The following is a 144,179-nucleotide window of genomic DNA, read 5'->3' as shown; positions in this document are numbered from 1 at the left end:
GGACAAACTGATGCGACTGATCAGAGCTACATTGGATCGAGTGATGTGTTTCGTACGCATCTCTGGGACACACTCGAGTCTCTTCGAGACGCGGCGAGAGTTGAAACAAGGTGACGGTTTAACCTGCATGCTGTTCAACATCGCTCTTGAGGGGGTGATCCGACGAGCGGGCATCGAAACGAGAGGCACGATTTTACCAAAGGGTAGCCAGCTTCTAGGCTTTGCAGATGACTTCGATATCATAGCCAGGAACTTTGCGACGGCGGAGGCCAGACTGAAAGCGCAGTCTAGAAGAATTGGGCTAAAAATAAATGCGTCGAAGACCAAATACATGGAAGGAAAAGGTTCAAAGGAAACAAACGCGCGTCTCCCTCGGACGGTAACCGTTGACGGCGACGAACTAGAAATGATAGAGGAGTCCGTGTATTTGGGATCGCTGGTGACCGCGTACAACAACACTAGTAAGGAGATCCAGCGGCGTATTCAAGCGGGAAATCGGGCCTACTTTGCCCTTCGTAAAACGCTACGATCAGGAAGCATACGCCGCCACACGAAGCTAACAATGTACAAAACCCTTATTAGACCGGTAGTTCTTTATGGATTTGAAGCCGTGACGCTGCTCACGCAGGACATACGCACCCTTGCCGTGTTCGAGCGGACTATATTTGGCGGAGTACAAACTGAAAGCGGAGAGTTACGGAAGCGTATGAATCACGAGCTACAGGCACTGCTTGGGGAGACGTGCACGACGGTTCGACCTGGTTGAAAGCGATTTGCGACTTCTGAGACGACTAGGAAATTGGTGACGAGTGGCCCAAGACCGAGTTGAATGGAGACGAGTGTTTGAAGCAGCACGAGCCACCCCGGCTCTATGCTGAAGAAGAAGAAGAAGAAGAAGAAGAAGAAGAAGAAGAAGTACACTTTTTCTTAATGTCTTTCACAGATTCGAACTACTTGGGATGCTTCTGTAGTGCCTGTTTCATAATAGCCCAGTATTTTTTGATGAGAACTGAAGCAACTGAAGCCTTAGTTCCGGTGCGTTGGGTGGGCTCATGACCTTGGGTACGAAAGTGACCTCGCTGGCTTCGTACCACTCCAGGACATCCGTTGGAATAGTGAAGAAACATTTTTGTCGTATAGTAGCTTATCAATCGCTTGTTCCGTTGGTTTTAGCTGTACAATAGTTGAACAAGCTACTCTTAAACAAAAATGTTCATTGAACAAAAATGTCCATCGCCATCGGTCTGTTTTGCCTATCGATCAGTCTTCTCCATCGATCTGTCTTGTCAATTGGTCTGTCTTGTTCAGCGGACTGTCTTGTTCAGTGATCTGTTATGACCATCGGTCTGCCTTGTTTATCGCTCTCTTTTATCCATCGGTTTGCTTTGTCCAGCGGTCTGGTCTGTTTTGCCTATCAGTCCGTTTTATCTATCCGTCTGTCTAGGCCATAAATCTGTCCTGTCCATGTATTTGTGTTGTCCAACGATTTGTCTTGTCTATCGCTCCTTCTTGTCCAGTAGCACATCCTGGTCATTGATCTGTCTTATCCATCGAACTTCTTTGTCTATCGGTCTGTCTTATTCATTGATCTGTCTTCCCCGTTAGCTTGTCATGTTAATTTATGTGTCTTACCCGATCTGTCTAATCTATCAGTGCGTTTGAATCATTCAACAATCTATCTTGTCCATCGATCCGTCCTGTCTAGCAATCTGACTTGTCCGCAGATCAGTTTTGTCAATCAGACTGTTTTGTTCATCGGTTTGTCTGCTTGGTTCATCAGCCCCTCTTGTCCATCGTTCTGGTTTTTATGACCATCGGTTTGTCATGTTCGTCGGTCTATCTTGGATCGATCCGTCTCGTCCATCGATCTCTCTTGTTCATTGGTCTTTTTAGTCATGTCTCTGTTTTGTCCACTGTCTTGCCCATCGATCTGTCTTGTTCATTCTTCCTGTTTTGCCCTCTCTCTGGTCCGATTTCCTCATCGATCTGTCTTGCCTAATAATCTGTTTTGTCCACTGGTCTGTCTTACCCATCGATCTGTCTGGTCCATCAGTCTATCTTGGTTTGTCATTGACCATTCTTGTCCATCGGTCAACCTTATCCACTGGTATGTGTAACCCATAAATCTGGTTTTTTAGTTAGCATGTCTTACCCATTGGTCAGTCCTGTTCATTGAGCTGTCTTACTTATCGATCTAACTTTTCCATCGGTCCGTCCTGTCTAACGGTCTCCCTTGTCCACTGACCTGTTTTGCCAATCAGACTGTTTTGTTCACTGTTTGACTGTTTCTTTGCTTGGTTCATCGGTCTACCTTATCAATCAGTCTTGTCCATCGGTCTGTTTTATCCATCGTCTGTTTTGTCCATCGGTTTGTCATGTTCATCGGTCTATCTTAACCATCTCGTCCATTGGTTTTTTTGTTTTTGTTTTTTGTCTTGTCTATCGGTCCCCCACCCATGGATCTTCAATTCCTCTTTTTCGTCGGTATACTTTGTCAACCCTTTTATCATGTTCATCGATCTACGTTGTTCTTCGGTCTGTCTTGTTCTTCGGTCTGTCTTATCCATTGGCCTATCTCGTATCTCGTAGCCCAGTCATTGGTCTGTGTTATGCATCGGTCTATCTTGTCCTTTGGTCTATCTTTTCCTCTGTCTCGTATACAAGAATTCAACTCTTTATCCATTACTATGACTAGAGTCGATGTTCGTCTCCAACAAGACTTTACACCAACCACCGAAAAGTGCCGAAAGGCAATTAGACTATAATCGAGTATATTCAATGCAAGTATACGTCTTTATTTAGATGACTTCATGTGTGCTTCTCAATGTTGAAACATGGAAAATAGGTGCTAGAGTGGCCATTTTTCTGGCTTTTGCAAAGTCTATTAGCTAATAAATCAATTCTGCCCTGGTTACATTCGCCAAGAGAGGCTTTACATCGATTATATCAACCCAATAGATTATTCAATGTTGAAAATTTTACTAAAATACTACTTTTTTACAAACTTTCTTTGGCTACCATAAAAAAGGAATATGACATTTGTACAATCGCACCAAAACGTTCAACACTCAAGTAGAAGAATCTTGCTGCTGTAATCCCTTCAGGTTTTTGAGCTCGCTGTACAATCATCAAAAGTGGTTTGAAGCAATCCATAGCCTCGTACGATGATGCGACATGAAAAGCACACTCCCCAACTGCTGCACTCTAAATAAAATTGATAAGACTCACAAAAAATAACATTCAATTTATAAATTCAGTTCCGTACCTCCGCACTAAGTTTTGAACCTAAATAACACATAGCAAATGTTTCACTTGTCGTGACAATCAATAACACCAATAAGCTTGCAGTATTCATATCAATACCCTAAAAGGTAACATGCATAATAGAAATCATAATCATATAAAGCATAAAAAATACAGTGACTAACACTGCTCAAGCATAGAACCAACATGATCCAAATTATAACACAATTAAATACTTGAAATAACATTGCCAAGTTTGCGTAATTTTCCAAATAAGAAATGCACCTGAAAATAAGCTGCTCGTTAGAACACATTCATTATATTTAAAACTTTTACCATACGCGAGTGCATCCGCATGCAAATCAATAATATTCGCCAATTCTTTTTTCAACTCTAAACCAGAAAACTCATGCAGCTTTTGTAGCCTGTCGGACACTAACTTTAGAAGGAATATTATGCTGCTTACAGACGAGAAAAGTACAATATCGACCACTGCGAATAATGCTGCTGTCCAGTAATGTATCACTGAGGCACAGCACTCAAACAGAATATAATGACTGAGATTGTGTTTCGTATCCAAGCCATACAACCTTAAATAGACGTTTAATTAAGCCAGCAATCATAGTTGAAAAAATTTTAAAAACTCTACTCATATTCCAAAGTAGTTATGAATTCCATTTTGTGCATTACGTTAAACATTGTTAGGAAGTAAACCAGCAGAGTTAGAAGCAATGGACCGATGAAGAAAACACTGACCATTATTATAACATACATAAAGTACACCTTCGATTGTTTATCGATCAGTCTATTGGAATCCAGGAGCTCTCTTCTCCATTTTGGGTTGCAATCTTCTGCTCGCACTGAAATATCAATTCAACAATCAAACCGATTCATAATTTTTCATAGCCATATTGATCTCACTTTTCTTGTGACTTTCACCTAGTCTATCCACCAAATGTTTCAACTGCGATCCTTTCAAGAGCAGAAAGGATATTCTGTCGAGAATATGACACCAAAACACCAATTCCGTCATATTCCGTATAAATAAACCGATATCGTCACTGTGAGTGAGAAATATTTTCGGAATGACGAATGCGACCAGCGTGAATATCAGCGGTCCAAGAAACCGTAAAACGAATTCTCGCTTCGTAAGAAGTCCAAACACTCGCAAAAGCTGCAAGGCAAACGGTATGATATCCCAAGGATCGTTCATCGCCGGTAACTTCATTTTGCTGCTGAATGTTTCGACACTAGTCGATACTGAGGGTCAGCGCTACTTAAAGGTTGTCTTTTATGAAGTGGCAAAAATGTTGGTTGTTGATGTATAATTCTGCACTCACCGATAAACGGAGTTAGTTTGAATTTTCTCTGCAAAAAACGGTAATTGCTGTATTGAAATATAACGATTAATTCCACTTTTATTTTGAGACCGCTAAATAATTTAATCTAAATCATTAAAACATTACAAATGTTTAAAATTAACATTCTAATTTCTAGTGCAGTGCAGGTTTAGTTTAGAATCATAAATTTAATCTCGTGAGATTTATTTCAGCTTTGAGTTTTAAATTTTTTTTTTTGAAAATATTGCGGGAATTGCAGTTGCAACTACAAGAAGTCATTGAAATTCTCAGTTACCACAACCGAAGACGGTCGTCATCATTTGGAATGATATGCCTAAAATAGAATCTTTACGAGGAACGAATAATTGCACAAAAGTTCGAAAGTTCAGCCAAATCTACAATCATTATGATCGATGCGTAAAAGACACACAAGCGTCACAGTGCATTTTCACAAGTTGATATGTTGCCTTTGGAAAGCCAGGTGTAAAATTATCACCAATTTGACCAAAGCAACCCTGTTGTACAGTCTTTTAGTATACTAAAACCCTTTACGATAAAACGATTAGGCCAAATTAAAATATTGTTATTGACAGAAATGACAATGTATGTCAAATGTATATATAAAAATCACAATATAGAAACACCTGATATTCTTTCCACAATTATTTTTAAGTAGGGAACAAGGGGTAAGAAGGCCTGGCGGGGTAAGAGGAGCCACATCGATTTCGTCAAGAAATCCTTAAATTTTCTACAAATGCCCCAGTATGTTTTGTTTATTAGCCTATCTAAACACTTTCGAGACAACCTGTGGCACTCGGCCGTATCCAACGTCAAAACTAGAATCAAAACAAACTTTTCGTTCGCCGTGTCTTCATGCGATATAATTTCAGCAGCAACAAATTTAAGGTTTTTCAGCAAAAAAGCTATGTATTTTGTCGTTTCTCTTACCACTAACTTTAATTTGGGCAATTCTTGTTCTGTGTGTGGCGGAAAAGGTATATGAAATAGTACGGATTGAGAGATAAAAGCAAAATAATGTAAATTGTTAACTAGGGGTAAGACGGGCCATTTTTCACGGGGTAAAAGGGCCATACGTCATAGTGCTCATAATTGCCTAAAGTACTTCTGTTTAGTATCTTAATAGATTTTAAAAATATTGAATGAAAAAACCAACTTTTTTCCTGTTGAATTTGACTAACTTTTTTATTATTCTGACAGATACGCATTTCGTTTACGACTTGCAGGCTTCATCAGTGTCTTTTTCGAAATAGAGTACATCTGTAATAAAAATTATCCCTGAATCTGAGATCATCCTGTCTAACACAGAGCCTCCCACGTCAAAAAAAGCCAACAAGTGCCATTCGAATAACACAATCAATGTAAATTTGGATCTAACGGAGTCAAAATTCGGTGATTCCAATTCATTTAACGGCTTATTTAATGTGTTGCCTTCTTTGTCTTCACCTAAAGTGAAGCGTATTCAAAGAGTAAAAGTCCTGCTGACAAATCAACAAAATAACGCCAAGAAAAGAGTAAATAAAAACCAGTGGAGTAAAATAACGTCTGCTCTTATTTTCAAAATTGAACTAGTAGTAAAATTCCTTCTTTTAGCAGGTCTCTAAATTAAACTATACCTTCTTTTAGCATGTACCTAAAATCCTTTGAGAACTTGTTCTTACTTAGTTAATAATATTGAAATTGTGTTTACAACTCAAAGAAACCTTCAAATCTGCCACAATCCGTCTTACTCCGCCATGGTCCGTCTTACCCCTTTGGTGGTCCTTCTTACCCCGCCTGGTTGTGAACGAGTAATTATTAGACGTTTCGAAAATTGTCGAAAATCACGGAAAAATACACTAATTAATTCTTTACATAATTTTTAATGGTAGATAAATGAATGCTTTTCCATGTGTGAAACAAGAAAAGGTGAATTTTCGTACACATTTTATACTAGCAATTTATTCGCTTAAGGGGGCCGTCTTACCCCGTCTTCCCCTAATACTTTGTATGGCATAAAATTTATTGTTATCAACGAAAAGTGCCGAGTCTGTTTTATTAGAAAGTAAAACTAGCAATTCTTTAATACTATTTTCAACATAATGCAATGTTAGCAAATCAATGCTGAAAGATCAGAAAGATATTATTCCCCATACTACGACCTGACACGTCCACATTATGCCATGTTAGCCTCCAAGTTGACCTAGTGGGATCAGGTAAGATCATGTCCATCAAACCGGGTCTTCAAACGTACCCGAAGGTAGCACGAAGTTTGTTTCGTGAATCGTAATTTACCGAACTGTAAACCTGGCGAACAAAACAACTATGACTCAAGAGCCGCTCACATGAATCAGCTCACAACAGCAAATGAACGGTTCAGAGCCACTCACACAAAAGACCCGTTTTGCTCACCTTTAGATATGACCATCTTTTGCCTTAACTATGGTCTTGAGATGGCCAAAAAACGAATCGCAAGCTGCCAAAATTTCTCGAAGGTCCCACACTTTCCAGGTCTTGCTTCACTTGGTTTAACCATCATATTTAGCTGCGCGGTTCTCCGTCTGGCACCAACCGAATTCCAGACAAACACATTTTTTCCGGGTTGTTGTCCGGCATTCTCACAACATGTCTTGCCCATTGTACCCTTCCAGCTATAGCAACTTTCTGGATACTGGGTTCGCCGAAGAGCTGCGCCAGCTCGTGCTTCATCCTTCTCCATACACCATTCTCACATACAGCGCCAAAGATGGTCCTGAGTTTCGTACCCATAGCGGACTACCGGTCTTATTATGGTAAAGGGGGTGAAGCTTACCACAACTTAGGGTCTTGTGGAGTCCTTAGTAAGTACGACTTCTGGCAAGAATACGTCTGCGTATTTCTCTGCTGCAGTTGTCACCCGACGTCATCAACGACCCGAGGTATGCAAATCCGTTTACCACCTCGAACTCGTCCCCGTCAACTATCACATTATTGTCTATACGATCTCGATTTCTTCCTGCCAACAGGTACTTGTTTTTAGACGTATTCAGCACTAATCAAACTTCCCTGCTTCACATTTCAATTTAGTACACTGCTCAGCAACCACCTGGAACGCCCTTCTGACAACGTCCACATTGTCAGCGAAACAGATCTATTGGCTAGATATATTTAATATCGTACCCCGCATGTTAAAACATGCACGGTTCATAACACCTTCTAGCGCTAAGATTGAACAGGAGACAGAGAATACCATCGTCTTGTCGTACTCCGCAGCGTGTGTCAAACGGGCTTGATAACGCATCCGATATCCGCCCACAACAGTATCCATAGTGGCCTTCATCAGTGCTGTCAGCTTCCAGCTTCCGTATAAAAACAGAAGGTAAAGTTTCGGTAATGGAAAGTAGCACCTAGGCTTTGCTGTGGTTTGCAGCTTCCAGGGAAAGACGTTTCGGTCCATAATTTACCATAGCTTTTCACAATAGGTGGTGCATGGCATTCGGAACACTTTTGGCGGATCTGTCGCAGCACAAAGATTTGGTCCGTTGTCGATCGTCCGTCCACAAAACCGGCTTGACAACTTCCCACGAATCTACTTGCTAGCGGCGATAGAGGGCGAAAAATAAACTAAGAAAGCACATAATAGGCGACATTGTGAATGGTGATCGCTCGATAGTTCTCACAATTCAACTTGTCGCCCTTCTTGTATATTGGGCATATTACTCTCTCCTTCCCTTCATCCATTGGATTTGCGTCTGGTGACTTCGAAAACTATTGTGTGAGCGAAATGGAGTTCATTATATTGTTTTTCAGCCATTCGTGGTTCACTCGAACGCTCTCTGTAGGACGGTGCCGAATCTTGTTGAAACGTCCATGTTCTGTGACTGAAATGTTTGTCTGCTAGGATAGGAGCAAAAGTAGGAACAAAAGAGTTTTTACAGCTAGCCGAATAATGTGGTTAAGAAAGACCCAAAGGCGTAATCCAATTCATTTAACTATGCGACACCGACGCGAAGGTTAGCCTAAACATCCCGAACCACAGAACTACAGCACAGAGAAACTGCCTGTTGGAGATGTTGTAGAGCAATGAACCGGCATCAAGATCGACTTCCTCAAAACTTGTAATAAAACCATCGGCAGGGAGCACAGCAGTCAGTATGAATGGATTTCAGATTAAACCTAAATAATTATTAATTTTACCGATAAATGCATCTACCGAGCCTGAGTTAGCACTAGTTGAATCTATGTTAATTACGGGTCTGCAACAGCAGAATTACTTTGTAAATGACAATGGCAGGTTGCTTGATTTGGTTTTTACAAGTAGTACAGCCTGTGCAGATATTTTTGAACCACCGATACCACTGCTGAAAATTGACCGTCATCACATGCCAATTGTGTTAAAATTAAATGTTGAGCGTAATCACAAAGAAGAAGAAATTGTAAGTTTTGATTTCCATCGATGTGATATGGCACGGCTGAAGGAGTTAATTCAACAAGTGAACTGGGATCAATTATTAGCTATTGGATCCATTGATGATGTAGTTGTCCGTTTCTACGAAGAGCTCTTTCGAATCTTTCGAACAAATGTACCGTTAACAAAAAGGAAACGTGAATTTCGCAAAAATCTGCCGTGGTGGAATGCTAACCTTCGGAATCTTCGAAATCGTCTTCGGAAAGCCAGAAAGCGTTACTTCAAGTGTCGGAGTGAGTCGCGAAAAATTGAAATGCGTGAAATTGAGGCTCAATTCAACTCTTTGAACGCTTCAAGCTTTCGCGATTACATTCGTCGCATAGAAGGAAATGTAAAAGCTGACCCAAAATCGTTCTGGAGCTACGTTAAAGACCGTCAATCTACAAAAGGGATACCGGAAAACATGCGTTACCAGGGAATCGATGCGACCACGCTACAGGAGTCCGTGAATATGTTCTCGTCTTTCTTTCAAAGTGTGTCAAGTAATAACTCACCACCTTTGTCTGAAGCGTACTTGGACAGTATTCCGCAGTATGATGTAAATATGCTTCGAATGAATTTTTCGCCCCACGATGTCCTGCTTAAGCTGCAATCCATCGATGGATCAAAAGGACCCGGTCCTGATGAGCTGCCACCGTTCTTCGTAAAAAATTGTGCTGGTGCTCTAGCGTACCCTGTCAGTATCATATTTAACCGTTCGATCGCAGAGGGGTACTTTCCAACCATTTGGAAATCTGCCTCAATCACACCGATTCACAAATCTGGTTCTCTTAACGAGGTGGAGAACTACCGTGGGATTTCCATTCTTAGCTGTTTACCTAAAGTGTTTGAAAGTATGGTGCACGATGAACTGTACCAATCTGTTAAATCCATAATTGCTACAGATCAACATGGTTTTATGAAAAAACGCTCGACCACAACAAACTTGCTAAGTTACGTTTCGACTCTTGTGGACAAAATGGAAAAACGACAACAGATCGACGCGGTGTATGTCGATTTCGCCAAAGCTTTTGACAAGGTTCTACATATTCAGGCGGTTGAGAAGTTCAAAAGAATAGGGTTACCCGAATGGATAACACAATGGATCCTATCTTATCTTACGGATCGGAGCTCAACAGTGAAGGTTTGCGGTGTCTGCTCTACCCCATTCCAAATTCAGTCCGGTGTACCTCAGGGCAGCGTCCTGGGGCCATTGCTATTTGTTTTATTTATTAACGATTTATGTTGGAAATTAAAGTCGCCAAAATTATTATACGCTGACGACCTCAAATTCTACCGAGTAATTACGACGCTGACAGATTGTTGCGCACTTCAATCGGATATCAACACGCTCATGGATTGGTGCAGTCTGAACGGAATGGAAGCAAACGTGAACAAATGCTGCATAATATCATTCACCAGGTTACGTGCACCAATTGTTTTGACTACCTCATGGCAGCAACTAGCTTGGAACGTAAGACGACTGTGAAGGATTTGGGAATTCTGATTGACAGCAAACTAAGGTTCGTAGAACACATTTCCGCTGTCACGGCTAAGGCATACGCTATGTTGGGGTTCCTGAAAAGAAATACAAAGTTTTTTGCTGATATCTACAGTTTGAAGACCCTGTATTGCTCGCTCGTGCGCAGTGTTCTAGAGTACGGAGTGCAAGTGTGGGCACCGTACCATGTAGTCCACATCAACCGAATCGAACGTGTGCAAAGGCAATTTATTCGATACGCTCTTCGGAATATTGGCTGGAGGGATAGGATAAATCTACCACCGTATGAAAGTCGCTGCATGCTAATCGGCCTACAAACGTTGTCAAGTCGGCGAGTATTCCTACAACGAATGTTAATCTTCGACGTCCTAGCAGGCAACATCGACTGTGCGGATATACTGAGCAAACTACGCTTCAATGTGCCTTCCCGAGTGATTCGCCAAAGTGAGTTTTTTCGACAATTGTATCATCGGACTAATTATGGAATGAATAACCCGCTGAAAGTTTGCTGTAGTCGTTTTAATGATATTTATTACTTGTTCGATTTTGGATTGTCAAAACATGTATTTAGGCTAAGAATCTGTAATATTTAATTAGTTAGATAAGTTTTATGTCTGTGCGATGTTCGTTATGTCGAAGATTAATAAATTAAATTAATTTGCGAAGAGCCGGTGAAGCTAATTTTGGGAAAAAAACGCTGTAGAAAATTACCCATTGGGTATTTTCTCTGGAAAATTTGGGTAGAAGTAGTTTAGAGTGTGTTGTTTACACTGTATTTTTATTGCTGTCGTCACCCGAAAGCAACATCGCGAATTGATTTTGCACAAGTACCTAGAAAATGCTCAACTCTTTCATCGGGATATCGCAAAACAACTCTGAATCGTGCAGTCAACGACGAGTCGTGTGATTAACGTCACTACGAAACTCTGAGCATCGAACGGAAGGAAAAATGCGGTCAGAATGGATGTTCTATTTGTGATCAGGATCATAAGAGTGTTGTGAAAGCGTTTAAGCGGAATCCCAATGCTTCGGTTGGGGATGTGGCCAAAAAGTGAATCCGTCCAAGTCTTTCGTTCAGAGTGCCAAGGACCGGGAGGGACCGCATACGTACAAAGTGCAGAAAGCTCCAAATCGTGACGAACGGCAAAATACAGTGGGAAAATCACGACCCCGGAAACTGTACACCCAGATGCAGAAGAAGCCTCATTTTCTCATCATGGATGATGAAACTTACGTCAAGGCGGACTTCCGGCAGCTTCCGGGGCTACTGTTCTTCACCGCCCAGCACAAGTTTGATGTTCCGGAGGAAGTAAGGAAGTAGAAATTTCCAAAGTTTTCCGAGAAATACATGATTTGGCAAGCGATTTGGTCATGTGGCAAAAGGAGTGCGCCGTTCGTGACTACCGGGACTGTAAACGGGCAGTTCTACCTGAAGGAGTGTCTACAACGAGTGTCGTGTTGAAGCAACACGAGGGCGCTACGATCTTTTGGCTGGATCTAGCCTCGTGCCACTATTCAAAAAATATCTTGGAGTGGTGCGAAGCCAACGAGGTTACTTTCGTGCCCAAGGACATGAACCCCCTCTCGTAACACACCGGAACTAAGGCTTATCAAAAAATACTGGGCTATTATGAAGCAGGCACTACGGAAGCATCCCAAGGAGATCAAATCTGTGGAGAAAATGAATAAAAAGGGGGTTCCGTTCAGAAGAAGCTGCAGCCAGATGTTGTACAGAATCTTATGAGTGGAGTTTAGCATAAGGTACGAGCATACGGTTATGGTATTGAAGTTGAATAAAATAAATACGCCAAAAGCTTACTAATGGGTCATATTTTATTGTCTGAACGTTTGAAAAGGATCGGTCAACTAGAATGGGACAAACAAAAAAAACTGTTTGCTTTAGCAACATATTTATTTGGCATGACTCATTAGTACAGAAATCGCAAAAAAAGGACTGTATTATTTATTCAACGATGTAATGTATACAACACTATAAATATTCCATGAAGGTGGAGTTCACGGTCACTAGAAGCAAATATCTGTAACCACAACTACAATGCATGGAACCAGCGATTTGATTCTGAGAATGTCCACCTGTTGAAAAACACACAGGTTACGATAACGTTTGCCATACCTGAACCGCTGGCCTGTACTGCCACAAATACAGATATTTGTACATGCAGAAATTTGGGACCCTGCCGTTTCTTCCGGAGTATTTTATATTCTCGGTCTAATCTTTTATAGTGTTCAACAGCGGAACGAAAATTGAGGTTCGGGTTCTGGTCCGGTCCGGTAAAAATCGGCACGAACTTTGTTATTCCGACTTTCTTCCGGTCCGGTTTGGCTCTGTTCCGGTTCCGGAACCTGAACAGAGCCAAATCGGACCGGATTATTAGTCTTTATAGTCGGAATAACAAAGTTCGTGCCGCCTTTTAACCGGACCGGACCGGAACCCGGACTTCAATTTTTGTTCCGATGTCGAACACTAATCTTTTAAATAACATAAACAGTTTATGGAGTACTTTAAAATACAGGAACATTAGTAGAACCAGAAATCACAGTAATTAAAATAATTGATGGGTCCCAAATTTATGCATGCACAAATATCTGTATTTGTGGCAGCGCTGCCGCTGACCGTGCATCAATGTTCATGATTTATGCTTTAATTGTATATATTTCGAATTGACGTTTATTTATTGCTAGCTGTACCCGTGTGTGTTACCACCCATTCAACTTTACAAGCCTTGATAGTTCAACCTAATTCAAGTACTTAACTAAAATTGCACACAACATTGAGTTTCATCTGGTAGGGAATGGCTGAAAATACAGTTCATTTGTTAGTTGCCAATGTGGCGCTAGAGTATTCGTTACAGACCGAATAAGGCTCTTATATAATATGACTATATAATACTGACTGTGCAACAATTAACAGTTTTCCAGTAGTACAATTTTAAGTTCTTTGAATGAATTAGCATAAATTTTAACTATTTGATCGATACGAACCATACACCTATACGGTAGTAATATATTTCCTCGTCATCATCAGCATCCTAGAGGTAGGATAGCGCGTGCTGTTTCAAGCAATCGTCTCCATTCAACTCGATCTTGGACCACTCGTCATCAATTTTCTATTCGTCTCAGAAGTCGCAAATAACTTTTCACCTGGTCGAGGCAACTTTCACGTTGTGCCTGGTGCCGATAGGGTTGTTGAGAGAACTGTTTTCGACGAGAACTGTCGTCCAGCATCCTTACGATATATCCGGCCCCATAGCCTACTGACTTTCACCAGATGTACGATGGAAATCTCTCCAATTAGTGCCTGTTGCTTGTGCTTTATATGCCTTTGCTACTCTCCGCTTTCAGTTTGTACTCCACCAAATATCGTCCGTAGTACCTTCCACTCGAACACGGCAAGGGCGTATATGTCCTCCGTGAGCAGGGTCACGGCTTCAACTCCATAAAAAACTACAGGTCTGAAAAGGGTTTAGTACATTGTCAATCTGGTACGGCGAGGTATGCTACTTGATCGTAGCGTTTTGCGAAAGGCGTAGTAGACCCGATTTCCAGCTTGAATGCGCTGCTTGATCTCCTTACTAGTGTTATTGTTCGCGGTCACCAGCGATCCCAAATACACGAACTCATCCACTACTTCTAGATCGTTGCTGTCAACGGCTACCGTCCGTGAGAGGGTCGCGTTTGCACGCGCGAAACTCTAACTTTCATGTATTTGGTATTCGACACATTTATTTTTAGCCCAATTCTCCTAGGCTCCGCGTTCAGTTTGACGTAGATTGCCTCCGCCGTGGTAAAGTTCCTGTATATGATATCAAAGTTATCTGTAAAAGCTAGGAATTGGGTACCCTTGGTAAAAATCATGCCTCTCGTTTCGATACCTGCTCATCGGATCACCGCCTCAAGAGCGATGATGAACAGCGTACAAGATAAATCGTCACCTTGTTTCAACCCTGTTTGTTTCGCTGCGACTCAGAGGGATACGAGAGTATCTAGGTGCGCACTAAACACGTCACTCGATCCAATGTAGCTCTGATCAGTCGCGTCAGTTTGTTCGGAAAACCGTGTTCATGCATTATATGCTGATAGTTCTTCTTCGAAAAGTCACTGGTCACAATTTGCGTTTTCTTAACACAGAGTTTATTTTAACAGACTAACACGTTTTAGAGGAACAGACCGATATGATCACACTAAGTGGTTTATTCACAATGAATGTATAAGATGAATGCTAGTTTGATCGATGGCAAGTATTTATAGAAATTCTCTCGGCTAATGCTATCGTTATTCGTTATAGATAGCGCTGTCAATGTATGGATAGAGAGTGAGTTCCCGCACTCTTTTGATCATCAGTGATGCTGATGATCATTACAGAGTGGGCCGGTTGAACGAGAATCGTAATAATAATTAACATACCGGCCGCCTTAGAAATATGCGGTATTTCTAAACTAGACTAAACTACTCCGATTAATTTAAGCATAACTAACCTATTATGATATTATAATTGTTTTCACGCTAATGCACAAATTTAACAACCTTGTTTGCATAAATTTCTTCGATTGATTATAAATTGACGATGTAATTATTGTCTAATTGAGACGTGTTTACGAATCGTGTTGTACAGCTCCTTCCGTGTCGATCGGTACAACGTCCTTATAGAGTCTTATCTGCTTGGTCCTTATAGAGTCCTGTCTACTTGGTGTTGATGTCCATCCTGGATTGAATATACACCGGCCTTGTACCGGTATCCATGAGCGAGTTGAATTTCGATAATGATCGACGAGTGCGATGCTATGGCAACGAGCCTGCGACGAGTTATGTGAAGATTGCGACTATCCTGGGGGTGCACTCCCCGGCCGCCGTGAATGCAGCATAACTGGAACAAATGAGAGACGATTTTTTACAAGAATAAAACAATTTTGAAAAGACTTCCCTGGCGCGGAGGCTTGCGCGCCTCCGCGGGCGCCCTGCGCCGATGATGTTCCCGTGGTTGACGTAGACCAATGATGAGATGACAAATTATAGTTGATTTCAGTGCCTTGCGCGGCATTTCATGAGCCCAATGGAGTTGTGATGACGCGGTCAACTTTCGGATAGGTGGTTCAACGGTGTGGACGTCTTCGATGCCTCAGCGTGTTGGGATTGCTCCGATGACCTCGGTCCTGATAATTTAGAAAAATACCCAGTAATTCGTTTAGACAAAGTGATGTGGCCATCATCACTGTCTGTTCCAATATTGAGCGGAGACTGAGTTGAGATTCGAAACCGAGGCTTGTACATAGATACGATCTTGAAGAGACATCAAAGAAGGTCAACGACTGACCTTGGGCGAACGATGACAGCTATGGGATACAAAACATTCCTTAAATTTTTTGCATGGTCATTAAAAACAAAAACTTAACTGGAGTGCGGGAGCCCCATGGCTCCCGCAGGCGCGGGTGCGCCTTCGTTGGGGAAGCCTAGTCCTTCCCGTTCAGTGGTGATTGTTCATTATCACGAATGGGCAAGATGCAAATTTTGCTGATTGCCCGTGAGAAGTAGCCATCTTTTATTTTTATCGTAGCTACTCGGACGTTTCCGTCTGCTCCCTTGGTGATATGCGTTACCCGACCGAGCGCCCACTTCAGTGGAGGAAGATTATCTTCCTTTACCACAACCATTCTGCCCACAGAAAGATTATCGCGTTGCCTTGTCCACTTGGTTCTATTATGCAAATCTGATAAGTATTGCGTCGACCATTTCTCCCAGATTCGCTGAAGGAAAGCCTGAGTACGTTGCCATCGTGATAATCGATTTTCGGGAACTTCATGAAGTGCTGGTTCAGGAAGCGCGGTGAGTGGGCGTTGAACCAAAAAATGTCCAGGAGTTAACACTTCGAAGTCTCCGGGATCATTACTGAGAGGAGTCAGAGGTCGTGAGTTTAGACATGCCTCTATTTGCACGAGAACTGTTTGGAACTCGTCTGGCATTAGAATCTTCATCCCGACTGTCCGTTTGAGATGATGTTTCATAGACTTAACGGAAGCCTCCCAGAGGCCGCCAAAATTCGGAGATCTTGGGGGAATGAATTTAAATACCACGTTATCATCAGCTGCCTTCGAAATAATTTGCTCTTGTGACTGTTGATCAAGAAACAATCTGCGAAGTTCATCGAGTTCACGCCTAGCCCCGACAAAGTTTTTGCCATTGTCGCACATCACAATTGAAGGTTTGCCACGCCTCCCCACAAACCTTCTAAGAGCGGCCAAAAATGCTGATGTCGACAGATCTGCGACCATTTCAATATGGACTGCCTTAGTTACGAGGCACACAAAAATGGCATTTCACAGGGGCCTTTTTGCGATTGGGGTAATTGATTTGGAACGGCCCGCAATAGTCGACGCCAACACGTTCAAATGATGGTGCAGGAGTTACGCGTACTGAAGGTAAGTCCGCCATCAGCTGCTCATGCACTGTTGGTTTGTTACGGAAGCAAATAACGCAGCGATGAATGATTTTGCGTGCGAGATTGCGAATACTTAAGGGCCAAAATCGATCGCGTACACTGGCAATCAAGAGCTGTTGGCCTGCGTGTAGCAGCTTATGGTGATAATGTAGTATAACGAGTTCCGTTAGTGGGTGATCTTTGTCCAGAATGATCGGATGTCTCCTTCCAGCTGAAATCTGTGCATTTGCGAGCCGGCCACCAACACGAACTACGCCGTCTAGCAATTTTGGACAGAGTGAATTTATGCGGGACGTCGGCTTCACTTCATTTCGTTTTTGTAAGTCTCGGATTTCTTGTCCGAACCGTTCGTGCTGAGCTAACTTAACAAGATGTAAGAGTGCTGCTTCTCGTTCCATAAGTGTCAGGGGTCCAGAGCGTCGATTATTGCAATTGCTTTCGTGACAATTATGCTTAAATCTCAGCAACCAGGCGATTAGTCGAACTAAACTTGTTAGTGACGATTTGAGATGGAAGATCTCATTTGGAGTAGAAATGTTGACTACGGCGGCAACTGCTGAATGTTCCTCGAGTAGAGAGGCGTTGAACTTCGATTCAGAAATAATCTCGTCCTGGGGCCATGAATCTTCGTCTCTTAACAGCCATTCCGGTCCGTGCCACCATACCGTATTATGAATCAATTGTTCTGCGGAAGTGCCACGTGAAATTATGTCAGCTGGGTTATCTGTACCTGGAACGTGACACCATCTCCCATCCTTCGTTGCATGTTGGATCTCCGACACTCTGTTTGCCACAAATGTCTGCCACCGCGAAGGAATTGAAGCTAACCAATATCGGACAATCATCGAATCTGTCCAGAAGTGTTGTGATGAAGATATCTTTAAACTGCTGGTTACCTTTTCACACAAATGCACTAGCAGTAAAGCAGACGACAGCTCCAAACGTGGAATGGATTACTGCCTTTTACGTTTTTTCAAATCTTCTAGCGGTGCTACTCTAGATTTTGAGGCAATCAAGTGACACGTAACGCTTCCGTTTTCGTGAGTGCATCGCAGAGAGATACAAGCCCCGTACGCCTTTGTAGATGCATCACAAAACCCATGGAATTCAATTGAGCGATACTGTTTGTTGAATGCTAACCATCTGGGCACCTTCAAACTCGTTAGGCTACCTAAACTTAGACGAAACTCATTCCACTGCGCTTGTAGATCGTGAGGAAGGGTGTCGTCCCAAGAAACCTTCTGTTTCCAGAGGGATTGGACGAACATTTTAGCTGTAATGATGACAGGGCTTACTAATCCCAGTGGGTCGAATAATTTAGCCAGATCCGACAGGACAGTGCGCTTGCAAATATCAGAACGATTCCACTCAGGAATCTTGAATTTAAAGCAGTCTAATCTAGGCTCCCAGATCAGCCCAAGGGTTTTAATCGTGGCACTGGATTCGTCTAGTTCGAATGATGTACGATCATCCTTAAATTCGTCAGGTATCTGTTCTAAAATCGCTGGACAATTAGAACTCCACTTCCGCAGTATAAATCCCCCTCCGGTCAGCAAGGCTTGCATATCGGCACATAGTCGTACGCCTTCCTCAATGCTTTCTGTTCCGGACATCATGTCATCGACATAAAAATCCTCTGCCAATATCCTTGCTGCTTCCGGAAACTTGCTTCCATCGAGTTCAGCTAATCGTTTCAGGCATTTTGTTGCCAAGTATGGAGCTGATGCTGTCCCATAGGTGACAGTTTGGAGCTCAAAGATGCGAATGTATTCATTTCGGTTGGTTCGCCAAAAAATCCGCTGCAGTCGCCAATCGCTGGATTGCACCCGTACCATGCGGTACATTTTTTCTATATCTGCGACCACAGCAAAGCGGTGGAGCCTAAACCGCAGAACGATCGCAAGCAAATCATCTTGTACCATTGGACCGACCAGTAGAGAGTCATTCAGAGAAATTCCAGTGCTGGTTGCGCATGATGCATCAAAGACCACGCGCAATTTGGTGGTCGATCTGTCAGGCTTCAGAACATAGTGATGCGGTATATAATACTGCTGTGTGGTCGATTCATCGTCACCTGTAACCTCTCTCATATGTCCTAATCGCAAATATTCTTCGATAAATTGCTCATACATGACTTTTATTTCAGCATTGCCAGCTAGTCGTCTCTCTAGTGCCAGAAATCGTTTGAGCGCTGTGTGTTTTGAATCCCCCATTCTGGAAATGAGCGAATCTTTCTTCGGTAGGAACACAATAAATCTTCCACTAGCATCTCTAACTGTTGTGCGATCGAACCAGGCTTCGCAAGCTGATTCGTCTACCGAATGAATAGTGCTAGATCGACAGGTTTCAAGCTCCCAAAACCGCGCAACAAGTTCATCTATCTGCTCGCTGCACGTGTTTGCGACAACAGATTTAGGATGTCTAAAACTGTCAGCAATTTTTCCACACACAATCCAACCGAAAGCACTATTTCGCATGGATGGGCCATCGCTCCCAAGATTAAGCCTATCTGTTGAGAGTATGTCATAAAATAGACCCGCTCCAATAATAATGTCTATTGAGCCTGGCTCATAGAACGTGGGGTCTGCAAGGATTATGTCTCTTGGCAATTCCCAATGGCTGGTATTCACTCTCGTAATCGGCAAGGTTTGCGTCACTTGCGGTAAAACATAGAAGGTTTCGTCACCGATAAAGTCGGATACTCGAGAGCGAACACGAGCGATAACAGATTGTTTGCATTTTTTAATAGCTTGTCCGATTCCACTGATGGAGAGATTTTCACGAGATCGTTTAAACTTGAGCCTTTGCGATAAACTCTCTGACATGAAAGAAAGCTGAGAACCACTATCGAGAAGAGCTCTAGCTAACGTGGAATTTCCAAAGTGATCTTCGAGAACGATGAGAGCAGTAGCAAGTAATACCGCTTCAGCAGAATGGATAGCATTGTGGCATGTAGGTGTAGAAGGCGGTGTGTGTCCGTGTGTGCTTGAAGTAGCGAGGGTATCGTGTGAGGGTTGGTGTGATTCGTGCTGAGGAGTTGTATTTCGTGTCTGTTTCTGTGTTTGTGAGGTTGTTGGTGTCTGTGTCGTGTGTGGGTTCTTCTGATTCGTTTGCTGGTGCGGTGGCTGTGGAACCGGAGATCTACTCGCATTCGTTCTGGAACCTTGGTGCAGCATCGTATGATGCCGTTGTCCACATATTTTACAACTAGTTCGACAGCAGAGTTTTGATACGTGGCCTCTCGATAAGCAGTTGTAACACAGTCGATTGATTTTAACCGCATTTCTTCTCTCCTCTACCCTCATTGCCTTGAGTTTTGTGCACTGAAAGCCCTGGTGATTCTCATTATTGCAGAATGGACAGACGATTTGTGTACTGGTATAGCTACTAGCAGCCCGCTGTGGCCTTTTGGATTCGACTAGTTGGAGACGGTTTGGAGCCACCGATTGTAAAACGATACAATGTTTCTTCAGAAATTCAATCATATTCACATATTTTGGGACATCACGTGAGCGGTGTTCACTTTCCCACAAACGCAGAGTCGTGCTGTCTAACTTGCTGGCCAATATATGTGCCATGACAGTGCTCCAAGATGCCGTATCTTCTCCCAGTTTACTCAGCATTTGTAAATGCTTATCGAATTCGTTGATGACATGATTCAAAGATTCAAATCCTTCTTTCTTCATTTGATCTACCACCAAAATTGCATCAAGATAAGACTTTACCAGCAGTTTTTTGTTCTCGTATCGCGATTCGAGTGCTTGCCAAGCTATCGAATAGTTGGCCGCAGTGAGCTCTATTGACCCTATTTCTTGAAGCGCTTCCCCGAGTAATGCCGTACGAAGATATGTGAATTTATCGATGTCGGAGAGTTGTGTATTATCCGAAATCAGGTTTTTAAACGTATCTCTGAACGTTATCCAATCTCGTAAGTTACCACCAAATGTGGGAAGCTTGAGTTCTGGAAGCTTCACACGCATCATGGAAATGGAGGACGGTTGGTGATTGACGATTGCAGCAGGAACCATTCTGGAGCTCGATTCGGCAGGCATTAAAAGATCTTCCATCGATTGTTTCAGCAGGAAATATTCGCTTACAAAAACCTTCAAGATTTGCTGATTTTCCCTCTCACGTTTTTCTTTATTCACCGCCATTCTTTTAACATGTGCTTCCTCGGACTCATCTGGATCTACAAAATCCTCTCCGGTGTCGGTATCTTCGAGAATCATCTCTATTCGTGTCCGCACATGACAGAGCAAATCGTAAACCTCATCCAATTTTTTGATCCGAATCTGCAATCCAGTTTTATCAAGTGCTTCTTGATAATTCTGAACGAAGTCTCTAATTGTATCAAGAACACTCCGAAGTTGCCGTTCCTGCCTTGTTAGTGTCCGCAGTTCGGTGCTCGACATATTGCACTTTGTATAATTTTCACTGCACTTTAATTAATGCTCCACAGCTTGACCGACCGAATGATTATACGACCGAGAAATTGACAGAAAGAATCCACCGATCAACAGACTAATAATTGTGAAATATAAATCAACTATAATGCCAACAAACCTCGAAACTCAACTCAGCGGACCAAACCCTTTTCTTTGCAATCAATAAGACACAAATCGTAGCATTTATTCAACTTTATTGTTTCACCACTAGGCCACATGCAATTTTGCCAATTTGCAATGGCGGAGGACTGACCATGCATTCAGTTCGCCACCTGTACTTATCTGTTCCTTTCCAAAACGATGTTCGGCGATGCAAATATTAACCGTGTCTCCAACGTTCCGATGTGAATTTAATTCCAACAGTTTTACGCCGCCTTTACTGCGGGGGCTGCAATCTCGTCGTCACCGATGAATACTTCGTCGATTAAGTGCAATGGCGCGATCCCACGCCACAAGAACAAAGCCACGAAATTTTGGAGATAGTTCACTATATTAATCTGTCGTGTCCACCGGGTCATCCGGTTCGAAGGACCACAAAATGATAGTTCTTCTTCGAAAAGTCACTGGTCACAATTTGCGTTTTCTTAACACAGAGTTTATTTTAACAGACTAACACGTTTTAGAAGAACAGACCGATATGATCACACTAAGTGGTTTATTCACAATGAATGTATAAGATGAATGCTAGTTTGATCGATGGCAAGTATTTATAGAAATTCTCTCGGCTAATGCTATCGTTATTCGTTATAGATAGCGCTGTCAATGTATGGATAGAGAGTGAGTTCCCGCACTCTTTTGATCATCAGTGATGCTGATGATCATTACAGAGTGGGCCGGTTGAACGAGAATCGTAATAATAATTAACATATGCCATAGCTTGTCTTGAAAGACTGTATCGTATGCTGCTTTGAATCAATAAAGATCAATCAATCAATCAATAAAGATGTGATGCGTGGGTACGTTGAACCCCGACATTTCTGTCGGATGATAAAAATCTGGTCCGCAGTTGCGCGAGCCCCCATGAAGCCCGCCTGGTAATTCCCTACGAAATCTAAGTTGTATGTTTCCTGTCTACAAATTTTGCCCATGAATTATCTGGTACACTTTTGCAGCATTGAAATGGTTAAGAATACTGGGACAACAAGATCCACAGAAACATGGCATCATAACACTGACATCAAATACAGAAGTCAGATCATCACAGACAAGCTACTGTAAATATATTTTAGTGCCGATTTCAGCTCTGAAACAAGAAATCAGACAGGACAGAACAGATTTGAACGAGAAAGAACAGGAATGGACCGTATCAAAGCAACGAAATCGGAGAGATAAACAATTACTTACTTCATACTTTACGGAAGTGGGCTGTGATAATACCACCTATCCAAGCACAAAAATCCAACCAGTTTGTTCGAAATACTCACTTTCGTTTTTCCTATTTTCTTACAAGGAAAATATACGTTACTGATCTTCGAAATCCGGATCCAAGACGAAAAGTGTTACACTTCTAAATCCCGAAAATACCGGCCCCATCTTCTATGGCCCCCGAATGTCTATGTGGTTTTGCTAATGCAGAGAAAAATTGTCTGAAAATTTTGATTATTCTGTTAGCTTTTTTTTTTGTTTCGTTACTATTCTATGATCAGTCCCAATCGATTGCACCCAAAACGGTACGCTAATGAAGCCAATTACTAGGCGCCCTAGAAGATGTGGTTCACTTTAAGCTTTTACACTTTGGATTTTTTTTTTGATTTTGTTTTGTTTCTTTACATGTAGCGAATACTTTACCAAAATGTTTTGCTTCTTTTTTTCTCTCTCTCGACAAGGAGCTGATATTGCAGCGCTAATTGATAAGTATTCTAAGTTGTTTTCCGAAATTGTTTTGCAAAAATGAAAATTTTAGTGAACCGCTACAACGCTACATTGATTTTTTGTTTTGTTTTTTCTTTTCTCTTTATTGAGTATTTTGTATCCTTTAGCCAAACATTTGATTAGATCTATTTAATTTTTACTGTTTAGCACAATCGCCGAAAAGTTAATTTTTTTACAATTTTGATATTTTAGGTTTCTCTACAGAAGGTTATTTTACTCATGTTTTCATTTACACTTTTTTTCGTTTTGCAAGCTCGAAGTGAATGGTTTTCTATACAAGTTTCTCTCTTCTTCATCTAGCTCCCTCCGCTGTAATCTGGTTGATTTAGACGTGTAAATAAACTGGCCAGTCTATTGTTTTCGATGGAATCAAGTGTCTGTGTGTCTGTGTATACTTATGCTCTGTACAATTATTGTTGTTTGCTATCTTGTTCTCTGCAATAGATTTAATAAAAATAGTTCTGTTCGTTTTGCTTGTATAAAAGTTAAACAATCTCCCGGTTGTGGCTGCTCGATGGCGCCACGGATAAACGGCAAACTAAAAAACGCGCAACTGCAACGGCAAACGCCATCTTTTGTATGACAATGAGTTGTAAAAATTCAATAGTTAGGTATATTTTTAGTATTTATTTGTATGTGTGAGTGTTCTTCCTGCTGCAATAATAATTAATTTAATTATTTCTTTAATAATATTGTATAATCGAAGGCAATATTTAGGTAATTCTCATCATTCATTTAGTTTACTCAATACTTTTCATTATTACTTCACACCATTCGTGGAGCATGAACAAGAGTATAATAATTTTATTTAATCGATCGTGATTCTGAACGAAGTGTATTAATTCTTTAGAAATAAGCCGATTTACGTATTTCGTCATATGTTCTTACAGTTATTCTTACCCACTGGCAACGCTGCCGGAAACACGAGCAAACACTGAGCAAAGGATATTTCGCTGTGAGTTGAATGATTCACGTACTGGCAGCACTGCCAGTGTTATTATGCTATCCATAAACCCTCCACAAAACTCATAATTTAAGCTCTCTGTAGTTCCATGTAAAAAGTTGTAACAGCAGTAAGTAAGATGATCTTAAATATTTGCATTGTTGAGCAAAATCGATAATTTACTTTCATTTTTTTAATATTTCTTTTCACTTGCTCGAAGTTACACGCTTAGTACAGTGATAAAAGTAATTTTGAATTTGAATGCCTTTAGTATTTTTTGATATTTATGCGGGTAATATACATTATTTGTAGTTCGATAAAATTTTGAATTTGGTCAAACATTACTACAGCCAAAATTCCTACGCCAAACGAAAACGCCAAAATTTACTCTGGAAAATGGTATTCATTGCTAACACTATATAATTTTAGATTGATTTTGATTATTTTATGTACTTGTTTTGGTTGGTTACATCTAAACACTAGTGTCCAAAATTTTTTTTTATACAAGACTGTTTGCCAAACCTGTTTTTCTGTGCCGTGTCCGAAACGTGTCCAAATTTCTAGAAAGTTTTACCACTGTGCTGTTCTCATTCATTAATTAAGTGCTTCTGTTTCACCTCATCATCTATAAAAATATAATCCTTTATTGCGACACTAAAGCTTAACCTCAGTTCTAGAATGTTGATGAGCATAATTATAGCTATTTACTCTCCACCCAATCAGCAAAAAATCACTGAATTTTTTTCCCGTTTTAATCGAATAATACACAAACCATCAACGTTAGCGTTTCATTTTCATTCAAATTTGATGTCCTACACAGAGCTTCATTTATTTACCAAAGGGGTACGAAATGAGTGCACATATTTTTATACTTCTATCGTAATTTGGATTTTTCAATTGACCTTAGATCCTCCGGCGAGGATTTTCAATTTGAATACCGAGATACCAAAACCTAACCTTTTTCGAAATTCGATTCCTTGCTTTCAGCAGCTTCTTGGTAGTATCAAACTGGTTAAATGTTACGTAAAAAATAACGGGAAAAAAATGATATTGATATGCGGAAAGCTGTTTTCCCACAAATTAACTACATGCTAATTGGAAATAGCCAATGAAACATATATGACTCTGAAGAACAAAAAGTGGATTTCATGCGATGTAACGAAAGATTATAAATTAAAATCTTAAGCAAACTTTCTCTACTCCAGTTAATGTTATAAAATAATATTTTATGAGTAAAATATCCGAGATAATTATCTGTGAATTATTCGCGTTCACTAATAAAATCAATACTGGAGACAGGTGTATTATACCATTGATTAATTTCGCGTGTAAATGCTATAATATAAATTCAACGATGCCGAAAATTATTTTCCTGTGTAATCCTCACCAATGACGAAACGAAAACGAAACGAACCGTATGCTGTTGTGATTGGTTAACCGCTTATCAGATAACATTCATTTCGCAGTTGTCATTATCCTTCCTCAATCAACATTGGCAGCATCGAGATCCGTTGATATAAATTTAATTATTAAACATACTAAAAAAATTCGCTGAATATTTTATTATGTTAATTAGATAATACGCGTTACGTGCATAATAAGAACTTCTCTGCGCCTGACTGCACTGCTGGGGAAAAACTCATTGGGGCTTCCTAATTTTCGAAATTTTCTTAATTTATCTTTCTTCAGTGTTTGTATTATTCAAAATATCTAACTACGTCTATGCGCATATCATCCATAATCAAAACGATCGTCGCTTTTTATTGTTTTTCTTTTCTTTTCTTTCCCAAGCCCAGCGAATCTAACCAACTGAATTTCTATTTATTTTTTTTACAACAATTTTTCTGCATTGTCCTTGATGTATGTCCCTTTTGTACGCAGCACCCTAATAAAATCGTTTCGCTGGCTGGCTGGCTGGCTGATTGGAAACCGCGCGCGCTCTGTCTAGCACAATTCGATGCGACTAACGATAATGATAATGATGAAACATGCATATCGGGTAATTAAAATTAAAGTTAGCGATTGAGGCCCGATGGATCCTTTTTCAGCCGCAGCTGGCGAATTAATCTATGCTCGGTGCATGTGTCCGGTGCATGTCGGTCGATCGGAGGTTGGCCAACCGGTGAAGCAGCAATAAATTTTCAACCCGGAAATATAATTACGCCCCTTTTCGGTTCGATCTACATAAATTGAGCATTAAAATTAATTTCAGCGGCAGCACTCTCGCCAATTGTGTCATGAAAAATCAAGCTGATCTTGAATCGACCAATTAAGATGTAAAATTGATCGTTTTACGAAAAATAATAATTATCGTTATAAAAGTTTGATCAGTTTCGGAAATAAAGGATATTGAATATTCGATGCTATAAAATGCATTGGTGACGAAATCATTGTAAACTATCCAGTGGTCTTGCGGCAAAATGTTTCTTTGAAACCTCCCGAAAGGTGGTATTTTAATACCATTTTTGTTATAACTATTTTGCAATCTTTTCACAAAGATGTTGAAATAAAAACACTGTTTAGTTGGATCCGTCAGTGTTTTTCAAGACCGAACTGGACGATTTGTTTCTTTTGCAGGTATGATATTCATTTCTTTTAAAAAGAGTATCAATGATAGTAAAAAAATGACTGTTGTCATAAACATTAACTATATAATTTCATAAATCTTTCGATAATTTTATTTTGCAAATACCAGATTAAAGCTACAATTGGTAGTGACCATTTAGGCTCAAGTGGAATCCTGAAATGAAGTGAACTACGTTCATTTTATGTTCTTATAGAGAAGCATTAAACACCCATGATAGCAGCACTCATTGATGAGTTTGTACTCACGCAAATAATATTTCACACGGACAAGTGTACTCCAACCAGCACTCGAACAAATCGCTTCTCGTTTCTCGCTGAATGTTATTTATAACATACACTTAACGAAACAGTAACAAATCTTCACCGGGCTCGATAAATGACCATTGGACGAAGAACCATGTTGAGGGAATCTGACTGTTTATGTACAATGTACAATGTACGTCATGATAAAGAATCAATATGATAAATACTTCGAACTTTCACAATATATTATCTTTTTGCGATGTATTCGAGCTGTATTCGTAATTACAATACCCTCAAGTCTTTTTTTACACGGGGATACGTGTAAAATAAAACCGTTTAAAAAACCGCGGTAAAAAATGATATAAAAAACCGCGTTAACTCAAAAATCGTCATAAAAACAGTGTTAATTCAAAAATCGTCATAAAAACCGCGTTCATTCAAAAATCGTAAAAATACCCCGTTTTAAAAAAGACTTGAGTACACTGTTCTCTTAATTGAGTCAGTACAATAAACAAAGTTGGATATATTGAGCACCAAACGTGGTCTAAACTACTCGATTCGACAGACTTCTTTACTCAATTTTAGATTTTCAAGTTTTTGACGCAAGGCAGCGGGAACAAAAAGTAGTTGCGTTTTGTACGTTTGAAGCACAGTCATTCCTCAATAGGCAGCCCATAGAAGCTTTGAATACAAAGCAAATATGTTAAAATCCATCAAACCGGCATCCAACGACGAAAATAAATAAGTAAAGGTCCGTCCAAAGAAACTGTTAGTCACCGCCAACATCCTCAAGCAGGCAAATGAAATTACCAGCTATCACCTTTCTACGCGATAGTATCGCGAATATGTGCCTACTTGTATCTTGAAGATTGTCATCAAACGTGCCCACGCTTCATGTTTACGTGAATTTCAGGGCAACATACGATACAATTGAACGAGAACAGCTACGGCAGATAATGCACGAGTACGGTACGGACAAACTGACGCGGCTGATCAACTCTGATGATCTACTCTGGAGCGAGTGTTGTGACACGTACGCACACGTGCGCGTTTCGGGGACATTCTCGAGTCCTTTCGAATCACGCAGACAGTTGCGGCAAGGAGATGGACTGTCCTGTATGTTATTCAATATCGCTATTGAAGGTGTGATCCGGCGAGCGAGCATCGAAACCAGAGGAACGATCAACAGTAAGAGTACTACTCTACACTACAGCTAGCTTTCGCAGACGACCTCGACGTCATTACTAGAAACCTTGGGACGGTGGAGGCAATCTACGCCAGTCTATAAACGGAAGCTAGGAGGATAGGGTTACAAATCAATGCGTTAAAAACCAAACATGTGGTAGGAAGAGGCTTTAGAGAAAGCAATGTTTGCCTCCCACGAACAGGGACTATTAACGGCGATGAACTGGAAGTGGTGCATGAGTTCGTATATTTGGGATCCCTGGTCACCGCCGACAATAATACGAGTAAGGAGGCCCAACGACGCATTCAAGATGACAATCGAGCCTACTTTTCCCTCCGCAAGATGCTTCGATCAAGGAGCATACGCCGCCGCACAAAGCTGACGATGTATAAAACGCTAAGCAGACTGGTAGTACTCTACGGACTTGAGACAGTAACTTTGCTTACGGAAGACTTACGTGCACTAGCCGTATTTGTACGCACCGGATAGTTGCGGACTATTTTTGGAGAAGTAAATACAAACGGCGTAGCGGAGGCGTATGAATCATTGGAGAGATTCCCATTGTACGCCTAGCGAAAGTTGGGAGGCTACGGTGGACCGGTCACGTCTCAAGGATCCCGGACGACTGTACAGTGAGATCCGTTTTCTTCAAGAACCCTACCGGCACCGGCTCGATCAGCTTGAAGCCGACTTGCGTGTGTCGAGATGCGCAACGAATCGGCGACCAGTAGTAGCCCAGGACCGAGTACAATGGAGAGGAATTCTTGATACGACAAGAGCCACCCCAGCTCTTGGCTGGTAAAGTAAGTAAGTCCGCGCACGTTCTGGTAGTAAACCAGCAGCGGATTAGAGGAGTTCTGCTGCGAGTCAGACACAAAACTTGAAACGATAACTGTATCGTCGGAAAAATTGCTATAGGAGTTGTTGATCTTGCCTACTCTGGAATTTTAGAAGCCCCGTTTTGTACACCCACACGCAGGACCGGGACGACTGTTGACTGTTAGCAGGAATGACTCAACTGCGGTGGGGAGGTCGAGGGCTACCACAATACCGGGATCATGGCATTCTCAATTTTGCCTTAGACGTCAGTAGTGATGCCTAGAGAGGTATGCTACGTCAAGCGAGTCTTGATGATGGAGAGATCGACGTGCGAGGCGACGTTGGGTCAATGGAATAAAGTGTGCATAAGCGGTATTGAGGAAAAATCACACCGATACTTGCCAGGGTTTACGTTTTGGAAACTTCGCTCCGTACAACCTGACACAGGGTCGGGACGACTAATGTACACTGGCAGGAACAGCTCGACTGTGGCAGGGAAAACAGAAGCCTCAATGATGCTACAAACGTTGCAAACGTTTCTACAACATTCCCGAAGATTCTGGAGCTGCAACTACATTCTCAAAGATGTTGGAACTACAACTGAATCTAAAGTTGTCGCGGGACTTAATGTGATCCGTGGTTGGTAAACGGCTGAATAATGCGTACCATCGCTGCCTTGTGCATCTGTAGACAAAAAATAGAGTGGTTCATAGCCTCTTATTCAGCAACTCCAATCCCTACCTCCTCGTGGTACCAGCCGGAATACGAGCAACCTTGGTGGAGATTGGGTAACCAATTCCGGTGGAAGCCAAGGTCGTATGCCGACAGGGAAGGAGGGTTCTTTCGACCTTCGTTGGCCCTCCGGCAAAACAGAGGGTTGGTGTAGCAGGCTTTGCAAGCCGCCACCATAAAAGGAAATTCTAACTGGAACAATTGAAATATACCCCCGCGACGATAAAGGGCTATGGATTGGAACTCGGAACGTGGAACTGCCGATCTCTCAACTTCCAATGAAGCACTCGTGTGCTCTCCGACGTATTAAAGAGGCGCAAGTTCGAAGTCGTAGCGCTGCAGGTGTGCTGGAAGAACTCAAAGGTACGTACATTCAGAGATGGACGCACCATCTACCAGAGCTGTGACAACACACACGAGCTAAGTACAGCTTTCATAGTGATGGGCGAGATGTGGAAACGGGTGATTGGGTGATGGCCAATCAATTCTCGAATACAGGTTGCAGAGCAGGTTGAGAATCAAGGGCCTCAGGGTTGAGGGTTGAGAATAAGCATCATCAACGTGCAAAGCCCCAACCTCAGAAGTACCGATGACGACAAGGATGAATTCTACGCGCAGTCGGAGAATGAGTACGACTGCTACCCAAAAAATGATATCAAGATCGTCATCAGGGATTTCAATGCTCAGGTAGACCAGGAGGAGGAATACAAACCGGTGATTGGAGGGTTCAGCGCACACCAACGGACCAGTGAAATGGGCTTAAGTCTTATCGACTTTGTCGCCTCCAAGAACATGGCCGTACGTAGTACCCTCTAGTGATACCTAGTGATGGTTGAGATGCGTCCAAAACAACAACAACATTCGGTACCACTCGGACTTCGGACACCAGCCTCGGTTAGATCTCACGCGGCTGAAACAGCCAGACGTCGCCGGAAACTACGCGCATTCACTAGAAGCTACGCTGCCGGAAAAGAACGAGCTGGAGCTCTCTCGAGGACTGTTGGAACACTATCAAAACAGCCATCAGCAGTGTAACGGAGAGCTCCATCGGGCATGTGGCCCGGAATCAGCGGAACGATTGGTTTGACGATGAATATAGGAGAGTGATGGATGAGAAGAACGCTGCACGGGCAGCCAAAATGCGCAGTGCCACACGTCAGAACGTGGAAAGACACAAACAGAAGAAGATGCAGCGAAACCAAATCTCCCGGAAGTAAAAGCGATGACATGGATATTATCGGCAGAACAGCTGTGGCGGTAGCTGAACAGTACACCAGACTAAAGCGCGAAACAGAATAAAGGTAAATACGTCTAAAACAAAGTACATGCTGGCCAGCGGAAGGACCTGCGAGTGCTCGGAGTTTTCGAACGACGAGTGCTAAGAACGACCTTCGGCGACGTGCAGGAGAACGGAGTATGGAGGCGGAGGATGAACCATGAACTCGCACAACTCTATGGCGAACCCAGTATCCAAAAGGTGGCTAAAACTGAACGGATACAATGGGCAGGGCATGTTGCAAGAATGCCGGGTAACTACCCTGCAAAGATGATGTTCGCCTCCAATCCGGTTGGGACAAAATGACCAGGAGCGCAGCGAACAAGATGGTTCGACCAGGTGGAGCGAGATGTGGTGGAGAGTACTCAGTGTCCCAGGAATTGAAGAGCGGTAGCCCAGAACCGAGTTATATGGAGAAACCTTGTTCAACAGGCTTTGTCTTTGGCCATTTAAGTAAGTAGCAATGTGATCCGTGGAATGATGGCGATGAGAGGATGAGAGGGGGTTTGATGGTACCCAATAGTTTTTTGACACGACGACCTCAAACTTTCTAAAGAGAAGACCTTATGGCCGTGTTTAGTGCGGCGTCCCGTACTTTCATATCCATCCCGAAATTAAACGGGATGAAGTTAATTGCAGACAAGTCTGCATAATTTTGGTCCAGAGAATGACCTTGAACGATCTATTGCACTACAAACATTCCTTTACCTGATCAGTTATAGCTCCCACGCTAGGGAGAATTCTGGACAGGTACACCCAGAATAAAATTCCTTCAGAAGTCGATAACTTCGTACCTCCAAGGAACGGCTTGGCAACCCTGAAGCACTAATCACGATGACGCTTCAACGGATTTTCACCAACAGCAATTCTAAGGGCTAGTGATGTAGAGACAGTCTCTTGCATTTTTGTTGAAAGCTGCTACCCAGGAAGATATCACTAGTGGTCACTCAAACTCCTTGATCGAAACGTCTTGCGAAGGGAATAGTAGACCGAACTTTCAGTTTGAATGCGTCGTTAAATCTCCTTGCTCGTATTATTTTCAGCGATGAACTAGAAATCCCAAATATTTGCACTTATCAACCTCTTCCAATTCATCGCCTCAATCGTCTCTGTCCGTGTGAGGCAAACGTTGGTTTCTCTCGAGCTTCTCCCTGCCATATATTTGATTTTTGACGCATTGCTTTGTAACCCAATCCACCTAATCTCCGCTTTTAGTCTGCGTAAATTGATGCATCTGCGTAAATGAATCAAAGAGTTGGCTACTTTTGCCGAAGTACGTTCCTCTCGCCAGGTCATATCTTCAACATTGATGTTAAATAACATACAGGACAGTCCATCCTCTGTCTGCCACCCTCTACGTGCTCAAAAGGATTCGAAAGTGCCGCCGAACGCGCACGTAGCATATCACTCGCTCCAGGGTAGCTTTGATCAGTCGTGATATATTGTCTCGAAAACCGCTCTTCTGCCTTATCTATCATAACTCTTTACGTTCGACTGTATCGTATACTGCTTTGAAATCATATTACATGGACACGTTGTATTCCCGACATTTCTGGAGGATTAATCGGAATGTGAAAATTTGATCCGTAATAATACAGGCCTCCATAAAACCAGTCTCCTCCCCCTAAATCATGAAAATTATCTAATGAAGTGCCGTTGTTAGTTCTGCCGGAAATCGTCCGGGCTGCAAAATTTACCCTCGTGGCAATTCTTAAAAAGTTTTTCCAGGCTCTCTTTATCCTCTCCATCAGGTGCTGGCATTCCTTGTCAAACCAATCATTTCATGCACATCGGGGGTGGCCTTATTGACGGCCGAGTGTAACCTGCCACATCCGTCTTGGAGGATCGAGGCACCTAGCTCCACAGGGGAAGGTAGAGCCTTATCCAACAGGCGCGGTTTGCTAGTTATCCAATTACCGAATGTTTAATCGAGGAGGACGGGCTTGTCGCAAGGTGTAAACCGTCGCAAGTTTTGGGCGCACATGTGCTGCTACTAGATCATGATCCGAGTCGACATCCGCACTCCGTAGGATCCGCGTATGTTGATGATGTTCGAGAAAACCATCGATGAGAATTTGGACGATTTGGTTCAATGTTCTATGGTCAGGTCATGTCCAGGTGGCCTTGTAGATATCTTTGCGGGGAAAGAAAGTACTTCTGATCACCAGGTCTCGGGAAGTTGCCGTATGTGTCGGTGCGCAGGCTTAATAGGGCTTTATCACCGGTCTATACATTGCTTATCTATCGGTCTTCAACCAAGGTCGTCGCTCTCGCATTGAAACTTGACAGATTATAGTACTGAATTGAGAGACTGGCCATGTCAGTCAATAACGCGCATAATTAAACCAACGACACTTACTGATTACGTGATTACGTGAAACGTGTGTCGCTGGTTTAATGATGACAGTACTCGCGAGCTACACTCAAAATATTCTGCACATAACTAATAGTAAATTTCCATATGAAATCTCATATGATTATCATGAGCTGCACATAAACACAATCCTCCCAAAAATACACATAAAAATTATACACGTATGAATAGTATGTGCAATTATACACGTAAAAATTATACGCATATGAATAGTATGTGCTAATTTTTCGCTTGCACATAAATGATAACTGTTTGGCACATAAAGATCATTTACTGGGCACATTGCAAAAATCTATATGTGGGACACATAGAAACTATACGAAAAGTTTTCTCAGTGTACTGAGTTACTTTGGCCAGGCTCTTAATTCAGTACTCTACGGCAGATGCAACCGCACCGCTAACGAGTGACAGATTAAGACGAGATTAAGAAAGATTAAGAGGAAAAGAAGTAGTAAAGCCAAATTTGTATCCATACATCCTAGTAATGTCCTTCGTGCTCACGAGCTGTTGGCATTGGCTTGGTTCGTAAGCGGGCTGAGCTGGAACTCTATGAGGCTGTGCACTCGCGAGTTTGAAAGCTGCAGAATTGTTATATAGGGCACGGGAGTTCTAGTTCTAGTAAAAGAACAGGCGGTTTTGACGTTCTTTGAATAAAAAATTGTAAATTACTTACAGTTTTGAGAAAATAGTTATAACATATTAGAATTGTATGTCGGAAAAGTATTTTAATTGGCGAAAGCAACGGCAAATAGACCGAATTTAGAAACCTGCTGAAAATACCCTCCCGTACCCTACCTACACAGCGCCAGCGGTTGTTTGACGTACGCTTTCGTCAGTGAGTAAGCGTTAGATGATATGTTTCTCACACTCGCTCACGTAAGAGTGGACATCATTTGCTAATGACGGTATTGATGTTGCGTGGCGCACAGCAGTCTTAAATCGCCTGCAGGTGGCGTCCATATTTATGACTATCGCCCGGTCATCGAAAAATACAATATTTGTAACAGGCTTGTTCTTTTCAAAATTACGCATAAGCTCATTATTACTAGAACAATTTAAACAAATCTGGACCAACAACGTTTCAAAATTCTTTAGAGTGCTGCTTAATTATTATTGGTAAATTTTTTATACCAATAACAGAAAAAGGGCGGAAACTAATATCTACAAAAAGTTATTTGCAAAAACTGATTGAAAAAAAACATGCTTAGGTACTTCTAACACATTCCAGCGTTGGGGAACACCATCCCTACTATGCAAATCAGTTGCTATTTCATCAAATCCCTGGCATTCAAGTGAAAGATAATGTCTTCGTTAATCAACTATTTTACAAGGTATTTTCCAAAAAATTGGTGAAACAGGAAGCAGTTCACACAGTAAAAATGGGTGCTAATTGTATCCCGTAACGCTGGAATGGGTCTTCTACACTACGTCGCGTGTCAGAATAGTATTAGAAGCAAATTAGTTCTCAATCGGTTTATTTTCATTCGAAAATGCGTCACAGTGGCAAGTTTCCGATAAGTAGTTATTCGCATCTATCGCTATGTTCCACCGTTGGACCCCATCGACATGCAAAAAACCACAAGCATCTGCAAAATAACAATCAACATTTTTAGGAGGTTTGAAAAATAATCCATCTGCTCTCCGCATGTGAATAACGTCCATGATTTCCAAAGTCATAAAATTTAACTTATTTATCTAATCGAACTAAGTCCTAAAATAAATGTAGGATTGTTTTGAGATATTCTCAACAAATCTAAACTTTTGTTTTGTTTTTTTCTTTTTACTGGATTGTGATGTGCCACCGTCTATCCGGAGACTTGCGTATTAGTTATACTTAAGTGATTGAAACCATTGTAAATTGTAAATGAACCTGTTGCGAAATGATTGCTCGAATTTTGGATCTCAAAAACTTAGAGGCAAAATATGGCTTAAAACTACTATTACTAATTTATCGATCGAAAGATAGTGTCTTCCTCAAGTTAGCAAATTACCCTACTAGTACAATCACATAATAAAATATAATTTATTGCCGTGAAATGCAATTTTGCTCGTTATTTAACCATAATAATGCGTATTCATACTCTCGAACGCGTTTAAACCACGCGGCTTTGTGTAGCAATTAAAAAGTATTCGCTCGTAAATGTGCGGCCGGTCTGCTTTAAATAATTTGATCATGATTTGCGATTAAGGTTAATCAGCGGGAAATAATCTAGCTGTCATTGGATTTTGCAAGCGCCAAATGAAACGAGGTGGAAAGGTAGGGCAGAATAAAAACGTGATATTCCATAGTGTGATAGAGATGGCAGCCAGTAGGTGTAGTGTCGGGTTGTTCGGAACCTTTCATCCTACAGGTCAGGTCTTACGTTTCTTGCCCGACACTGATGTGTTTGGGCATGTTTCATACGGTCTACAACGCAACGGTTGTAGGTCTCTGTCCGTACAGAATCCCACTGAATCAAGTGACGAACGATAATATCATTTAATTTGGTTTTAATTCAACAGTTTTACCGCAGCGATTACGACCGGATTACCGAGCAATAGGATATGCGTGTACGTAAAATTCACATTAATTAGCCTACAAATGCAAACTGCATTCGAAATACGTGCAGTTATCATTTACTTATGGCAAACGTTTGTTAAATTACCTTCATAAGTAACACAAAACGACAATGATCTGCAATTCTCGACAAAATTGTAGATGCAAACCCTGGCATTTAAACATTAAATGATTCTATTAGTTGATACAACTAATGTGGTACTTATGTATAAATGAGTATAAAATATCTGAAGGTTGTCTGTTTACCTGTACTATTAAATACAGCTATCTTTCTCAAAATAAAAATGATAAAACCGTAATTTTAATTCAATTTAATCAAAACTTTTCTTTAGACGACGAATTATTATTAACTATGATTGTTCAAATACGTAAGCAATTAAAAAAATAAACTACATTACCGTTTAACAAAAAAAATCCAGGTGCAAACCATGAAATCGATCATTTATTAACGTCATAAATCAATATCAAATTATTTGCACATTTTTCTGTGCATTGTGCCCTCTGTAAGAGCAATATTACTGTCGAAAAAACAAATGTGAATTAGCACGTAGCTTTATTGGTGGCAAATTGAATGTGCCCGCTTGTCTATTTGCTTACTTGCTGACACACCGAGAACGTTCACGAGACGGAAACCACGAAAAATAATATCAACAGTGTGTATACCCTGTTAACTGGCGCAGAAACACAACCCTCCGCAGGCCACAGGAGAACCTCATCACACCATGGTTTGTTGCCGTCAATTATTCATGCCCGTTTATGCATAACTTAACGCAGTGCTAGTAAATAATAATAAAAATAAATCAGAAACCGACAGTCCACTCAAAATAAGGAAAATGATATTATCGTAAAACGCAATGGGATGAAACGAAACAATAACCACTCTGTTAACTGAATGTCATTTATTAAAACGTAAACTTAATTGTAACCAATCAAAATGTGAAATTAAACGCAGCAAAAATTAATTTGAACAAAAACCTTAACTTCGGAAACAACAGGTTAAAGTTCTATGTTTGTCAATTTGCTCTAGGTACAAAAAATGCAGTGCCGTGCAAAGCACTGCATCCCTCCAGCTATTCCCACCAGCAAATGATATTAAATTGTCTGCACCACGATGAGTTTTTTTCTATTTATTTGCTTTGTTTTCTCCTAACTGCAATTTGGACGTGTAGTTCCTTATTATATTTGCTGTAACCTTTGCTTAGTAACTCTGATAGGAATAATGATAAAGTAGTGTGTATTTGCTTGTCGTAAAAATGGTTTCTGTTTCTTCTGGTTTTGATTATAAATCGTTTTTTGCAATACAACTTTTTTTTTATGTAATGGTTGTACAAAATAATTCTGCTCTCATATGGGTGTGAGTCTGTTCGCCGAACCAACCCACCGGAAAGAGAGTCCCTGCAGCAGTAGGCTCTCCACTCTCTTATATGTTTGAGGTTATTCGTTAATATTTGTTGTGTTCACTATGTTTAACACAAAACTGGTCAACTGAATTGTTTGTTTATTGTTTTGCTATTTAGAAAACAAAAATATCAATATTAAATTCACTATTTATAAAAGGCAACAACTGTTTCCGGCACCGCCTGCAGCCGAATTCTTGCACACATGACAACTATTATTTTTTGTGATACTGCTCGATACATTTGTAGCTATTGTTTGTCTGCTTAATAGCTAGTCTGTTATACATTTCTTATATATCTCTGTGTAAATTTGTAATGAGAATGGCTTTCGACTGCTGCAAAGATGCTCTTGCTATTGGTTCCAGCTTTTGTTATTATTCGGAAGAAACATGAAAATATTCTCGTATAAATATATTATAAAGGCTCTTGGTGAGTGTTTATCTTTGTTTCATAAATCAATATTTCATATTTCAGCAACAGTAACTTGTTGTAAGTTAATTCTTATCATCATCTTATTTATTTTCTTTCAATGTGCAATGGTAAACCTACCTTCGCACATACTCTTCTAAATTAGTGTCTATGATAACCATTCGATTAGAAAATTTAAAACACAACAAAACTGACAGATTCAGAAATAAACATTAAGTTGAAGAAAAAATTAAATTGCAATATTTGAGAAAAAGAAACGACCAACACCAAAATATCTAAAACAAATGTAGTGGGCTTTATAGCAAAATGAAATTATTTATACCGAAAAAAGTTGGCTACTTTCGAAGCTTTTACGCGATCTCATCTAACGGAAACGCCGCTTCTTACCGTGCTTTTTGTTGCCCTTGGAAGCTTTGCGCTTTTTGCCGCCCGCCGACGATGATGACGGCAGTTCATCATCCAAAGCGCTGATATCACCGAAGCTAGTTAGTTCGTCGCCCAGTGTACCTATAGGAAAAAGTACAGATAAAAGCTTACGATTATTATTCCACCAAAAAGGTGAGCATGCGCGATGCATGTCCAATGAGCTTGCACGAAAGAGAAACTTTCCAGTATGCAATGTTGCAACACTTACCCAACGTAGTCAACTTCCGGCTGCGATGCTTTTCCGCCTTGGTCATGGGCAGACGGGTCAGGTATTTCTCCTCGTACTCTTCTCGTTCGCGTTCCTTACGGGACAACACACGCAGGGCTCTCGAGCTTGATGAAACCTCCAACGGTGTATCGAGATATTCATCCTTCAGTTCCTGTATCAGAGACGAACCGAGCGCACGCTTTCGTGCTCGGGCCATCTGCTTCCGTTCACGTTCGGCTTTCGATTCATCTTCGTACGGCACAGCCATGTGCTTCGGAGGCACATACACATCCCTGCTGTTGGGTTCCACTGCGGAACTGACACCGGTTTTGGCTGCCTTTGCTTTCCGCAGTTTGCTCAAGACTTTTGCCGAATCATCTGATTCGTCACCGGAATCCCCTTCGCTGGCGGCCGTTTCCGGTACCTGCGATACCAAATTAGCGGGGTTTGCTTTGAACGAGGTCGGATCGTTGGCCGAACTGGCTCCGGTCACAGCAGTTTTGACCAGCTTGTCAATCTGATAACGCAATTTGTAGTCTATTGGCCGAATCTTTTCCAGCACGGTGCGTATTTCGATCAACCGATCAATGGAGGGATCTTTCTCGATTTTATGTCCTAAAAGAAAAAATGAACATCATGAACATCATGAAGACGATTGTAATGAAAGATATAAACCGTGCCATCATCATATTTAAGACAGTGCTCAATTCTGGAATGCTGCACTTTTTTAAAATTGACAAAATTCTAGCCATTTAAACATTTTAATTACTTTATTTAATAATTTTAAATTAGCTAGAATTTTGTCAAAATATAAGAGAAATATGCAGCTGTTCAAAATTAGGCACCGTTTTGAATATGGTAATACTGGAACGAAAACAAAATTTTATAGGAACTAGTATGATAATGAAATGTATTATAAATTACCCTATAAGAGTGAATTATTAGAAGAGAGGAAATTTGCTTAATGATAGCACATTAAAAGTTATCTTTCAAATAAAGCAACTGAATATAGATTTTCTACCATTTACTTAAATATTAGTCAATTTGAATAATAGGCACCGGCATAGTGAGCAAGAGGGTATTAGGATTTCATAGCAAATATATTTTACCAAAAAGAAATCGCCGTACAAAATTTCAATTCAATCGGAGATAGTTTTTTTACTAAAACTGCTTTGCTATCAAAACACGAAACAAAATTAATTAGCAATAGCATTCACTGTTCCGTCATCCGAAAAACTTAATCGATGTATGGGTTGTTAAAGTGAGCCAATGTTGACACCTTGGGGAGCGCTGGATAGCTGCAGCAAATAAGCCTTTGGAAGCAAAGCGTTTGTGAATGTCCACAAGGTGGTGTTATCTTTCTTCTTTTATGGAATCTTATCGCGGGTAGTCTCCTTAGCCCTTAGCAGAAAACTCAATAGTTCAGGTTATAAGGTATATGCGTTTTGGACGACTAGCTTGACTAATCGACAAATCAAGTCTTGACTAGTTCACAAATATTGATTTTTGAGTTGCCTTTGCGTTTGCGTCGACTTTTTACGGACCTTGTGAAATATTCAAAATCTTTTTGCAAGAATACTAGACTTCCATTTTTCTGTATAACTTTATAATTTTTCTTCCTTTCTAATTTTTGGCGTTCCAATGCAAGTGAAAGCAGCAATTAACAGCGCTTCGGAAAGTGCCATTGGGTTCGCTAAAATGGATAGACGTCGACATAGACGTAGAGGACTTGTCAAAACGTGGAACGATGTAGACAGTAACGAAGACAGAAAACCCAGTTTCTTCGGGATAAATGACTGGAAGAAGTGTAGTGCGAGGATATGGAACGGCTCTATCACTATCAGGAAACGAGTAAATTCTACAAGAAACTAAGCGTATCCCGCAAATGATTTATGCCGTGAGCCGAAACATGTAGGGATAAAGACGGAGGGATCTTGTCGGATGAACGTGAGGTGATGCGCAGAATACCATGGCAGTACGACGGATGATGGTGATGTGCCGACTCTCACAATAGGTAAAGGGATCAAAACCGTCAAACAACTCAAGAACAACAAGGCAGCGAAATTTATCAAGATGGGCCCGGGTAGGTTGACTAGCTGTCTGCACCGGCTAATAGTCAGGATCTGAGAAACAGAACAGCTACCGGAGGAATGGAAGCAGGGGGTAATATGCCCAATATCCAAGAAAAGTTTAAATGTGGGAATTATCGAGTGATCACTTTTCTCAACGTCGCCCATAAAGTGCTTTCTCAGATTACCTTCTATCGCCGCTAGCAAGTAAAATTCGTGGGAAGTTATCAAGCCGAAGTTTTGTGGACGGGCTTAAACAACGCACAATGGGCAAAAACGAGCTCGTAATCCCAAGAATTAGAAGCCGCTGGTTTGGAATCGTACAAGATATCTATTCCTATGTAAAAAAATGCAGGAAATCGATGGTGATAACCCATTCCATACTGTGCGAAATGCAAGAACAGTTCATTTTGCCCAGGTCACCCCCATATACGTAAATAACCTAATTAAAGCGATTAAAACTAACTCAAAGACAAAAGCAGTCTTCAGAAAAAAATGTGTATTTTATCATACTGAATAACTTTGGAGAACAGTTGAAACCAATAAATAAATTGGAGGCAAAGTTATTGAGCAGAATTGATTATTAAGTGTACTTTTTAAGCAAATCATTATATCACGCAGCTAGTAAAAGATGTATAGTTACTATATTCAGCGAAGTTGCTCATTTTACTGAGTTCTACTATTTTTCTGAAGAAAAAAAATGTTTGAACGGACTCAAAAACACAAAAGTTTGTATCACCCTGATAGATGAATATAAAATCACCCAAATAATTTAAAAATATTGCAGTATTTATTGATAAACTACTCTAAAGGCAACATCGTTGCAAAAATTACGATTTTTTACGTAATAGCAAATGAACGTGTTTTCGTAGATCTGGGAGAGAATCAGGCAAAACGGACCAATTGTGAATTCATCACGGTACTAAATCGATGACATTCAACTCTCCTAATATCTTTCGAATGTACTGGTGCTGTTCGAGTTTATTCCCCTGCCTTTGAATTACTTTTAATCGTTTTAATTAGGTTTTACTATGTATTTAGGGGTGAATTGGGAAAAATGGACTGTTCTTGCATTTCGCACAGTATGGAATGAATGGGCTTCAAATGGTGAGTTGACAACCGGGAAGGAGCGTCAAACACAGCTATGGTCCTCACAAGCTCCCGCCTCACGCCTCCACGAGTCATATGATACCAAATGCGGCGTAGCCTGGGTAATGTTGTCAATCTGACAATAGCGAAGTGAGGAGGTGCGACGCGAATACTGGCGCGGTAACCATAGCATGGCGGTAGAGGAAATGCTTCGTCAAACACGAGCGTCTGTTCACCAAGGAGGTGCGGCTCAAACAGCGTCTGTTCTCCATGTTAGCGGCGGCTGATTATTATACTCGTCCTTATGCCAGCAGGGACTCTAAACAGTGCTGTGCACGATGGTCCTCCGGCGAGACAGGGGAGGGGCAGGCCCAACAAGCCGCCCTGGAAAACAAAAAGTTACCAACAACGAAGAAGAAAATAGGGATCGGAACAATTGGCGTCGACCCACGCGACGAAATAAGGACTACGATTGGAAACTCGGGACATGGAATTGCAAATCGCTCGGCTTCCCGGGTTGCGATAGGATAATATATGATGAATTACATCCCCGAAACTTCGAAGTCGTAGCACTGCAGGAACTTTGCTGGACAGGACAGAAGGTATGGAAAAGCGGGCATCGAGCGGCTACTTTCTACCAGAGCTGTGGCACCACCAACGAGCTGGGAGCCGGCTTTATAGTACTGGGAAATATGTGCCAGCGTGTGATTGGTTGGCAACCGATCAACGCAAGGATGTGCAAGTTGAGGATTAAGGGCCGTTTCTTCAATTACAGTATCATCAATGTGCATTGCCCACACGAAGGGAGACCCGATGACGAGAAGGAGGCGTTCTACGCGCAGCTGGAGCAGGTGTATGATGGCTGTCCGCGACGGGACGTGAAAATCGTCATCGGTGACATGAACGCGCAGGTAGGACGGGAAGCTATATATAGACCGGTAATCGGGCCAAACAGCCTGCATGCCGCAACGATCGACAACGGCCAACGATGCGTAAATTTTGCAGCTTCCCGCGGAATGGTAGTCCGAAGTACCTTCTTCCCCCGTAAAGATATCCACAAGGCCACCTGGAGATCACCAGACCAACGAATAGAAAACCAAATTGATCATATTCTAATCGACGGTAAATTCTTCTCTGATGTTATAAACGTACGCACCTACCGCAGTGCGAATATAGATTCAGATCATTTCCTAGTTGCAGTCTGCATGCGCTCAAAACTCTCGACGGTGCATAACACGCGTCGAAGTCGTACGCCGCGACCCAACATGGAGCAGCTACGAGTCACCGGAGTTGCCCAGGAATACGCGCGGCAGCTGGAAGCAGCGCTACCAACGGAAGAGCAACTTGGCGCAGCAACTCTTGAAGATTGTTGGAAAGGCATTAAGACCGCCATCGGTAGCACCGCTCTAGCGGCACTAGGTACAATGAATCCGAACCGAAGAAACGATTGGTTCGACGGCGACTGCGAGCAATTAGTGCAGGAGAAGAATGCAGCACGTGCGAGGATGCTGCAACACCGTACGAGGGCGAATGTGGATCGATATAAACAAGCACGGAACAGGCAAAACTCGGTCTTCCGGAGGAAAAAGCGCCAACAGGAAGATCGGGATCGCGAGGCGATGGAAGAACTGTACCGTGCTAACGATAAACGGAGGTTCTACGAGAAGTTAAACCGTTCGCGCAAAGGCTATGTGCCGCAGGCCGATATGTGTCGAGACTCAGACGGTAATCTTCTCACGAACGAACGTGAGGTGATCGAGAGGTGGAAGCAGTATTATGACGAGCACCTTAACAGCGATGTAGCTGAACCTGGAGGTGACGATATGGCAATAGATCTTGGAGCACGTGCAGAAGACGACAGAATACCAGCCCCTGACCTCCAGGAGGTAGCAGAAGAGATCGGTCGGCTGAAGAACAATAAAGCGGCTGGGGCTGATCAGCTACCCGGCGAGCTGCTGATATATGGTGGTGACGCACTGGCTAGAGCGCTGCACTGGGTCATTGTCAAGATTTGGGAGGATGAGCTACTACCGGAGGAGTGGACGGAAGGCATCGTGTGTCCGATCTACAAAAAGGGCGACAAGTTGGATTGTTGCAATTACCGCGCAATCACACTGTTGAACGTCGCCTACAAGGTACTCTCCCAACTTTTATGTCATCGACTATCACCATTTGCAAAGGAGTTCGTGGGGCAATATCAAGCGGGATTCATGGGTGCCCGTGCCACCACGGACCAGATTTTCGCGCTTCGGCAAGTGTTGCAGAAATGTCGCGAATACAACGTGCCCACGCATCATTTATTCATCGACTTCAAATCGACGTACGACACGATCGATCGAGATCAGCTATGGCAGTTTATGCACTACTACGGATTTCCGGATAAACTAACGCGATTGGTCAAGGCGACGATGGATCGAGTAATGTGTGTTGTTCGAGTATCAGGGACAGTCTCGAGTCCCTTTGGATCTCGAAGAGGGTTACGGCAAGGTGATGGGCTTTCATGTTTGCTGTTTAACATCGCTTTGGAGGGTGTGATAAGAAGAGCGGGTATAGACACGAGTGGCACGATATTCACGAAGTCCGTCCAGCTTCTTGGTTTCGCTGACGACGTTGACATCATTACACGTACCTTTGAGAAGATGGCGGAAACGTACATCGGACTGAAAGCTGAAGCCAAACGGATAGGACTTGTCATTAATTTCCTTTTTCCTTTTTTCCTTTTTTTCGGGTTATCCAACTGGTCGCTTAATAGCGTATAAAACTCTGCGCTGGGCCCTTTTGTGTTGTCAACAAAGTGTCAGGGAGACCTCAAACATCAGTTCTACCTGACGAGACAGGCACTGGCGCCCACTAAAACACAGGTAGAGCCCCAAGCATAGCCGTCACGCCTATACCCGCAGGCGGAGGCGTTTCGGCCCTGCGCGGACTCCACGAACTGACTCTAAGATCTCTCTGCCAAAGGCCGGAATGTCATATTTTAAATATAATGATGATGATGACGATGATGATGATAATGATGATGATGACGATGATGATGATAATGATGATGATGACGATGATGATGATAATGATGATGATGACGATGATGATGATAATGATGATGATGAGAAGAAAAATAATAGATCGAATTTGTAAATGTGCTTTGGACTTTTTGTACCACTCGAGTTGCAATACGCGGTATAGTGAAGTGGAGAATTCGTCAGCCCCGCCTGACACTGGTCTTCCCGCGCGCCCGCTTTTAGTTTTCCAACACAAACAACCACAAATGAACCAATAGATAAGACAAATTTCGGAGCAACTCGGATCAACTTATCAGGGCAAATTTAATCTTTCATCCCCTTCACAATGCATTCCCACGATACAAAGTAAATTGAGCGCAGCACAAGCTGGACGTTCGCGGTAGTCGACAGAAGCTTCAAAATATAGAGACTCGCCCGCCGAGACCAAAGTGCTGTAAAGCTCTGGGCTTAAACGTCTCTTTAAGACTCGACCCCTTCCCATAGACAGAGCCCGCGGGCAGCCATTAGAGCTCAGGACAGCCACGGGGCCAGTGCAAAAATCCTACTCTATCTAGCAGCACCGCCTAGCCGAAACTTGAACACGCGACACGAATTGACCTAATTTTCCCATCTGCTACCTAAGAAGTGCTATTACCCGTAATCATTACAGAGTGGTCCCTCGGCATCCAATCGGATCTGGTATCCCGCTTACATCCCCTTACTAACCCTAAGCCCCCGACCAACTGAATCAATCCGACATTTTTCGGAGATATTTGTGACAGTTGCTATAAATAGGGATGAATCCCAGAAAACTTCATCTATTGTCAGAGATCCCCATACTGGCCTTATTCTTAAACGGAATAAAAGCACTTTCTGACGCAACAATCACATTTGGTAAATTTTTACCCCGAGTCCCACTTGAAATCACAAAAGTATTTTGATATATACCCACATTCAGAAGTAAACGTGACCGCTGTTCATTTACTGATTAGTTAAAAAGCCCTACACCACGACAAGGTTCAGTTTTATCGTAGGGGGATAGGACTTGTCATTAATGTATCGAAAACAAAATACATGAACGGAAGAGGTTCTAAAGAAGTGAATGCTGACCTCCCTACCCGGATTCATTTAGACGGTGATGAAATCGAGGTGGTAGAAGAGTTCGTGTATCTAGGCTCACTGGTTACCGCAGACAACGACACCAGCAGAGAAATACAAAGACGCATTATGGCAGGAGATCGTGCCTACTTTGGACTCCGTAGGACGCTGCGATCGAACAAAATTCGCCACCGCACGAAGTTAACAATCTACAAGACGTTGATTAGACCGGTAGTCCTTTACGGCCATGAGACATGGACTATGCTCGTGGAGGACCAACGCGCCTTTAGTGTTTTCGAACGGAAGGTGTTACGCATCATCTACGGCGGAGTGCAGATGGAAGACGGAACGTGGAGGAGGCGAATGAACCATGAATTGCATCAGCTGCTTAGGGAACCACCCATCGCTCACACCGCAAAAATCGGTCACCTGCGATGGGCAGAGCATGTCATGAGGATGTCGGACGACTGCCCGGTTAAAAAAGTTCTCAATAACGATCCGACTGGAACGAGACGGCATGGCGCGCACGCCGCACGCACGCGGGCAAGATGGATCGATCAAGTGGAAGGCGACCTGCAGACCCTACGTAGACTACGTGGCTGGCGAATTGCGGCCATGGACCGAGTAGAATGGAGACGACTTCTTCGTACAGCAGAGGAAACCACGGCCTGGAGCTGATTAAGTAAGTAAGTAAGTAAGTAAGTAAGTAAGGAATGAATGGAATTTGTTTCCTCTGATGTTTTGACAACGAAAGCGATTTGAGTTCTTTTCACTGTCGGCAAATAAGGTTTTATACTGCTTAATTAGCTTTTATCACGATTTTTGAGGATAATAGGGCAAAATGGACCAATTCCCGAAGTCTGCGCAGGATGAAACCATCACCAATCCCCACACGACAAATTTGGTTCCATTTGCTTGAATAGGTCTCGAGTTATGCAGAAATTTGTCTTTCATTTGTATGGGAGCCCCCCCCCCCCTCTTAGAGGGGGAGGAGTTTCAATTCACCATAGAAAACATTACTGCCTCCAAAAACTCCCACATGCCTAATTTGGTACCATTTGCTTGACTAGTTCTCAAGTTATGCAGAAATTTGTGTTTTATTTGTGTGGAAGCCCCCCCCCTCTTAGGGGAGAGGGGTCTCTAGCCCTCATAAGAACCTTTCCGGCCCCAAAAACCCCTGCATGTAATTTTTCACGCCGATTTGCGTCTTAACGAATAAACCAGTTAACTAATTCGGAAAAATATGGGTTGGCACATGAAAGTCGAACATTTGAAATACTTCGTCGGAACGATGACACAGGCATATCAATGTAGTTGTTACAAAGTAGTTTTGGTGACCGATATATGACTAATTCTGGTCATAAATAAGTTAATGCAACTAGAAGTGCTAAAATGGTGCTGCTTGGGTAGGTTCATGAAATCCAAATAAATGACTCCGCAGCGCCAGCTTCAAACATTTTCTTTGTTGTGGCGGTCGCATGGAAGCGAATTTTTTTCTGTACCATTTCCTACCTGCAAGCATACATTAGCATACATAGGTACCAAACAACGAAAGTAGTTTCGAGGATTGATCTCACAAGCAGGCGGTAGAGCATTTTCCGAGGAATAACCTACATCAGAATTGTGCTAACTGATCTTTTCGTCAAAGTCAATACAAATTTTACAGTAAGCAAATAAAGCGTCATTTACGATAATTTCAAATAATTTTAAGTAAGCGCATAAGAAAGTCATACTCCATAAGTCCTGCGAAAAACATGGAAAATATATTACACTGCAGTAGCGCGTTTTGCCCTGACTGGGCATTTCAGCCCCAGCTTCCCTACTCGAAGCGAGATGCGCGATTTCACCTCTGCTTTCCTTTTCGTCCTTATCGAGCGTTATTGTCAGTTTCCAGCGTTTTATAATAAGCGCATACTTTTCAATGTATAGAGTAAGGAGGGGCAAAAGTGCGATGGAGGTAAAACTGCGATTTAATAATTTACCAATGCAAATTTCGAGTAGGGTAACCAACCTATTTTGGACCCCCTCAACAGCTGTACATAATTTGGACACTTACAGCAAAATCAAATGGAAGTGTCCAAATTATGTACAGCTGCTGATGGGGTCCAAAATAGGTTGGTTACCCTAAATTGACTACATTGGCATGGATGGGTGACTACTTTGATAGCTTGATTTAGTGAATCTATCGTAAACAGTGGCTAACCGACGTGCAAGGTGTCGACTTGATGTCATTTGTTATTTGTCTACCACGCGCGATGAAAGAGTACCGCAACGCCGTAGTAAAGTTGTTTGCGAGAAGTGAGCGACCCGGGGTTCGTCGAAAAATGAACCGCTCGATCCGGAAGACCGCTGTTGACCTGGATGTGTCGATCGGGACTGCCCACACCATCATGGCGAAGGACCTAGGATGCAAGCTGTACAAGAAACGCAAGGTTTACGGGGTAACTGAGGCTACAACGAAGAAGAGGTTAGACAGAGGAAAACTGATACTTTCGTGACACGCTGAAACTCTTCATCTTGCAACAGCCGCGCAATGTCCAAAATGATCGGCTGTGGGCGCCGACGTTGGCCAGCATCCTCCCGTCCCACAAAAACATCCCGCGGTTCCAGAGCGCCGCGTCGTTGATAATTTGGGGGGCCGTATCCAAGCGTGGGAAGCTTCCACTGGCGTTTATCGAGAAAAACGTGAAAATCAACGCCGCGTACTATAAGACCGAGGTTCTGGAGAAGGTTGTGACCTCGGTGCTTCGTGCCCTCTACGGGAAAGATCATTACGTCTTTCAACAGGACGGCGCACCGGCCCACACGTCTAATATCGTCCAAGCTTGGTGTCTGGTGTAGGAAGAATTTGACTGATTTTCTCGATAAGACTTTGTGGCCTCCCAGCTTTCCGTCCCCTGGACTTTTATGTATGGTCGCACATGTTGACCAAGCAGAGCGAACATAAAGTGAGCACTATGGACCAATTTAAGAAGCTCATTTCTAGGATCTGGGACGAGATGTCCATGGTTTTGAGAAACGACTCAAGCTCGTCATAAAGCACAAAGGGGAGGGGGGTGCTTCCACCTAATATGTCGTAAAGGTTCTCAATAAACACTGCTTCAATAAAAATTGACTCAGAAAAGAGTATCTTGTATTTTCATTTTTAGACACATTTTTAAAGTGTATTCGAACTTATTGAACACCCTGTAAGTCTGTGCTGTAAGTGTTATTTTAGAGTGGTTTAGATGTAATATTTCGTTACGACAAATACGATATCAACAGGAGGATATTACTTGTTGAAAAATTGTAACAGCGTTTTACATCACTTACATATCTCTTTTCAAAATGCGGTGTGAAGAATTGGCAAAATAAATTTCGCTTTTCCATAATTTCCAAACCCCGTCAAGAGCCTAGTGGGGAAAAAGTGCGATTCATGGACGAGGCAAAAATGCATAGGTATTACAGATACTTTTTTTTGTTTAGATTATAGTCACTTTCACACTTCTAGGTTATTCGTGACTTCTGCGGGGTTGGGATTTGAACCCGGATCCTCGGCGTGAGAGGCGTGAATGCTAAATTGCTAACCAGTACACCGGGACTGACCCCAATTATTATTATTATTACAGATACAGATACTGAAGATCTGCAAAAAACTGTGTGGTCGACAGATGCTGGCCGAAGGAAAACAGTGTCTATCCGCTGGTGAAACAAAAAAAACGTTTGGTAAAGTTTCGACCTGATGGAGACTGGAGTACGCCAGCGGAAAGGTGCAAATTGAGAATATTCTTCACCGTAACATATCGCAGATTGAAGATATTATGGTTTTGTTAGCTACTTCATGGATTCAAACTTCGCACTTTTGCCTCGCTAGTGGGGTAAAAGTGCGATTAGGCACTAGATCCGAACAAATGAAGAATTTATTTTGCGTAACACTATTACTCAAGATGATTTATAGTTGAATGTGAAGATATTGAATATAAAATATATTTTATTGTTGTGCTTCTTTATATCTCATGAAAATTGATGACAACTTCCATCATTGCACTTATACCCGCCCTACTTACTACCGAAAATCCTAACTTCCAAATTTGCTTGCGATTCTGTCAAAACGATTCGGAATCTAAATTTTTTGTAAATACCAGACCAGTTTCCAATAGAGTTGTCATTTTTATAGGAGACGGGACTAATATTTTAGGCCCATGTATGTTTTTTTACTCTTCGTTTTCCACATCATGTGAGTAAAACTAAAAAAAAATGACCAATGGATACTAGTTTGCTTGCACACCCATTTTGTGATGATAAATTAATTTTATAGATTTACGAAAATTACAAATAACGAAAAGTATACCGTTCCGCGTCCTAGTTTTCTATAAAATTTACAATAATACTTTCAGAACGATTAATTTCAATTCGAAATACAATCGCATTCACAGCGGATAATCTATAGAGCAATTCCCGCTCAAAACGCTGAAAAAAGGCCATTTTTGACTTGACTATTTTTGATTGGAATAAAAATTTCCTGATGTATTGGGTACCACCCAACAACTCATTTTCAACTAAACTTGATTTTTTTCATCAAGAGTAACTTTTCAAAAAGACGTACCGTGAAGGCGGGTCATTCCGATCAGCTCCTAATTCCGATCATTCAACTAAAGTAGTCAATTTTTAGAAGAACGAATCAAAAACCATAGTTATTAAGAATCTTCATGATCAAAGCTTCCCCTTGGACAATGAATTTTAATTCAATCTTTTAAAAATCGGTTACTTTAGTTGAGTGATCGGAATTAGGTGCTGATCAGAATTACCTGCGTTCACGGTATTTTAAAATGAGATTACATTTTTTCAAAAAATCATATCTTGAAAACTACTTATTTGATCAAAATGACATTAAAGGAAAAGTCGGAAGCCGGAAATTAAGTGTATTTTCAGAAAAATATTCCACTAAAAGAAACAACTTTTCAGAACCATGATTAAAATCATAAAATGTCAATTTTCTAAAAGCCATCCCCTCTGATTTGCCTGATTTTTTCAAATATAGCTTAAATTATGCCCTAAAATTTGGTGAAGAGCTATCAAAGGACACTTCTATTTTAAAAAATCAAACTTTTTGGTTATTTTGAAATGTTAACATTTTTAAAATATGTGGATAAATTTGAAACAATGACAAAGTTACAGCTAATTATACCGAGCGTGGGGTGAGCAATTGCATAGTGAATGAAAACTTTAATCATGTTTTTCACGAAACCATATTTTCAAAGACAATACCGTAAATATGTCGAGGATTACTCAAGAAACTCACTTACTTCTAAACTAAAACAACTAAAACTTTCGAATAAACATTGAAAAAATCCCAAATTGCTCAATTTACAATCAAAATATGAAACGTAACCGACATTCGTAACAGGACAAATATTCGCTAAACTTACCAGAACACTTCCGCAGGACAACGTACGTTAGGTTGATCAGATAGTTGAGCAGCATGTGATACTTGATTTCCAGAAAATTAAGACCATACTCTGTGGATAGTTCACCCGTCTTGACGCGCTGCAGCATGTTGCCGACATGATCGGAAACCTGTTTGAAATTGTTGTTCATTTCGTCCAACAGCCGCAGGGCCTGTGGAAGATCCGGCTGTATATCATATTCATCGAGTGCCTGTCGGAAATAAACAATAATAGAGCAAAAAAAAACATTTCATGAGAATCGAACTAAAATCCATCCAGACGTCAAAAAAAATCTCTTCTCATTTTATTGCCTGACTTTTCGACTGGTCGGTCGGTATCGGTCGGTTCGTCACCGCCTGACAGGTTCTGGCATTAGGCTTGTATTTATAAAGTGCATTTCATAAATGAAGAAACTCGCTTTCACGTTCCCGGAAACAATGCCCGGGATTTTGAGCTGAGCTCAAAATAGTCAGCGAGCATGAAAACCAGCATCAGGACGAAAAAAAACCGACCGTCGAATGACGGGAAAACCGATGGTGCAGCGCACATAAAAAAGCCTTGATATTAATATCAATATCAATCAAACAGTTTTTTCCCCGAAAGTCCCTATAGCAACGAGCATAGGAGCGCACCACACTTCGGACTCGTCCACCATCGAAAGGCAGGTACATATGCACGAAGGTGGTAGAGGCCGCACAAAGAATGACCAATATGCAGACGCGGCGGAAAATTGCGCGCGAAGCGGGATGAAAAAATAATGAAATGCACCCTGCGAACGGACAGCTCACGACAAACCGCGCCAATCGACCGGCAGTGGGCCCGGATGCAATCAATTTAAACAATAAGCAAATTAATACGAGACTGATTAGAAACTTTTAAAACTGTTTCAGATCAACAAAAAAATGTGCCTATGAATCTCTGTTTTTCATCGGGAACCGATTATGAAATTTATTATCCAAATAATCCTACCAAAGTAGGTACCTATAATAAAAGCAGAGAAACTAATTAAACACGGTTGTACAATGTTCCAGAAATGATTGGTAATTTTAAATTATCTCCAATTTTTCAGGTAACAGTATTTAGGAAACATTCAACTGAAATTTCAACTATAACTATATTAAATTCATATATTGAACATATACGACAATAAATAAAATAATATTCAACGAAAATATATTTATAGTGGAAAAATACCGATGTCGAAACGAACTGCAGCCCGTTGTACATCGTTTGTATATGATGCATAAATACACACAGAAGCAAATTCGGATGCCTCCGCTATAACCCGTCCCACAGCAATTGTTCGTAAATTCAACGAACCAATCAACCTAGCACAAACAGCACTGTGGATGCTGAATCAGGTCGGGAACGAGAGTTTCTGTACATTCGGTGAACCGTACCATTTCATATCCCAGCCCTGAATATCCAGGATCAAGTTGAAATGCCTCTGAAAAAAAAGTATAATACCAAACGTTCACGTCGACGTCCACTCCATCCAAATACACGGAGCAAACGAGAAAACAACACGAAAAAAAACTTAACAATCCTCTCAACGCGCGAGCGCCGCGAATAAAGCCAGTAAAAATATTACGATTCCAATTTTAAAATATAAATTGAACTCCCGAAAAAATCCTGATCCTTCCCTGCCGCTGCACGCCGCCGCTTCGGTAGTTCCACCGATCGGTTCGCATTTCCAGCATTATTGATTTATTTCCATTCATTTCATGTTATTCTTTTTTTTTTTTGCTTTTTGTTGAACTGGTGCCGCTGCTAGTGCTGTATGCCCTAGCTCGCGTTTCCTCTAGCGGGCACACATTTTTCCAAGCGGTTCTGCTCCCGATTGCCGATAAAAGCGTGCACCTTCCTATACACAAACACAAAGCATCATTCGCATCAGCTTCGCAAACCACTAGCAGCATCTCGATGGCGGCATAGTCAGAACAACAGTTTGCACCACTCATTCAGGCCATTCAGGCAACCAAGTGCTCAGGACGCTTCGAAGGATCGACTGCGGCCAGTACGATGATGGGGTGGTGCGTAGCGAATGTAGTATCAAGGAACTCTTGCCAGGTTCAAAGATATGACAAAATAGCGATCAGATACGTTCAGTGAAGTTATGCAGTGTGTGAAAAAAAAAGCTCAAAGCTTATGATTCATATTGGACCTGTTTGCCACTATGTGCTATGGCACTATAAATTTTCGCGGGACTTCGTAACTATATGGTAAAGTGTTGTTTTTGGACTATTGCACTGTACCTTTAGCTGTCCACTCAAATAAAACTTCACAGGCACGTTGTTTTGAGAATCACCTGTTTTGGTCTTATTTTATCAATTTTATTCAAATAAATTCCATTAAAATAATGTAAGAACAACATTATAAATTTTGATATTCCGAAGCACGTGAAGAAAAAGTGCGAAAAAATCAACAGGATTGTTTTATAGACATGACCGCATGATGGACGTAGGACTACATTCTACAGGACTACATATAGATAACTTACTATGTTGCGTAAACGGTGTATTCCGTGATATACTGCCACTATTCGCATTACAGTCCCAGTTTCTATGCGCTATGTAAATACCCCTAGCATGTTTTGCAATCAACCATATTCGAGTTTACCAAAAATCGATGGAATCACTTATCTAATACACATTTATTCTTAAAACTACCGCCATCCGGGGTGAGATTGTGCCACGGGGGTGAGATTGTGCCAAAAACCAAAAATGTTTGGTTGTGAAAATTTATTATATCTATAGAAACTTGTGACCCAAATTCAAAATGATGGTGAACATAAGAATATTTATTCATAACTTAGAATGGAACGCAGATAATATTTGCAAATACTTTAGCCTAAACAGGGTTTCAAAGTTCGCGATCAAAAATACTCGGAAATTACGCTTGTAAAAAATGTCCTGCATAAACCAACCCAAACAAGATATCGCATCAACTTGCTATTTTGAAGATATATAAACTAATCATTTATAATGTATTGAAAGGTTATTATGCGTTGGATAAGTTTTGATTACGAAAATAATATTTTTCGAAACCTTGTACTTTTCGAGCTTCACGGGGGTGAGATTGTGCCAAGCCAAAATGATCGATCCAATTTGTGGATTTCACATACACCAGTACACTCACATTCTTTACTATTGAGCACAATATTTTGACAGATTAGATTGCATCATCCATTTTGGAGCAAACAGCATCATAAGTCTGCTAAATAATTTAAACTAATTTTTACTTTTTCTCTAGAAATTTCAGATACTTGGACTCTAAAATAAGATGAATATATTATACCGTGTATAAACTGCCAGTTTTAATGACGGGGAGGGGGGTGGATAGGCCACATGTTCTGCGGCCGCGGGTTCTCGAACGAAGTAATGGTTTCTTTTGTTAAATGATCAAATAGGTATGCCCCCTTAGAATTCACCCCTTCATATATCTCCCCCTTGTTAACCCTAGAAACGCTACTGGCTATATAAAGGCTGACCACTACGAAATCATTTTTAGTTATTTCAGACCTCCCCGGGTTATTTTCGTTCATACTTTTTGTATGATGCGTTGTTTTTGCCCGACCCCCTGCCCCTAATAGCCCACTTAGTTCATGGACGGCCCCATATAAACTACTTTATACTGATATTTATGTGTACTGTTTATAAACATGCTAATGTTCACTGTTTAGGTTTTTTGCCTAACTTTATGTTTTGGCACCCCTTAGAAGGGGTGAGATTGTGCCAAAATTCATACACTTCTTGTAAAATTAGATTTCATTGTAACTATACCATCTCTACGGTAGTTGTTAATTGAACAGTTTAGTATATATTGACAGGTTTGAAATCAACTTAGTTCTTAAATTATGATACTAAGCTAAAGAACAAAAACATATGCTTTTTTGGCACAATCTCGCCCCGGATGACGGTACATAAATATTTATTTTGAAACGATGATTCTACAATTGATGAAGGGACGGTAAGGGAAAGTAATGAAGAAGGATTTTTTCGGGAATGAAGGGGAAGGGTGGAAAGGAAGGGGGGGGGGGTAATAGGTAGCTATGGTTAACAAGTTGTCGCTGTGACTCCTATCTTTTGTCCAATGCTGGAAGGTGCATGGGTCGAACCAAGCTGTAATCAGAGATTATAACCGGATTTGAACCCACAACACCTGCCAGGGCGTGTCGCTCACTGGTACCCGTGTACCTTTGAACCACAGAGGCGCTGGACAAAAGAAGTCTGCACAACCCCCCTTATTAACCATAGCGCGACATGGGTTGTTCTATTTTTAGACACACAATGTGCCTCTTCCTACACCTACTGTAGAAACCACCGACCGAGAAGTTTTAGTCTAACGTCTTTTTACTTTCAGGACGACGACACTATGCAGGCCCTTACGACTTGCAAGGTACTGCGTGTGACGCTGTTCGTCCGAAAGCGTGTTAGTCCGCGTTTCTCAGCGCGGTTATTCGGAGAAAGGCTCCGTTCCTATGAAAATTGACCAAACTCGAGACTTTAGTCATGACCTTGAAATGCGGTCAGGCATATATAAATATTTATTTTGAAACGATGATTCTACAATTGATGAAGGGACGGTAAGGGAAAGTAATGAAGAAGGATTTTTTCGGGAATGAAGGGGAAGGGTGGAAAGGAAGGGGGGGGGGGGTAATAGGTAGCTATGGTTAACAAGTTGTCGCTGTGACTCCTATCTTTTGTCCAATGCTGGAAGGTGCATGGGTCGAACCAAGCTGTAATCACCCATGCACCTTCCAGCATTGGACAAAAGATAGGAGTCACAGCGACAACTTGTTAACCATAGCTACCTATTACCCCCCCCCCCTTCCTTTCCACCCTTCCCCTTCATTCCCGAAAAAATCCTTCTTCATTACTTTCCCTTACCGTCCCTTCATCAATTGTAGAATCATCGTTTCAAAATAAATATTTATATATGCCTGACCGCATTTCAAGGTCATGACTAAAGTCTCGAGTTTGGTCAATTTTCATAGGAACGGAGCCTTTCTCCGAATAACCGCGCTGAGAAACGCGGACTAACACGCTTTCGGACGAACAGCGTCACACGCAGTACCTTGCAAGTCGTAAGGGCCTGCATAGTGTCGTCGTCCTGAAAGTAAAAAGACGTTAGACTAAAACTTCTCGGTCGGTGGTTTCTACAGTAGGTGTAGGAAGAGGCACATTGTGTGTCTAAAAATAGAACAACCCATGTCGCGCTATGGTTAATAAGGGGGGTTGTGCAGACTTCTTTTGTCCAGCGCCTCTGTGGTTCAAAGGTACACGGGTACCAGTGAGCGACACGCCCTGGCAGGTGTTGTGGGTTCAAATCCGGTTATAATCTCTGATTACAGCTTGGTTCGACCCATGCACCTTCCAGCATTGGACAAAAGATAGGAGTCACAGCGACAACTTGTTAACCATAGCTACCTATTACCCCCCCCCCTTCCTTTCCACCCTTCCCCTTCATTCCCGAAAAAATCCTTCTTCATTACTTTCCCTTACCGTCCCTTCATCAATTGTAGAATCATCGTTTCAAAATAAATATTTATATATGCCTGACCGCATTTCAAGGTCATGACTAAAGTCTCGAGTTTGGTACATAAATACATATATCGACGCGTCGGCCTAAATTAATAGAGAAACTTTATCAACAGTGGAAGGCAGTTCATTCATTAGTAGAATGAACGAAACTGGTTCCAAATCACTACCTTGCGGTACCCCTAATATTGCAGCATTATCTACGGAGCATGCAGCATCTATAGTAATGTACCCCACAGTTTCATCCAGTAAGTATCCGTGAATCTATCTCATCATGAGCCACCAATGCCACCGCACTACGCTCAAATTCTCGGGAATTCCCACGGTGTCGAAGACATGATGTCTGTGTACGTGCAATCAAGCTAGTAACTCTTTTATTGCACCTGGTAGCAATTTAACGAATCCTACACAAATTTGTTTTTAATAATAATTATCCTGTACTTACTAAATACATTTAAAATATGCTTGTCAAGCAAGGAGGGGTGCAGTGGGGAGGCAATAACGAAAAACTGATAGTTCAAATTGCTAAATTGCAAACATGCGTGGTAAACGCAGAAAATAACCACGCTAATAATTTTTGCGTGGGACTCTAAATAGGTGGAAGCTCCGCAATACATTCCATTTTTTTTTTGCAGTCCACTACGGTTCAAAGCTTCACCAATGCGATCTACGATCCACAGGGGAAAAAGTTGGTTTCAAATTCGGTTATAATTGGCTCCCATTATAGCTTGGCTTGGGTAAAGAGGAACGTTAAACACACTTATAAACATGGCTTCAATGACCCTCCGTAACCTAATTAACTGCGCTTTCCTCTTCACGCCCTGTCTCCCCTGAGAGACTGTAAACACCTTTGCTACTTTACTTTCTTCTGTCGTCCCATTCGTCGATTGTAAAAAATTGTCGTTATAATAAATTAATTAAATGCCTCACCTTATTACAATGGTCAAGACAAAGACACGAAATTGGTTCAGTTTGGACTTCTTCTTACAAAATAGTGTTAACTGTGGAATTTTTACTGAGATAGAGGAATTTTCATTTGAATTTAATTTGAAAGTCATTCCAATTGTTCTGGTTCTTGTAGCTCTTGTTGTTTGTTTGTTCTTGCAGTTGTTATAGTTCTTACAATTTTTGTTGTTATTGTTGTCCGTATTGTTCTTGTTGTATCTTGTTAAATTCTCGTAGTTCTTGCTGTTCTTGTAGTTTTTGCTGTTATTGTTCTTATTGTTCATGTTGTTCTTGTCGCTGATTTTTGTACTTGTTCTTGTAGTTTTTATTATACTAGTCGTTCTTACTGTTCTTATTGTTGTTACTGTTTTTATTTTTCATGTTATTCTGATAGTTCTTGTTCAGACACGAATGCACCAGAAGGTATCTAATAAACAAATAAACCACTTTGTTCTTGTTGTTATTATTGTGCTTTGTACTCTAGTTCTTCTTGTTGTTATATTCTTGTTGTATTCTCGTTGTGTTTATGTTGTGTTCTTGTTGTTCTTATTGTCCTGGTTGCTCTTGTTCTTTTTGTTCTCCTTGTTCTCATTGTTATATTCTTGTTAATCTTGTTGTGTAATTATTGTGTTCTTGTTGTGCTCTCTTGTGTTCATGTTGTGTTCTTGTCGTGTTTTTGTCATGTCGTGTATTGCCGTGTTCTTCGAGTTTTTGTCATGTTTCTGTTGTTTCTATTGTTGTTTTTGTTGTTCTTGTTACTCTGATTGTGCTTGTTGTTCTCGTATTCCTGTTCTTCTTTTTGTTATACAGTAATGTTCCGATTTTGTCAGCTCCCGATTTTGTCTACTCCCGATTTTGTCTACCCCCGATTTTATCAGCTTTTTATCCCGATTTTGTGGCCCTATAAATTTTGTTCAACTTTTGTGCTTTTAAACATGATTTATAAAACTTTTGAGCCTGCTTGAAACTATTCTGATTCTCTGGAGAGAGTTTTTGAATAAAATGATGCCTTCTTGCGAGTAATTCGGGGTCCAAATTGAGGTATTTTTATAGTAAAAGTTCTAAAGTTCCTAAACAAGCAAAGATAGAGGTAGACTATATTCAGCAATGTTGTGTATTTGTACTATTTGTACAACTTTGTAAAACAGGAAAAAGTCATACAACAACTACAAAAACAGCTAAATTAGAAAAACTGATTTTAACGATATTTAATAGGGATTTCTGTCTTCACTGAAGAGATAGAAGGTTACTGTCTTCAGCAAAATTTCTTGTAATAATATACTTATTACTTATTTACGCAATCACAAAATTGCCGTTAAACTAGGCCCTTCTCATTCGAGGTGGTTTCAGAATGGATCAGGAGTACCTCAAGGTAGCGTTTTAGGACCACTATTATTTTCACTGTTCGTTAATGATGTCACTCGACTATTGCCTCATGGAACAAGGTTGTGCTATGCAGATGACCTAAAAATTTATTTGCAAATTAAGACAACCACTGATTGTTTGAGTCTGCAAAAATTGGTTGATATGTTCGTGAAATGGTGCAGTTCCAATCATATGCTAATCAGTATTCAGAAATGCACTGTCATCAGCTTTACCCGTAAAAAGTACCCGATTGTTTTTGATTACTGTATTGACGGCACACCACTACAGCGCAGTGATAGTGTGACGGACCTTGGCATCGTATTGGATAGCCAAATGTCATTCAGGCAGCATTATGATTTTATTATTAACAAGGCGTATCGTCAGCTGGGGACCATTTTCCGAATCGGCGGAGAATTTAGTGATCCTGGTACTTTACGTACCCTTTACTGCTCCTTGGTTCGCTCTATTCTGGAGACAGGCTGCGTTATCTGGAATCCGCATTACGATTACTGGATTGTTCGTCTTGAGCAAATTCAGAAGTGCTTTATCCGCAAAATTTGTCGCATGCTGCCATGGAGAAACCCTGATGCTCTGCCTCCATACGAGGAACTCTGTCTGCTTGTTGGCGTATTACCTCTTGAGCAGCGGCGAAAAGTTATTGTAGCCAAGACTGCTTATAAGATTCTGTCGGGCGCTCTGGACTGCCCTGCTATTTTGTCACAACTGCATCTATACTGCCCTCTCCGGCCTCAACGGAACCAACGGCTTCTACGTGTTGACCCGCACCGGACCAACTATGGCCTTCATGAACCTATTCGGCAGATGGCGCTGGAATATAATCGACGTGAAAATGAATTTTCTTTTTAGTGAATGTTGTGTGTAATTTGAATAATGTATGTAGTTATGCCATGTACTATGTGTTGCCTCTGTTCAATTAAAAGATGCTGGGTTTTTATGCCGCTCCGAGTAACATGTTGCTCTAGGCAGCTTTTCCCAGCCAAATCAAATCTTCATTAAGACAGTTTGTCGGATGAAGCAAATAAATAAATAAATAAATAAAATAAATAAATAAATACTGTAAAACTCTGCAGAACACATCAATGCGTTATATTGAAACTGAAGAAAAATAAATTTTTTATTGCACTTTTGGGGGGATTAATCAAAATTTGAATTCCGCTAGACGATAGAACTTTTAATTTTAAGAAACTCTTCCAAAGGTTCCATAAACCTAAAACTAAGTTTTCCCGCTTAAAGCTAATGCGCACCAAAAAAGGTTCCGGACCAGTGTGCTTTACCTGGTTCATTGAGCTTTCGGTTGACAATTTGAGAGTTAAAATTTAATTTTTAGTAGAAGTCTTCGATATTGCAAGATCTTAAGTCTTGAATCATGAAAAAAAATCGAAAAAAAAAATTTCCAATTTTGTCAGTTTCCCAATTTTGTCAGCCCAAAATTCAACATGGGACTGACAAAATCGGAACATTACTGTATTCTTTTTGTTTTATTCTGATTGAAACCTTGTAGTATTCAGGTCGTGTTCTAATTATAAGCTTGTTTTTCTTGTACATGGGAGTGACAGAATTGGAAGAATAAAACAAAATTAAGTATTAGGCTACCTAATTCAGCGAGTGGCGGTAGTTTAGTTAGTAAAACACTCGGGTACCAACTGAGAGTGAGCGTGAGTGCGAACGCCTACTGCCATTGCCGCGATATATTTATATATTTTTGGTCGATATCGAAATTTTTCAGTTCGTCTAAGTATTCTTCGTATCAGACACTTGCTTTCTTTGCAAAACTTGTTGTTCTTGTTGTTTTTGTTGTTCTTGTTCTTGTTGTTCTTATTCTTGTTGTTTTTGATGTAGTTGTTCTTGTTCTTGTTTCGTTCTTGTTGTGTGCCTATTGTGTTATTGTTATCTTTTTATCTTCTGGTTGATTCCTTGTTGATCTTGTTGTGTTGTTGTTCTTGTTTAGTTGTTCTTGTTGTTCTTGTTGGGTTGTTGTTGCTGTTGTTCTTGTTGGGTAGTTGTTCTTATTGTTCGTCTTATGGTTATTTTAGTTGTTCTTATTGTTTGAAAATATTATTGAAATTATATACTATTATTGAAAGTGAGCGTTAGTATGTTTGCATGATCCACCATAACTCCAGAACGCCTTGACCGTTCTTCATCAAACTTGACAGTTGACACACATTTTTCTTACATAAGGGCACTCACAGGGAGCAAAACACAAAAGGGGGGTCCCAACAAGATGAGAGGTCCAACTAAGTAAAATGGGTTGCTTTTCTCTTGCATTTACCGATTGCAGTTGTGCAAGTGACTGCGAGAAAAGAGGGGGGTTCCACCGAAAGAATTTTTGTTACAACAGATGTACAAGTAGTTGAGAGACAAAGTTCGTTCAAAGACGGCAAGTGCACGTATGTCTTCCATACTACAAAAGCTCAATTCAATGGACAAAGTAGTCTAAGTCCCCCCTAACAAAAAAAATGTCTTCCGTAAGCAAAGTTACTGTCTCAAGTCCGTAGAGGACTACCGGTCTTATTAACGTTTTGTACATCGTCAGCTTGGTCGTTGGTGCGGCGGCATATGCTCCTGGATCGAAGCGTCTTGCGGAGGGAAAAGTAGGCTCGATTTCCAGCTTGAATGCGTCGTTGGATCTGCTTACTCGTATTATTGTCAGCGGTGACTAGAGATCCTAAATATACGAATTCATCAACCACTTCCAGTTCATCGCCGTCAATAGTCACTGTCCGTGGGAGGAAAACTTTACTTTCTCGGGAGCCTCTTCCTACCATATATTTGGTTTTCGACGCATTAATTTGTAACCCCATCCTCCTAGCCTCCGTTTTAAGTCTGGCGTAGATTGCCTCCGCCGTCCCACGGTTTCTAGTAATGATGTCGAGGTCGTCTGCAAAGGCTAGGAGTTGGCTACTCTTGCTGAAGATCGTTCCTCTCGTTTCGATGCCCGCTCGCCGGATCACACTTTCAATAGCGCTATTGAATAACATACAGGACAGTCCATCTCCTTGCCGTAACCCTCTGCGCGATTCGAAAGGACTTGAGAGTGTCCCCGAAACGCGCACGTAGCACATCACTCGTTCCAGCGTAGCTTTGATCAGCCGCGTCAGTTTGTCCGGAAAACCGTAGTCGTGCATTATCTGCCATAGCTGTTCGAGTTCAACGGTATGCTGCTCTGAAATCCACGAAAATATGATGCGTGGGCACGTCTCTCGACTGAATTTGTCGGAGAGTAAAAATTTGATCCGTAGTAGCACGGGCCTCCATAAAGCCCGCCTGATACTGCCCTACGAATTCTCTTGCTATTGGGGATAGACGACACAACAAAATCTGGAAGAGCACCTTGTAGGCGGCGTTGACCAGTATAATGCCGCGGTAGTTACAGCAGTCTAGCCGGTCGCCCTTTTTGTAGATGGGACAAACTACGCCTTCCATCCACTCCTCCGGTAGTTTCTCTTCTTCCCAAATCCTCGAAATCAGCCAGTGAAGTGCCGTTGCTAGCGGTTCTTGGCTATTTTTGTAGAGTTCTGCCGGGAGTCGCGCCTTTCCGGCGGCTCTATTATTCTTCAGCAGACCGATTTCTCGTCGGATCTCTTCGAGATCGGGAGCCGGTACGCTGCTGTCGTTTGTAGGTACTCCGAGGTTAACTTCCATTGCGTCTCCAGCTGCTAATATAATACATCCCAAGTAACAATTTGGGTTTTATTACACTCTTATGATGGCATTTAAGACCAAAATTGGCCTTGAAGACCACCATAAGAGTACAATAAAACTCACATTGTTACTTGGAATTTACCCTAATAAACGTCTAGTATTGTCTGGAGGACCATAATTAGTTCGGCGCAGGATCGGTAACGGACCGTTGCCACTAAAGTAAAGTAAAGTAAGTATTGTCTACGGGAGCGACTTTTGTGCTTTCTACTCGGTACTGAAGAGGATTCTGTAAGGATATTCCGCAAGTTAACCAACATTAGAACTCTTGTAGCGCCCCGGATCTGTAGCATTGAATCATCAGGATTCTGGTACATACAGCAGTCGTATGGGGTATAGCATAAGAGGTTTTCAGTAAACAACTTTTAGGAATCTGTTTTGTATCACCTGGAGTTCTCATAATTATGACTAACAAGTAAGTCTCCAATTGGCGACCCGATATTGGAGTAGTTCGACGTGCGCGTTTCAGTTCACCTTGTTATCTAGCGTTAAAACAAGAAATGGAAAATCCTGTACTTCTTCGATAACTTGACCACTGATTACAATTGGAATTCGGAAGACATCGACGAAATGAATGATTTAACATATATTTAGTTTTGGATAAATTCATTGATAACAAGTTGGTTGCAAATAATTCGTTGAGAAGTTAAAGATCTTGTTTGATATGAAGCTGCATTGTAGCACAATACTTTCTTGGTAGTAAACAGATGTATTATCTGCAAACAGACGCAATATTTCATGGAGGTTCAGCTTGACCAGGTCATTGACAAATATTAAGAACAATATTGGCCCCAGATTACTTGGAACACATCCGTAGACACCGTTCCCAGCGAGCTGTTACAATCTCCAATAGGGACGACCTGGGCTCTGTTTGTAAGGTAGCTTTTAATGAGTGATTTTGGGACTCCTCTAAATCCAAAAGCTTTCAGTTTATCAATTAGCAGTCCATGGTCTATTGTATCAAAAACTTTTTTCAAGTCAATAAATAGGGATCCTACAATTTTTCGATTGTCCTACGAGTGATAGTTGCTCTATACTAGGTTAGGAAGGGCTGACAGTGTCTTGCATGAATCCGTACTGATGTTTGTAAATGAGGTTATAATGAAATTTCAATTGTTTTGATTATAACCTAAATTAGTTAACACCACAAATGTGAAGGAGTCATTCTATCTCACCGTTTCCCAATAGGCGGAAAGGGTGATACAACGAGTAGCGTATATTGAGACACATTTATTAATTCTTATTACTATGTAATACATCACCCAAATATAATTGGATATAATGCATTTTGTTATTGAAACTCACCTGATTTTTGTTAAAAAGTATATTAGGAATTTACCAACTTTTGTTTAAACTACATAGAACTTCAGCCCATTGAAGCCAAAGGTACCGTGTAAATAATTTCATGAAATTCTGGGATTCTTCAGGTCATTTTTAATGATAAATTTGAAAAATGCCTTACCCTCCGTTACTCGCGCTGTTGTATTTTGTACAATGCCTGTGAACCGTTAACTTTATCTCGGTATATCTCGGGATTCCATCAATAAAGAAAATTACTGTTTTCAGTAAAGTTTATCCGCAGACCATAATTTTTCAAACGATGGAAAAAATTTCATAAATTTTTCACCAAGTGGCCTTAGTATTCGAGTGAATTCTGTTAAGTTTTAGCATGTCTATAAATCAAAGTTGGCGCGAGTAACGAAAGGTTAATAGCTATTCTATGTATCATTGGCCTGGTATCAACTAATAAGAAGGGGAGAAGTACTTAACTACTAAAAAGTAATTACTTAACATTATCTGTCTACACTAACTTAACTTAACACGTCGGTTTTTATGCTAGCTCATAAGAAGTTTGAGTGGTTGCACAATAACTTTGCCACTCAATTACGGTATCGGTATAAAAAAAAATTCCCGAAGCAGGACCCTACAGATCCCCGCGTGTTGCGAACATTACCTACTCCCCGATCTATCGGAGAGTTGCCGAAGAACAGTAGGACGAGTATGTCGTTCATCCTTGCTACATCACACGCCGCCCGCCGTCGGTTAGTGGAGCAATTCTTGGAGAAATGGCAAAGACCACGGTAGTGCACAGGAGGCGTGAAGCCAATGTCGAATATAAAAAAATAGCCGGCCCCTTGTTAGCGCGAAGGCAAACTCACTCGATTCCGTTTCGTCGATATGTGCGGCTAGACGCAGGAGAACCCGGCAGGCGCAGGCAACGGCGAACAGCTAGTTCAGGTCAGGCTGGAACGCGGCATCAAGTGGAAACAGATTCGATGATGATGCGGCTTCTCGTACTATTCTCGCCATCGCCATCGCTGCTACCATAGCGGCCAATCTGCGTAGGTCTAGAATGAGCTTTGTACCTATATATGTTTCGTAGCGGTATGACGACCACTATACGGGCCACCGGCTACGAATAGATCTGCATCCTCGTTTGATTCGTGAATCGTGAACGAGGCCTGGTGAAGCAGAGCGGAAGCTGAACAATGTGTGTTTGCAATAAAACTCGACCGGGCGAAAAAGCGCCCGTGTTGGCCGGAATGGTATTCAAACTCTGAACCAAAGCGGGCTAAGGTCCCAGTGAACCTGTTGGTAATTGGTTGTGCTTTATGGTAACCAAACTCTTAAGGTTATAGCACGACCAAAATGCGGGTTTTTTTCCGTTTCGTCACTGATAGCAAAGTCAGGCTCAAAGGTGTGAAGGTCAAACGTGATTTGCTGCTTTGCAGCATATGCATTCGTGAAATTCAAAGATTGCAATACTAGTTGGGGTGGTGAAAGCAAACAAGTCGAAATGTGCGGGAATAATAAATCACGTTACAGCACAGAATGCATACTAAAATATCCACAAGCCCAATTCAGCCTGCCTGAAAACTGGTTTCTCATCATTTACCCAGCCGAATTGGTCAAATCGATGCTCTACATAACATAGAACCGGGTGGAAAAGACTTGGCTCAACAGGCAAACGTGAAAGGGTGCATAAACATAAAACTCGGTACATCATATACCGACCGCCTTTTCCAGACTAAACTTGTAGCCACTAAAAATGACTGAAACAGCAAAGACACATCATTCAACGGTAGAGCACGAAAGTATACACCACACCGTTTCGGTGAAAAGCATCTCGTTACACAGCACCACATCTCAGTTTTAAGAGGGATTTTTCCGTTCTACCTCTGACGAAAAGAAAGCACGATGACACGGTTCCACACGCACCCTATCGATCGCCCCATATTGCAATAGACAATCTATCTCTCTAACATAGCGTACAGGCAAATTCAGCATACGCGAAATGAAAAAAAATCTGCCGAAGTAGCAGACAGAAAACGCAGCTATGCTGACTATCCTATACTAACTTAACTTATTATCATTAATTTCGCATGAAACGTAAAGCTATATAATACTTAGCACGGATTACTAATACAAAGCTTCTTGCATGTATTTTTAAGTTTGTCAGAGGTTTGAACACCTTTAATAAAAACAACATAATAATTAATAACCGAAAAACCTCGTCGTTGGTAATTGATATTGCAAAATTCATATGAAAATGAAACAACTCAAGGTCCAAAGTGTTGGTCCTTAGAGAAGGAAAATTCTTGGTGCTACCCTGGAGGCCCTTCATTGTTTGGTTATCCTTCAGCCTCCGGAGATCTCTTCAATTCAATGAATATTTTCCTTATAGCTTGGCTATTTTGTCTTTTTTCAGTGAAATGATAACTCGTTTAACTTTTTCCTCGTAGCATTTCAGTCTACTTTCCTTCGAGTATACCGTCTGACGCTATTAAGAAAGCAGGAAATATTTCCTTTTGTCGCATCTCAAAACTGTTCTTTTCTAATGGGTGTTTATTCATCTCATCCATATACCTACTAGAGTCATACTAGTCATACTAGAGTATGTCTCTTACAGGCATGTAGGTGAGAGGTAAAAGGTAACAAAAGGAAATATTTCCTGCTTTCTTAATAGCGTCTGATGATAGTCGAAGGAAAGCAGACTGTAGTGTTACGCTGAGAAAATATCACAAGTTGTTATTTCATCGAAAAAAAAATCAACGAACCCAAGAAATAAACGTATTTCGTTAACTAAATCCCAATACAAAATCAAAGACATGGCAACCATGATAATTTTGCTGACAGCCCACTATTTTTATTGCAAAATTAATTGGGATTGCATGTCACAGTTTTTCTTCAGCAGAGATTTCTTATAAAATTGGTTTTTGGATAAAATAGCAATCAATAGGGGTATTCACGTAGGGCTTGCCTGCCCTACTGCCTCTACTTCTCATCAGTCAAAAGCGGTGTTGGCCCACTCTTCAGAAGGTTTTTATAACCTCTTTAAGAATCGGGTTATAAACTTAAGTAGTCTTATCTGCAGAAAGCAGCAATAAAACTGGTTATGCTTTTCGCAGCTTGACAGCCACCGCCATAATTTAATGAAGCTTTTCGCTTTGTTCTACAAGCTTGTTGCTTGGCCAAAAAGCTAAATCAACTAGCCAGCTTCGTTAACGTGAAAATATATTGTCGTGAGAAGAAAAGTTAAAGTTTCACTGTCCGATCATCCTGATCGATTTAGTTTATAGCAACCATAATAAAACAAACCGATAGCAAAAATAATAAATTTTCTGCAGTTTCCGTAGTTGTGCAGCATATGCGCATTAAATTTTATCGTAAATATTGGTAAAATCAACGCTACATCTGTATTTTTGCAATTTTTGTTTATTTAATGTTAATTTAATCAGCTAAAGCCTTTATTTTAAAATGGGCCCACTCCAGATCAGAATTTGACTAGGCCATATTATTTCCCCTACCTAGTTCTGATTCAGCGAACGTCAGTGAAAGTCATTCGGAAGTAGCCAAGAACCTTCACGAGTTGGCATTGCTGTGCCAAAATCAACTGCAATTTGATAAGGCAGACTTTTACTACGAACGAGCATTGCAGATTTACGAATCAGTTTTAGGACCAGATGACCCAAATGCGGATGCTACCACGGACAATTTGGCTATATGTTACGTAACCCAAAGCAAGTTCAAAGATGCAGAGGTACTGTACAAAATGCTGTTGACGAGGGTACATAAGCTAAAATTTGGTCCTATCGTCGACGATAACAGGACAATATGGCAGATGGCAGAGTAGTGCGAGGCCGACAAGGGTATGAGTCCTGAAAACACCCTATACAACCTTTACGGAAGCTGGCATAGGATTGACATGGTAAACTCATCCACGGTTCAGGGAACGTTGATAAAATTTGGAACCTTGTACCGTAAACAAGGAAAGCATGCGGCCGCCAGCACACTAGAGAACTGCGCTGCACGAATGATATCAGCCAAACAAGTGCCTTAGCTAACGCAACCAAGGAAAACAAAAAGAAGCAATAAAACGAAGAAACGTTACTCGAAAAATTATAAATTATCCGTAATTAGTATGTCAAGGTGTGATGCATCCTAAAACTGGTCCTAAAACTGTTTCGTAAATCTACAATGCTCGTTCGTAGTACAAGTCTGCCTTATCAAATTTCAGATGATTTTGGCACAGCAATGCCAAATCCTTTTTTTGTGCCGTGATGTTTGAGGTCACGAAAAATAGTGCCGCATATAGCACCGTTCAACAATTTATTCATTATCAACAACCGTAACTCAAACTCTGGTACGTGCACACCGAGCAAGACACAATACGAAAATGAAACTACGCCAAGTAAGACTTAAGTCATGCTGCCACGCACATATGGTCTTAGTTTGATTGTATTAATTGTATATGCCGCTGCAAACATAAAATGATTTTTGTTCGAATACCTATGTGTCACACTGTAGAAACCATGGTGGAGTTTTCAATTTTTTTATGTGTTTTGGTTCTATAAACAGCAACCAAAGCAACGAAGGTTTGTTACACCCCTCCCAGACGGTGGGTCCCACCGGCTGGGGTATTGCCGAAGTCTCCAAGCTGATTCCAGCTGTGAACGCAAGGGTCCTGTTCGGCGACTCCATTGATGGATCATACAGTGGTCCGATGAGGTCGATTATTTCGGACTCACGCTAGACAGTACTGGCGATACTAGCATTATTTTTAAACCTTAGGTCAATACCTAAACTGTTACATAGCGGTTTTTGAAAATTCAAAAAATTACCAAAATAACTACAATTTTTACAAAAGAAAGCTTCATCAAAAATTTCTAAAATTTAAATATCAAAAAACGGCTACATAACAATTTGGATAATTCATTTTTACATGCTGGAAATAAATTTCAGCTAAATTGGACCACTAGATATTGAAGTATCACGTACCGCCAGCTGAAAAATATGGTTTCGAGAAAACGCGTTTAAAGTTTCATACAGCGATGCACTTCCCTTGCGGTGACCCAAAGTTTTACCGTAACTTTTCAACAAGATCAGACATCAAAAGATCCTTTTGGCATGCAATTTCTCAAGGTATGAGCGGCTTGAAAATGCAAAAAGATAAAATTCGATTGTTCCCACTTTCCAGAGTGGCCCCCCCCCCCCCCTTAAAACCGCTTATAAGGTGAATTGATAATGTTGATAATGCAGTTTTATGAATGTTTCGTTAAGACTCCTTCGATCAGACTTCAGAACTGCTGAAACAAAATAAAATTCACTTGAGGAAAACCATCATAAATCGTGATAACGTCTGCAATGCTTTAATAAAACTAATATAAGGGTTGAACAAACCCCAATTTGCTATTGGATTGCTACTTGGGTTAGCCCAGTAGCCTTTCGGTGTGCTGGTGGCCGACCAAATAAAACAAAAAAAGCTAATTGGGTTAGACTTTCTTCATAATCTGGACCTGGAGATTATCCCGAATTTCAGCGCAGAAGAAAATTCGGTTTGCCCTTACTCTTTTGGAGGTTACCTTCTCCGAGAAAAGAACATTCTTTACTTTAGAGGTGCATTCCTTCTTACCCTTTAGCATACGGAGTAAATAATTTGGTCGCTAGCATAAGCGAGAGAGAGAGAGAAAGAGAGAGAATTTGTCACATGGTTTTCGACCCACCGTAAAAATGCATCCAGATTAGTCTTGTATAACTGGTATATACTGAGTGTGTTCTAGGGCTACTTGGTATCGTTTGCTTTCGTGCCTCCATCGTTGCATTTTATTCTGAGTGTGAACAATGAGCAGAATCGACCGAAAAACCGGAACTTTTTGTTGCTGTTGTTTTTAAGGGGTAAACAGTGACTTTTCTTATGTAACAAAGTCACGAGAAATCGATTGGTGATGGTGTTAATGCGCGGAAAAGACGGGAAGTGCGAAGTGGGAAGGAATATCTGATGAGAAGAACGATTAATTGAGTGAACTGGAAAAATTCGATATAGACCAAAAAGATTTTCGGGTAGTGCAATGCTAGGTGGGACTCGCACCTTTCAATTGGCGCTCGACTGTTTTTCTGATTAAACTATCAGCGACCGTTGTATCAGTTAGCCTAATATCCAATTTTGTTATCATTCCCTCGATTCTATCATCCACTCATACGCATCACACATTCCTCTGCGACGGTATTATTTTTATATGACTGATCTTTGTTTCTGCCACCTGGTAGATAAACTGTTATCTGCTCTGTTAGTGTGTCGTGTAAGAGAATGTTTTACCATGATTTTTAGTAATGGACTAGGTTATATCACATGCTAACAATGTACCAAAAATCAACTTTATTGATTAATGGACCACTAAAAAATCGCCATAGGCGTACACCACCACCCAGCGTCCTGTTTCCGAATAACGGACGGATTGCCGTATATTTATAGTATGTATTGTAGGTATTCTTTTATAATATGTACTAGTATTTTTTAATATTTGTAGGCTTTGGATGCAGGATTTTAGAAAGTTTTTTTAAAGAGTTGAGCAATACAAGGGGCTGGTACCGAATGACCGAAACACAAATGGCCGAATCACGAATGGCCGAAATCCAAACGACCGAATTTCAACAACAGTCACAGAAGGCCGAATCACGAATGGCCGAATCACGAAAGGCCGAAACACGAATGGCCGAATCACAAAAGGCCGAATTTTCCCGGAATATCCACAAAATCAAATCCGGAAATCAACAAAATTTTTATTTCTCATTTTGTTAGACTTTACACATTTTGAATAAATTTTTTCATCTATTTCTCTACGCGAATTTGAAACATCCCCTCGAAAGACCTTTAAAATTTTCCCCTCTTTTGTTGCACTTGCCTTTTGTTCCACTCGCAGCTTTGTGATGATCAGCGTCAATGAGAGGTGAAGGAAAAAAAGCTTTTCGTAAAATTCTGTACCTTAGTTTCAGAAAAACAAGACATACTCTGCGTCTTATTTTTTTTTTATTTTGGTAGATATACTATAGATGATTGATAGTTGTTTCTTCCCCTAAACGCGAATGATTTACGTTTATTATACGCTGCGAGGCCTATTGATCGTGCGCCGGTGACCCGCCGTCGGAAGCGCCGGCCATTGCGGGGGGCAGCCCCCCCGCAGAAACCACTACTATTTAGGTGCATGCATTTTCATAGGTTTACTGACTAGTAGGGATTATCCCTTAGTTAGGTCCGAACGAGCGGCAGCGAGTAAGGACAGCATATACCCAGCATTTGTGCAGGCTGAAGGCCGTGATTATTTTCGGCCGAATGTGACGTTCTGCCATTCGTGTTTCAGCCTTTTGTGATTCGGCCATTCGTGATTCGGTCGTTTGTAATTCGGCCGTTCGTGATTCGGCCATTCGTGATTCGGCCACTTGTGTTTCAGCCATTCATAGGTAATCCAATACAAGATAGTCGCGCAGAGGGGAGTACGCTTTTATGGCCGCGATTTTAAATCGTAATGGTTTTGCTGGTTTTGGATTGTAGAATTCGTGAAGTAACGGGATGTTTACCCGCGCCGGAAATATTAAGGAGTAATTCTCATGGAAGTCGGTTGCCTGAAGGTTTCGCTTGATTGGTTTCCATTATATGATTATCGAATATCAAAAGCTTGATAGCTTTTGTACGGTTCCCCGATGAAGTGGTCAGGGTTTCTAAATATATCCAATGATCGAAAAATATCAAAAGGTATCTCACACAGCCAAGGTTTTTCAAATAATTGACAAATAGTCATGTTCGTCTTAAGATGGCCTTCACGCATAGCACCAAATATATTTTTATAGCAAATTGACCTGCATTGGACGTGGCCAGCTTTGTTATTGATCATTACAAAGAATTTGATCGCCAGAAAATGCACGCTGATCTAGATCAATCGCGGCTAACTTACGGGCGGTCAAACTATGCTATGCATTCACACTACTTGGTTGTTCTCCGGTAGGTTCATAAGACACATTCTTCGTTATAATATTACCGATTTTTCAGATTTGCGCTAGTTCTCAATAGTTTTTTTAAATTTCCATCAATCTCAATTCTCTATTCTACATACCGGTCGGACCTGATCATAAATGTTGCTTCGATCAGAATACAACATATGCTATAATACACGTCGATTGGGACTCGGAATATGGTTTCTGATCGGAATTGACTCGATCGGAATGTAGAATCGAGGCGATTACTAAACTGTCAGATCATTAAATTTTCTAGAGAAGTTTTCTTTTTGTTAAAAATTAGGTTAGGCTTGTTAGGTAATAACAATGCGTGACGATACAACGACCCAACTAGCACCAAATCGTACATCAATGAACGAAAATATCTCTTAACAAAGTCGAAATCGTAACTTATCTATCTATTATCTATATATATAAGAGCCTTGTCTGTAGCCAAACGCAGGGCGCGATAGGGGCCATCCATAAAGTACGTCACGCTTATAGGGGGGAGGGGGAGTTGACCTAAACGTGACGATTTGTGACGTAGGGGGGAGGGGGGGTATAAAGTTATGTGACGTCACAAGAAAAAAAAATTCAAATGTAAAATTTATTCGGGGATTTATAAAAAGGCTACTTCATTTTGAGATAAAACTATTGAAGGCTTCTATACAATTAACGTACTGATGGATTTTTTAACATATTTTGGTAAACAGGACTTATTTATTTTTGTACTATGAACTCTCTATTAAAGCTTTACAGAATATGCTGTACACCACTGAAGAACTCTTTGTGTACCGTCCTGCCTAGAAGATTTTTGCAACCGTCACATAAACTCCTGAGGGGCTACGGGGTGCTACCAGAGACCAATGGCAATGTTTCCTCTTGATATTCTTGCTGAACTCAATCGATGAACCTAAACTCATACCGAAGTTCCACGGCTGGTTTTAAGGTTCTTCTGTACAACCTATACTGCCCCTCTCTCAAAAGCTTCCGGAAGGATAGAGTTTGTGCCAATTGCGGATTAAATTTCGCATCTAAAGTAATGTTGAATGATTGAAAAAAAATATACAAAATGACAAAATCCGTCAGAAAAGTTCTTCCAAGGCGTGTTGCAGCAAGACGTCAGGAGGAAGTCCTGATTCTTTCAACTATAGTTCTATAGCTCAGACGAATTTGAGTGGATGGATGTAAAGGACGTGGATAAGCGCGAAACATTAGTCAACGACACATCAGCGACTTCGAAAGCGTTTTCGATCGCAGCAATTGGAGATCATCTTCAAAATCCGAGAATCGATGACTTATAAGCTCGAACATTTTCCTTCTTTTATTTGCTGAAATTCATTTTTGTTATTTGATGAATTGATTGAAGTGAATTAAATTGATAGCTTGAAATTAAAAGGCTGGAATGTATATTTAATTTTTTTGTTGTGAAGGTGGGGGGGGAGTGCCTTGACGTGACGTACTTTCTCAGGGGGGGTCATGAATGTGTGACCAAATGTGACAATGGGGGAGGGGGGGTCGATTTTGACCAAAATTTGCGTGACGTACTAAATGAATGTCGCCATATGTATTTTCGTGATAATAATCGCCCACATTAAGCAAAGACTCAAACCAATCATACCAGATTGCATTCAAGACGAGTAAAAGTAACGTAGTTACACCTCATAGAGTCACATAACGTTAGCGTTACATAGCGTACCTCCAATTTGCTCTCAATTAGACGCGAGGCGTCGCGCGCGGGTTACAGCTAGTATAATATAACGATAATAACTGACACATATACGATTTTCAGCACAGAATTATATAGCAGTATGGAGTGAGTCGCGCTTAATCGGATTTAATCATATGAACATACTTATATTTTTTTTCCTGTATGGACTCATCACTGCGACCAGTATGGTTAGATCTATTGTGATATCGCCCGGGTGTTTGTTGTATAACCCGCACTGCATTTATTTTGGCTATAGTCGCTATTGAGTGAGCGATATGCTTATTGAATTTTTTTATGCGTGCTTGTGTGTAATTGGGTACCCTTCTTTCAATGCTTTACTCTACTTTACCCACCTCGTTCCACATGACAGCGTACAGTCCCCAATTATAGTCATCCCTGGCGTAGCAAACCAGTGCATTTTTACTATAAGGGTCTCATTTTTGCACTGTCAATAGGCCATATCGAGATAATATAGAACTCAGCATGAAGGAAGGGCGATGAGGGGCCTGAGCATAAACCCATGCTAAAGTCACTTTGACATCGAATGGCCTGATTCTACTAAGATTCGAACCCATGACCATTCGCTTGTCAAAGCAGACTCGGTAACCTTGCGGCTACAGAGCCCCCCAACATACTTATATAGATGAAATGCTCATCGCATATATCGCTTCTAAAATAACACGGATATGCCAATTTTGCGCATCAAATAGGACTTAGTTTCGTGCACAAATTACGTAACACACAGAGGGGAGGGGGGAGGTCAAGCTAGCGTTACTTTTTTTTTACTTAGGTGGGAGGGGTCGTCTTGAGAAGAGTTACGTAACAAATTTATCAAATTGAAAGTCACGGATTTTTTTTTTTTGCTAAATAAATCTGAGCAGCTGAAAACCATTTGGCTTAACATGCATCATGGGGTGATGCCTAATTGCTGTTTCGGCTGTGTAACTCTATGATTTTTGCCTCGATTCGACTTGATCAAATCCATTTTGATCAAAATTTTTGTTCTGAACTGCTTGTGTTAAATCATACAGTTTGATCAGAATTCAAAATTGACAGGAAGTTTTGATTGGAATGTAGAATCGATGTGTTTATTGAGTTTGCAAAATTTAAATAAAAATCAACGGATTGTGCGATTCACATTCAATGATAGGGGAGAGAGGTTTAGTTAACGTTACGTAATTTAAAGGGAGGGATATGCCAAGCGTTACTTATTGTTACCTAGGGGAGGGAGGAGGTCAAAAAACTATAATTTTTGCGTTACGAAATTAGAGTACCACCCCTTATTAGCATGCATATCTGTACGTAGTGTTGATTTTTTACTTTTATATACGTATAAAAATGCTAGTTGGGGAACGCTGAGTTCTTCACTTTTTGCATTTTTTTACTAACTGTGGAAATATTACTCAATTGTATAACTGATTTAAAAAACTAAAAGTATACTTTCATTACCGTATACGCACCTAATTTTGCGCACAGCATATTTTCCTTAACCGCTATGTGTGCGACAAAAAACACCTTTAGCAGGACGACAAGGGTACCCGGGTACCCAAAATTGATATTGTTATAGGGTAGATTCTCTAGTAATGGAGTAATTATGTCCGGGGATAGTGTGTAAAGACAATTTGAACGCAAAATTTATCAGTTTCCAATTGAACTACATGATAATATGGTGCACTATAATGTTGCCTTTAAATACATACCAAAATTATACCATTCTGCTGGTTAATATATCTAAAATATTGTTTTTCCTGACATTAGTATGTGCTCCAAAAATAGTGGTAATGTTAGTGGAATGTTGTTTACCGCCTTAGTAACGCTTGCAGTGAGCATGGCAGCAGGTGGATAACAGCGTAGGCTTGTTAAAATGCTATGGATTGTTACGAATTTCTTAAGCAATTGCACTTTCTTGGTCTGCTGAAAAGGAATTTGCCGAATGAAATGCCGCTGATTTCATCCAAATCGGTTCAAAATAGTCAAACTTATAAACGATGTAAACCCGGGTACCCTTGTCGCCCTCCTACGTAATAAAAAAATTCAAGTGCCTCTCATTGCTAATCCCCTTAATGAGTACGCACCAAATTACCTCAATTACTTAAGATTAACGAGTCTTACGGCGTCGCAAAATTTCAATGACGTATGTTTTAATTTGAATAAGTTATAAAACTATTTTAAAACTAACCCTTAACCCTGTGGCACACATAACGGTTAAAAACCATAGCATTTTCAAATGAACAGCTCTATGTACACATATTTTCCTAGATGTGTTTTAGATAAAAATTTGCAGGAATTTGGAAGTTTTGACTGAAACGTGGGGTGAGCAGAATCAGGCACCATGATCAGAATTAGATGCGTTTACGGTATTTCTTTATAGTTAGGAGCGATTAACATGGAATGAAATTTCAAAATCAATTCAAAGGTTGAGTATACAAATGCGAAGAATGTATCAGGAAAATATATTGGAAATACCAGCAGCTAGCAGTTGAAGTTGTTTTCATGAGGTCTTAATAGAACATGAATAAAGAAACAACATCAAATCGTCCACGTTTGCCTTCCAAATATGATATAAGGTAATTAAGGAAGAACTTATCAGTTGATCAAGAGTTGCATAACTAAAACGTAGTCTAATTAAATCAACGAAACCATTTTCGTTTTTATTCAATCAACGTCACACCATCAGACATCATCAGAATTTTTTCCAGAAGTCACATAATCGAATCGAATATTTCCAACATCATAAAGTCGGCAGTTGCAAGCAGATAAAAAAATATACCTGCATAATACGGCTTTCTCGGAAACCTGATGGAAATTTGCCGAATGCAAACTGATGGCATCATTTCTGCGGACTTTCCATTACATTACGTCCGCATAATTGGTTAAAAGCGTAAAAGCTTTCCAAAAATGAAATTTCGCCGTAACAAAGTAAATGCTGATCGATATCGGAGGGAAACAAATGACACGAAAAAAAACTACACACACGAATTACAGAGCAACATTTCAAGCTCGCAGTATTTATGCCAGAATTTTCGCTCACGCTGACGATGGCAGGTATATAAACCCAACTAGCGTAATAGTGTATTGCGAATAGTATCCTGTAGTTACCTACGCCGTATCCTAGCAGTTGAGCCGGATGGTGGTCCCGATGGCGATGTGCTTTGTGTATGTCGGCATCAGGATAGCCGAGCGAAGGAAAGTTCAAAGTTACCAGTCGAACCATCCAATCATGTTATTGATTTAGAGCAACCTTTTTTCCCTCACTCCTTTCGATCGTATGAAACAGAAACAGCGCAGAAATACAACAGTCGTATGAGCCATCGCTTGTTGGGTGGACGAACGAAGTGGTACACACCCACACACGTGGCCAAAGTGCCAACGAGCAATGAAATCCACCATCAGTCAGTCAGTTTCGCGGGTTCCGGACGTCGCGGAATTCCCCCTCATCCTCTGCATCCGGGTGCCAGTCGAGCTTACCTAGCCATCAAGGCAACACTGATGATGGGGGCAGCATGGTGGACTGCTACCACCACGCTATACTCCGCGGCTAAATTAAATGCTAGTCGCTGATGGATTCCAGCGTCGAACGCGCGAATGACAACGATCGTTCGCGATGTCCTGCGCGAGGTATATTCGCGAAATTTCCCCTCTATTTACCACCGCCACCACCACGCGCCTGACTAGCTGTCACTGTTGTACTCCATTTGGACACCGCAGACGGGCGGGATGCTCCATCACATGGTCAGCTGCTGGAGTGTGGGAAAAATGAAATGCTAGAATGGTTTCGCGTCCTGGCGCGGAAAAAAAAGTTTCCATCCATTGCGAATGGTATGAGGAACTGGACCCTGTCAGGTTCTGGACAGTAGGGGGCTCGCAGTGTTCGCTCCAACCTACTACATGTTTCACTGTTCTACACATCCGTACTCTCTGGAATGGTGGTTGACAATGTCCGCGAGTTTTATCGCTACGTGATAAAGTAAACATCGCACACGCCGGACACGGGACACTGATGCGGCTGCTGTACATAATGTAGTTGATTTGGTGTAAACTGAAGCATCATGTTTTAAAAAATCGTTTCCTCGAGAATGTTATCATTACCGTTCCCATGAATGTAAAAATAGTTTCGCCGGAAGGCAATGGTTAACTTAACTGCTCGCTGTGCTAAGTAGAGCTGATTTTTATAAATGAACCCAGAAGAAACCAGTATTGCAAAACAATTTGTGCTTGCTAGACTATAAATTGTGGACCCTGATTCAGGGTGTCCCACATCAAATTGCACCACGGAAGAAACGCTGTAGAAAATTACCTAATTGACCGATTGTTTTCAAACTTTCAGACAGTAACATATAACCCATTAGTAATTTATTTCATTCAACTTCAATACCATAACCGTATGCTCGCACCTTACGCTTAACTCCACGCATAAGGTTCTGCAGCTGGCTGCAGCTTCTTTTGTACGGAAACCCACTTTTTCTTCATGTCTTCCTCGGATTTGACCTTCTTGGGATGCTTCCGTAGTACCTGCTTCATAATAGCCCAGTATTTTTCGAATGGCCTTAGTTCTGGTGCATTGGGGGGCTCATGTCCTTGGGTACAAAAGTGATCCCGTTGGCTTCGTATCACTCCAGGACATCCTTTGAATAGTGGCACGAAGCTAGATCCGGCCAGAAGATCGCAGGGCCCTCATGTTGCTTCAACAGAGGAACCAGATGCTTCTATATAGGCACTCCTTGAGGTTTCCGCGAACGGCGCACTCCGTTTGCTACATGAGCAGATCGCTTGCCAAATCATGTATTCGTTGGCAAACTTTGAAAGTTTCTGCCTTACTTCCTCCGGAACATCAAACTTGTGCTGGGCGATGAAGAACCGTACCCCCAGAAGTCCGCCTTGATGTAAGTTTCATTATCCATGATGAGACAGTGAGGCTTCGTCAGCATCTGGGTGTACAGTTTCCAGTCCCGTGACTTTTCCACCATATTTTGCCGTTCGTCACGATTTGGAACCTTCTGCACTTTGTAGGTATGCAGTTTCTCCCGTTCGTTGTTTCTCTGAACCAAAGAGTTGGACAGATTCAACTTTTTGGCCACATCTCTGACCGAATCTTTGGGATTCTCCACGCTAGTGATCCTGATCACTAAAAGAACATCCATTCTAATCGCATTTCTCCTTCCATTCGAAGTTCAGAGTGTCGTATTAACGTGCAACCATACGACTCACAGCTGAGTGCACGATTCCGAGCTGTCTTCCGATGTCCCGATAAGATAGTTGAGGATTTTCCAGGTGCCCGCGCAAAATCATTTCGCGACGTTTCTTTTCCGGTGACGCCATTTTTTCCAATTTTTGAAAAACTGACAACGATAAAAAATATACTCTATACTACTTCAAGTTTTCAAGAGAAAATACCCAATGGTTTTCTATAGCGTTTCTTCTATGGTGCAATTTGATGTGGGACACCCTTTAAGTGACCACATAGCTGCTTGACTATTATACCAGAGTGCAAAAAAGGGCAAAAGTCTAAGATAACCCTGCCGATTCAATCCTCCGTCTTTAAAAACGCACATCCATCGGGTGCAAGGTCTGCCCGAGATCTACGGCCTCTTCCTGATTCTCTGCTGAAAATAGTTTTGGCAACTCTTTCGTTGGGCATTCTGGCCACATGCCCAACCCACGGCCGTCTGCCACATTGTGCTACCTTCACTTTTTCACGACCTTCAGCATATTTGCATACTGGATACAATACTGGGCGCTAGCTCTTGGGGACACCAAAAAGGACCTACATTTCGGTAAGACATTAGCAAAAACAGGGTATGAAATGGAGAGAGTTACCTGGAAGGAGCGTCAAACATAGCTCTGGCTCTCTCAAGCTCCCACCTGGCGCCTCCACGCAGATCTAAGTCAAATGATGACGGTCGATAGCCTTACCCGGAAATGCTTCATGTACTTACTGAAGCAGCTAAGCTAGGAGGTGCGAACTAGAGCGCCTGTTCTCCAGGTGAGGGGCGGCTCACACAGCGTCTGTCTCGTAACGGGCGGCTGAATATGAAATGCTGTATCCCGCAAGCTATACCTAAGATGGCAGACCCATCAGCGGGATGTGGGTATCGCGACCCCGGTGAGGTAGTATACCGAAAACTCAATTACCACGAACAACGAACAAAGAAATTCAGGACGGAACAATCGGCATAGGACATGGCAAGGGACAAGGAAACGTTTAAGGGATAACGATTGGAAACTTGGTACCTGGAATGTCCGAACTCTCATTGAACCGGCACGGGCTGGCTTGCTTGCTCGAGAGCTGCATCAACTCGTAGTGGAGATCGCTGCTATTCAGGAAGTTCGGTGACCAAATTCCGGAGAAAGGGAGTTCCGTGCAGTAGACCCTATAGCAGGCACTTCTTTCAAGTACCACATCTACTACAGTGGCGGTAAGAAAGCTGAACACGGAGTCGGTTTCGTAGTGTTGAGAAAACAAAAGCAACGAGTTATCCGGTGGAGGCCCGTAGATGACCGTATATGCGTGTTGAGGTTTAAGGGCAAATTCTTCAACTATAACCTAATCAACTTATACGCACCGACAAATGATAAATCCGATGATACTAAAGACGAGTTTTACGACAGACTTGAGAGGACCTATGGAGAGTGCTCAAAACACGACGTGAAAATCATCATCGGAGATGCAAACGCGCAGATCGGGAGAGAGGAATTCTTCCGGCCAGTTATTGGAAGACATAGCCTCCATCTGTCGACTAATGATAACGGTCTGGGGCTCATAAATTTTGCCGCGGCCAGAGGGATGGCCATCTGTAGCACCTACTTTCCACGTTTGAATATTCGGAAACACACCTGGAGGCATCCAAATGGAGACTCTAGCGCTCAGATCGATCATGTCTTGATTGACGGTCGATACTTTTCGGATGTTATCGATGTACGGTGTTTTCGTGGACCAAATATCGACTCTGACCACTATCTCGTAGTGAGTAAGATTCGCGCAAGGAAGTCGAACACGGCGAAAACTCGCACTGAAAGGACGCTGCGTTTCAACATCCAGCGGTTAAGGGCAGACGGCGTAGCAGTGGAGTAGGCCAGGAAGCTTGACCAGCGAATCGCAGAACAGCAGGTAGAAGAAGAAGACATAAATGGGCTGTGGAGGAACATCCATGGTGCCATCCAAACAGCAGCGAGAGAGGTGGTAGGCACGACGCGTGGAAGATAGCGTAACAGCTGGTTTGATGCCGAATGCCAGAGAGTAACAGATGAAAAGAACCAGGCCAGGAGTCGCATGCTCACTGCGGCAACGCGCCAAAACAGAGAGAGATACAGAGAGACTAAAACTGCGGAAAAAAGAATCCATCGTCTAAAGAAACGCGAGTACGAAGAGCACGTGCTCGCCGGCGCAGAGGAGCGATACGCTAGCAACGACACACCGAGTTTCTATAAAACGATGAGATGCAGGAATTTTGCCATGCCTGTGATGTGCAATGATAGTTATGGCAACCTGCTTACCGACAAAACGGCGGTAGCAGCCAGGTGGAAGGAGCACTTTCAGACACTATTGAATGGAGAGGTAAATGCGGAGATCAGCAGGGACAGGATAGAAATTGTAAGCGATGGTCAAGCTGTGGAGCCACCAACACAGGAGGAGGTTAAGAAGGCAATCAGTGAGCTGAAAAACGAAAAGGCTGCTGGGAAGGACGGTATCCCGGCTGAACTTCTAAAAGCGGGGAGCGAGCTGCTGTACGAAGCAATTCACCGGATCATTGTCAGAATCTGGGAGGAAGAACAAATGCCGGAGGAGTGGTTGGATGGCCTCATTTACCCAATTTTCAAAAAGGGACATCGAATGGAGTGTAAAAACTATCGAGGAATTACATTGCTCAATTCTGCCTACAAGGTACTTTCCCGTATCCTGTTCTGCAGACTGAGACCGTTAGCGGAGTCCTTCGTCCCTGCTTGTTTACCCTGCGTCAGTTGCTAGACAAGTTCCGGGAGTACAACCTGCAGACACACCATCTGTTTGTGGACTTTAAAGCGGCGTACGATTCAGTTAAACGAAATGAGCTGTGGCAAATAATGCTAGAATATGGTTTTCCGACGAAACTAGTTACGCTGATTCGTGCGACGCTGGACGGATCCAAATCATGCGTTAGAATAGCGGGTGAGACCTCAGCTGCTTTCGTGACGTTGAATGGACTGAAGCAAGGGGATGCACTCTCTAACCTGCTATTCAACATTGCCTTGGAAGGTGCATTACGAAGGGCAAACGTGGAAAGGAATGGAACTATCATCACGAAATCTCACATGCTTCTTGGTTTTGCGGATGACGTCGATATCATCGGAATCAACCGTAGAGCAGTGGAAGAGGCCTTCAGGCCCTTTAAAAGGGAAGCTGCGAGATTAGGACTTACCATTAATACCGCCAAAACGAAGTACATGGTTGCTGGTAGGGAACGTGGGAGCCCAAGTGGTGTTGGTGCCGAGGTTGAGTTAGATGGGGAACGATATGAAGTAGTGGAGGAATTTATATGCCTTGGGACACTCGTGACATGTGACAACGATGTAAGCCGCGAAGTGAAACGACGAGTTGCAGCCGCGAATCGGGTTTTCTACGGCTTACGTAGCCAGCTGAAGTCCCATAGTTTGCAAATTCGCACAAAACTGGCGCTCTACAGAACACTAATCCTCCCGGTGGCCCTTTACGGACACGAATCATGGACGCTAAAGTAAGCTGATCGGCGAGTGCTTGGGGTTTTTGAGCGTAAAATTCTGCGATCTATACTTGGTGGCAAAATGGAAAATGGAGTGTGGCACAGACGCATGAATTACGAGCTGTACCAAGTATACAAATATGCTGATATAGTGAAGGTAGTGCAATGTGGCAGGCTGCGGTGGACTGGACACGTGGCCAGAATGCCCGATGAAAGAGTAGCCAAAACTATTTTCAGCAGAGAACCAGAAAGAGGCCGTAGACTCCGAGGCAGACCCCGCACCCGGTGGGTGTGTGCTGTCGAAGACAATGCAAGTTCAGCTGATGTTCGTGGAGATTGGAGAACTGCAGCCCAGGACCGATGTACTGGATGTATGTATGTATGTATGTATGTATGTATGGGGGTAGCCACCATCACCTCAAGGGTTTCCCATTGTATGCAAGTAGAATTACTGCAGAATCGAATTTATCTACCTAGCAACTTTCATGTCAATGCTGTTCGTGAAGGACCAAAAGGGGTTGGGTGGATCTATAAGCATTGTCGCTTATATGATTCCACGGGAATATAAGACACTCCTTCCAGCATAGATTTCTGGTTTCTAGATACATAACTTCGCCGTGCAAACTTATCTTGCGTGATGATTTGTGTGCTAGAAGGGCGCGTCAAAATCCTCTCCGACCTTATATGACTTGGGCTGGTTACCACATCCCTCATCCAGTCTTCGATTCATTCGATACCCTGATGCTCCCTCCCTCCCTTTACGATTGTAATAGATATATAGATTTTTATGACTATGAATTGGACAATAGGTAAAAATATTATATAATAACGTAAAACTCATATAATCATATATATTACAAGATTAAGAACAATAAAATCATACACTGTAATTTATTACGTATTGGAAACTTAGTCAAGTTGGTCGCGCTGCCATAGGGATTTGTGTTCAAACAGACTAAAGGTCATTATTTTGAGGTTCACTGTTAATCCATCATGGTTCATTTATCGTTCACATTCAATATCACCATTTTATACATGTCCACTCCATCCAAGCAGACAAGTGCCCATCTGCTCCTAACCCTGATTCACATCACAGCATGCACTGTTGCTAAATAAAAATCACACACATTGGTTCCCGACAAACGCTTACTACAAAGGTCGTCATCGTCAGCTCGCTCTACCTCAATGCGCATACCGCTCGGTTCACGTACGAAAAGAAATAAAAAACTGCCATCACCAACACACTGTCAACATTTGGGGTAGAAATCAGATAACGCCTTACACTACCACAGTCTAAGCTTTTTCTTCACCGTACCAAACGAATGCAAGCTTTATGCAATCTTCACGCACGACATAAAATCCGGCAGCATTCACTTTTCAAAATAAATCTGTTTCAAAGCAACCACCAAATGACAATTACTAGTTGAAATTTTGAGACAATAACTTAACTGGTATTTTCCGCTACATTCCATTTTATATCAAGCGCCTATCGATCTAAATTGACCGACGCCATTTTGGTGAACAGCACCGCTTCTTCACTGCTCATGAAAACTAGGTAAAACCACATTTATTTTTGAAATTTCTTATTCATTTTAAAATTAGATCACTCTCTGCCAATTAGCACAATATGTTACAACACCTTACGCATTGAAGAACTTAATTCTAACAGATTCAATTCCACTACTAGTACTCTCCGGTAAACACGACCGCACTGGCTCACATTTCGAAGCGAACTCGCCCAGGACCGACGGTACTGGAGGGCCATAATTCGTACGGCGCAGGATCGGTAACGGACCGTTGCCACTAAAGTAAAGTAAGTAAGTAAAGTAAAACATATGCTTAAAAAACTGGACTAAGCTATTTTTCATGCCACGTTATCAGTTGATTTTCATGCAGCAGCCATGGCGTAAACAGTTAAACAATTACGCTCGATGTTTTGTTCGTACTACCAGCTCCATCCCGCAGCAAAGAAGTTGGATATGGTGAAGCATTTCGTATCCGCTGAATACAGCCAACCAGGCAATTACAAAATCCTCCCCCGCGATAAAGGCGAAAGCATTGAACGGAAACCTGGTTCCGCACACCTGACAATGCTGCGCGATCGTAACGAGCAGTAGAAGCTGAAGATGAAAACCGAGAGCAAGGTAGTCTCATCGTTCCGTGCCTTGACCTTCGGTGCGATGACGTCAACTATATCTAACGAAGATCCTTCTGTGGCTGACGATCAGCGAGAAGAGAATGTTCTAGTCGCTGTTGTTTTGTTCGGGGTTTATGAGAAGATATGAAGACATAGTACGAAGTACCGGCCCAGGCCCGTCATGCCAAAAGATCACTAGAGGAGATGAACCGGTTATTCTTGAATTTGGTTCAGTAGGTAAATATAACAGCTACAGTGGAGCGTTCCTTTTCCGTCTTGTGGCGACTGAAAAATTACACGAGGACGAAAATGAGGAAAAACCGACGTGTAGGTTTGATGTTGATGACAGAAGAGAGTGAGTTCCTTAAGGAGCTATTGCAGAGGCCCTCATTATATGAGGAAGTGGTAGACGAGTTTGCTTGTAAAATAAACCGTCGTATTCCGTTGTTACTTAAATAATATATTTTTCGATGGTTGAACTGGTAAAAACACTCACTGAATACCCGTGTGATGGAGTAAGCACAATGTGTACCAACCTTTCTGGAACAAAGCCATCATAATCGGTGCTACTGGCGTCACCAATAATTTCGGAAGACATTGATCGATACACAAAATGTATAATAACTATAGTACATAGGGTAAAGAACCGGTTTTAAGCAGTCTAAGCGGATCACTGATTGTTTTACCTTATTACAAGCGATGGGTTGACTAAGTGGGGGATATCAGCATGCCAATCTTCTTGTTATCTTTAGTTCTTCAAGCTGTTACCATTGGAAGACAGTATTGTTCAGCTAAACTTTTGATTTTTCGCTTTAAAAGTTCGAGCGGTGGAACTAATTTTGATCTCAAGGTGCTTTGTTAAGCAATCCTGAAATCTGAATTTTTTTACGTCCCAATAAAAAATCACTCGAACTATTCCCCCTATTCAGTAAATTCGCGTTCCGATCTGCGACCTACAAATCGGCATCTGATGCGTAATCGGCATAGCGTATCGGCATAGATACGTAAAATGCCATCTGTCTAAATTGTTTATCGGGGCATACACTCACCGCACCGTTCGGCAAACGGTATTCGTCGTCTCTTTTATTCTCTAGTGTTCTTATAGGAAACTGCGAGTTGGACGTCTCACTCGCTGTTCATAAGGATGGTGGGAGAACAAAAGAGGTAAACATATAGCAGTACACACGGTCCGACTCCGAACAGTGTTGTCAAAGCAAATAACATTGAAACACATCGTTGCTTTATTATATCACTGAGAAAATCTTCGAAAATTATTGAAAAAGCTGTTTTTTCTGTTGTTTTTAATAAAGAAAAACTAATTATGAACATACATATCTCTTGAAAGTATTGAACCACGTTTTCACCATTGGAGGTTTCAGTTAATTTCAAACCTATAATTCTTATTTCCAAAACCAAAACAGTGTCTTGGCAACACGATAGTTCATCAGTTATGCTGCATCTGCTGCTACTGGTGAACAGGTTCCGTCAATTCAGAATTTGTTTTCAGTTTTGTTATAAAATAATAAAACTTTCGGCTAGTGACAAAGCCTTAGATAATAGAAAAAAAGATAGTGAATAATACGGTATGTGACAATTGAGTGCTTGACTTTTAGAGTGGTGGTAATCAGTGCTGAAAATTGTGATGGATTCGTTAGTAGCAAGGTGGCGATCGCCTTCAGCAGCTGAAAAATGTACGTTTTTGGACAACAATTTTTAATTCATCATATTTCTTGTCGGAAACCCAGTAAATTGTGTTTGTGTGAAGCAAATATCTGGTTAAGTGATTTGTGAAGATGATCCTATCAAAAGATTTTGAAAATATGAATAAAAAAGTGCATTTTGGGCACATTTATTCATAACTGATTAAAATAGGTGACACTGCTTAACTCGTTCCTTACCCTACAAGCTGTCAATTCTGAACTAATTCCAACAGCATATAAATACAACGATCGAAAGTTTGAGCACCTTACTTTTACAACATCAGACTGGCAAAAGCTCAAAGAAAGCAAATATTGGACGACCTTTCAGGTAGAGATATCAGATCAACGAAAACAAACATACGTTAACGGATTTGTTCAATTTCTCCGGAAACATCTCAAGCAACAATTTGAGTTTTATTATACTCTTAAGATTGCTTTTATGACCAAAATTGGTCACGAAAACCGCAATAAGAGTGTAATAAAGCTGCAATTTATACTTGGGATGAATCCATACACAAAACGTACGAAGTTCAGTACAATCTCTACAGAATTATAGGGTTTTCTTAGTTTCAGTGATATACTTCGTTATTTTCTATACTATAATCTACTATATTAACCACAAACTGATTCGAAAAAGATAAAATTCGCATATTTAAATAACCCTAGGGCATTTTTTAATAAATCACAACGCGCCGACTTGTACACTAGAGATTTTTTAAATTTATTTTAATTGTATGAAAGCAATAGCACATACGCTGGATCGAAAATTAACAAAAGCATAAGATTTAAGAAAGAAAAAAATTGCATTTCTGCTGTTGGACAAAATAAATAAATCATTCGAATCGGAAAAAATCAAATTAACCACTGGAAAGCTCAGTTTTTCCCGTTACTAGGGAACATCCAATGAGAAAAACTGAGTTTATATTCTTTTCATTACCGAAATGACGAACAGGCAATCAATTCGAAATTACATTTTTATTCCATGCACAGCAGCAGCCAAGCCAGCACCGAATGAAAATGAATAAAACACATTACACATTTGTGCTGCAATGCCCGGTACGCTCAATGATTACGCGAAATCCGCTCCGTTGAAGCGATTATCGGAGGAAAAACCCCGTTTTTAAAAACAAGATGAAAGATTACGCTATGCATTTTATTCGAAAAAAAAACTCGTTATGCAATTCGCAACCAGGCCCGGCCCGGCTAGCACGGTTTCAAAATAAAATATTCCATGAAAATTTATTATTGAACTACGCAAACATTCAGCTGTATGGCAAGACTCAAAAAATAAATTAAAATTGAATGATGAACAAAAAATGCATGCATGCAATGCTCGCGAAAACACTCATACATACAAACACACATCCTCACGGTCGCGCATCGCAGCAACAACGGGTGGCGTATAACGAAACGCAAACAAAAATGCATATTTTCCATTTTGTTGCGAGATGAAAAAAGCGAACGGATTTCGTCAGGATCTGCACAGGACCAAGTGAACTGAACAGGAAGAAAAAAAAATTATAAATATTGATCGCATAATAAAATAACACAACCCCAAACTGCCACCCTAGAACGCGAAACGATTCGCGATGCAACGACCGCATGGAAAGTCCCCCTAGCCGATGACGCGTGATCCTGCTTTCACGTGACTTTCTCGTCGGAAGCTTTTTCAACGGTAACAAGCAAAACTAAGGATAACCATTGCTGCCGCTCCTCGCTTCGGAACTTCTTGAAGATAGTTCATTCATAAAATTGAAAGCATCTTCTACGAGCAACTTCCCAACTCTACGATTTCGTTCCACACGCCAATGTTCGCGTAGAATCCTAGCAAAACGTAAAACTAGAGCGTGATGCCTGTTAGAAAGTGTACCGTATCATCGTTTTGCCTCCATCCAGGCGTTCGAGCAAATGGTTATCAGTGTTGCCAGCAGTTGGCAAAGTTGGCGTTCGAAACCGATTTTCCAGTAGTAACGTTCCGAAGCTCGTATCGCAACGCAACACGCAATTATTGTTGGCAGTTTCGTCCATTGGACCCGGCCCCACGTTAGCAACACTGGACTGCATCTCGTTAGCGTCTAACCCGTCAACGAAGAGGAAACCCCACTCCTATCTCAATTTGGCGCACCGTACAGCAACCACGTGGCTACCGTATAGGCATATTAGCAGAACAACCCGCTGAAGTTGAAGCGCGTGGGTGAAGGAAAGACCTGAATAGTGCGAGTCCAAAGTAAAAAACGAAACCCGCGTTGATTCACCTAGCAGTGAAGAGATGCTTTCTCCAAGAAATCAATGAATGATGAAAGTTTTTTTTTCATAATTTGGGCAAAGACCTAACATTTTAAGTATAACTCATATGTTTTCAAGCATTAGAAACAAATCTTATTAGATTGTACTTTGCTCGTGTGACATGCAGAAAATACTGTTGATAAAACACTAGCGCCCCGTTTTTTTTTTTCATCTCAACGAACTAATATCAAAAGTATACAACATACGGCCCCCCGAAGTTCTGATTGAAAAGTCGACTTTTAGGACAATTGTATACCATTTCTATATGCGAAAGGCAAAAACTCTCAATTTGAGCGCAAAAACAACATCAACAGAAGCAGTAGCAGCATTGGCGGAAAAAGGTAGAAAAAAAACTTTTCATCATCTGCAACGGCCAGCAGCAGTAGCATCCTCTCATCTCTATCGCGTTCGTCCTTTATTCACGAAATGTCGCTGGATGATGGCCGATGCGACGACGATGGTGAGTGTGCGCCGCCGTTGCAGCCATAGTATAGTATAAGTTCAGAGGACGAATAAATCCTTTCCATTTGATGTGATATTTTCGATCCCTCGTTGGCTATATACCAAAACGCGGGATTCAGCATCGAACTCGAATTTTTTTTCTCGTGCTATCCGTCTAGTGTCCCGATGGTGCGAGCGCATCGGGCTGGGTTCGGCCGGAGAAAAGTATTGCAATATATGTGGTAATCTATATAAATAAATGAAAATGTAAATGTCCAGTTGTTAATCTCGGAATGTTCTTAACCGATTGCTTCGATAATTGGCATTTGTTACAATGGTTGAATGCAGCACGTATAGATACGTTCTGCATTTTATTTTATTATGTATTGTATATTTATATCATCTGACACACGGTCTACATGAACAAAACTTAACAATTAACATACACGATTCCTTAAACAGTTATAACAATTAACATAAACTGCACTAATGAGTAGTAGAGAGATCTCAAACAGTAAGGGTCATGAAAATCCTTTCCAATCCACGTAATGAATCCTAGGTTTTAGTTCGGTTTTGCGAGAATGTGGTTATAGTGGCACTGGAATGTCCAATAAAACTCCAAGGTCCTTCACCACTGGTTCTCGCTGAATTGGCTGGCAATAGTGTAGCAGCAGTCCAAAGGTGATTTTGTTCCTGGTAAACGTAATCACTATAAACTATGCTACGCTGATAGTAAGTATGTTGCACGAACACCATTCAAAAAACAAATCAACTAAATAACTGTGGAAGTCGCTTGCAGTCCTCCTTAGACCATACGACGAAAAAGATTTTCAAATCGTCAGCATACATAATCCGACATCCGGGCGGTAGCGCTAAGCAGACGTCATTGAAGAAAAGCGAAAATAGTAGTGGTCCCAAATTGCTACCTTGCAGCACGCCAGCGCTTATCCTGAGATCTGAAGTTTCCCAGTTTAACCGATAGAAAGCGGTTGGAAAGAAACGATGCTAGCCAACGCACGAATGAAACAGAGGCTCCTAGACGTTTCATCTTCACTAAAAGCAGACAATACAAAGTGGTGCCATAGATTTCAAAACACGCGTTTTTTTCTTTCTGCGGCTGAGGTGGTAGTCTGACAGACACCGAAAATCAGACAAATGGAAAAGATGCGTTATATATGGTACTAGCTGACCCGACAAACTTCGTATTGCCACAAATTAACCTGTGTTGTACATAAATCATGAATCACGGATGATCTTTGTCACTATCTCGAGTTTTGCAAGCCCCCCAGTGGGCGGCGCTTCCGACGGCGGGTCACCGGCAACACTCGCGACCGGCTCGTCCTGAATGATCTAGTGTTACTATAGATAGTTTTTGTGGTCTTGTTATTGATTAATGTTTTATGGAAGAGTCTCGAATTTCTCGAGTTGGATTAGTTTTTGAGTTTCGCAAAAATTTCTGTTTTATTTGTATGCGAGTCCATATCCCCCTACCACAGGGGTGAGAGGTCTCTAACTATCATAAAATAAATTCAAGACTCAAAAATCTCCTACATGCTAAATTTGGTTCCATTTGCTTGATTAGTACTTAAATTATAAGGAAATTCGTATTTCATTTGTATGGGAGCCCACCCTCTTAAAAGGGAAAGGGGTCGTAATACACCACAGAAAAAAAATTCTGCCATCTAAAACTCTCACATGCCAAATTTGGTTCCATTTGCTTGAGCAAATGGAGAGTTATGAGCAAATTTGTATTTCGTTTGAATGGGAGCCCCCCCCCCCCTCCTAAAAAGGTAAGAAGTCCTAATTCATAATGGGAAAAATGGTTGCCTCCAAAAACACCCACATGCCAAATATGGTTCCATTTGCTTGATTAGTTCTCGAATTATGAGGAAATTTGTATTTCATTTGTGTAGAAGCCCCCCCTCTTGAAGTGTGGAAGGATCCTAATTCACCGTAGAAAATATTTTTGCCTCCAAAAACCTCCACATGCCGAATTTGGTTCTATTTGCTTGATTAGTTCTCGAGTTATGGGGAAATTTGTATTTCATTTGTATTGGAGCCCCCCCTCCTAATGTGGGAAGAGGTCCTAATTCATCATAGAAAAAATTCTTGCCTCCAAAAACACCTACACACCAAATTTGGTTCCATTTGCTGGATTAGTTCTCGAGTTATGAGGAAATTTGTATTTCGTTTGTATAGGACCCCCCCTCCTAAAGTGGGGAGGGGTCCCAATTCATCATTGAAAAAAAAATTGTCTCCAAAAACACACATATGCCAAATTTAGTTCAATTCGCTTGATTAGTTCTCGAGTTATGAGGAAATTTGTATTTCATTTGTACAGGAGCCCCTCCTCTTAAAGTGGGGAGGGGTCCTAATTCACTATAGAAAATTTTCATGCTCTCGAAAACCTTCACATGCCAAATTTGGTTGCATTTGCTTGATTAGTTCTCGAGTTATGAGGAAATTTGTATGGAAACCCCCCCTCTTAAAGGGGAGAGGAGTTATAATTCCCCTTATAAAGAGGGGAGGGGTCTCAAATTACCCTAGAATAAATTCTTGTCACCGAAAACACCCACATGCCAAATTTGGTTCTATTTGCTTGATTACTTCTCGAGTTATGAGGAAATTTGTATTTCATTTGTATAGGAGCCCCCCCTCCTAAAGTGGGGAGAGGTTCTTATTCATCATAGAAAAAATTCTTGCCTCCAAAAACACCTACATGCCAAATTTGGCTCCATTTGCTGGATTAGCTCTCGAGTTATAAGGAAATTTGTATTTCGTTTGTATAGGAGCCCCCCCCACACTTAAAGTGGGGAGGGGTCCCAATTCATCATAGAAAAAAAATTTGTCTCCAAAAACACACACATGCCAAATTTGGTTCCATTTGCTTGATTAGTTCTCGAGTTATGAGGAAATTGGTATTTCATTTGTACAGGAGCCCCCCCTCTTAAAGTGAGGAGGGGTCCTAATTCAACATAGAAAATTTTCTTGCCCTCGAAAACTTTCACATGCCAAATTTGGTTCCATTTGCTTGATTAGTTCTCGAGTTATGAGGAAATTTGTATGGAAACCCCCCCTCTTAAAGGGGAGAGGAGTTATAATTCCCCTTATAAAGAGGGGAGGGGTCTCAAATTACCCTAGAATAAATTCTTGTCACCGAAAACACCCACATGCCAAATTTGGTTCTATTTGCTTGATTAGTTCTCGAGTTATGCAGAAATTTGTGTTTCATTTGTATGGGAGCCCCCCCTCTTAGTGGGGGGAGGGGTCTCTAACCATCACTAAAACCTTTCCTGACCCCAAAAACCTCTACATGCAAATTTTCACGCCGATTGGTTCAGTAGTTTTTGATTCTATAAGGAACACAGGACAGACAGACAGACAGACAGACAGACAGACAGACAGACAGACAGACAGACAGACAGACAGACAGACAGACAGACAGACAGACAGACAGACAGACAGACAGACAGACAGACAGACAGAAATCCTTCTTTATAGGTATAGATTTTGATTCTGAAGTTTGCAGTGTCTTCCCGACTCAAATCTGCAGTTTTATTGCATCCACTAGGTTGCTAAACATATATGCTCAATTCTAAAATAATTAAATTCGGAATATAAATAACTAGCTGACCCGACAAACTTCGTATTGCCACAAATTAACCTGTGTTGTACATAAATCATGAATCCCGGATGATCTTTGTCACAATCTCGAGTTTTGCAAGCACCCCAGTGGGCGGGGCTTCCGACGGCGGGTCACCGGCAACACTCGCGACTGTCTCGTCCTGAATGATCTAGTGTTACTATAGATATCGACTATAGAGTCTCGAATCTCTCGAGTTCGATTAGTTTTTGAGTTTCGCAAAATTTCTGTTTTATTTGTATGAGAGTCCATATCCCCCTACCACAGGGGTAAGAGGTCTCTAACTATCGTAAAATGAATTCAAGACTCCAAAATCTCCCACATGCCAAATTTGGTTCCATTTGCTTGATTAGTTCTCAAGTTATAAGGAAATTTGAATTTCATTTGTATGGGAGCTCCCTTCTTAAAAGGGGAAGGGGTCGTAATTCACCATAGAAAAAATTTCTGCCATCTAAAACTCCCACATGCCAAATTTGGTTCCATTTGATTGATTAGTTCTCGAGATAAGAGGAAATTTGCATTTCATTTGTATGGAAGCCCACCCTCTTAAAGGGGAGATGGGCCATAACTCGCTTTCTAAAGAAGAGAGGGGCCTCAATTCACCATAGAAAAAAATCTTGCGTCCAAAACCACTTACATGTCAAATTTGGTTCCATTTGCTTGATTAGTTCTCGAGTTATGAGGAAATTTGTTTTTCATTTGTATAGGAGCCCCCCCCCCCCTCTTAAAGTGGGGAAATCCATAGAAAATATACCATAGAAAATATTCTTGCCTACAAAAACACCCACATGATAAATTTGGTTCCATTTGCTTGATTAGTTCTAGAGTTATGAGGAAATTTGTATTTTGTTTGTATGAGAGCCCCCCCTCTTAAAAAGGTAAGGGGTCCTAATTCATCATAGAAAAAATGGTTGCCTCCAAAAACACCCACATGCCAAATATGGTTCCATTTGCTTGATTAGTTCTCGAATTATGAGGAAATTTGTATTTCATTTGTGTAGAAGCCCCCCCTCTTAAAGTGGGGAGGGGTTCTAATTCACCATAGAAAATATTCATGCCCTAGAAAACTTTCCCATGCCAAATTTGGTTCCATTTGCTTGATTAATTCTCGAGTTATGAGGAAATATGCATTTCATTTGTATAGGAGCCCCCCTTTCTAAAGTGGGGAGGGGTCCCAATTCATCATAGAAAAAAATTTTGTCTCCAAAAACACCCACGTGCCAAATTTTGTTCCATTTGCTTGATTAGTTCTCGAGTTATGAGAAAATTTGTATTTCGTTTGTATAGGAGCCCCCCCCCCCTCTTAAAGTGGGGAGGGGTCCTTATTTACCATAGAAAATATTCTTGCCCTCGAAAACTTTCACATGCCAAATTTTGTTCCATTGGCTTGATTAGTTCTTCAGTTAGGAGGAAATTTGTATTTCATGTGTATAGGATCCCCCCCTCCTAAAACGGGGAGGGGTCCCAATTCATCATAGAACAAATTTTTGTCTCCAAAAACACCCACATGCCAAATTTGGTTCCATTTGCTTAATTACTTCTCGAGTTATGAGGAAATTTGTATGGAAGCCCCCCCTTTTAAAGAGGAGAGGAGTTATAATTCCCCTTATAAAGAGGGGCGGGGTCTCAATTTACCATAGAATAAATTCTAGTCACCGAAAACACCCACATGCCAAATTTTGTTCTATTTGCTTGATTAGTTCTCGAGTTATGCAGAAATTTGTGTTTCATTTGTATGGGAGCCCCCCCTCTTAGGGGGAGGGAGGGGTTTCTAACTATCACTAAAACCTTTCCTGGCCCCAAAAAACCTCTACATGCATATTTTCATGCCGATTGGTTCAGTAGTTTTCGATTCTATAAGGAACATACGGACAGACAGACAGACAGACAGACAGAAATCCTTCTTTATAGGTATAGATTGAATAATAGGAATTATTAAGTTAAGTTTAGGTGTCCAACAGACTACCACGTCAGTAACGGGTGGCAACTAAAATTTTGGAATTTTTTTCTCAAGCTGTCAAAACAGACAAAGATACATGAAGAAGATCTGATTTGCCGAAATTAAAGATACATTATCCATTGTTGAAAAAAAAATTAGTGTACATTTGAAAATGGTCCGTAATCGGCTGTTTGGCGAAGCTTTCGTTTGACGTTGAAACAGGAGCGTTGTACGGCCGTCATGTCAACTTTGCGAATGCATCTCTTGATTCTACCAATCAACTGTTTGCAATTCCTAACTCTCCAGTTATTTTTGTACACCAAGGAACTCAAAATTCCGAGGAAATCTTCGATTAGGCGCACTGAGACAGATTTTTCGGATTGTGGTGTTTGGGTAAAAATGGGATCGAATAGATATTCAGGAACGATTACGTTTTTTTTTTTTTTGACGTAATGCGATGATGCTCTATCCGGTCAAAACACGTATTGTCCATCTGCATGATGTTTTTGTAGAAACGGGATCAAAATTTTCTTCAAACATTCGTCTAGTGCATCTTAATTGATAGCCAAACCAGAAGGCTTGTTGTTGAAGAAACGAGAAAAAGAACGATATCCTTTTGCGTCCATAATTTCAACTGGTCTTCCACTACCTTGCTTGCGAATAGTTGTTGGGGATCTTAAGGTAGGGTAAACAGTCGAAGCCGCAACATATTTACTTTTTAAATGTTGTACCGTATACTTTCTGCCGAGATTTATATTGCAATTCGTAGCAGTATACAACACGCTCCCGAAATGCTTCTTGTTTCGACGCCATTTTTAGCAAAACTGGGCAAGCATAAACAAAACAAAAAATATTAACAAAAAGAGGAGAGAGAGAGCCAACACATACATAATCTCATTTCTCTCTGAGCTCGTTTGTTGTTGAGCATAAGGGTCGCGAAAAAATTCCAAAATTTTAGTTGCCACCTGTTATAATCGTTAAGATAAGGGCTCCTCAGCAGCAGAAGGTTAATTTCGCCGAAATGGTTGATTATACTGGTACTTAACCATGTTCAGAGAAATTTCTCAGCATTAAAAGCTTTTTCATATGGCATAAACAATTCTTTGATTAATCCCCCTAAAAGTAGGATAAAAAATTTATTTTTTGAGCAGTAACAGATATAGCAAAACAATGTTCTACAAAATTTTTGAAAAGATTAGTATAAAGAACTTTGCCAAACAAAGTAACCTTCTAGCTATTATAGTTTTAGAGATAAGGAACAATTTTTGTGGAGACTTTTCGAAAATCAATTTTTTGACCACAGTTCTTTCTACAGCATTTATACACATTTGACGTGTTCGACAAACATTTTTAAACTGTCAAATTACATAATTTTCTAGAATATAACAACTTGCTATCGTCAATATTTGAGAGCAAATTGAAGTTTTCTTTTAAAAATCATACAATTTTCAATAGCAATAACTCCTAAACATGCAAATACATGAAACATGCAAATACATTTAAAATCTATGTGAAAGTACAAGAAAAATACTACAAAATGCAATACAAATTAGCTTGACCCTGGCAATCCCTCTACCAAAACACTCGCATTGAAAGTTCAATGTTTTGATACCTATGGGACCACTGTGCGATGGTTGACGCGATCAAACGCAGCTTTAATATCGGTGCAAAAAGTATCCATCTGGGCTCCGTTTTCGATATGCTGGATACAAAATGAAGTGAATTCGACCAAGTTTGTGTTGATAGAGCGACTAGGATAGAACCTGTGCTGATCAGGTGAAGTATAGCAAGTAACGTTACGCCGTAATACCCCACTAATGAGTATTTAAAGCACTTTAGATCCAGCGCATGGTGAAGTGATTCCACGGTAATTTAAAATATCGCTTTCACCTTCTTTTTATACACAGGCCTTCGCAGTCGTTCTCGACATCATTACTAGAAACGTTGGAATGGTGGAGGCAATCTACACCAGACTAAAAAGTACAAGGGTCCATGCCTAGTCGCACGGGCGGGCTTGAAGTAGGACTACGAATGTAGACCAATTCGTCTCCCAATGCCAAAGTCGGTGATTTTTGTACGAATTTCATATAATAGATTCCCCAGTTGCGCAGTAACGGAAGGTTTACTCGCGCTGTTGTATTTTGTACAACACAGCTACAGCTTGTGAGCCGTTGACTTTATCGCGGGAATCCAGCAATAAATAAAATTACTGTTTTCAGTAAAGTCGATCCGCAGACAAAGATCTTTCAAATGGTGGAAAAAGTTCCATAAGTTTTTCACCAAGTGGCATTAGTATTCGAGTGAATTCTGTTACGTTTTAGTATGCCTATAAAATCTATAAAGTTGACGCGAGTAACGAAAGGTAACGGATTGTGTTCTTACATGTGAGAAATTCATAATTTCAACTCTTCAACTAATTTAAATGGTGTACCGAAAAGGTCCGTTTGATAATCTCGAATTCTCAAATTTCTGACTCGTGGGAAGGCAAAAAATGCAAATAATGAAATATTAAATATTCGACTCATATTTTCTCAATTATTAAACGTATTTTAGGGAAACGTGTACTAACGTGTAATGGATTTTTTGAAAAATTTCCAATCGATTGATACCAATATTTCCAATATTTCTAGAATCTATTGACGGATGACTGAGTTATAAGCGTGCAAACTATAACCACTTTTCGTTACATGTTCCCTTTTCGTTTTTCTAAAGTGCATCCCAATATAGAAATCAAAGAAGTAGTCCTACTTCAAAACGGAGGCTAGAAGGATAGGGTTACAAATCAATGCGTCGAAAACTAAATATATGGTAGGAAGAGGCTCCAGAGAAAGCAACGTTTGTCCCCCACGGACAGTGACTATTGACGGCGATGAACTTAAAGTGGTTTATGAGTTCGTATATTAGGGATCTCTGGTCACCGCCGACCATAATTTGTTCAAAATGATGCGAATTTAATTTTGTTTGAGTTTTACAAAATATGTAATATTTTGAAAATTTTGAAAAATTTGTCAAATTTTAAAGATTTTAAAAAAATCTACGCAAGATTTTAGGACATAATTTAAAATAACCTTTAAAAAAAATAGGCAAATCGGGGGAGATAATTTTGAAATAATTGATTTTTAACATTATTTTGCAGTTTTTTCTTGCAGTGTATATGTTCCTGAGAATACAGTTAATTTCCTACAACTTTTTCTTTGACGTCAAATAAATAACTTTTTTTTTCCTGTGTGGACTCATCACTGCGACCAGTATAGTTGATCTATTGTGAGATATCGCCCGGGTGTTTGCTGTATGACCTGCACTGCATTTCTTTTGCTATAATCGCTATTGAATGAGCGATATGCTTATTAAATTTTTTTATGCGTGCTTGTGTGTATTGGTGTTTACCCTTCCTTCAAAGCTTGATCTACTTTATCCACTTATTCCTCACTGCCAGTACTATCCCATATTATAGCCATCCCTGGTGAGGACTCACATTCGTTCCTCTGACCAGTACACCAGGTCGACTTGTTCGTAATAAACATTTACTTTGGCTTAGAAACGTTCAGTTTTGACTTTTTGCATTTTAGCCAAACCGTCAAATTTTCTAATCACAGTTTAATAATTCAGTAGCAGTAGTAGCATCCGCGAATAAATTAATATCACAGTATTTCAAGATTTTTTTCATGTCGTTTATATATAGAATGAATAAGAAACATCCTAATACGCTTCCCTGTGAAACTCCATAGCTAGTTTCTTTGGATACGGATATCCCAGATCAGGGTTGCCACATGCACAGATTATTCTGTGTTTAACAGATATTTGAAATAAATCGCCTGTACAGAATCTGTATGCATAGAATACAGATTTTCGCCAAATTACCTACACAGATTAAACAGATTTTTGAGCTTTTACATGAGTGTGAAAGAGACGGAAATAGTCAGCAAAATGGCTCTTATCTCTTTTACTCTCATTGTTTTGCATTGGACAGATTTTTGCACAGATATTTTTCCACATTGCACAGTTTTTAATGAGTTCGACGTGAAATAGTCTCGAAGGCTCTTTTCAGATCAAGATCTCGGTGCGTGCGTACTAAAAACCTGCCGCAAGACTGATGGTAAGAAACATGGTCAAATGCATTCAAATTTTTATTACCAACCAGTACATTTAACATCTCTGGCGAAGACTCCGACAAATTATGCCAGTTTGTGTTTAGATTGCAATCAAGTCAAGCATCGGTAACGCAGTAGCATCTCATAGAGTTACATGGCGTTAGAGGTATACCTCTAGGCGTTTAGTCATACATTCCGCTGATCTCCGTTATAGTGAATCTAGATCGGTGATGGCCAAACTGCGGCCCACGGGAACTATAGGTTGAATTTATTAATGTCAGAAGTCATTTCGGGCCGCGGATCTATTGAGAAGATCTGATTTAGCCCGCATTATGCTTATACCGTGGCCACCACTGATCTAGATTATTACATCAAACGTTTTTTCGACAAAAATTATAGAAGATTAGAGTTGGGTACCATTGATTCGCCCGCAATCAGATGCGAGGCGATGCACGCGGACTTGGTATGTGTTACTAGTTGTATTTGATTCAAACACTTATCTAGTTTTGATATTCTGAAATATACTAAAAAATAGTGAACAGTGCCCGGAAATCTGCATTTACGGAAGAGTGTTCGATATTTGCCACTACGGAATCGGCTCTCGTATGTTGCCAGATGGCCCGTTGGGAACCTAAGACCAAATTGAATTGGTTTAATCAATCTGGTGAGGTAGTAGAATTAAACGGTAACATTGACATTTCTTTTTTTCCATATCTTTTTAGTGGATCTTTTTTGTCCTTTCGAACTGGGCAGTTTAGCTGCAGTCAGGGATGGAAAAAATCGAGTCATTGACATCACTACTACGGGATTCCACGCTAAATAACGAAAAAATAACATTTTTTTTTAATTTGTCATTTTTGATTTAGCTGAAATTATGCATGGCTGTTCTCTTTGAAAAAAAAGTCATTTTATTATATTAGCTATTTGTTTAAGATCTCGATTGCTTTTTCAAAAGGGCCTAATCAATTATGGTACTAATGCATAAAATATTTAATATTCCAAAAACGGTTTATTTAATCGGAATAATTAATGTCTTCAGCAAAGTTGTAGATAATAAAATTGCCTTTCTAAAAAAATATGTGCACCGTAAATTTTTTTTTGTTGACAAAAAAAAGAAAATAAACCTAAAAAATTAAATATTCAAAAAGCGCATTTTTTATTTTTTTAACATGTTAAAGGTAACAATATATAATACTGATCCTGAAAGTCTCATAACGGGGCAATTTACAGCAAATAAGAACAGAGCTGTTGAGCGCAACTCGCAATCTGTTCATAGAGTTGACTGTAGGATTTACATGCAGAAGATCTCCAAACAAGAAATGCGACAGTAAGTACTAGTGATTTAAACATCATCAGTCGAACATTCGTAGGTGCAGCCGAAACTGTGTTGTAGAGCGTGCGCAGACAGCCATAAATTTTTCCGCACTGTGCGTCCCACTCCAAGTCAGCTTGAAACACGAACCCAAGATTCCCTGCGCTATCTACCCATTCAATGTTGTGTTCTTTCATGGTAACAGCAGGTAACGACTCGATGCGAATAGCGTTACGACGGCGACCAGTGACGAAAATAGCCTCTCTTTTCGATTGATTCACGTGTAGTTCATTTCTATCAGACTAATCAGCTACCCCAGCAAGATCTTCATTCACCATTCTATTAAGCTCATCAGCACACGGACCAAGACATCGGCATAGATTTGTATTGAGCACCATTTTAGCACTGTTGGGAGATCGTTGATATAGCAACTGAATAACAAGGGCCCGATTACCGACCCTTGTGGTACGCCAGAGGTTATTACGCCAACCTCAGAGCATAGTCCACCACTATATACTGTTTGAGTTCTTCTGGAGAGGTACGATTCGACGGGGCTTAGTGCACTAGCAGTAAAGTTAAACTTTGTCGCGAGCTTCGAACAACTTGCGATGCAGGATTGTATCAAACGCTTTGGAAAAGTCTAGCAGGAGCAATACAGCAGACCCTTTTTTGTCGGTTGCAGCTACTAAATCATCATATACGCCTAGCGTTGCTGTTTTTATACTAAAACCAGCTTGCCAATCCGATAAATAGATGGTTCTCAGTTATGTAAACTGACATTTGTTGCTTCAACAGTTTTTCGAATGCTTTCGATATTGAGCACAAAATGCTGATACGTCTGAGATTTGGAAGCGTGTTCAAATGCGGTTTTTTACAGAGTGGAATGATTTTCGCTTGCTTCCAACACGTGGTAAAGGGGGAAGATTCTATTAAGGGTTATTATAGATAGAGTTTATTCCACTGTGTTATCTAAAAGCAAGCAAAGCCTGGGTGCTAATTCCGTTATCGAAATTTGACCTCCTGTTTTTATACGACAGACTTCGCAACCAGCTGTTAGAATACAGGACAGTGCAGGGTCTGTGCTACGATCCTATTGACTCTAACAGCCTCTTCCAGCCGAGATTCGAACATACGACGACTGGCTTATTATTATAACATAAGTCCGTGGCAGCTAGAATCACACGCGTTTACCATATCTTCGACTTGCAAACCTCCTAACTTTGGAATCGCCAAAAACATGGAACGCACTGGTAACAGAATTGATTCCGTAAGCCAGCGTTTTTTTTGCTCCGGTCAATCTCGTGTGCTGCCGTGTCCTTGTCAGAGGCCGGCCGGATTCAGTCGCTTTGACGATTTCCAATTTTTTTTACCCCATCCCGGACTATATAGCGCATAACGCTACACGGTGGTAGTGCGCGCTCGATGTATCCTGGTTGGCACTTTCAAAATCATCCCATTCTCTCGCTCTATCTCGTGCGCGCCCCCGTTCACCCTCCCCCCGTTCCTCCCACCCCATCACGGCATCCTGGCCGGATGCTGTATCACCACCCGCTCACTCGTATTCGGTGGTCAAGTGAAGTGGATCAGCACATTGAGGAATCCAAATCCAAACAGCAGCAACAACATCGACGACGGGCAGAGCGAAAATGTATCCCGCGCTGGTCGGATGCAAATTGCAGGGTTGGAGAGAATGGTGCCGCTGCTGGTCCCGTTGGCGTGTTTAAATAAAAATTCTGCCAGGCAGGACCCTCCCACCATCCGTCCACCGACTGAATCGCGAAGCACAGGGCTATAATGGAAAGGATGGTTGAGAGAGAGAGAGAAAGCAACAAAAAAAAAAATACAATTTTGGATAACGGGGCTAAGGTAGCCCCCTCTGCGTTGTGCATTTGAGGACTGACTGTGTCGCGGTGTTGCTGGCCGGTTCTGACATGTTCTATCAGCGTTGCTAAGGGAATGCAGTCGAATGTAGGTGAAAATAGAAAAAAAGAAACGAGGACTCTTGGAAAACGAGCATTTTAATGTAAAATTTATTGAATGATCTACTAGTTAAATTCTACAGTAAAATATTGAAGTTCTAACGAAAGATTCTGAGTTCTTCAGTAATCCTTAAAAATGTTTAAGTTTTATGCCTGCCTCTATTAGGAAGTTCCCGAAAATGGTGACTATATCTATTCCGTCGAAAATACGATAAATGCAAATTGAAACAAAAACTACAGCTTATAATATAAACGTATTATAGGGGTCCACGATATATGAGAAAACTCTTCGCATACTGGATTCAAACGAAAACATGTAAGCCATGTATAATATAAATTTCGTTTTACGAGCTGATTGTACAGTGTAATAGAGTAATCGACTACTTACACAACATACAAGTTGATTTGTTTAAACCATTAACGGCAAAACTAATAATCAACCAGATTATTCAAAATCCGACATGTAATTCTTAGTGAAATTGGTCAGCATTAACCCGTGCCTCATGAAGTTTGAACTTTGTATGGGATTTATCGACAAAACTGTCATTACAAGTGGACGATAGTTGTGATCGTTCATACTCGTGTTCAGTGACATTGCAAAGTCCTCTAAAATAGTTACGAGGTTTGAATCAAGGCGAAAACTGTGTGGTTTTAAATATTTTCCGAATTCGAATCTCGCTTAGGCACTGACCGACGCACCCTGAGCTTCTGGGAATGATCAGACATCAGCCAGCCTCTCAGTTTGCCTCGGAGTACGACACTGTACTGGTCTGACAATCCAGTCATCGTAGATCCGAATCATAACTGGGTGAGGAAGAGTTGTAAGAGCTAATAGGATCATAGTACAAACTTCGCAATTGTCCTGTACTCTAACAGCTGCAAAGCTTATATAGTAAAAACAGAAGGCCACGCTCCGAAAGCGAAATGTGACCACCAAGGAGTTACTTTTTTGATCATTTTTTTTTTATTACAGTCACTTTAAAAACTAGGGTCATTTGTGATTTCTGCAGGGTTAGGATTTGAACCCGAGTTCTCAGCGTGAGAGGCGTGAATGCTAACCACTATCACCGGGAACCCTTTTTGATCATTAAACCGGGAACCCTTTTTTGATCATTAAATTAGAAATTATTCAGAAAATAGATAAAGAACACTAGCGAGCCGCGTGACTAACATGGGAACTCCCGCAATTAGCGGTACAAAATGTCTAGAACAAAGCTTTGGCCTCTTAGAATTGAGCCTTCGAGACCAAATGTTTTCCACTTCGCGATTCTCTGATCTAGTTCTAGTCAAAAATAGCCCAGGGTTCCGGGTAAACGCTACTGATCTTTATAACGACTACATCCAGAGATCGAAAATATGGCATATCAAGACTAACAAATAGCTTCCGACTGCTCTTTATGAACACACAAACTATTTTGACGGGCAACCGACGAGCATTTAGATCAAAAGATTTACCGAGAAATTCGACTGTTGGCAGGTCTTAACTAAAGAGAATTTTAATGAATAAAAGCGATTGTGAACAGTTAATTTCATGTCATTTCGTAACGTTTTGGTAACAAACGTGTACTCTGGCGCTGCAGGATTATAATTTAAGTACAAAATCCAGCGTTACTCTCAGTTCGCTTAGCTAATTTTGATTTTGAAATATTTGTAATAAAATTTTTATTCCAACAAAATGCGGTAGAGTTAACCGAGCATTTTCAACATACTTAAACTTAATAATTCCTGATGTTAGCTTACCAATACGGATCAGGTTTAACCACCAAAATTGCCAGTTACTCTAGATTAGAAGAAAATATTCTTGGTAGCCTTAGTGGAAACTCCATTTAACAGTAAATGTATGAAATAAGTTGAATTTTATTCCATGCTTCAGTTTTATGAAGGTTATTAACCATTAAATGTGATGTTTGTGAAATAAACACTCATAGGCCATTTAAATTTGGTGAAAAGCTTACTGTAAATAATGAGAAAAACGAAATATCAGTGCTTTCAATAGTTGTTTGAAATAATTATCACCATCATAAAACTTCTGCGTAAAACCAAATCATCACAGCACGAAAAGAACATGCAAAAACATTCAAAGTCGCAACTCGCCGAGTTTGTCCAATTCCGGCCAAGTCCCCCTGTTTTCGAAGCAACCGTTTTGTGATTGCAGAGACAATATCCCGACCCCTCTCTGATGCTAAGAAAGCAGAAAAAACCCTTCGCAACAGTGTATACACGTACAAACACATTTTCATTCCTTCATTCACCGGTCCCATGGAATCCATCACGCGCTATTATTAATGAGCACCACCGGTATAAATCCACCGCCAGTGAAAGACGACCGAAAGGAAGCAGGAGAACTTGCGGCATTATAACAACCTGAATGCAACTTACCTGTACCATTTTCTGGCCTTTCCCGTTTGTGCTTGGCTACTGCCTTGAATCCGCCGCTGTTGCGTTTTGTTTACTTTTCCCCCTTTGCAGCGAGAAATTTGCAGCTCTCTTCGGTTCACGGGCACTGTCTTGCCACTTTCCACACACACTCGATCCCGTGGACAACCACTCTAGTGCATTCGCGATCCGCAGGATTCACAAGCTATTTTGCGACAGAAATTCCGGCTGAGCCAAACGTTGGCAAATCTTTCACTAATCTCCTTCCAAAGGATGGTCACAGTCACGCACTTTTGATTGCTGCCTGAGCACTAGCAATATCTGGACAAAAAACACGATAGCGGCACTCGCGAAATTTCGCGTCTAGCTTCCACATGAACTTTACAGCAATTGAAACGACGGCCGATGGTAGTCACGGATTGTTCCCCCTAGTTGGAAATATACAATCTCGGCGTGTATGCTGTGTGCATATAAGGACGACAACTGCATACATACACACCAAAACGAGTCCTGACGGTTACCAACACTCACGCGCACCCTGTCAGGATGAACATAGGTAAATGCACGCACGCCGTAAGGAAGGATGCAGGATGCGACCGATTTCACGGAACACGCGACGAGGAACCACGCTGCCAATGCTCTTACCACCGGGAACGAAAACAAAAACAAAAGTGTTCATATATTTGACAGCGCTGTCAGCATGGCGGCGCAATACCAGAGATGCCAGATTTTCTCAAAAATCGGTAAAAATGCTCGAACTACTCGACTACTCGAAATTCGAATCAAGCCTACTCGAAATCCAATAGAGATTGTTTCCATTTATTGTCTTACGCACACTTCACCGCGTATGCACCTTTTCCCGTGCGTAATGGCGGCTTGTGGGTACAACCTTCGGAAAATATTAGCAAGCAAGCCAACTTTATTCACGTCAGGTTAACATTTCCACCCTTGATTATTGTTGTAGAACTATATAAAGCGTACATGAGCAAAGTTGCCAAAAGCGCAGATAAACGATTTTTAAAAGTGTACCAGTGTTTCCAGTTTGACGATCAGATGTATTAATGCAACAGAAGCGACTGGACTCACTTACAAGTTTAGCTGAAACTTTTATAACTCTGAATATTGTCAATTGCAAGGAAAATTGTTCTATCCAAAGCGCGATATCGCTCATAAAAGTGCTATTTTGCATTAAATCGTTTCGGTATCTTCGGCGCACTTTTTCGTTAGCTTCCAAGCAATAAGTGCGCCGAAGATACCGAAACGATTTAATGCAAAATAGCACTTTTATGAGCGATATCGCACTTTGGATGGTACAATTTTCCTTGCAATTGACAATAACAATAACAATGAGAGATGGAACTAACATATCGATATCAGATATCGATTTGGACATCTATTGAGATTGCTGATGTTTGCCGCACGCACACATCGACGCGCGATTTGTTGTTGATGTTGTTAGATTTTGCATTGATTTTACACGTTTGTTTTTGTTTTCCCCCAGTTATACCCCGGTAAAAAAACATACGTTTGAGTAGAGCTATAGAGCTTGCTAAGCCCAGTGCAGAAAGCTACAAAAACTTATCGTTTATCACTCAAACGTATGTTTTTTACCGGGGTATAACTGGGGGAAAACAAAAACAAACGTGTAAAATCAATGTAAAATCTAACAACAGCAACAACAAATCGCGCGTCGATGTGTGCGTACGATAAACGTCAGCAAGCTCAATATGCCCACCAATACACGCTAAATAATCGTTAATAAAACTGTGAGGATATTACAGTTAGCATGCCCTTGGCAGCTTTATTCACGTCGAGTTGATATTTCCAGCCTTAATTGTTGTTGTAGAACATTCAACCATATGTGATCGAAGTTCCCAAAAGCAAATAAATATTGTCGAAAACTGTACCCACTAGCCGCCATTAAGCGCGCGAAAAGGTGGATACAGACACCACGCGTATAACAAAAAGCTCAATTGTCGAAAAGTGTACCCACTATTAGCTGCTATTAGGCGCGCGACAAGCTGGCGCTAGAAAATAACGCTACTGTTTTTCCTGACTCACTGCGAATATCCAGCTTTTTACAAGTCATAATGGCGGACAGCCTAACTCGTGTTCGTAATATTTCAACAGCCTTTTTGACATTTATGGGCCCTATTCTGTAAGTCACGTCGAGCAACTCGGCTCGACTCAGTCACTGTCGAGTGTCGAGTTCAAGAAGAACGGGCAGCATAGCGGCTCAACGCACGACCAAAACAAAGCTAGCTCAGGCGCCACTTGCTAACCGTCTAGTCACTTGCTTTTTGGCGGTGGACTCAGCCGAGTTACTCGACAAAATCGGGTCGCGTGTGACTTACATAATACCAAAAGTAGACTAGTCGAGCAAAGTGACACTCGACGTGACTTACAGAATAGGGCCCATAGTGGCGACAATGTCAAAATTGGAATGATAATTAGCTGTCAGTGTCGTTCCAATCGAGCAGACGACCAATCCAACGCATATGCAAGAAAGAAAAAGAAAATACGCATTGCATACTTTTGGGATGACATGTCGCCACTCTGTATACAGTCACTCTACACTCATGAACTGACATCCAAGCTAGGGTACTCAACCTGTGTGAATTTTTGTAACGGCCGCAATCCCTAACAGGTCGTTCCTCGTTCACGTTCAAATAACTGCTCGATTTCGGTAATTTTGGCGATTCCACTGACGAACTGACATCCATAGGGTGCTCAACTTGTGTAAATTTTTGTACCGGCCGTTCCTCGTTCACGTTCAAATAACTGCTCGATTTCAATGGTTTTGGCGATTCGTTAGTCAGCGGCGCCACTGGCATTCCAACACATTTGTCGACCAACATTTGAAAAGGGCGGATAAACCAACTGTCAAACAGAACGAGTGAGCAACTCCAGCAAAAACTAAACAAAACGGGTGAGAGTTACTTTTTGCTGGACCAGCATAGGAAAATCAACCCTCACTCGGTTTGTTTACGCTTGCGGTATTCGCCCTTTTGTTAATTCTATCTTCATTTATTTTGAGTGTAGTCGGCGCTGAAAATTACTCTAATTTTACACGCAAAACAAAAAAAAATACACACAAAAATAGAAAAATTTATCACAGTGCAACACCCATGCCCCTGATGGTTAGTTTTAACCAGGCGTATGAAACTGAAGGGTAAAGATGAGGCTAACATCTTTTTACGCTTCCTACACGTCCGACACAAGAAGAAAAAAAGCAAAAAAGTAATTTTGTTCGAGCGCTTACCAATACACATTCATCCGAGGCTGAAGTTAGAGCGGGCTACTCACAAATACATTTGGTCCGAGGCAAAGTTTGTTATGGGCTAGATGAGATGTTGGCTACACGAAAAATGTATGGGAATGACATTTGTGACAGTGGGGTGGTTTTAACCAAGTTCTGAGAGCTAATGAGATATGCACAGGTGAGGAAGAGAGCTTCGACAAGTTTCACTGATTTTTCGTTAGATTTTTTTTACATTGGTATGGATGCTTATCGCATTATAAATTTGTTCAAACTATCCGGATTGAAATGAGATGAATTTTATCTATCAAATAAAAGCAAATGAACATCAAAAATTCATCCGATTTTAACTCGGACAGAAAAAATAGTATTTTCATCCTCACCTTATATGCTCTCATTGAGCAAAAAAAACTATCAATCCGTCAAATATGAAATGGTTCACATTCTGAACTGATTTTAACCACTCAAGGAGAAATAACCATCGAACTGTCAAATTTTAACCAAAAAGTTAAAAATTTCGCGAAATGGTTCACAGCCTTGGCAACCCTACCTGTAGCGTCGCCTCATTTTGTGACGGTTTCAGGAAACATAGTAGATGCCCGGGGGTTGACTTTTCAGCAATTTTACGAGTTCTACGCAAATTCATATTTGAGCATTAATTATGCTTACTCAACAATAAATTACTGAAGATATGCTTGCCAATCAAAGGTTGTCCCTCGGGCTGTACACCCCTTGTCAAATTGGAGATAAACAGAGACGTCAAATTGCTAAATTGCAGATGTGTGTGTGAGACGCAAAAAAACACGCTAATAATTTTCACTTGGGACTCTAAGAAGGTGAATTCTCGCGTCACTTTTTATTTCGTCCAATGTAACAAATGTAAACAAATCCGGTTTATCACAACAAATTATTGCTTTTTTTAAACTCTATGTTATACAAAAACACCTGCCCAAATAGAATTATTTTGAGGTGAAAAAATTAGCATTATCAAAATGTCCAATGTGCACATTCGAATTACGAATGACTGACTGTTACTTCGGTCGTTCTCATCTGATGTCCAAAGTGCAAAAAAAATCAAAACAAACCCAATCTGTACATTGGACGTTTAGCAAGTGAAAGTTTTTTTTCGCATTATTTATGCATTTTAAGTGAAACAAGCGGTCTCGCTTAATTTATATGCAATAGCCTGGAAAAATAAAACCGTCCAAAGTACAGCATGTGATGGTAAACAGTCCAATGTAACTTTTTCTATAATAAACCAAAACTGCTTATTTTTTATTAGATTTTTAAAATCTCCGTTAAATATTGAAAGTTATTATTCATCAACCACGTTGAGTGAATGACTGAAAATTATTTCATTTTGAAACAATTTAAAGTTCAATTCGAAGAACTTCGATCTCGTTTTTCTCAATATGGTGGAATTGTTACATTGGACGAAATCAAAAGTGACGCGAAAATTTTCCCCAGGATTCTCCGCAATAAATATTCACATAAATAAATTTTCCCGTAATTTCGGGATAATACGCCGTTTACCCTATTTATAGTATTTAACGCCTGTAGCCCGCCACTTGCGTCCGCCTTTTTCGTTTTCAAGTTTTTCAAGCAGTTTTATTTTACCATTTTTGAAAATATGGCATCTCTGGGAAGTCTACACGCTTAAAAAATTTGACCCACTTTCACGAAAAGCGGAACAGCTCAAAACATGCGTATTTTTTACACACTATTTTGAGTAACTCTTACTCCTTTTATGACTTCAACGTAGAAGCTCATTAATGAGCAATATTTACTCAAAAATGAGTGCCATTTCACTCAAAACTGAGTAGTACTTACACAAATTACGACTAAATTTAACTCAGTTTTATAACTTATGGTCGGACTAAACTACTCAGAATTGAGAAATTGCCATTACTCATATTTTTGGGCTGTTCCACTTTTTGTCAAAGTGAGTCGGTTTTTACTCATTTTTGAGTTGAAAGTCACTCATTTCTGAGTTAATCTTATTCATTCGCGGGTTAATTTTTTTAAGCGTGTACACGCTTAAAAAATTTAACTCTCGAATAAATAAAGTTAAATTTATTTATGTTCAGATGTTAAATTTATTTATTTATTTTCAGAGTTAAATTTACTCGTAATTTGTGTAAGTACTACTCAGTTTTGGGTGAAATGGCACTCATTTTTGAGTAAATATTGCTCATTAATGAGCTTCAACGGTGGAACTCATAAAAGGAGTAAGAGTTACTCAAAATAGTGTGTAAAATATACGCATGTTTTGAGCTGTTCCACTTTTCGTGAAAGTGGGTCAAATTTTTTAAGCGTGTAGATTAAATGACAGAACAGAGGTAAACAATAAAGTGATAGTGGTGAAATGGTGAATTATTGCTGCGGATCGTTGTGAATCGTATAAAATTTATAAAATAGTCGCCACGAAACGGAATAAAGCTTTAAAATCTAGCAATAAGCGTATATAATTAAATTTTGAGTGTTGCTCTGTAAACAACCGGTTAGTTTCAGTAATTTTCAGCTGTAATCCATTGTAAACGACCCATATTCAACTAACTCGTTTCAGTACTAGAATGGCCGATGAAGAATACGAGAGGTTCGAAATTACCGATTATGATTTGGACAACGAATTCAACCCGAACCGGCAACGCCGTAGGCCAACCAAGCACCAACAAATATACGGCATTTGGGCTGATGAGGATTCCGATAACGAATGCGACGACGGCGCTGGTCCTTCCCGGCGAGGACGAAGTCGTCCTGGTAAGAAACCAAAGGATTATTCTGCTCCTATAGGATTCGTTGCTGGGGGAATACAGCAGGCCGGCAAAAAGAAAGAAGAAAAAAAGGCAAGTGAGCCAGAGGATGACGATGAGGAGGAAGACGAAAAAAGACCGCGTTTCGGAACAGTGGTTAACAGTGGAACCAGTTCTGAGTCGGAATCGGAAGTGGCTGCAAAGGCAAACGATTTTCGATCGATGGCTGGATTCCGTCGTTTCACATCGCAAAGTGCGGCGGGTAACGTTGGTAAAGGAATGGGAGGCTGGGAGCAGCACACGAAAGGAATCGGCGCCAAGCTTCTTCTACAAATGGGCTATCAACCGGGGAAGGGCTTGGGAAAAGATTTGCAAGGTATTGCCGCTCCCATTGAAGCTCACTTAAGGAAAGGGCGAGGCGCTATCGGGGCCTATGGACCAGAGAAAAAAACAGTAGTCAAAGATCAAAAGCAAAAAGCAGTAAAAGATGAATCGAAAGAAACCTCAGAGACCGATCCTGGGTCACAATGGAAGAAGGATAAGCATAAAGGTCGCTATTTCTATAAAAGCGTCGAAGATGTTATAGAAAAGGGAAAGCGATCCTATGCACTTTTTGATAAAAGTTCTAAACTGGGGAACGTAAAGGTAATAGACATGACTGGTCCAGAAAGTCGAGTTCTGAGTGGTTACCATGCACTTGGACAGACTAAAGTTGTGGATGAGGATCTCTACGATACGAAACCTTCCAAGGAAACGAGTAATTTTGCATTGCCGGAACTAATGCACAATTTGAACCTAATCGTGGAACTTTGTGAGCAAGACATTATCGCAATTGATAAACAAAAATGTTCAACAAAAGATCGGGAAGAGCAACTGGAACTGGAAAAGGAAAACCTTATACGCATTACTCAGTTGGAAGAGGATTATATTCAAACGCTAGAAGGGGCATTGGAGTTGGTAAAAGCCCTTGTAGAGCCCGATAGTGGATCAGTTACATTGGAAGACTGTGAAAGAATTTTTATTCGTATGCAATCGGAATACCCGTCTGAATACAAAGAATTTGGTCTTGCCGATTTAGCCACTGGAGTTGTAGCCCCGCTCATTGCTACCCGTTTAAAAGATTGGAACCCTTTTGTCGATCCAACTATGCATCTGGAACTATTCAAACGGTGGCGTTCTATTCTGGGTTCGTCAGACATTGAGAAACGCAATTTTTTGGATCCCTATTCTGGTCTTATCTGGTCTGGACTGATTCCAAGCATACGCACAACTGCAACGACGTGGGATCCGAGGATACATCAGCCGATGATAGCCTTGTTGGATGCCTGGGCACCATTGTTGCCCTCTTGGATTTTGGACAACGTTTTAGAACAAATCATTATGAACAAACTCAGCGCAGCCGTTGCCAAGTGGGACCCACTCACAGACACTATTCCAATTCACGTTTGGATTCAACCGTGGGCTGGCATTCTTGGTGCCAAAATGGAAGAAAATATCTATCCAACAATACGGGAGAAGCTGAGCAAAGCCTTGAAGGCTTGGAATCCAGAAGATCGATCAGCACGTGCCATGATCACTCCTTGGAAGGGTGTCATGGCTGAAGAAGATTTGCAGGTGTTCCTAACGAAACATATTATTCCGAAGCTGGAGCTGCGTCTCACTGAGCTTGTCATCAATCCTTTACAACAAGATTTGGGTAAGTTAACAACATGCAAAAATATGCCCCTACCAAAATTTACATCTAACATTTTACTTGTAGAAATTTTCAATCAAGTGTGGGAGTGGAATGAACTTATTTCTACCCTGCAGATGGCATCCATGCTCGATAAATACTTTTTCCCTAAATGGATTCAGACGTTAGTACTGTGGTTGAACCAATCGCCCAACTTCGACCAAGTAACTCGCTGGTACCAGGGCTGGAAGTCACAATTCACCGACGACATCATTCGACAGACCAACATCAAGGAAAACTTCCGCAAAGCGTTGGAGCTGATGCAGCGTTCAATCGGCATTTCCACTGGAACTTCAACGTCATCTAGTACGGCGGAAGCATTGGATACGACGCCAGTGGCGACTTCCACGTCCTCGAAACTGCCATCGCTGATGGACGTTCATGTTGATGTCTCGCCAGCACTGGAATTTAAAGAACTGGTGTCGCAAAAGTGTGCCGAGCGAGGAATCATATTTGCCCCGATGCCAGGTCGACGAGAGTCAGGCAAACAGGTCTATCGAGCTGGAAAACTATTTTGCTACATTGACCGGTCCGTCTGCGTGGTTAGTTTAGACGGCGGTGTCAATTGGACACCGATTTCACTGTCAGCCATGCTGGAACGAGCGGTGAACGGGTAAGAACTGTATGTATGCCAATTGATGACAGTTTTACTATCGACTTAAAAAAATTCCTGTAACAATACTTGATTGCACGATAATACATTTTGTGTATCATGGAAAAACTTTTTCTTTCTTAGTGAATCTAGGTACAAAACGAAAGCATTAAAAACATGTTTGAAAAACAACATTGTGAATCACATGTTCTGTGTTTGATAACACTATACTTTATTTTAGTCTCGCGATCGTACAAGCATGGCAATAACGTTGTACAGTGATGGTTAAGTTTTGGTACGGTTGGAAAAATTGGAGGTTAACTTAAATAAGTTTGGAAACCATCGAACATAAAATCCAATGAACTATCATTTCAATTCATTCATAACATATACGCAATAATTTTGATGGGTTTCAAATTCTATCGTATCACTGTACACGTGAACAGTAATTCGCTGCCGATGAGTGTTGTTGACGACGCACAATCGCGAATTTGAACAACATGAGGTTAAATGCGAATTCAGGATGTTCCGTTCCGAAACTCGTGACCTGATAAGATTTAATTGTTTGTGAGATAATTTAATGCATCACATTGTAGTCGTCTTTTGCACGATAACACCTGATGATTATATTCTCCTATACAGAATACTTATCAAATTGTCTAAATACTCTAGAGATGAGAGGATTGAGGTAAAGCTGTTCCTTGTTTCACTTGTGAACTGAACATTTGTGTTATATAATAGCTTATCAAACGCGGTCAATAGCTTGGGGAAAGGCGCGACCGCCTAACATCCAAATTCGGCTAGAGATCTAGGTGAAGCAGCCGCCCCGGGTGTCAGCGCGATTAGTAACCGAATTTTACGCAGGACTACGTTTTATAGCAAGGTAGGATTCATTCCAAAAAATCAATACACGTTTAAACACTTTGGTAAAAATTTGAACACTTTGGTTTTAAATACTGATAGCTCAGCGATATCCCGGTCTACTTTCAATATTTTTAAATGGCTTAATCGGAAAATCTTCTATTTATTTATCCAAAAGGAATAAAAGATTCTGTTTAGCATGTCGTTGGAATAAGCACAAATATCAAGCACTGTCTAAAATTGACCAATCCACCAATCTAATGCAAACACGCTTCCCAGGACCGTGACGAGAGATTAAAAAAAATCAGAGGGGTTGTGCACAAGACACGACCGCATAGGTGACGTAGGACCACGTAAGTCTCTTTGTAGCGATAGTAGGATGTATCCATGTATATAATAATACGATTCTTCATGTATACAAGCTACATCCGTAAATAAATTTGTATGATATGTTTCTACGTTGAATAGTGCTTTTCCTTTGGTAATCGGTAGACGGTACGCGCAAGTTTTCAAAAAGTTGAAAATTTTGCGCAACTTTTCTGCGGCTTACAAAAGGACACGGATAAAGCATTTACAACCTGCAGACGTATTGGAAGTCGCAGAAAATGTCACCTGTGACCAGAAAACTTATTACCGTCATTGGTTGGTCGTCCGCAATGGCGAAAAATTCAACTTTTCTCTCGTTGACTGTGTTAATTATGGTAATAACTGGGCAAGAAAATATAATAAACTCTTCAATCGTTGTGTGGCCCTTAAAAGAACCGATTGTTTGATTATCATAACTCCTGCTTGCAATAAACTTGCACTAACGCATTTAACGTAATTCTCTGTTCGGTAAATTGGAGTACCGATAACCGCTAACCAGGCACGGCTTGTTGCAACGGACCAACCGGAAAGCCTCAGCAGCTATGAGATCAACGAAACCGTTCGTGTATGGTCCTGAATCACGAGAAATACCACTCCAAGTGGCCAGCTGCAAGTGACGATAATTCTGATCGTTTTGTTGTCGCGAGCAGCATATTTCCTGCCAATTCCAGGACTTCAGCAGCCAACTATGCCATCACGGCAACGAAATGAACCACCAGCAACAAGCGAACAGCAGCGCAAGGCGATCGGTTAAAATTATTGCAAAGAAGCGAATAATCAGATCAATCTAAGTTAAATAGAATTTAAATCTGTGAGAGAAAATTCCTCAAATCTTCATGAACAAATATTTCGTTCTTAAAAGAACGGTTTTTCAACGTGACATGCTGGAAATTTAAGCCTCTTTTCCCGTCTTCTTGGGCAGCAACAAAACAGTTTGAATGTTTGAAAAGACACTTCTCATAGCAGCGGTGACACGGGACAGCAATTTGTTCAACTCTTCGTTGTTGCGGATGGCCAGCTGCAAGTGACGATAATTCTGATCGTTTTGTTGTCGCGAGCAGCATATTTCCTGCCAATTCCAGGACTTCAGCAGCCAACTATGCCATCACGGCAACGAAATGAACCACCAGCAACAAGCGAACAGCAGCGCAAGGCGATCGGTTAAAATTATTGCAAAGAAGCGAATAATCAGATCAATCTAAGTTAAATAGAATTTAAATCTGTGAGAGAAAATTCCTCAAATCTTCATGAACAAATATTTCGTTCTTAAAAGAACGGTTTTTCATCGTGACATGCTGGAAATTTAAGCCTTCTTTTCCCGTCTTCTTGGGCAGCAACAAAACAGTTTGAATGTTTGAAAAGACACTTCTCATAGCAGCGGTGACACGGGACAGCAATTTGTTCAACTCTTCGTTGTTGCGGATGGCCAGCTGCAGGTGACGATAATTCTGATCGTTTTGTTGTCGCGAACAGCATATGTCCTCCCAATTCCAGAACTCCTGTTGCCAGATAGTCCATCACAGCAGCGAAATGAGTGCTTCAGCTCCAACACACGGTCAGCCGCCAATGAATACGTGCACGAGTCGTACGTGACTTCCGTTTGCCTGGCAAACGATGTTAGCTCTAGCTTAGCTAGCGTTTGAATAATGCTGTTCGCCGGCTTACCACGTATTATGTACCAGGAGCAAGCGACAAGCAACGCCCATTTTTCTTGGTTCTTTATTCTATCATCTACGTGTAATAAAAAATCGAGCATTTCAATTTCAGTCTGAAGAGCGAAGGTGATCGGTTAAAATTATTGCAAAGAAGCGAATAATCAGATCAATCTAAGTTAAATAGAATTTAAATCTGTGAGAGAAAATTCCACAAATCTTCATGAACAAATATTTCGTTCTTAAAAGAACGGTTTTTCAACGTGATATGCCGGAAATTTAAGCCTTCTTTTCCCGTCTTCTTGGGCAGCAACAAAACAGTTTGAATGTTTGAAAAGACACTTCTCATAGCAGCGGTGACACGGGACAGCAATTTGTTCAACTCTTCGTTGTTGCGGATGGCCAGCTGCAAGTGACGATAATTCTGATCGTTTCGTTGTCGCGAGCAGCATTTGTCCTCCCAATTCCAGAACTCCTGTTGCCAGATATTCCATCACGGCAGCGATCATTAGAGTGCTCCAGCTCCAACACCTCGCTTGGTGAATTTGCATGCCTTGGTTGCCTTATCCGTGGAAAGCAGCAACAGCTGAAGCTCAACAATTTTCGATCGGATTCTATAGGGCGTAAATTAAATACAATCATAAGGAAGCTTAACCCATAGCTTATATCATATATATTTCTGTCATCCGTGCTAGGGAAGCACTGACGAGGGAAGGCAAAAATATGAAAATAATTCAAATTTTCAAAATCAATTCAAAAACAAAAATTTTTCAAATTCATTTTCAAAAACAAAATCAATAGTTTTCTATATTTTCAATATTTTCAATCGATTTCCCGATCAATTGGTGTAAATATCTTGGAAATCTATTGAAAATTGACTGAATTATAAGCCGAAGCGTGAAAACGCGTTTGTACTTTGATGACGTCATTTCCAACAACCAATCACGAAGCGAGAATTCTGGTGAAACATAGGTTCATTATTTTCAATTTTTCAATAGTTCAACATCAAGAATCCACACTTTTCTTTATTTGGGTCAATTCTTAGAAGATTTTCCAATCAATTGGTGTAAGAATATTGAAAATCGATTGGAAAACCGCTGAGCTATTAGCGCTCAAAACCTTTCATTTTTCGTGACGCTAGCATTTTTCGATTTTTTGGAATGACACCCTATCTCAAAACTTGCCGTAAGACGTAGTCCTACGTCAAAAAAGGTGACAGAGTCTTCTTGTCCAACATATCAGAGTTTTCTTTTCCATTAAAGCTAGACCAATGTGATATCCTGAAAGCAGACGATTTTGTGAAAATGTAATGTGCCTCTTCTTCTTCAACCAAATTTATTGTTTAAACATTGAACCAATATTAAATTGCTTTCCTGAAAGCAAACCGTTATAGAAAAGTGGGCGACCATACCTTCCTTTTTCCTGATTGCATTCAAATACTACAAGAATTTATTCTGAACTGATGTCTTGCACGAAAACAGGACTGACGGAATATGGGTGCATGTGACGTGACACAACAATTCTCAAAGTAAGGAAGAATTGACGATGCCAGCGTTGCTGATGTTGTTCCAGAATTGGCATGAGAAAAAATAAAAAGAAGTATTTTGGCTTTATTTGTCAATACTCACGCGTTGACAGTTCGGCATAAGATTTTCTGTAAGTGCGAGCAGCCTACGAAATTTATTTTACCGCTGGCATCGCCAATTAGCGCCCATCTTATCCGAAAATAGGTTTTGGGCATTGTATTTGCTGCTATGCATCAGTTAGTTGTCTGCAATTCTTTACTTACTTACATACTTATCCAGGCACGCTGTCACTCAAGATTTGACCTGCATAATAATGTTCGACCAACAAACTCGATCCATGGCTATCTCCAATTTCTCGACTGTTCCACATTTTCTAGGTCATACTCCACTTGGTCTAACCAAACCATCGAGCACGCTGTGCACCTCTGCGTCTGGTATCAACTAGATTCGAGGCGAAAACCATTTTTGCGGGGTTGTTGTCCGGCTTTCTCACAACATGTCCCGCCCATTGTACCCTTCCTGCTTTAACAACTTTCTGGATACTGGGTTCGCCGAAGAGCCGCGACGTTCAAAAACGGCCAGTGCTTTCAGGTTTTCGCCGAGCATTGTCCACATTCCGTGGCCGTAGAGTACTACCGGTCTTATTAGCGTTTTATACATGGTACATTTGGTACGAGGGTGAAGCTTACCAGGCCGTAGAGCCTTGTGGAGAACGTGGTAAACACGACTTCGGGCAATAATACATCTGCGTATTTCACTGCTGTAGTTGTTATCCGACGTCGTTAAGGACCCGAGGTATACAAATTCGTCCACCACCTCGAACTCCCCAGTAAACCATTTGGTTTGTATATCTCGATTGCAACTGAGAAATACGACATCATATTTGAACGAAAAAGTTATATTTCACGCCAGATAAGAACATATATGTACCAAAGAGGAGGCAATATGCGTACGAAAATTTTGACAATTATTTGTAATTCTATCTTGCATTTTACACAGCGGTTTTTATAACACGCAATTTGACACTCCTGAATATATGATTAAGATATTACTAAATATTGCAATCATCTACCCAGTAAACCGTTTGGTTTGTATATCTCGATTGCAACTGAGATATACGAAATCATATCTGAACGAAAATGTTATATTTCACGCCATATAAGAACATATAGGGATCATTCAATAATGACGTCCATTGCTTATGGGGGGGAGGGGGTGTCAATTTTGTGACAGGTTGTGACAAAGGGGGGGAGGGGGTCTAGGCAAATGTGACATTCGCTGAAAAAATTGCATTTTCATCAAAAGGCAGCAAAAATATATTTCTCAGTCATTCATCACTCATCGATTTATTTCGATTTTTGAACTTATTGTTCCAGATGACGGCGCTTGAAAGTCCGGCACAATTTGTTAATGTTAACTAGATAGATCACGCGTTACATTGAAGGATATGTGTTGTGTAAATCAATTTCAGTTTATTTGCAATCAAAGTTTCTAGCTTTTTACTAAATATTGGATAGAAAAGTGCAATGGACTCTTAAAGCTGTCGTCACGATGTAGTGAAACATGCTTCGCCGACGCAGATTGAAGCTTATTTTGAAGCGAAGCCGTGCTACTTCAATTCAAACCAAAGCTTCATTTCTTCATTGATTTGTAACAATTTTCAATTGAATGTTGTTAGAGCCGTTGTTCGCAGTTATTATTTTTTATTGATTGTTATTTTCTATATTTTTTTTAAACATACACTAAACCTTAAAAGGTTAAGCTATTTTTATAAACCACTTTTTACTTTCAACACGCTTTTCATTTTTATTTTGAGTTTGCGTGACGTCAAAAGGGGGGGGGGGAGGTTGAGTTTTATGACATAATCGGACAGAGGGGGGAGGGGGGGGGGTCCAAAAAAGCAGAAATTTGGTGGACGTCATATTTGAATCGTCCCATGTGTACCAAAGTGGAGGCGATATACGGGCGAAAATTTTGACAATTATTTGTAATTCTATTTTGCGTAGTTTTTATAACACGCAACTAAATACTCCTGAATATATGATTAAGATATAATCAAATATTGCAATCGTCTATACTGCTTTATAATTCACAGTCATGAATTGTATATGAAGACACGCACGACTGTAAAACAACTTATTGTTCACTTCATTTTGACATACTCTAATCATTATACAATTCCAATGTGAAATTGACATGAAAACGATTTAATGTGAACTTTCTATTACGATTCTGTGTTATCTGGGTCGTCCCAGTCCACTACCACACTGTCGCCTATGCGAGCTCGAACACGCTCGGTTCCAACTGCTAACAGGTACTTGGTTTTAGACGTATTCACCTCTAATCCAATCTTCACTGCTTCACGTTTCAGTTTGATATACTACTCAACAACCGCCTGGAACGTCCTTCCGATAATGTGCGATCTGATAATAATCAGATCAGTGATAATCTGCGAAACAGATAAATTTGCTAGATTTATCACAGGTCGTGTCCCGCATATTAAAACCCGCATGTTTCATAACACTTTCTAGCGTGATATAGAACTGGAGACAGGAAGTACCATCGCCTCGTCGAAATCCCCTGCCTGTTTCAAACGGGCTTGATAACACGCCCGATATCTCCACACAGCACTGTACTCCATCCAAAGCAAAGCCTTGGGCTTAAAACCTTAAACCGTCATTAGACATTACCCTTCTTTATCGACAGACTTTGCAGCCGGCTGTTAGAGTACACTCAAGTACTTTTTTACACGGTTTAGTTTTTTGAGTATTAAGAACGGGGTAACTTAGAGACCATTCATTTATTTCTCAATACATTTGGGAGTAGCTCGACATTCCTCACGTATATTGTAAATAGTTCCTTAGCTGCACCGTTTTCGAGTAATCGAAAAAAACAAACCGTGTAAAAAAAGACTTGAGTGTATAGGAAAATTGAGGGGCCCATGTAACGATCCTACTGACTCTATTTAGCAAGCACCGCCTAGCCGAGATTCGAACATATGACGACTAACAAGCCAGACCAGCATAGTACCTCGAAGCCAACTGGACTAACTGCAGGCAGTCTGATTTAGGCCCGCTGTACAATTTTATGCCAATGACATGCTGGCGTTGTCACTTACTGCAGCTCGATATAGGGATGCCAATAAGATGATATTTTTCCATAGCTCTTCACGGTCGATAGTATCGTATGCGGCTTTGAAATCTATGAAGAGGAGGTGCTTAGGGTCTTGGTATTCGTGACACTATTGCAGGATCTGTCGCAGCACAAAGATTTAGTACGTTGTCGATCGCTCGTCCATAAAACCGGCTTGATATCTTCCCATGAATGTACTTGCTATTGGTGATAGACGGCGGAAAATAATCTGAGAAAGACTATAAGCGGCGTTGAGAATGGTAACTGCACGATAGTTCTCACATTTCAACTAATCACCCTTCTTGTATACATTACTCCTTCCTTCCTCTTCTCCGGTAGCTGTTCTGTTTCGCAGATCCTGACTATCAGCCGGTGTAGACAGGTAGCCAACCTATCCGGGCCCATCTCGATAAGCTCCGCTGCGATTTCATCTTTGCCAGCTGGCTTGTTGTTCTTGAGCAGTTGGATGGCTTCGATCACTTCACCTATTGTGAGGGTCGGTACATCACCATCATTCACCGTACTAATGTAGTCATTCTCCCTCCTGTTTTTGTATTCCGTCTGCGCGCCATTCAGGTGCTCATTGTAGTGCTGCTTCCACTTTTCGTTCACCTCACGTTCGTCCGACAAAATCCCTCCGTCTTTATCTCGACATGTTTCGGCTCGCAGCACAAAGCCATTGCGGGATACGTTCAATTTCTTGTAAAACTTACGCGTTTCCTGAGAACGATACAGCTGTCCCATGTCCTCGCACTCCATTTCTTCCAGGCGGCGCTTCTTTTCCCGGAAAAAGTGGGTTTGTTGTCTTCGTTTCAGTCTATATCGTTCCATGTTTTGACGAGTCCACCGCTGCAGCATCGACGCTCGCGCTGCATACCAGTTTCAAGTCAGTTGCTTAAAGTTGACTAGTGCTGTCAGAGGTCGTGAGTCAGGCTAAAATTGTCAATATGTGATATTATCGCCAATCACCCGAGGATGTGTAATCGTACACTAATGGTTTACCTTTTACTCTAAAACCTGATTTACCTCTTACTCTCAAACTCCAAAAACTGATAATCAGGGCACAGACATTTAGCAAATTCCACCTCGACATCTCTATCTTGGTCTACAGAGTTTGAGAGTACCCCAATTAAGAAGAATAATACTTAACCCATACCTTAACCTAACCTAACCTTAACCCATAATACTTAACCCCAAACAACAATGGCCGTCCCATACATTTTCTATAAAGTGATTTTCCGTTGAGTGTTTTCGACATTTTAGATTCAGCCACAGAAAAATGGCGGATCGAGCAAATTGAAACTTGACTTGGCTAATCGCGCTTGGTCGCCTGACAACAAAAAGCAAAGCCGTGAGTTTATACCGTCTTTGGACATTACCCTTCTTTATCGACAGACTTTGCAGCCGGCTGTTAGAGTACAGGAACATTACGGGGCCAGTGCAACGATCCAACTGACTCTATCTCGGAAGCACCGCCTAGCCGCCGCCCAGGTCGCCTGACGACTGATATCCAACGAGGAACTCCATCGTCGATGTCACCAGCGACCGATAGCAACAGAAATTCCAGAACGTACGTGGAAGTAGATCGGACTCACCTTGAGAAAAAATCAGAGGGGTTGTGTACATGACACGAACGCATATATAGGTGACGTAGGACTACGTAAGTTTCTTTGTAGTGGTAGTAGCATGTATTCATGCTTGTAATCATTCGATTCTTCATGTATACATGCTATATGCAACATATATACATGCTACATGCGTTGTATGTAACATTTATTAAAGTAGTAACATTGCATACGTTCAATTCTCAAAAGATTGTGCATTTGAAAACAATTTAACAAAATGAAGAACACAAACTATTGCTTTCCTGCTACCTTACTGAAATTAAAGATTGTTTTTATTGTCCATGGTTTCCCACGTTGAACGGATTTTACCAATTCAATCCTATTTTATCAACAGCACATCTTTTCACTACACTTCTAATGAAACGGCAAGCATGCGTATTCATACAGAGTCATATTATAACTGAACACTACAGCTGTAGCACATTTTTCCAACACAGATATCAAATTCGTCTAGGTTTAATCGTCTCGCAGTCAAGAATTTGCGATCTGTTGGGACAACGAACTTGTGCCATTTTTTCTGGCACGCTTCCCTAACACAGACATCAAATTGGACTAGGTTTAATCGCGTTCGTAAGAAATCTGTTGGCACGACGGGGCTTTGTTACTCTCTCTGGCGTACTTCCCAAGCAAGGACATCAAAATGGTCTAGGTGACCGCGGTGTTAAGAAATCTTGTTGAAATGAGGAAACTTTGTCACTTGTTTTGGCTTACTTCCCAAGCACAGATATCAAATTGGTATAGGTTTGATCATCGTAAAGAATCTTCCAACCAATCACGAAGCGAGAATTCTGGTACAACATAGGTTAATTATTTTCAATTTTTCAATAATTCAACATCAAGCATCCATACTTTTCTTCATTTGGGTCAATTCTTAGAAGATTTTCCGATCGATTGGTGTAAGAATATTGAAAATTGATCGGAAAACCGCTGAGTTATTAGCGCTCAAAACCTTTCATTTTTCGTGATGCTCGCATTTTTCGATTTTATGGAATGACACCCTATTTCAAAACTTGCCGTAAGACGTAGTCCTACGTCAAAAACGAACGATTTGCAGAGAAGCACTCGACCGGAATCCGCAAGAACAGCGTAGGAGAGGCTCATGGCGACGCAGCTTAGCCAGCTACTTACGCACTGTAGATAAGAATCTGTCATGTCTACAGGTAAAAACCCTAACAGGTAACTATGGCAATGGCAATGGCAATGGAGGTCTCTGATTCCATCCCTTTGTTCTGCCGGACCGACGGACATGGATGCTGTCGTTAAGCCCGAACCCGTCCTGAACTTACATAAGGAAAAAGACAAACTGTTATGTTCGGGGCCGTTTGAGGATAGCGTTTGGGATCGATATAGGAAAGCCCGTATAACAAAAGGGCCAAACAGCGTTATTGTGACAGTTTTTCCTTGGGTTTACTGTCAAATTGACGCTGACGGATGCGTTGACGCAGCATTCTGTTTGGGCCTTAAGAAGTACATTCATTCAACTAACTTACAAAATGGGGCTAATATCTACTCTATTATGTAGCACGAGTAGCTCAGTGCCGTGTTGCCAGAAAGGGATCTAACAAAAATTTAGTAAAAAGTAAGTAAACTTGACTTCATCTAACAAATGCTTATGGATGTGCGTAGCAAATTGCTGAATAATTTTTTAAACTGTTAAGCATTGTCGAATTGTACCTACATTCGTAGTTCTACTTAGGAAAATGGAGTAATGTAGGCATAAGATGAACCATGAACTGGCACAATTCTATTGCGAGTTGCGACCCCAGTATTTAAAAGGTACCAGCAATTGTGGAAAATCTCACGTCGGGATCCCAAAATACTGAAATGTTTCGTATTTTACCATTACTGGTACAACCACTATTACTGGTACATCTACCCTACGCGATTTGTTTTTATCTGAAAAATTTATCATTCAGCAAAATTGTTTCTCGATTCCAACAAACAAACCACCCACAATTCACTAATCCTTATAAGCGACCGAAGTCGGTATCATTTTCTACTTGAACTCGAAATTTGTACACTTTAAGGATTCTGAATGGTTTTAAATATCGGAAAAAAGCGTTTTATAATCTTTATTGTTTCTTTCATCCTACTTATAATCATGTTTAGTACAATGATCACGTTAAAAGAGGTTGTTGATAATTCATGAAGGCGCCTTCCCGCTAGGCTAGCTATGACGATGTAGGTCGTTCTACTGATAGTAACAATATTAGATTACCAACGACCACCTAAAGGGGGCTCGTTATTTATGTCATAATAATCGGTACTTCGTTAGGAAGACCAGCCTCTGTGTAGTAAACACTATAGTTCCAAAGCAGAAATTAATCAATTGAACATACTACGTAATTGCATTTACTTCACGAGGTGTTTACTTTCCCCCTGCTGACTAGCGATTAGCCCATACTAGCAAAACTGTATGCTAGGAATTTCTTGGCGGGGAAGGTTGTTGTTCGCTACTTTACTGAACTTTTCTCTATCAGAGGATCCCACGTCGTCCAAAGGATATATCATTATTTTTATCCCATCTTTGCAAATCTTGTGCAAATCACGAATATTCCGAAAATCGAAATTGATAGCAGCATAAAGTTAACTAAAGCGAGATCGTATGCAAAGGTTTTGGTAAACAACTTGTTTATTGCAATCAATCCCAAGGAAAATGCTCTTTTGTTGTGTGTTCGAGAAAGTAAAACAACACCAAATGAACTGAAATCTGCGTCACAACGAGGATCCAGAATCTCCAGGAAGGGTATAAAATCATGGCTCGGTTTTCAGCTCAACACCATTCCACTCCTGGCTGTTCTAGAGGTGAACGAATCAATTGATTAAGCAATTCTTCAATTCAAGCAAAAAAAAATGAAAACATCTTCAATTTTCATCATCTTTCTACTGAATACCGTGATGACCGTAACCAGATGCGCAGTGATCATTCGACAACCGGTTAGCAAGGTCGATGCCGCACCGCCCAAGTATCGAACCGTGTCGATTCTTCCAAGTGAGGATAAATTTCCCCATAAACGTGGCAACCCGGACCCCAGGCTACCGCCGGATGTTGAACCCGTGGTGGAAAAAGCTGCACGGCGGATCGAGCATTTCTCGATTAATCAGCGCAGACCGTGCACGTTCTGCAAGTTCTTCACGACCGTTACGCCGGCAACGAAACGAAAGATAACGCTGAACTATATTCGGGTCTAGAGGATAGTATATTTGAAAATTGTGAGTGTGCTGATCCAGTATTATGTGAGTGCATTTATTAAGTTAAAGATTACTGTTAGATATTGCTTGATATTGTATTTTGATACAACAAAAAATTGATTTGAATAATAAAAACCACTTTCTTACAAATATATTGGCCTGCCATTATTTTTGTGAAAAATATCAAATGCTGATAAAGTAACACAACCGCTTAATTGGTTTCGAGGTACGATGCAGGTCTAACAAGCCAGTCGTCGCACAGTGGACAGAACCGACCGAAAAAACGAAACTTTTTGTTGCCGCTATTTTAAGGGATAAAAAGTGATCTTTCTTATGTAAAAAATCACGAGAAATCAATTGGTGATGGTCTCAACGCGTGGAAATGAAGGGAAGTAGCATATTTTGCCCCATTCACCCCTTTTTTGATAGCGTTGAAAGAATCATGTATAAACCCTCTCTAATTTGAAATTCTATGGTAAGGAAAAGAAGAAGAATGTTAGGAAAAACGTATGTGAACAATGTTATTGTAATAAAACGTAATCTAGAAGTCCGTTTTGTCCTATTTTACTCAAGGTTTTTGTACTACAGGCCAAATACCAATTCGACCTAATGCAGAAAGGGGCACCCACAGCGTCCAATAAACAAGAATGGGTCTAAGATTTTTCGACTAGGAACAAACAGACCAAGTTTGAACGAAATCGGAGCACTTTTACAGTTGCTCGTTTTCCTATCAATACTTTCTCAAATTTCAATACAAGTTGTAGGGTAAAGCAAGGCAAAACATTCCTTTACACGACATATTTGTGAAAAGCTCAATCGTCGTTCGATCTTTTGACTTTTTCAACCTTCCCAAAAGGTATGCCTTCTTGAAAATCTCTGATAAAAGTATCGAATTGGCATTTTGCCTGCAGTAAAAAAAATCTGGAGTAAAATGGGGCAAAACAGAATTCTAAATTATGTTGTATTAAAATAAAATTGTTCATATACGTTTTTCCTAACATTTTCCTTCTTTTCATTACCATAGAATCTCAAATTACAGAGAGTTTGTACATGATTCTTTCAAACTTTTAACAAATAGGGGCGAATGGGGCAAAATAGGCTACTTCCCGTCATTTCCGTGCGTTGAGACCAGCGCCAATCGATTTCCCGTGATTTTTTTACATAAGAAAAGTCACTTTTTACCCCTTAGAAACAGCGGCAACACAAAGTTCCGGTTTTTCGGTCGGTTTTGCCCACTGTCCGCCCACGTCTGTTCCAATCACGGCTAGGCGGTGCTGCTAGATACAGTCAATATGATTTTTGCACTAGCCCCGTAACTGTCCTGTACTCTAAGGGCATCTTCTACGGTGGCCTATATTTAAATCAGAGTTATACCAAATTTGGACCAGCGAAATTGAAAATAGAACTGGCGAAATGATTCAATTCAGATCAATCCCCAGCGGTGATGTAAATATTTCCTGTTGCGAATCGACAAAAGGGTGCATGATGTAAATAAACCAAAGGATCGCTCGATTTCGCCTTTTCATTTGTTTATGCCAGATATGAGAAATGCAACTACAAGTGGTAAAATCAAAGCAATTTTAATTTAGATGAATTGATTATTGTATTTCACAATCAGTCTGCAGAAAAAATGGCGATGGCTTTATAAACTTCACCGTATTCATTGTTTTTTTCCTGTCAAATGTCACTCCCCCGTACCTGCAAGATTTAAAACAACCTTCGCGCTGTTCCAAATCGAGTCAGAAATAGACCATAAGTTATACGAGTTGTAAAAAATTTACAACTTCGTTGTGGTATAAAATTTGATTTATAACACCGGTGCGGAAACGTTTTTCTGTTTGGTCTAAAAATTTGGACCAAACTAAGGATTTGGATCACCGTAAAAGATGCCCTAATAGCCGGCTGTGAAGTCTGTCGGCAAAGAAGGGTCAAGTCTTAGAAGACGTCGTTCACAAAGGACGTCCGGTATTTTTCGGCGTTTAAGAACTCTCCTCACCCCCTCGTCCTTTTCGTCCACATCAGCTAAACCACTCCCCCCCACACTAGGGCGGACGTCCAGTGCAAAAGGTTTTTTTTTTTTTCAAATTAAGCGTTTTATCATACATTGCACATTTCTCTATCAGTCTTTACCAGTTACCACCACTGCAGCTGAATGACCGTAGGTTAAATGCTAGTCTGTACAAATCGTATGTGCTGAGAGTTCAAACTGATCTGCGCCGGAATCCAAAAAAGTTTTGGACTTTTGTAAACACAAAACGTAAATGCCGCTCGACTATTACGGATGTGTACTACGATGACGTGGAATCCTGCTCAGCGTCTAGTTCATGCGAGCTATTTGCTAAATTTTTCTCCACGGTATTTGCTTCTGAAGTTTCTCCTGAAGAGGATGTTATGCGTGCCGCAGAAAGCGTTCCTGCCGATTTAATCGATCTCGATATTTTTGAAATTACTATAACGATATGATAATAACTGCTGCGAAAAAGTTGAAGTGTTCGTATTCTGCTGGTCCGGATTGGATTCCGGCTGTTCTTTTGAGCCGTTGCATGGAAATTTTGGCTGCGCCACTTTGCTGCATTTTCAACGAATCGTTATCTCAAGGAAAATTCCCTGATGTTTGGAAATATTCGTATATGTTCCCGGTTTATAAGAGTGGTGACCGTCGAAATGTACGCAACTACCGTGGGATTACCAGTTTATCAGCTGCATCTAAGTTGTTCGAAACGATTGTAAGCACTGTTATGCTAAGCAGTACGAGGAATTACATTTCCTCTGATCAGCATGGATTTGTCCCTGGTCGCTCCGTGACAACTAACCTCCTCGATTTCACATCAAACTGCATTCGGGATATTGAACAAAAAGCGCAAGTCGATGTAATTTATACAGACCTGAAAGCTGCATTCGACCGAATTGATCATCACATCTTGCTTAAAAAAGTTTTACATTTGGGAGCTTCACAGCGGTTTGTTTCGTGGCTAAAATCATTCTTGTGTGATAGAGTTCTGCAAGTTAAACTTAGATCGGTTTTATCAACTACATTTACAAACAAATCTGGTGTACCACAGGGTAGCACGCTTGGCCCTCTCCTTTTCATAATTTTCTTCAATGACGCAGCAAATGTCTTAGGAAATAGTTGCCGACTAGTTTACGCCGATGACCTGAAGATTTATCTGACGATTCGTTGCATCGAGGATTGTTATTGTCTCCAGTTTTTATTAAATAAATTTGTGACGTGGTGTAAACTAAATTCGCTAATAGTAAGCATTGCTAAGTGCCAGGTGATTACATTTCATCGAATTCAATCGTCTATTATTTTTGAGTATAGTATTGATGGGCAAGCGTTAAATAGAGTCGACTACGTTAACGATCTTGGTGTTATCCTGGACTGTAAGATGACGTTTGATAGGCACCGAACGGAAATTGTTTCTAAAGCGAGCAAGCAACTTGGGTTCATTGCAAAAATAGGCCGGGATTTCAAAGATCCTCATTGTTTGAAAGCTTTGTACTGCTCCCTTGTATGTCCTCTACTTGAAAACGCATGCGTGGTCTGGACTCCACACCAGCTTTCATGGAACTTGCGCATCGAGCGTGTGCAGAGAAGATTTCTACGCCTGGCATTGAACGGCGCCGCAAACTTCAACAGGTATTACTCGTGGCCAAAGTGCTGAATGGCGACATTGACTCGCCGAAGCTCCTGTCCATGATAAACTTCCGTGCATCGCAACGTTTATTAAGACCATCTTCCATGCTAGTAAACGATTTTCACCGCACAAACTTCGGCTTTTTCGAACCCGTAGCGTTCAGTGTGAGGTTATTCACTACTATTGAGCATCTGTTCGAGTTTGGCGAACCTTCGCACTTGTTTAAAAGCAAAATTACTAGGTCCAGTTCAATTTGATTGTTATGTTAGTTCATTAAGACAAATTTTGTCAGATGATATAAAATAAAAATAAATAAATAAATAGCTGAAATTGCCGGATATTTTAATTGTTTTTGAATTTTGTGATTGGACGTCCGAAATCACGCAGACCCTCCCTCCCCCCTTGTCCAATAGCGTCCGTTTTTTCAAACCCCCCACCGCCTGTTCGACAAACGCCTTTTGTGAATGACGCCAAAGACGTTTAAGCCTAAGGTGTTGACAAAGCTCGCGGATGAGTCACTTACAATCTCCTTATTTGCCATCGCGTAAGTTATATATAATTTACAGATACTTTTTCGAATCGACTAAGCAATCTGTCAAAACTTTACAAACAGAGTTAGTACGTCCTCCGCGAGCGACGATGGGAAATGTCAGCTTGTGTATGTACTATCATTCTAATCTCACTACTAGACTGACATCATTGAATGACATCGTAGGTATATCACACGCATACATTATTTTAGATGGTTGCGATCACTAACTCTTTTCGGCATTGGTTACTCCCTTGGAATCAGAGCTGGCATTAGTATCATCGTGCTTTGTTCTGTATATGCGAACCTTCTACTATGCCCAGTCTTAAGTTCTGTAGTCTTCGATTAAGGGGAAACCGAAAGTGGCTCAAAGATGGCTGGGTAAATGGCTACCATTCGAAGCATGTATTGTTTTGCACCTTAAAAATGCATCTGTATTGGCAGAGTACGCTTTCGCCACGTAATCAGTGCTTCCAGCGCTGTTATAATTTCCTAAAACTTGTAATTCAATTTATCGATCTGCTATGTATCAATAAACGCTCAGCAAAACATAATTGCTAATGGAAAATAAATTTAACTAATCATATCGATCATTACGTGTTCATAAAAGCGACCAATGTATAATTTGGAATTAGTTAATAGATATTTGGTTGCGCACATATTTCGTTGAACTAGCGATTTCCGAAAAAGCAGCAACACAGTATCAAACTTTCGTCACATCAATGAGCTTTTAAAGAGCTTTCAACTTTCGCCGCATCGATGAGCTTAGAGTGAGGTAAACAAACAAAACGCAAACGCAGGAATCAAAAACGCAATCCGATGCAAGCGGATTAATTAAACATCCTAGTGATCCTACGCATTATTCAGTTGCTGCTGTTAATTTTGATTGAATCGGAATGCCTTGATAAAGAAAACAAACCCTTTTTCGGGATGTTTGTAGTCAGTGCGGTTGGCTGCGGATCAGCTGTTTATGTTTGCAAGCTCCGCTATTTGACATATATTACCAATACTAATGCAATATCCAAATAAACGTTTAGGTTTTTAACAAACACATGAGATGTACAGTACAGTGTTTGTCGCACTAACACAATAACGTTAGCCACTTTCGGTTCCGCCTTAAGTGCACCGTTGTACACTCAAAATAATCCACACGTCCTTTCCACGTGAAAAATCACGTAAATTTCTCTACAGGGATTTACGTGACTTTCAGGTGATTTTTATTGGAAAAAATAATAACATCTATCTGATTTACACGCTAACGCATTAGTATGCGTGCGAACTACCTGAAAATCACGTAAATAGTACAGGAAAAGCTGAGTGGAAAATATTCACATAACTTTTCAGGTAACTTCGACGTGAAATATATTTTGAGTGTAGGATTTGTGTGTAATGATGTCTAGTGAGTACTATCGCAAACACTTTCAGTATTAAAAAAAATCGCTTTTTTGGGTATTCTCAGAGCATTTCAGAGCTCCATTGGTCCTGGAGGCATCAGTCGGTTACTGTTTGGGAGTAATAACATACGTTTAAGCGAAATAACTTCGTTAAGAGAATTACTTCCCAGTTAACCTCGAGGTACGACATGGAGTTCGACAGAATGTCTCTCACTGACTACGTGACTGACACGAAAAAAACGAAAAAAAAATGAAAACGTATCACAAGCACTTAGTGAATGAAGAAAGACCACTGTCAAAATTACTTTATTATTTACTTGTGGAATGTTCAAAGAAATATCGGACTATTTTCGGCATTCATTCACGTCTCCAGATAAACTGAATTTTGCATAAACCTGACTACCGATGAACCCTAGGATGAACCTTTGTTTATCTCTTCTCCTTGACATAAACGATCGCTCGCTTGTAAGCAAGTAAGCGCTTGCTTGCGAGTTTTGGTGCGTTCAAAAGCGGAATATCTGTGTCATGACAGTTTGTTGCTAAGAGCGTTAACAATAGTCTTTTGAAATTGAATTCTCTTTCCTCGACCAAATCTTCGAAATGGTGGAAGCCGGTTGCTTTGTGTCGGCTAGGGCCGATCATCTACCAATTTCATTCCCAAACGCACCCAGTTGCTTGAAATTCAACACCGATAATCCGTCTGGAACTCTAGATGTGGAAAATTCAGGCAAATTTTCAAATTTCAACAAAACGCAGATAAAATCTACCCTATAGAAGATATACAGCGCAAAATCGACACAGATTCTGATGTACGCAAGTAAACTATAAATTGTAAAAGGAAGATGATTTTACCTCAGCAAACCACGATTACCCCCAGAAAAAGATTATTCTCCCGTAACAGGGGTTACAACACCTCTCAGCTATACGGTTTCACATAATCTGTATAAACCAGTAAATCCGGGTTTGGTTCATAACAGAGCTTATGTACTGTTAATACACGATCTTCAAGCAGGTTCGCAGTCGTGCGAGGTCCTCTTAGTTTAAAGCTTGAATCATCAGATAGGTATAACCTATGTATTGACGCTCCAAAGGCTCGCATCCTTGGCGGTCACCCGCACACTATGGCCCTGCATCCAAGTGTAACATTCCGTACAACATGACCTTCTGTTTCTATACGACAGACTTGGTAAGCATCTGTAAGAGTACTAAGAGTACAGGATAGTTACGAGACGAGTTCCACGATCCTCTTACGGCCTCTCCCAGTCAACATTCGAACATGCGAACATGTCTTACTAGTGGATGTCTCGCAGTGCCGTGTCATCGAGGTCAACCAGGAGGTAACAAGCTTAGGCATAGCTGGTATTCAGCGTTGGTATAACATTCACATATATGTATGGTAACGTTCAACATCCAGACTGAGTACACAAGTAGCAAAAACGAACACCAGATGTAATTTTCATTGTCCATTTTATTTATCTCTAACTTATAAAGTGGTCCAACTCACAACTTAACTCTACATTCAACACTTAATCAATTTAGTAATGTCCAAGTCCACTGATGCCAGAGATGCTATGCCACCGGCACTCATAATGGCTCTTTACTATTCAACCCACTATCTAGAGCACATATAAGCACTGATTGCGATATGCGCGGCAAATTCTAATGTTCGCTGGAGCAATTTTCTGCTTCGGAAATTGCGTAGATAGAACTTAACACCGACGACTCAACTCTGGAATGGATTCTTCACACTTAATAAATAGTTAGGATGCAGTCTATGGTTTGATTGTTTGTCTTTGGTGCTATAACTAGGGTATAAATATGAGATTAACGTACGGAGAGCAATTTCTTGCGACAGTAACAGAAACGGATGGAGTTATAATACAAAAGAAAATCATTTGCACAGCACTGCGTAATGATTTGTAGGGTCATATTGGCTTGACTCTACGCAGTAGCAGTAGACATTGGATCTAAAGGTGGAGGCGAAGTCGCAGATCGTTGTACTGAATCTACTGATGCTGGCGGTGACGGGCCAAAGTCGAATTCAGCATTTACTTGAATGTGAGGATTCTCGTACTCTGGTCCGAGAGTCGTTCCTTCCTTGACTTCCGTATCTTCGTGTTTATGCTCATAATAATTTTGGTACTGAGCATAGTGATTATGGTGATGACCAGCGTGCGCTAAACCATGTCCCAGTTGCCAGAGGGCCACTCCAGTTAGGATGTTTCCCACGCTGAATGGATTCGACCCACGGTAGTAGCCATAATTTGAACCATAGCTTCCAATGTTATTATCGCTGTATGGTCCATTCAGGACGTTGTGATGTGAGTGATAATCGTAGTGTCTTCCAGATGTGGCACCCGCACCGTATCCTGTGCCGTGGCTAGAGTAACCAATTGCTTCGGCATAGCTAGGTGGGTTGATTCGCGAATACGCAGGAGGTGCTCCTCCAGGCGGTACCGCATGGTGACCTAATCCAGGGTAGGCTGGCGGAGGTCCAACTGGACCAGCTGAATCCATGTTCCATCCACCTGCACTTTTTGCAGGCTGAGCATCCGGAACAGGCGGGTTTCTCACCATACCGCCGCTCACGTTTTCGGTCATGTGGGCCTGATGATAGTTCTTCCTGGAATGTCGGGATAGTCCACCACTACTGCTTGGGTTTTTGCTACGCATCCGAATGGCAAAAGCACGTTTTCCATACACTCTGTCGGCACAACAGATCAACAGCACTGCTAGTAGTACCATTGACCAAATAATTTTCACGTTTCTCATTTCTTCAAAGCAACTAATAAATGTTTTTGAAAAAGAACTTCTGAATCCTACCGGCTCCAAAATCATACTGAATCGCGACCGGTTACCAGCGTATCGGATATAGAGCGTATAGACGAATGAATGACTTGGTGCAGCTTAACGAGATAATTGTCCACTTGATTCACGGTGCTCACAGATTCTAAGCTGATGTTTGCGATGATACGTTCTTATGTTGGGTATCTTGTTGATCACTATAAATGATTATTTTATTAAATTTAATACATAGTATGGTTGTTTGGTGTTCCACTGTGGATTACGTGACGTAAATATGTGTGTCGATAGCTATACCACATACAACCAGTGCGTTTATCGACGCATTGCGAACATTTTCTATGTAGTACGCATTTCTGCATCCTATTTGTCAGCACAATGTTAGACAAGGTGAATAGTTTGTCAATCTTATCTCATTAGGCAGAAGTAGATCACATGACTATTGACTACTGTTGAGCGCAGTATATTCGCAGTATACCGTTAATGGAATGTTTTTGGAATTGCGATGTTCAGCTTGTGTTACCATAATTGTCGGTAGCAAGAGGTATTTGGTATCTAATGTAATGGAAATTTGTGCGAAACTTTAATAGACGATTTTGTAAATAGCTTAAGAATGATTATTTTAAGATTCCACAATGACAAACATCGCATTGACTCTAATAGTGGAGCGTCAAAGACTACGAGCTCAGGTGCTTTTTTGACGTCAATTCACTTCGAACAAAGAGTGAATCCCACGTGTTCGAATCTACATAGCTACTTCCTGGAGCAACCGTGGCCTGATAGGAATTATTGTATCAGGTAGGTGGAAGTTGCTTCCCCAGATAACACAAAATCGTAATAGAAAGTTCACATTAAATCGTTTTCATGTTAATTTCACATTGGAATTGTATAATGATTAGAGTATGTCAAACCGAAGTGAACAACAAGTTGTTTTGCAGTCGTGCGTGTCTTCAGATACACTTCATGACTGTGAATTATAAAGCAGTATAGACGATTGCAATATTAAGTTATATCTTAATCATATACTCAGGAGTATTTAGTTGCGTGTTATAAAAACTACGCAATATAGAATTACAAATAGTTGTCAAAATTTTCGCACGTATATCGCCTCCACTTTGGTACATATATGTTTTTATATGGCGTGAAATATAACTTTTTCGTTCAGATATGATTTCGTATATCTCAGTTGCAATCGAGATATACAAACCAAATGGTTTACTGGGTCAGTGCTTCCTGTTCATTAAGGTAAACACGCATCTACCACTCACCGTGTTTTCCCCTTGCAACTCTCGCATGGTGTCTACTCACGTTCTTTTCGTACTCCTCTGATGCCTATGTTTCTGTAGCACTGCTGATCCTCCCTCAATATCAGTTCTATAGAGAACTTTTCGGTAAAGATATAGACTTCAGTAATGTGGTTCGGTATGCTCTCACCACTTTTATGACTATCAATCTAGACGCATTGTTCAAACGCGATTGGTTTCTATTCATTTTTACTACCGGCATGCGGGATTGCCACACCTAACTATTGCCAAACTATTCAGGCAAAATTGCAGGTAAAGCAGTGTCCTTGTCTCAGACGTGGCCAATGAAGTTTAATTGATCGTCGATGACTAAGGCTGAGTGTTTCATTTAATGCTACCATGACCACAATTTTTACCTAGTGGATTTTGATTGCTAATCATCACGAGCTCCGTTTTATGATGGACTATCGCCAGCTTACTTTTGCTGCTTCTAATCTTTCATAGTTAGTGTCAATCGGCAATGGCCTCTGTAGTACTCATCTCGTTGGCGTTGTCAGCAGTCAGTAGCTGTTTCAAGCAATCGTCTCCATTCAACTCGAAGAGAACAGTTTTTGTCACACTGTTATGCGGCATACTTATGACGTGGCCGGCCCCCGTAGCCTATCGACTTTCGCCAGATGTACTATGGGAATCTCTCCAAGCAGTGCCTGCAGCTCGTGATTCAAACACCTCCGCCACTCTCCGCTTTCAGTTTGTACTCTACCAAACATCGTCCATAGCATCTTCTGATCGAACACGGCAAGCACGCGTATGTCCTCCGTTAGTTGCATCACAGCTTCAAGTCCATAAAGAACTATACCCGTCTTATAAGGGTACATTGTCAGTTACGTACGGTGACGTAAGCTCTTTGATCGTAGTATTTTACGAAGGGCCCGATTTCCTGCTTGAATGCACCGCTGGATCGTCTTACTAGTGTTGTTGTCCGCGGTCTACAGCGGACCCAAACCACGAACTCCCACTACCGCTTTTGGTTCGTCGCCGTCTACGGCTACCGACCATGAGAGGCACGCGTTTGTTTTCATTGAACCTATTCATTTCATGTATTACATATTCTACGCATTTATTTTTAGCCCTAGCTCTGCTTTCAATTTGGCGCAGATTGCCTCCGCAGTCGCAAAGTTCCTGGCTATGGTTACCCTTGGTAAATATCGTGCCTCTCGTTTCGATGCCCGCTTGTCGGATCACCCCCTCAAGAGCGATGTTGAACAGCATGCGTGATAAGCCATCACCTTATCTCGATCCTAGCTGCGTCTCGAAGGGACTCGAGAGTGTCCTCGAGATGCGCTCGATACACATCACTCGATCCAATGTAGTTCTGACCAGTTGTGTTAGATTATCCGGAAAACCGTGTTCGTAGATCTGCCATAGCTGATCAAGATCAACTGTAGCATATGCTGCTTTGAAATCAATTAAGATGTGATACGTGGACACGGTGTACTCCCGACATTTCTACAAAATCTGTCGGATGGTAAAATTTTGGTCCGTAGTTGCACGAGTCCCCATGAAGTCTGCCTGGTAATTGTCTACAAAATCTTATGCTCTCGGTGACAGCCGGCGTAGCAGGATCTGGAAGAGTACCTTGTAGGCGGTATTTACCAGCGTTATTCCGCGATAGTTGTAGCTGTCGAGCCGATCACGCTTTTCGTAGATGGGATTAATCACTCCTTCCATTCATTCCTCCGATAGCATCTCCTTCTCTAAAATTCCAATGTAGAGCCGTTTCTCAGTCATGTTAATTAAGTAGACTAATCTCATGGTTTAGTCTTGACCTTGAAATGCGGTCATACATATATATTAATATTTTTTTTGAACCGGTGGTTCTACAATTGATGAAGGGACGGTATGGGAAAGAAATGAAAATTTTTTGGAGAAGAAAGGGAAACAGCGGAAAGGTGAGGAAGGGGGGGGGGGGGATGGGTGATATTGGTTGCTACGCTTAACAAGTAGTCGTTTTGACTCCTACCTTTTGTTCAAAGCTGGAAGGTGCAAGGGTCGAACCAACTACTCTATGATATAAGGCAATTAGCAAAACCATGTTTTCCGAAATTTTCCGGAAAATCGTTACTATGAAATAGCTAGTTTAATGTAGTAACTTTTAAGCTATCGTTGTGCAACTTTCGTATTTTGTGGGCCACACGAACGATTTTATGTGGTCGTTTTAGTAACACCTGTCACCTACACAATTGTGTGGGCTAGTGCTTAAAGGGATAAGAGAGGGTTGATTAAAGGAGGGTTGATCCCAGACAAGAGAAGGAATCCAAACAAGAAAAAAGAGGATTGTTTCCTTTGTAATCGAACCGACAACAAATGTACAACAGGCTGGGTGACAAAAATTCTAAAATTCTGCTCTATAAATATGAAAATAATGTATGAAATGAATAGTGAAAATGTTTTAGAAAGTAACACTTATCTTTGTTCATGTCTTTTTAAAAAATCAGGCTTGAAAAAATCTCAAAAATGCGTTTTCAAACATCATAACTACGTTGAAACCGAAGTAGCTAAGATCAAAGGCGACTGTGTTTAAGCCATTCACCTGGATAGCATAACGGTTCATTATTGTTTTGCTCATTATCAGTTTTTAGTTTGCATTGTTTACAAAAATAACCATTTCAAGATATACCTGACACGCAAATGTTTTCTCTAATCAAGGACCATCACAACAATTATATTACTGAGTTTAGAGCCACCGCAGACGCAAATATTAAAATATTGATATGAAACGATAGATAATAAACATCGCTAGGTACTAATATTAATTTCGACGAGTCACTGTGCTTAGTCTTCGCCGCAGTATATTTATTTTTAATACCGAATGTCTGGAAAACCCGGGCGAAACGTGCTTCACCGTAGTGCGGCCGCTATCTAGGTGGGTCGCGCCATACGGGGCAAAACTCCATCAAAAAAGCCGGCAATACGTTGCGAAAATAAATGAAATGACTAGCGCCAACGTCATCGCACTACAAAAATTGTGTATGCACCGTAAGCATAGTGACGTAAGTCACAGAAACATGTCAACCGACCCGGAATGCCAGATTGGCAAATTTGATTGCAAGTGTTTTCTGAAAACTTTTGGAACTTTTCCTCTGTGATCAAAAGTTTTTCATTCTAGTTATAAAATTATAGTCATTATAGTTGTTTTTAATTATAGTTGTAGTATCATCTCACTTGTAGGTATGAGTTAATACGTGCGCGACGCACGCTTTAAATATACATATACATATATTTAAGTCGTGTGCGCGACGTATCTACTTTGATTGCAATTCGAAGATTTTTTTAGGAAACTTTTGGCATCTCTGGAATGCAATCACTTTGCTTCTATTTATCACGGGTTATTACGTAGATTTGTTTGAAAAGGCTTTCCAGACGAATTTAACTGATAACACAGGTTGGCTAAATTTATTTTAGCGATTTTCGTGATCACAAGATCCTAGTATGGTTCGGTTTTCAAAAATTTGGATAAAAGAATAACGTTGTCGCAAACAATAAAAGAATATGAATGAATGCTTTGCTTAAATTAATGGTACTCGTTAACATGGAGTTCAGTAAAAAGAGCATATATTTTATTACGTGCTTTATTCGGAGCTGACTTAAAAATGATTCATGAGTAACAATTTCATCAATCAATTAGTATAGTATTCACACATAAATCGGCAGAAAAGTTAAAATGACCCATAATTGTGTGTGACCCATGATTGTGGACTGACTGTATATTTATATGTGTAGAAAAGTCTTGGAAGCCAATTGACCAATATGTTTAGTTATTTTGGAAGGAGAAATTTAGCCCCCCGTAGAAAAATTGACTTGGCCGACCAATAAAATGGTCGAAAAAAATGCCGCGGCTATAGCCCCCCTAGAAATGAGCGCTAGTTCCGCCAATGATGCCATCTGAGCACCTTTTTCCAATATTTTTGGGAAAGAAACTTAGTGTATTAATATGACCTTGAAAATCAACGTGCAGCAAAATAATGCTACTAAAGGTTGCAATTTAAACACACTTGTCTGTGTGTGCCAGCGTAAAAGATTTAGTCTCAGATTTAGGTACTGTTCTAATTCAAACTTCGAACAGTTCTGTTTAACGCTTCGAATACTCGTTTATATTATTTTTATGAAAATTATATAAACGAACTGAACTGTATAACTGAAATCAATTCAGTGAGCTTATTTTTTCAATTAACACTAGGTTTTTTAATCCCCCTAGCAGCATGATTTAGCATTAAACGAAAAACAATTCTAATCGATACTCTCGGTTTATCAATAGTTATCCAATAAAATTTTTAAACCGCCTTTAAAGTGAATCCAATTGGTACAGTTTTAAAATCAAGACATTTCATGTTCGTAAGAGAAGAACCTAAAAAACCTGATATTAATTGTTGTTGTCCCTCCTGCAAAAGTACCGGACACTTGAATTTACCTGACATCTTCAAAATAAGGCATTAAACATTGCACTTCAAAAAGTGAAAATCGTATACAATTGATAAAAAAGTGATTAAACTGAAACTTTTATGCAAAATTCCAAGGAAGAGTATGCGAATTAAGTGAAAATCTGAGTTCTCATTTGTTACAGCTCCTTCTGATTTCACACAAGGAGCGTTGCAGTTTTATAGCTCAACGATTATGTTACCACAACGGATATAGAAAATTCTAAGGAACACGATGATGCACATGATGTTAACATATTAGCAATATCAACGAACATTTTATGCTAAAGTGTCCAAAGTTTGAATCAAAACGGTACACTATGCCATGCGCAAGGCCATGTGGTAAAACGTGAATTTACAAGAGTTTGAAAGCAAGCAAAACGACGAACCACTGTGATTCATATTGTTGTTATTTTCGTCCATCCATTAAACTTCTGATCGAATTATAAAATTGACATTAATCATTGCGAAATAAGTGAAATAACCCTAACGGTGTAAGGTTTCGATACTGATTGGTGCTTTCTAGAAGTGCAAATATTAATTTAAATGACTTTACAAATTATACGTTTCGTATCAATTTACAAATAAAACGAGTTTCACCATGATATATTGATATCAGTACTATGTATTACCTGCGCATGGTACGAACCGCTGCTTATCAAACATTACTATACATACCATTACTAAACACTATTACGGTATGTGAAAGCGATTGTTATGCGCACATGCTCACGTATAATTGCTTTTGATGACGACACTGGCGCGAAATACCTGAATGACAAATCAGCTACGTTTTCGATTGCATGTGATTGGTGATCAAAGTCTAATGCATGCGCCCGAACGGCAACGTCATGGATGGTATAAAGTTTGATTTTGGGGGCCAATCACTGATGACTAGTACCCGGGTATCTTATCAATTTTTGGCACTCTATATATAGAAAAATCCAAGGGCCGAGCACATGATTTAAAATTCGTTTATCTAAGGATGAGAGAGACATTCCATAGCGGATGCCAGGATGGTATGAAAAAGTTACGTGAAACAGTATTGCAGAATTCTAACAAAAGCTTTGATAAACAGTCTTTGAAGAAATTTTTACAGATATGTGGAGTTTTCTAAGGACGAACCCCTGCTTTAGTTTCCGCTGTTATTTTCGGTCAACGGCAAAGAAACCATCATTTGTCTAAAGATAAATATTTGCCAAAATGTTAATGATTGGGTCAAGTATAAAACAGGTCGCGTGTTAAAGCCAGTAATCAGTCTATAAAAAGCCACAACCAGCTTGAGACCCTCTTTTACAACCAAACGAAAGATTTTGGTATGTAGCCATTACAAGTAATCAAAACAATGAAAACAATAGTGATAATAGTGGTACTCGTTCAGCTTTTGTACAGCTGTCGAAGTTTTGTCATTCCACCCGGAAGCTTCCCGGTGGTTCCGCAGCAGTATCATCATTACAATCGTCCAATCGTATATCAGTTCAATTACTATTACAACTTCGTCCCCAGCAGCGGAGGGGACAGTGATATGCAAAAGCAATTAGAAGAGCAACCTCCTGAGGTTAAGGATGTAGCACCCTCGATCGTCCAATCAGACCAAATTCCACAATCTGACCAACCAAGTGACAGTCCGAGTCAGTTCGCGTTAATCGACGCGCCGTATGTGTGCCCACCGGGTCAAGCATTGGATCCGAAGGGACGATGCAAAGTGAAATACTGAGCTACTGCGTAGTATCCATCCTATGTGTTTGTAATCTCATTTGCTAGTAATAAAAATATTCTATTTATTGATTTTACCTATAGGCAGTATTTTCTTAAAACGAAAAGTTATAGTATCTTAAGTATTCTATATGAATAAAGATTGCAATCGGATAAGAAGTTTGAATTAATTAATGTTCCTTATGGAAGAGAAAAATAAATTACAGAAGAGCGAACAAGTGTCTGTGTTAACTCAGTCTGTGCTTTCATTTTGTGAGGCGGTCTGGGTCGACCATGCAATGAACTTTCTGCCGTCGTCGTCAGCAGCCTAGTGGCTCGTGCTGTTTCGAGTAGTCGTCTCCATCCAACTCGATCTTGGGCCACTCGTCGGCAATTTTCTAGTTATCTCAGAAGTCGCAGATCACTTTCAACCTGGTCGAGCCATCTTGCACGTTGAGCCCCTCTGGTTCTGGAGCCGGAAGTTCCTAACTATGATATCAAAGTCATCTGCAAAGCCTCGGAGTTGGCTACCCTTGGTAAAATTGTACCTCTCGTTTCCATGCACGCACATCTGACCACTTCCTAAAGAGCGATGCTGAATAGCATGCAGAACAAGCCGTCACCTTCTCTCAATTTTCGTCGCGTCTCAAAGGGACTCGAGATCATTTGGTACAATCTAACTCTGATCAGTAGCGTCAGTTTATCCGAAAAGCCGTGTTCGTGCATTTTCTGCCATAGCTGGTCTCGATTGACTGTATCGTATGCTGCTTTGAAATCAATAAAGATGTGATGCGGGGGCACGTTGTACTCTCGACATTTCAGCACGATCTGTTAGATGGTAGAAATCTGGTCCGTAGTTCCGCGAGCCCCCATGAAGCCGGCCTGGTAATTCCCTACCAAACCCTGTGCTATCGGTGATACCCGGCGTAACAGGATAATGGAGAGTTCATTGTAGGCGGCTTTTACCAGCGTTATGCCGCGATAGTTGCAGTAGTCGAGCCGATCACCCTTTTTGTAGATGAGACCTTTCACTCCTTCCATCCATTCCTCCGATAGCTTTTCTCCTCCCAAATCTTGAGTATAAACCCGTTACCACCTTTTCTCGGCCATGTTTATAAAGCTCTGTCGGCAGGCAGTTGTTACCGGCGTTCTCCTCTGTCCTCCTTTTGGCACTTTTTACTCATCAGGACGGTGGTCAACTAGTTTCTTGCTCATTGGTATTTAACCCTTAGTTCTTGCTAGTGGCAATGCTTAGACAATTTTTCCAATCAATTTTTCTCTCTTCATAGCTTGTTGGCATTCCCCGTCAAGCAAATCATTTTGTATACTCCGGGGCGCGCTATCTAGTGTCGCGGTAGCGGTATCTCCGGGGGCCTAGCGTATTCTACCCCAACTGTATTAGAGGTTTGAAGCACCTAACTCCTAAGAAGAATGCAGCGCCTCATCCAGTACTCCCGTGTAGTTCTCGGTAGATTACGTGTCATCTAGCTGCTTAATGTTCAGCCGAGGAGGACGGCTTTGGCGTGTCTGGTACGGTTGACAGTTTTGAGCGCACATATACTGTAGTGAAAATTTCAGCAAGATTGAAGGACACATTCATAAGTTATCGACGATGGAATGCGATAGACGGGAAAAAATATTGAACTTCAGGATACACGTTAGGATTCAATTTTAGACGAAGTATAAGATTGTTTGATCAAAAATTGGTCGGATGTATTGCTTATCCGCACCTGCACGAATATTCTTATCATTTTTTACAATTTATTTGCAGAGAGAGAGAGAGAGAGAGAGAGAGAGAGAGAGAGAGAGAGAGAGAGAGAGAGAGAGAGAGAGAGAGAGAGAGAGAGAGAGAGAGAGAGAGAGAGAGACTGTCAATAAAATTCGTCCAAAATATGCAGAAAAATTTATGTTATTACCATTTTGTGCTGAACGCAGGTGCAGTGGACTAATAATAGCTCACTCTTGGGAAACCCCACATTCTAAAAGGTTATCAATTTATTATCTATTTTAAAAGCAGACTTTGATTTGATAAATTATCAGCGTTAGATTATGTCGCCCCAATTAATTAAGTAATTATGATACATCAGCTCGCTAAATAATCTATCCCTGCGACAAAGTGTGGGATTTAAATTGAATTCCAGGCTAACACAAAAAATAGAGACCAGTGTTTATTATACAGTCGCATTGTTCTCTAGAACCTGGGCACTGTAGATAATCTTTTTTTTTACGATTTGCTACGCCTAAAAATGCCACATTGCCATGAGTATAAGTGTAATAATGTAATACAGTTGCAACCACATCATGACTAGTATATTCTTGGCATTTTTTGGATTATTTTTCTAATGTGGTAAACAAAACCAAAACTTATTCTAAGGCTTAGAATAACATATACATTAAAAAATGAACTATTTTCGGATGGTGATGAAAAAAAGTCTAAGACAGCTAATTGAGTTTGATAAATTTCCCATGGAAGGTAATTATATTAGCTTACTTGCAAAAAAGCTCTGCGCCCTTGCGAGCGGTCTTCCGCTATTCCGGAGTAGTAGTAGTACGCTTCAGGTTTGCCCAGAAATTCTTGATGGGACGAAGCTGGGGGCGTTGGGCGGGTTCGCCGACTTCGACATTCAGCCGCTCCATCTCCTCCAACGATCGTTTCGAGTAGTGGGCCGACGTATGATCCGACGAAAATAGCGCGTCTTCGCTTTTATGGTATTTCTTGATGAACGACGCAACTTCTGGCAAGCCCTTCGTACTATAAATTTCCCTGTTCACGGCCAGTCCGGAGCGTCCGGAGCGATATAAGAAGCCGGGTTTTTATTTTTTGCCAGATTTGTTAAACTTTCCGATAAATTTATTAGCAATTCTGATCAGTGGATCATTGTGGGGTAGCTAGTTTTGCAGTGACAAGGTCTTGCTTCAGGCGCTAATGTATATTAAATTGTCCACTGGCGCTCTCCACTAGGCCACTGGGGTGGTAATTTTTTTTTTTGAAGTCAGGATCGACCGGCCGGCTTTTGTAAATTTCAGATTCGACGACCTTATTTCAGATTCGTTCGAATCCACGTAAACGGCCATAAATAAGAATAACTATGGTTCAAGGCTGGTAAATGGCTTGGTAATGCGTACCATCGGTGCCTTGTGCACTGGGCATAAAATAGACCCCACAGTGGTTCACAGCCTCTTACCTAGCAACTCCTACCCCAACCTCCTCGTGGTACCAGCCGGGATACGAGCAACCTCGGGTGGAGATCGGGTAACCAACCCCGGTGGAAACCAAGGTCGTATGCTGACAGGGGAGGATGGCTCCTTCGAGCTACGTTGGCCCTCCGGCGATACTGTGGGGTTAGTTGCGGGCTTTGCAAGCCTGAACCACTAAAAAACCAAAGCAATGGACTCCGTAAGTAATAATAATAACTCTAA

General features: G+C 40.9%; 2 protein-coding genes across 2 annotated transcripts; one reads left to right on the top strand and one right to left on the bottom strand.

The window, feature by feature from the left end:
• Positions 1-36,887: 36,887 nt before the first annotated feature.
• Positions 36,888-104,927, bottom strand: LOC128741360 (neuroguidin). Its single transcript, XM_053837137.1, has 4 exons — positions 104,293-104,927; positions 51,118-51,346; positions 38,455-39,069; positions 36,888-38,327 (listed from the first exon to the last, which is right to left on the bottom strand). The coding sequence occupies exons 1-4, from the start codon at positions 104,299-104,301 to the stop codon at positions 38,185-38,187; spliced, it is 996 nt and encodes a 331-aa protein (XP_053693112.1). The 5' UTR covers positions 104,302-104,927; the 3' UTR covers positions 36,888-38,184.
• Positions 104,928-109,935: 5,008 nt separating this feature from the next.
• On the top strand, positions 109,936-112,719 carry LOC128741477 (septin-interacting protein 1). Its single transcript, XM_053837322.1, has 3 exons — positions 109,936-110,048; positions 110,115-111,997; positions 112,061-112,719. Exons 2-3 carry the CDS (start codon positions 110,122-110,124, stop codon positions 112,648-112,650), a joined length of 2,466 nt encoding a protein of 821 aa, XP_053693297.1. The 5' UTR covers positions 109,936-110,048; positions 110,115-110,121; the 3' UTR covers positions 112,651-112,719.
• The last annotated feature ends 31,460 nt before the right edge of the window (positions 112,720-144,179 follow it).

This window comes from Sabethes cyaneus, chromosome 3, assembly GCF_943734655.1.
Source record: "Sabethes cyaneus chromosome 3, idSabCyanKW18_F2, whole genome shotgun sequence".
Classification (NCBI taxonomy): Eukaryota; Metazoa; Arthropoda; class Insecta; order Diptera; family Culicidae; genus Sabethes; species Sabethes cyaneus.
Note: the sequence above shows the minus strand (reverse complement) of the source record. Positions and strands in the feature narration are given on the sequence as shown.

What these genes read in the sequence shown, in the direction of transcription:
- LOC128741477 (XM_053837322.1), top strand. Translation starts at nt 110,122, where the DNA reads ATGGCCGATGAAGAATACGAGAGGTTCGAAATTACCGATTATGATTTG. An exon ending in TCCTTTACAACAAGATTTGG is followed by an intron (nt 111,998 to 112,060) that starts GTAAGTTAACAA and finishes TTTTACTTGTAG; the next exon opens with AAATTTTCAATCAAGTGTGG.
- LOC128741360 (XM_053837137.1), bottom strand. An exon ending in TGTCCTGCGGAAGTGTTCTG is followed by an intron (nt 39,070 to 51,117) that starts GTAAGTTTAGCG and finishes TTTTTCTTTTAG; the next exon opens with GACATAAAATCGAGAAAGAT. An exon ending in CCGGAAGTTGACTACGTTGG is followed by an intron (nt 38,328 to 38,454) that starts GTAAGTGTTGCA and finishes TTTTTCCTATAG; the next exon opens with GTACACTGGGCGACGAACTA.